The sequence below is a fragment of the Ixodes scapularis genome, unplaced genomic scaffold (genome assembly GCF_016920785.2).
Source record: "Ixodes scapularis isolate PalLabHiFi unplaced genomic scaffold, ASM1692078v2 PGA_scaffold0__279_contigs__length_252992795, whole genome shotgun sequence".
Lineage (NCBI taxonomy): Eukaryota > Metazoa > Arthropoda > Arachnida > Ixodida > Ixodidae > Ixodes > Ixodes scapularis.
In genome coordinates this window covers 170,971,465-171,115,643 of record NW_024609835.1, presented here as the reverse complement: position 1 = coordinate 171,115,643, position 144,179 = coordinate 170,971,465, and the positions used below count along the sequence as shown (strand labels likewise).

At 48.2% G+C, this 144,179-nt stretch overlaps 4 protein-coding genes across 4 annotated transcripts; 2 read left to right on the top strand and 2 right to left on the bottom strand.

Annotated features, from left to right (window-relative positions):
* Positions 1 to 27,264: 27,264 nt before the first annotated feature.
* Positions 27,265 to 28,521, top strand: LOC120837071. The gene has a single exon (XM_040206245.1). The coding sequence runs from the start codon at positions 27,265 to 27,267 to the stop codon at positions 28,519 to 28,521; it is 1,257 nt and encodes a 418-aa protein (XP_040062179.1).
* Positions 28,522 to 29,927: 1,406 nt separating this feature from the next.
* Positions 29,928 to 97,196, top strand: LOC8030222 (protein artichoke). Its single transcript, XM_040206247.3, has 5 exons — positions 29,928 to 30,388; positions 30,545 to 30,964; positions 31,298 to 31,497; positions 91,704 to 95,027; positions 96,493 to 97,196. Exons 1-5 carry the CDS (start codon positions 29,928 to 29,930, stop codon positions 97,194 to 97,196), a joined length of 5,109 nt encoding a protein of 1,702 aa, XP_040062181.1.
* Positions 97,197 to 108,477: 11,281 nt separating this feature from the next.
* Positions 108,478 to 109,095, bottom strand: LOC121045941. Its single transcript, XM_040499442.1, has one exon. It carries the CDS (start codon positions 109,093 to 109,095, stop codon positions 108,478 to 108,480), a length of 618 nt encoding a protein of 205 aa, XP_040355376.1.
* Positions 109,096 to 135,783: 26,688 nt separating this feature from the next.
* On the bottom strand, positions 135,784 to 137,271 carry LOC115310447. The gene has a single exon (XM_040206248.1). It carries the CDS (start codon positions 137,269 to 137,271, stop codon positions 135,784 to 135,786), a length of 1,488 nt encoding a protein of 495 aa, XP_040062182.1.
* Between the last annotated feature and the right edge of the window lie 6,908 nt (positions 137,272 to 144,179).

The window sequence follows — 144,179 nt, the reverse complement described above, 5'->3', positions numbered from 1 at the left end:
CTGCAGGTGTACGCCGCTGCTTACTCGTCCTGAACAATTTCAGAGCAAAGGCAAGGAAAGCTGCCGTTCAAGTTTCCGTCAACCACCTCACAGAAGGCGCTGCCAACAAGACAAAAAACTATGCCGAAGTGCAGGCACCAGGTTACGTTGAATTTTGCGACTGTCAAATGGAAATCTTCCAAAAACCGGACATTTGCAAAAAAAAAAAAAAAAAAAACTCAATGCTAGTAAAAGACAGACAGGCTTTGGTTTTGTTTTTTTATCACTAAATCACCAATGATTTGTCGTTATTTTAATTCTGCTTTATTCATTTGAACGCCATTTTTTCTTGCGAAATGACGAACCAAAATTTGGCTGCGACAAAAACCACTGAACTGAAGTTTTTCAAATGGCAGATAGTAAAAGCAAAACATGGGGTGCTTTCCACAGTCACTGAACGGTATGCGGAAACCAATATAAAAAAAAAAACAGAAATATATTGCGAATGAAAAATTAAAAGAAAAAAAATTGTTTCAATTGTTCCCATTTTGGAACATTGGCAAGTAAAAGGTTGATAACTCGACGACGGATTGTTCAAAAATGAAATAGGCAAGTGAGCTGATGAAAGCAGAACATGGCAATAAAAGTGCGAACCTTGTACAAGAGGAGAAAAGAACAGGCACCGTTTCACTACATAAGGAAAACATATATGGGTTTAGTGCGGTATTCGACGTGGTCTTGCAGATGTAACTGAAGGTTGCCAATCTTCAAATGGCGGTAATCAAAAATATATTAGAGAGTTTCAAAATGGGGGACCTTAACGCTTTAAGTGCTCCAAGCTGTTTAGAGCACCCAAAGAGTTGGGGACCCTATTCTAAAACCCTCTATAATAAATCAGCGTCTTTTTAGCTTTGTGCTTTTTGTACACGTGAGTTAAAACTGCTCTTTCGGCGCAATCTGTAAATCGAACCACATTCATTATATATATATATTTATATATATATATATATATATATATATATATATATATATATATATATCACTGCCAGAATGCTATTAGTCTTTGGGCAAAGCTATCGAAGCACACGCAAGTGCTCGCGCTAAGCTGGGCGGAGACGACTTATCAGCTCATTGGTAAAAGGACAACACAGTATTTCCGGTAACTGTGTCGCACAGTGTATACCTCTGACCGACTGTCAACACGTTCAATATTGTGAACAGCGTCAGCGTTCATATATTCTTACCGGTATCACGTTTAGCTTACCTTGGTTATACTCCGTTAGCCATTCTAACTATCTTACTAGCTTTAATTCTGAAGGCACAAAGCTCAGCGGTCTTGTGTTGATTGAGATGGAGATTAAAATTCTTTGTTTAGGCGGCTCTTCTCATTTTTAGGGACGTGAGTGCAGCACGAAGTGTTGCTCTGCCAACCAAGTCCATACGCTCCCCTGAATATGCACTATAGTCTGAGAATGTTGCTATCCATTATGCCTTCTTACCTCTCTTGCTGATAGTTTCATGCGCGGCACACACCGAACGACTGTTCTTTCTAGTGTTGTTTACTTTTAACCAAAAATGTGTTAACCGACAAACCGACACCGAAACGCGTTACGTCCTCCGGAGTAATAGGAAGTATATACGCCCATTAGAAACAACATTAAAAGAAGAAAGCATCTGACGGGATTTGAACCCTCTATCCTCAAGATTTTGAGCCTAGTGCTTTACCAACTGAGCAGGGTTGTAAAAGTTACTTCAAAAATGTACCTAAGATACAGTTACAGTTACTCATACGAAAATGTACCTAGTTACGTAGCTAGGAACTCGGTTAAAAAAAGTACCTAGGTACAGGTACAGTTACTTTAAAGATACTTACTTTATTTTCTCCGAATTCGTGAATATATATTGGAAGTAAAGCTTTTTATACTAAGGATAAACACAAAAACGAGTTTGATAAAAGTGCCTTATTGGTGTCAATGCGAGAAATAGGGAAAACCATATTCACATGAGCAGGTGCTGACGTCGAAGGGCCCAGATTACGTCGGCCGCATGAAGAAAGGCATGAGTCGAGAGCATATGCACCTAACCTTTGCGACATCGAGCGAAAGGCTTCAAGCTTCCTCGTTTTTGTCTTCTTCTTTCGCTGATTAAAAAAAAAATAATCTTTTTTTTTTTTTTTTTCGTAACTTTTTCAGTTTTGATAACCGCCAAATTTGAGTCCGATTTATTTTCTGGAAACTGTATTATATCCGCGATGGTACATTTCTTAATGGTTGTAATTTCATTTCATTTGCAATTATGTTTTATGTTGTAGTTATGACAGAAGAGAGCCACCATTAGGACAAGATACAGGCAACAGAAACTGTGCACAACTTTCAAGTTTTCTCTTGTATAGCTGTCAGAGGAACTTCAAACACGCAATGAAGTCGATTTTGGTTTGAGATGAAGGAAGCAGGTCGCTATTTTCCCTAAGCGTATTTCTGAAGCGATTCGATAAATTGGTGTCGCTTGAACGGCATCGCTAATCCGCCGTTCGCTCAAATGGACACCGCCATTTGCTAAAGCGTCGTTCGATAAAAAATCATGGACGGGGTTTTGTTCGCTACAACGACATTCGATCAAGTCAGTGCCTCCCAGGTCGTACCCAACTCAACGTTTATCACGGCACATGGTAGTGTGTTAATACTTCAAGATTCCTATTTTCTATCATTTTGATGAAGTGAATAAAAAAGTACCTGTAAAAGTAACCTCACTTAGTTACAAGATATTGGAAACTGTACCTAAGACACAGATACAGATACCGAGAAATGAAAGTACCTAGGCTTGTACCTCAGGTTCAAAAAAGGTACCTAGATACCGATTTCCAGTTACTTGTACTTAAGCACTTTACAACCCTGCAACTGAGCTATCGGGAGAAGATGTAAACTCTCGCATGCGAGATGATCTCTCGGTGGGTCAATGTCGGTATGGCGCTCAGCGTGCCGGCGCGATGGCGCACCGCAGGGTATTGAAAATGTGTGGGCAAATAAGGGCGGTTCCTTAAGCGTCTGTCTTGCTGCACCATCTAGCTGCGTTTGTCAGAAATAGGAGCGAATCTTCGACACATTTGCTCCGTGGCGAGGCGGCGCTCGTTCAGACAGCTCCCTCTTCTTCCACCGTGACCCTGACTCGAACGAAGCAAACAGCCACAGAATGTATGAGGGCTTATCGGGAACGTAAGAAACAGCAGAAGCAGCATGAAGAGCCTCCACTAGGGCCCCCGCAGACTTAAAGGGTAACTGCAAAGAAGAAAAAAGGTGTTTTTTAAACAGCCTAATTGGGACAAGCATGTCACAAAACAAATCCTCCGTGAACAAAAAAAATAATATTTTGTTTTTAGCAATATTTACGTCACAGGACTAATTTAGTCGGAGTCAGACCCTCTCCACATTTGAAACTCCCGCGCTTTCACCCCCCGCGGAGAACCACGCCCCGCCCCTCACTTTTGGATTTGCTCTTTTTGGTTGACTTGGCTACTGAGTTGAACGACGCAGCGTCTCGACTTCCGGTAAGATCTGGCAACAACGCACGTTAAACATGGCGCCGGTATTGTTTTGGTTTGACGGTACACGAGAATACAGCTGTAACCAGAAGCTGCGCGGTTTGCGAGCACATGTAGCGAAGACGTGACGGGAGAAGTGCCCCTGTGATGTTCCCGGAAGACGGAAAGTATCATTCGCAATCGTCGTGTGTGCTTTGAGAGCGAAGGGAGTCCCAGGGTCCACGAGTGCGCAACCTCAAGGCAAGGCTCACGACAGCGCTGCGTTGACTTCGGCGATCTCGTTCTGTTTGGTGCAACACAGCGATGCGACAAACAACTAAAACGTTCGTGGTGTGTGTGGTGCGGTGCTTGGAAGTAGACACCCACACTAACACGGAGCTCAAATTGGTTACTGTGGGGTTGAGGTGAAACGGGTCCTGGGGGGCTATGTTGCGCTTTTTGCACTCCCAGGAGACTAGGGAGAGGGAAGTGACGTCAACAATGCAGCAACAACAGATTGGATGTTGATTTCGTTTTCTTCTGTCAACATCCAATCTGCATTTGCTCTAGTCGTTGACGTCACTTCCCTCTTCCAAGTCTCCTGGGAGTGCAAAAAGCGCAACATAGTACCCCAGTCCCGTCGTCGTCAGCTGATCCAGTAAAACTGGTCCGGGAGGACGCCGCGAGCACTTTTAAAAGTAAATATTCCTTCGTTTCGTTTCGAAATGTGGACGATCCCCGACGCATACCGTGAGTAAAAAGCTGCTGGCGTTTTCAACAAAATTACGTCGTTTTAACTGAACAATGAACTCCGAATTGTCGTCCTCTATATGCTGTTTTTGTGCTTCGTGTTGGACTGCGTTTGCACAGCGACGTGTTGCGCTCATTGTGCGGTGTGAATAAATTTGGGCAAAGTTTCCTACCGGCCCGCAGATGCATGAACCGAGAAAATATTTTACGTGGCGAACATAGTGCTTTTTTTTTTGTTTGTTTTTTTGTTATTTTGGGAAGAGGCGTTGTGCATTTATTAGGGTACAATCACTTGAAAGTTAAGAAATTGGGGAGGGCGAGCAAGCTTTCCGAACTTTGTCTCCTTGCTCTCCGGCACTGCCCCTAGTTTGAAGTTGCAGTAGACATACCTGCTAGCAGGTACAAAAAGCTCTAAAGCGGCTAAAAGACTGGGAAGTCGGGACGGTGCGGACTCCGTGTTTCGCGCTTTTCGCAAGCTGGCTGGGGAAGTGCTTTTGCAAGGTATGCGGAAAATGCAACCAATTTTGTTATGCCCGTAGTTTGCGTCTCTCTAGCAAAACGAATAAGATCATCTACAAAGCCGCGATCACAAGCCAAGATTTACGATAACAGTACATATTCATTCAAACAACTTTACGTAAGACGGTTCGGAAGCCGGGAAAAAAATCTGTCGGCTAACGCAGAATTCGGACGTTCGAAGGCTTCTGCGAACAGCTATTACATTGTGCCAGGTTTTTTACATAACAGCCGTGCCTAGTCGCGGACGTCTAGTCGACGGCCTCCGGAGCGATATGACGAGAACGTAACTGGACACGTTTGTCGCTACGCGAACGCCCGATTGCCTCCGGCCAAATAGCATTCCTTTCGGGGTGACATGGCTGCTGGAAGTCTCGCTGTCGGGATCACTCATATGACATCTCCGAAAAGACAACACTTGCACGCGAAAGCGCAAAAAAAAACAAAAAAAACACGCTAAGCAAGCAAACAGGAAAACGAAAGAACCACGCTATGAAAGCCAAAACCCCGCGTCGCTTCCTATGTGGAGGGCAAGTTCGTCTGCTTCTTGCGCAGGGGGTAGTGGTGACGTCAGAACGCCGAGTCCTGATTGGCTGATCGCGACCCCCTATCTGAGCGTCGTCTGCTCCTTTGCAACGTCGTCTGCGTCTGTTTTACCTTTTCTGCGACTTTCGGAAGTGCAGAGGACAGATTCACGAAACGATCTTACGCCAAAAATGTGCGTAAGACCTAACTTAAGAACAAACTCGTAATCACGAAACGAAATTTTCGGAAGTTTTGCGCAGGTTACGACGAAATCCTACGGCAGCTCCGAAGCTGTCTTACGCACTTCTTACGATCAAATCAGCATGGCCGACAGCGTCGCGGTCGCGACGACCCACGGACGTTTAGTTTTCTACGTGCGCTTTTCACGCGTCCCGACTTCAAGCAGCAAGAAAAAATTAAAAAGTACTTGAAACAGACCACGACGAACAAGAACGCTGGATCCACAAACACCCTGGAAAAGCTACAACAGCCACGATACCTGGAGGCACTCACTTGATCGAATGACGTTTTAGCGAACGCCCACGTTTCATCGAATGACACTTTAGCGAATAGTCGGACGCCGCGACGCGGCGTTTTCGAGTGGGCCAAGTGAGTTCATATTTTTGTAATGAGTTGCCGCAGACTGTCGCCGCGAAGCGGCGTAAAGTGCAGCGCGACGGATGGGTTAACGCGCGCCCCCGTTATTCGCTAAAACGACCATTCGCTCAAATGTCGCCGTTCGCTAAAATGTCATTCGCTCTTGTGATATGGACCCCACGATACCACCGAACGCGACCAAGCGAGCTGCGCAGTTAGGCCTAGCAGGCACTCCGCGACTCGGCGACCGTCTGCCCACGACCGGCTGGCGTGCTGAATGGAATATGCCCGCGCGACCCATGTGAACCCTTCCCGTATTATACTTTGATCGCTGATCTCAATTTTAGATTAAGGGGTCAATTTCTTCCTCTTGTTATCTCCTTGTTTCCCGAGGCAACGGTGACTCTCGCCGGTGAAAAAGCGGTGAATCTCCGACAGACGCAGGAAAAATAAAGCAGCCATCGCTTTGACTAGCAGATGTAAAGCAGACGGCGTTAACTGCGCCAACCCGCCGACGCCGTTAAAGAATGAGGGGTCTCGCCGCACACGAAAGGAGGGAAAAAGTATTTGGGAGGGAACTTGCGGACACTAACACGCTCACTCTCGGTTCTTCGCAAACAAACCTCGGCGCCTCGGGACACCTCGCGGGAGAGTCTTTTGACTTCCCTCCTTGATGCGCGTCTGCTAGTTGTTAGACAAAAACAACGTACCGCTCGAGATATTTCGTCTGCCCTCTCTGAAAGGCGAAGTCGAGCTCGCTCGTAAAGACCTGCACTTCCGAAAGTCGCAGGAAAGGTAAGACAGTCGCAGACGATGTAGCGAGCAGACGACGTTGCAAAGGAGCAGACGACGCTGAGATAGGGGGTCGCGATCAGCCAATCAGGGCTCGGCGTTCTGACGTCACCGCTACTCCCTTTCTCATGCGCAGAAGACAAAAATTAGCCCACTTGCGAGGCGTATTACTAACACTGGCGACAGCTGCTAAACACACACCACTTCAGAAAGTCTCACTCAAGCTCCTGGGTCAGCAGGAAACACTGATCACTTCGGTAAAACGATTAGTCGAGGTAGGCGTGACAGGCGGGAGCAGGGGGGCTATGTTGCACATTTTGGACCCCCAGGGGACTAGGGAGAAGGAAGTGACGTAGGTGTGAATGAACGTATTTTAGCAGCACCCGCAGCACCACGCAACGCGTCATCAGCGACTCCACCAATCAACATCCAAAGAGCGTTGTTGACGTCACTTCCTTCTCCCTAGTCTCCTGGGAGTCCAAAACCTGCAACATAGCCCCCCAGATACTTCGGCGGCCATGAAAGAATGGCGAAGCTTTTGTTTGTTATGGTATGAATGCAAACGGAAGTGCCCGTCTTGTAAACCTTTTGTAAAGAATAATAACTCTCATCACATAGGTTATTCTTTGAACGTAAAAATATGCCGCTCAAAATGAAATTAGAACATATGACAAAGGTTTAACAACCAAGATCTAAGCTGTCAATCAAACACTTAGCCAATGAAAAGTGTACCAGCCAATTGGGGCTAAACGTCAAACACCGGCTTTGTGGCGCGTGATTTAAAACGGACGAAACTAAAATCAGTCTCACGCAATAAATATTACTGTAATTTTTTTTTTTCTCGGGGAAAAATTGTTTTCTGGCATGCTTGTTCAAACTATACTGGTTAAAAAAAAAAAATCTTTTTTTTTTTTTTGTTTGCAGTTACCCTTTAAAGGGATGCTGAACCGAAATCTGGATTCCGCAAAACACGCGGCAAAAGCGTGCAACAGGATGCTACAAACACCAAAACACCACTCATACAGCAATATCTCAAACGGATGACCGTATTTTTTTTTTTTTAAAAGAGGCGCATTTGGAAAGAATGTAGACGTCATGTTTTTCCAAGAAGAAGTGGAAACGGCCTCGCGTCTTCTCCGCCTCGCCGCCTTGAGGGAGCGAAGCGAAGAGAGGAGGTAACTAGGTATCTTGACGGTCACGCGCCTCGTCGGCCTGGTTCCAAGCTCAACTTCTTTTTCCAAAAATACGGCCGTCCATTCGAGATATCGCCTTACTAGTAGTGTTGTAGGGATTGTAGCGTCCCGCCTACATCTCTTGCATTTTTTTTTTTTTTTTTAAGTCCAAATTTGGGTTTACCATTCCTTTAAGGGGCATTCACACGAGGGAGAAATCCCGGGGATTTCTCCCCGGCAGGCGCGCATCACGAGATGAAAACGCGAGGCTTTTGCACATCGCAAAGCCTGACGTTTTCGTCGTGGGATGCGCGTGCGGGGGAGAAATCCCCGGGATTTCTCCCCCGTGTGAATGCCCCTTTCCTCCGCGGTATCCACACGAAGGGGTATCCACACGAAGGAGGGGTATCCACACGAAGGAGAACACCGCGGACGGATGGCGTGACGTCAACAACCCGGGAAACTCCGTCCCCGGCTCCGCCGCGTGCACCTGCGGAGCTTTCAAGCTGACAGCACGAAGCCTCCGCGCCTCCGCCACGGAGGAGAACGGGAGAACGGCGCCGCGAGGCGTCAAAAAGGAATGACGTATGTCTCACGTGATGCGCGATCCGCGGAGGAACGTGGCGGATTTCTCCTTCGTGTGGATCCCCCTTTAAGGCCGGTTCTTACATGCAGCGAAGCGCTGATGTAATGCTGCTCACGTGTCGTCAGCTACTTATCGGCTGCCATGATCAACAGATTTGGCGGTGCGATACAAAACTGGTGAACGCTCACGTCAGCACGCGCTTAGCGCGACGTCAGCTCCGCTGCATGTGTGACCAGGCCTTAACGCCTATAAGTGAAAGGCCTATTACACATTGTGTGCTGACCAGTCTTTGCCAGCATGAATAAGCTAGCATATTTCATTTTGTGACTATCTTATAGTCGGATGCAACCTGAGAACAATCTTTTAGCTCCACCCACAAGCGCACTGCGCCCATCTGAAGTGCCTCCGCTGTCGAGAAAGTAGTTCGCTAGCAACGCTGCTTTTTCTTCCTCCAGGAAACGTGTCTTAAACTAATACAATATTTATTTAATTCATTCAGGACATTTAAATAAGTTAGAATACGTTTTTGTCAACGAAATAGCTGTTTAGTAAACAAAAAAAGTCATGTCCAATGTACCGTCTTCCCAATTCATTTTCCGTCCAAGATACTGTCTAACATACCGTCTTCCAGCGCCTTCGAGAGGCTTAGCACCTCTCAGCAGTGCTAAGCCTCGCGCCCGCTTCGAAATTTTCGTTGGCGATAGCGTCGCTGGATTCTCACGTTGTCGCGCAAAAACTGCTGCAAACGCAAGCCGATTCCATTAAGATTTCGTGGCGTAACCTCGGGCACGTAAAACACGGTGCAAAAAAGCTGAATAATTGTCACGAGAAACTAGCGTCGCGTTGCTAAGGCCAGCAGCCATGTTGAGCTTTCTTTTTTTTTCAAAAGGATCGCGATTGGTCCACGGAATCGTGACGTCATGAAAACGATTGGCTGGCGTTTCTCAGCGTAGGATTACATTTTCCTCTGAGAGGCATTTCCGGTGTTTTCTTAGCTTGCAACCGACTATAGCTATTTTGGGAATTTCTCGTTGCTCATGGAGACTAAACGCTCTTCGTTTTTATTTCCTTTTTATTTAAGATAGGCCCTTACAATGGCGCGATTTTTTTTGTGTGTGTGTTTTGGCGGGGGGGGGGGGGGGGGATACAGTTATGTTTGGTTAATAGCAACCGCAATAATATGGATGTCCCTCTATGTAGACCATATTTTCGGTGGCGAACTGTGTAAATACATACATTTTTGTCTCGCTACTTTGAACAACTCACGTTATTGATGCTTTTGCGGAAAAACGGAGGCGCCTATATTAAAGACACTACCACATCTCTATCATTAGACAGCTTTAGTATAGCGTTGCTGGCTCTTATGTGCGCTATACGGAATATTATAGCGTACGCTAAAAACGACCCGCTAGGACGGATTTTAGTTGTGCGTTACGTTTCCGAGTGAACACCTCGCATGATCTTGGTTATATTTGCCAGAGTCGCAGAATTCCGCGTGCTTATAGCGCCACCATGCTCCTGAAAATGAATATCGCAAATGAAAACGTGTCCAATCATTTTATTCAAAGTCAAACCAAGCCGCAACTGCCTCGTCCAGCGCGCTTTTCTGTGGAATACAGAGGCTACGAGTACGGGTGCGTAGCCAAATTCGATCACGGAGCCTCCGTCACTAGTCCCGTTGAAATGCCACCTTTCATCAATGCTATCGCGGAATGAAATTCATGGCCTACTGAAGTCCAGTGCATAGCGAGAACTTCGGCGATTTCTTGAAGAGTCGCTCGTTCACCGACGATGAACTGAGCGAATAGTTCGCTCAGTTCATCACTGGACGCCATATTTGAGGGTGCTGTTGAGAGCGCATGCTCAGAACGAGCTCACACTAATAGGCTGCTAAAACCGGCAATCTTGACGGTGGGGAATGCACGTTACAAAAGAACTGTGGGAGCTTGTCATCCGCACGCGCTCAGCATTTGCGAACACGGCTATGGCCGCCAGTGAATACATGAAGGCACCCTAGTGAATACTCCCTATAGGCCTAGCGCAGTGATGTGATTGCTGCGCCAATTGCGCCGAACTGCGCCAAGTGGCTAACCCTGCTACATCCTGCTACATTTTGCCAAAATATGGGTAACCTGCGCCAAGCCTGCGCCAAAGAACCAATTTTGGTCGCCTTTCAAAACCGAAACTAAACTAAGTACCGTCACTGAGCATGCGTGAGCTAGGTGGCGCAAGCGGCCGCCCAACACAAAGTGCCCTGCATCAATCGTCCATCTGTCTTGCATGGTATTTTTTACACCATGCCGTCTTTTTCCGCGCTCTCGTCGTCTCGTAAGCCTCGTTTCGCGGCTAGCGTGCTGGCCCTGGATACCAGCCTTGACGTCAGACTGTGAAACGAAACTACGTTTCTGCGCGGCGGGAGTCACTTTTTGAGCTGAATCACTCGTTTCTGAAATCAACGGCCATGCGAAAACTATATTTGGTCCTTGCCTGCCAGTCCGCAAGACGCAAGATGGAGCTTCCTAAACTGAAACAAGGAGCGCCGCATGTTCATCAACATTACTGTTCTTGTTTAAAATATACGCTGCCTAGGTTTCTCTTGGTGGGCTGGGCTTTCTTTCGAGAGGGACCCCGGTACGTGAAAAATTTGTCGCGAAAGGAAGGTGGGGAAGAGAAGTGAGCGAAAGCAAAGAAGGCAGTGTCTGCACGCTGAACCCGCACAGCGCGCTTGTTTGTCTCGAGTTCAGTAGTTGCACAAAGCGCTCCAAGAACGTTTTGACCCTGACTCGCGATGTCCTGCATCGATGCGGTCAGGTTTTTTTTTTTTTTCTGTATGTTTACCTTGTACCTCGCCTGCCGGCCTGGCAAGCACGCGGCGCTGGACTGTCTTTTGTGGCATGCTGGGCAGTTACATTTTGCATGCATTTTTGGCAACCAGTTGGCGACGGAGCAGAGGGGCATGGTTCCGGTGTTGATCGAACAGCCGTTTCGCTCGCGCGACGAAGCACGTGCAGCTGCAAGCCTGCCGGAGTTGCCCTCACGTGCATTCGAACAGTATTCCATGACAGAGGCACCAGCCGGAACGCTTACAATCCAATGTTTTACGTTTACTTACTTTTGACGAAAATCTGGCACGTCAGGAATCAGTAAAATGGTGGCAGGCGGTTTTTCGGAATTCCTCGGCGGGTCCATATCACATGAGCGAATGGCGTTTTAGCGAACAGCGACATTTCAGCGAATCGACGTTTTAGCGAATAACGTGGGCGCGCGTTAACCCATCCGCCGCGCAGCGCTTACGCCGTTTCGCGGAGACAGTCTGCGGCGGTTCATTACAAAAATGTGAACCCACTTGGCTCACCCGAAAACGCAGCTTCGCGGCGTCCGACTATTCGCTAAAGCGTCATTCGGTAAAACGTGGGCGTTTGCTAAAACGTCATTCAATCAAGCGAGTGCCTCCCCAATATACTAGCCTAAGCCAAAGCAAAGCTTACAGCAGCCTTGCAGAATGTTTCGAAAAGCAAAAAGTACCCGCTACTCGTAATGCACCTTTTTCTTCTGTACAATTTCGCATTGCACTGCAGTTGTTACGTGTTTCATCAGTCGGAGACTGCTTCCATTTATTATATTATATAACTAGTCAACCTAATGCTGTGATATTTACTACTAAGCTGGTCGTTTTCAAATAAATTATAATATGTGTAGTTTGGTTCTTATCTACCTACAGTGGGTACATATATATGTATCATTTAACTGAAGCATTACAAAATGTCTCAAGTCATTGGCATTTCAATAACATCTTGAAAGGTGGTCGAACTTGAGCATAATTCGTTTATTTAGGCGAGCAAGGTACCCTTCGCGTGTCGAGCACTTTAAACAAATATTTTTATTTTTCTAAGAATATCTGCTTCAAAAGCCACTTTTGCTGCTCCAAAGCACTGTTTTGGCTGCTCCAAAACACTGTCTTGGCTGCTCCAAAGGCCACTTTTGCTGCTCCAAAACACTGTTTTGGCTGCTCCGAAAGATGCTCCAAAACGGCTTAGGTCAATCACATCACTGCTAGCGTCAAGCAGATCGCAGCGTTGACGCACAATTTGAGCGGTAAGCACTTTCACTGTGCACTCTTTCAGCTGCACGGCGATCTGATTCGACCGCGGTACGTCCCGGAAAGAAGTGCCGCGCTGAACACCACATTATTTCACCGTTCGCGTAACACAGAACGTAGAGAACACCACGACGCCCTTGCTGCGCCGCTCAAGGTAACCGCCATCTTGAAACTGGCGCTCTCGTTGGGCCCGAGATATCTCGAGAGCTTCCCGCAAGGCCCGCTAGCCCGCAACGCAACATCCCCAGCGTTGCGTGCGTACGCAATACGCTAGTCCTTCTACTGCGTTCTGAGCATGCGCACTCACGACCCGCAATTTCCTTGCGTACGCAAAACTATAGCGTACGGTTCACTAAAACGGTCTATTAGGGAGTTTTAGAATAGCGCACGCTAAAGCTTTGCGTACGCAAAGAATAGCGTCGTGAACACTGCGCAAGCTCCGAACGCAAACCAGGTTTTGCGCTTTGCTTAGCGTGCGCTATTTCTCGGAAATAGCGTGCGTACCCAAAGAGTCTTTCCGCTTCTCCAAGGAGGATTCGTGATGAGAAGTTGGCTAAAGCTACTAAAGCGAAGACGAGCAGAGTTATAGCAAAATGGCGGCTTCCAGGAATATGTCAGCGGCTGCTTTGGCGGCGTCATGAGTGCGACGTCGGCGGCATCCTCGCGACTGCGATTTTCAATACGGGACGACATTGTACTCGGTCTGGCAACGATCACCGACAGCTTGATGCTTGTGACGCGCGAACATTTCTCGGCGAAGGTCAGTACACGAGACCTCTCTTGCCGAGGCGACGCAAGCGGACACGACCGGTCAACCGCTCGCGTCGCATCCTCACGTTTAAACAAATCTAAAATAATACTCTGGACCAAAAACCTTGTTTGTGCTCAAGTTACAGCATTTCGTGTGTGAAATAAAAATTGTGACTGTATCTTGGTGGCGTCGCAAGCGCGAGATGGCTGGGCTTTTGCGTCGCGACGGAGAAACGCTATTCTAAAACTCTCTCGCGTCGCGTGCGCTAATACAAGCAGTAAATTTAGCGCTAGCGTGCGCTAAAATTCTCCAGTCGATCAAAATACTGTGGTGGCAACTATTTACCATCTGTTCATTGAGTTCCCGATTTGGAAATTACAATACAGAAAGTTGAGAATGAGTGTTGACACAAAATATGAAGCAATGTTTTGCGTTTTCATTATTATTATTATTTATTGCAACGCTCAAAAGCAATGAAAGATCTCTTTGTTGCGTTTCATTTGATTCGTTACACAGGTTGCACTAAATCTTTTTGAGGAAAACTTAAAAAAAAAAAAGAAACAGAATATGTCTACGACCATTTTATATGCGTATAACTCACGTATCTTGGTACGCATTTCTGGTAATATTGCGGAGCACTATTCCGCAGCACTCTCATATGTCGCTCGTGAAACCACAAAGTAAAAAATTTCCCTATTATCATAAAGGCAAAAACAATAAGCTCAATTTGCCGCTTCATTTTCCTGTCCTTTAAGGGCGCGTTCACACTGGAAGCGGATCCGCGCGTTCTCAACCGCAAAGCGGCTCGGATCGAGCGGTTGGAGCGCGTTTTTGCCAACCGCTTCGGGACCGATTTCACCCAACCGCTTTCGCGAACCGAAAAGCGGCAACCAATCACAACGCAACGCTGACGTGACGTCAGTGACTTTCAAAACAAGATGGCACCTGTCGCTGGTGTGGCGTCCAAGGCGCTGTAGTCCTAGCGCTGTAGTCTTAGCTTTCGACAAATCAACGGAGAAACTTGATGTTCACGTCCGTCACTTGAATCCGCCGCGAAAAGAATTGACTCGTAATTTTAGCGGGCTTCGCACCAATGATTTGGTTCGGGTAAGAGTTTGTTTATTATTCCTGGTGCCACAGCCCAAGCTCGCTGGCTCGCAACCCGCCCCTGATCGACCGAAATGTCAGCATTTCTACCCCCTAAGATAGTAGCGTGCACTATTGAAAGATTTCGACACTGTGCATGACCACCACGAAGACCGATAGAGACGTCATGAGCTTGATTGCGTAGCCAACGCACTACCGCGGAGGGGGCATGGTATACCTGCGCTAGCTCGACCTGTAACGTTTACTACCAATAAAATAAATAAAGGGAACCTACTCAAGGAATAAAGTGTACGTACCAGACAATGCAGAGGTAATCCATACGGCGTTTATTCGAGCTTAATGTCAAACAAACAGTAAACTCGATCGACGAGCGAGTGACGAGAGGAGAGTCCGCCACCAACGAAGCCACGAGCGGCTAGCACCGAACACATTCCCCGCACCACGGTTCACCCCACCGCTCACAACTTCAAAAATGATAACAGCGAACAACAACGAGGGGGGAAAACTGGCCTTCTATCCCGAAAACAAGGTCAACTATTCATGCGGGAAGGGTCCACTTCAAGAAAAGAGGTCGATGCATCCTGTTCTGAGTCAGCAAGGCGCGTCTAGCTGGGCTTTGCTTGTGGGCGAAGTCGAGGGAATCACAGGCGAGTTTGGCGGGTCCATGCTTCTTTTTTCGCTGCCTGAGCTCGGGATGCTTGCGAACATTCCGGAGAAAAATATTCCGAGTGCCAAAATAGCAAAAGTTTGGCTTTGGATCTTGAATTAATGTGGATTTTGGATTGTAAAACAGGGTTGCCAAACGCAAGTCTCAAGCGATCACGCGTGATCGCCGAGAAACCGCGAACCGCGTCTCGGTGTGTCTGAACGGGGTCGCTCGCGAACCGCATCCGCGACCGCTTCGCGAACGCGGATCCGCTTCCAGTGTGAATGCGCCATAATGGCGCGTTCACACTGAAGGCGGATCCGCGTTCGCGAAGCGGATCCGCGCGTTCTCAGCCGCAAAGCGGCTAGGATCGAGCGGTTGGGGCGCGTTTTTGCCAACCACTTCGGGACCGATCTCTCCCAACCGCTTTCACGAACCGCAAAGCGGCAACCAATCACAACGCGACACTGACGTGCGTGACGTCAGTGACTTTCGTAACAAGATGGCACCTGTCGCTGGTGAGGCGTCCAAGGCGCCGTAGTCCTAGCGCTGTAGTCTTAGCTTTCGACAAATCAACGGAGAAACTTGATGTTCACGTCCGTCACTTGAATCCGCCGCGAAAAGAATTGACTCGTAATTTTAGCGGGCTTCGCACCGGTGATTTGGTTCGGGTAAGAGTTTGTTTATTATTCCGGGTGCCACAGCCCAAGCTCGCTGCCTTGGTAATCTCTGCCTGTAGAACGTCGGAACCCGCCCCTGATCGACCGAAATGTCAGCTTTTTTACCCACTAGGATAGTCGCGTGAACCATTGAAAGCTTTTGACACCGTGCATGACCACCACGAAGACCGATAAAGACGTCGTGAGCTTGATTGCGTAGCCAACGCATTACAGCGGAGGGGACAGGGTACCTGCGCTATCTCGACCTGTAACGTTTACTACTAATAAAATAAATAAAGGGAACCTACTCAAGGAATAAATTGTACGTACCAGACAACGCAGAGGTAATCCATACGGCGTTTATTTGAGCTTAAAGGGCAACTCCGGCCAAAACTCAAAATGAATTAAATTACTGGTATCGCTTTAGTGACACAAAATACGACCCCAGCCAAAATTTCACGTCCGTGGGACGCCGCATTCTCAACTAATGCCGATAACAAAAACGCGACCCGCCGCGAGCCGCTGCTCCTTAGCGGGCGGCCAGCGGGTTGCCGATCGCTAAAGCAACATTGGGCCGTGATGTCAACATCGTACTCCTTTTTTCCTCCGTTCCGGTGTCGGGGCTTAAAAGGATGCCGTGACGTCGCTCTTTGTCCATCGTACATGTACAGAAAGGTAAACATGATAAAAGTATCCTTATCAATAAATAAAACAGTCATTGTCAAGTGCAGTGTTGAAGATTGAGCATTCACGCTCCATTGAATGTCTGTTGAATGGGGAATGGTGGGCATGTAGGGTACAACCACTAACTAGCTCCAAACACTGAACTTTGTAATGAAAACGAAAACAATGTTCTGCTTTGCGTCACTGCTTGTTTACTACGCAATCTCGTGCGTAGTATTCAGGTCCGTAACGACTACTAGCGAACAGCCGGCGCGTGAAGCTCATGCGATATACACATTCGCCTCCCAATCGTTCGAACCCGTTACGCAGCAGTATTAATTAACATTGCGCTTGTGAATACCACAAGGGACTTTAAAGAAATCGCGAAAGTTCGGATTTGTAAGTTACAACTCTCTAATTTGCCCGAGTTCGGCTGGAGGTAAATATAATATTTAAAAATGCAAAAAAAAAAAAGAAGAACATTTGCCTTAGTCAAAAGTTACGGAGGAAAACTTAAAATCCTATGTATTCTAATAAAAAAAATTGTTGTGGGTGGGGGTGGGAATGCGGAAGGGAAAGAAAGTGTTCTCACCTTGCTAACGTTCTCTGTTTTCTTTTATCACCCACAAAAACTTTTGCTAGCTTTGAGAAGAAAATGACTGCCCAAAGAACTTTTTTTTTTTTTTAGTGCGGCAAGTTTTTTTTTATTTGTACAAAGATTCACTACCTGGACGAACTTATGTGGTGAATTAGTGTCGTAGCTTACAAATTCGGCTTTTACGCGCCTGAGGAAAAAATAACGAAAAAACAGACGTCTACAGCTTGACACACGTCTGTTCGGTTGTTGCGGAACGCGCCGGAGATCCTCAAAGCTTCGTGACTGGGACTGACCCGCAGCGCGAAAGCGCCAGCACTGTACGTCACTGGCAGCGCGGCGTAGAGCAACGCCGCTCCATCCACGGAGCCCCGATGACAACTTAGGCCTAGCGACGAGTGCGGGAGACCGCACGCACTCCGACAGCTGCCGAGTACGGCACCGAACGAGTTCACTAGTTTTCCAGTCGCTAGCTTTTTGGTATACAAGCAACGAGTACGGCACGGCATAGCGCACGCGCGGCGGCGGCCGCCGAGTTGACGGGTTTTCAAGTCGCTAGCTTTTGGGTATACGCACTAACTCTTGCTACATATGCTGGATAACTACCACGTATACAGAATTAAAACAAAATGAGCTTACCTTCTATCTTTAGACGGCTAGCGCAACAGAGGTAGGTGCCGCTTGGACTGCGTACTCGCTGAACGTGAACGATCTTGGCGTCACGTCCACATAGCGGCTGATTTCCAGTGTTGCCGGAACCTCGAGCGGCTAGTTTCGGTTTTGTCGGCCGCGCCCCAAACAAAACTTTGAGACGTCGATATCTTTAAAACTACGCACAATAACGAGAAAAAAATTACACCTTGCAATTCAGGGACGCTAACTGCACTAAAAACAGTCATAATCCCAAAATCGAAAGTATCGACCGGAGTTGCCCTTTAATGTCAAACAAAGAGTAGACTCGATCGACGAGCGAGTGACGAAAGGAGAGTCCGCCACCAACGAAGCAACGACCGGCACCGAGCACATTCCCCCGCACCACGGTTCACCCCACCGCTCACAACTTCGAAAATGATAAGAGCAAACAACGAGGGGAAAACTGGCCTTCTATCCCGAAAACAAGGTCAGCTATTCATGCGGGAAGGGTCCACTTCGAAGAAAAGGTCGGGGGCATCCTGTTCTGAGTCAGCTAGGCGCGCCTAGCTGGGCTTTGCTTGTGGGCGAAGTCGAGTGAATCACAGGCGACTTTGGCGGGTCCATGCTTCTTTTTTCCCTGCGTGAACTCGTGAACATCCCGCAGAAAAATATTCGCGAACATCCAGTAGAAAAATATTCCGAGTGCCAAAATAGCAAAACTTTGGCTTTGGATCTTGAATTAATGTGGATTTTGGATTGTAAAACAGGGTTGCCAAACGCAAGTCTCAAACGATCACGCGTGATCGCCGAGAAACCGCCAACCGCCTCTCGGTGTGTCTGAACGGGGTCGCTCGCGAACCGCATCCGCGACCGCTTCGCGAACGCGGCTCCGCTTCCAGTGTGAATGCGCCATAAGAGAGGTTGACATTGACTAAGACAGAGCGTGACATATGAATGGCCACAAGCGTCAAGAGTGCGCCTAATAACGTTAGGCACAATCAATTTTCTCGGGTGATGAAGCCGCGTCAAAATTCGCATCCTTTTCATTCACTCCTTTAAATAGAGTACGCACAAGTAATATCTTGAACTTGAGCACACGCGCAAAATAAGAAATCCGGGCGATGTTCGAGGAAGCAAATGCTAAGAAAGCACCACTGTAGTCGAAGTAATCAAAGAAGACTGCACGAGCGTTCCTGCTGTCTTGAGGGTGCCGCCACAAGATCGCTGCACGAGTAGATGATCTTCCCTTCTGGGACGTGCTGGGTTATCACCGCGACACATGACAAAAATTCAGTCAAGGATAGCGCTCTACGCGGAACGATGAGCTTCCACCACGCCGACCACGACAACGATCGCTACCGACGCCATGTTTTTTTAGCAGATAGCAGGAACCGCAAAACAGCGCAGGCGCCGTCTGATCTTTCTCTTGCTTCGTTTTCCATACGATAGATGACGCATAGCTCCCAGCAATATAAAATTCGGCAATTTCTCTCACACCGCTAATATGCAACAAAATTCGAATGAGAATATTGTTCATCAAAACATTTAAGAAACTTACCCCGGCTATTAGTGTTTATGATCGCTGTGCTGGTTACGTAGGCTCTCATCTAATAGGCGAGCTTTCGCTCCACGTGCTCCGAGCTCGTGTGCGCTCGCCCATTCGGCCACCAATCCTGGGTTATATCCCCACCCCTGCCCGTTTCGATCGGGATGAGCATCGAACCGGCGTGCGGTCGTGTACCACTATATATTGTGTGGTGCACGTTAAAGACCCCAGGCTAGCGGTTGTACTGCATGGCTAAATTTCTCATCCACAGCGAGTGACTCGTCGCAAACTTGAAATGGCTGACCAACTACACGCTGTACAAATATCCACACAACCCCAATTATATTCGTACCATAGGCGACGTGGATTTGGCTGGCGTGTTTTGGCACCGCGGATGCATCGCATTCAAAAGGCTTTCGATGGAAAGAAGATATAAAAAAATCCGCTTTTTTTAACTTTTCTGGCAAACTACTTTTCTTGCTCTCTATTTTTGTGTTTGGTTTTCTCTTCATATCTTTTACGACGTGTGGCGGATGCAATTCGATTTAAATATCGTTTCATGGCCCCTTTAACAAAAACGCGCAGTGCTAGTGTTCGCTCGTTTACGCAATACTCAAACCCACCTTTGTATGTTATTTGTGTAGGCTTAGAATTACGTTGTCGACCGTCTTCGCTCTTTTTAGTGCTCCTACGATCAGGCGTTACATAACACTCTTGCACACATATGACGGTGTAAATTTTAAACCATTTTGTGGTCACTATGCTATAATATGCAAGAATAAATTGACTTTCATCTTAAATGGAGCGCAACTCGCACCCTCTAAGCGACCAGTGGCAGCTGAAAGAAAAAAAAACCCGCTTGGTTTGAAATTTGATTCCGGAACTTTTACCAAAACTAGCGAGGCGCTCTGCCAACTGAGCTAACCAGAAACTAGCACTCAGTAGAGCAAAAGGCATGTTGTACTTTGTTTCACCTTAAGTGCAGACGCAGCCGACGCCACGAGATGATGGGACCAAGCAGCCAGCGTCAAAAAGGCACCATCATGTTGTTCGTCATGTTTATTCACGTGTTCTATCATAGCTGAACTAATCATGACCAAAAGAAATTGCCCAGTGACTGGCGCTTTTGACGTTGCTTCGTGGTGACGGCTGCGTCTGGACTTAAGCTGGAATGAAGTGTAACCCAACTCAATTCTCTGACGTTACACCACTGCGGTGGCGCTGCTGTCGGTACTGAGCATGCGCAGATGGTTCGCTTCGCGCGATTCTTGTTTCTGTGACCGCGCAGTGCCCACACAAGATGTGGGAGGACGCGGTCTGGTCTGTAAACAGTGTGTTGGTCGATAACAGTTGTCATCAGTCCTGATACCTAGCCAGCGCAAGGAAGAAATCAGACCTTAATGATTAGGTAGAATGATTTTCGGGGAAGTCTCTTAAAATCAATAAAAATATTCCCCGTGTTTCCCTCTAAAAGCATTATATGAATGTATTATATGCTTGAAAAAAAATGTTCACTGTTGAAAGGTTTTAGCGTGCTTTCTTTCAAGAAATACAGCACACATAAAAACGCATCAGCAAAAAAGAACGGGAGAAACTTCGGCGAGTTGGGTGTATATTTTGAAAACTAAAAACAGCGCAAACAAGACAAGAAATAGACAGACGGTGCCAAACTTGTACGTAATCCGTTGGAACTAACGAAATTACTTGTAATCCCTTATATTTATCAGTAATTTTGTAAGGGAATCATTACATATTTTAACAAAGCAATTGTTAAAGCCCCACACTGAACTGAGGCCTCGGGTAGCTTATAATTGTTTTATACAAGATGTGCACCTTCGAGAAAACCTCACATCACCATTTTTTGCACAGCGGTGATATATTAACACTTGTTCGCAATTCAGTGAAGTGAATTGCAAACAATGGTTAATATACTAAGATTACAATAACAAGATGAACGCGTGAAGCACCGAATGCGCGTAGCTTGCTACTATCCAAACTGCTGTAAAACAAAGTTAAAACAGATATTCGATGCTAGAAATCACTGAGATGGAGTCATAATTGCTGCCAGCTCACTGCACCTACATCCTATACGTGGAATGAATGGCGGCTAACCTGGTGGGACCACGCTTTTTTACTGAAATATTCCCACATCGGAACAGACATGTTTTCGAAGACATAGCACGCCTCTACAATCTCTCGTCAATTTGTTTTCGATCGGACACGGCGAAGGTTTCTGCTAAATTACGTCTCGGACGCTTTCAGAAAAACGCCTTCCAGGCTCTCAGATTTTTTATTGACAACGGCGAAGTGGGCTCGGAAAAACCATGCTCTCTAGCCACGACGGTTTTTTGAAGCCACAAACGTCCTATACCATCCCAACCACAACGGGTAACCATGCTACCAAGCTCTCTTGCAACGCACCATCACGCGTTCTTTTGCGCAGACCAGCTTGTATGGCCGTTTGCTTACCATTTCCAAAAGCGTCAGTGGGCTTCACTTCGAGCATCTCCCAAACAACAAGCTTCGCAACTGCGAAAGACAAGAATCAGATGAAGCCACCGCCAGCGTCGGCAAATCGCGCCAAGCGGTTCGGACGTGATATCCCCGCGCTAACAGGCCGAAACATCGAGAGCTCCCTTGAGACTAAAGAGGCAACAGCCTTCGCAAACAAGCCATTTCGTCCAGGCACTGTTTTTCGCTACCAAATTGTTTCTCGGTGCCGATTGTTTCTTGTTCTTTTCCCCCAAAGCGCGCAGGTCGGCCTTCCGCGCTCGACCAAACTGCTGCCTCATTTCCCGCACGTGTTGCGCTCAAGAACATGTCGGCCGTCGCTACAACGGCGCCGCTTCCATCACGCTTAAACTACGCGAGGCAGAAGAGTGTGTATGGCCGTACGGGGAAAGCACAATTCCCTTAACAACGCTGCTCCACGGTCAATGTGGGTATAACAAGCTCTCGGTGTTTTGCTGCGGCTCGAGCGCTTTATTATATGCAACGGCCGTTTCTTCGCAAATAGAAAGCGATCGACTCGCAACCAGCGATCCGAGAGGAATATTTGCTTCGTCCCTGCAGAGAAGCGGATTAGTTTTAATAGGTACGACCAATATGGAGGTGCCAAGCTTCATCCCCCCCCCCCCTTTGTCCCTCGATGAACATCAAGTTTTCTTAATTTCTAACTTCGGGTCCTTTTAAAATAGCCCGAATGTTCGCCGAAGGTTTTTAATAAAAAGTAATTGTGGTGTGCGTATCTTTAGACAGCGTGAAGTTAATCAGCCGGAGGGGTTTTGGAGACTTCGAGAACTTTAGCCAGTGATGTACCACAGCTACCCTGAAGTCTGTAACGCGCAGCACGCACTGGTGATACGCGACTGCACGTCGAAACGATGCTCATGTGACTCCTCTCCGCGGGGGTTCCACGAGTGAGGTAGTCTAGTAACGCTGGTGGATGCGTGACGTAAAGTCACACTGGCGAGTCATGGTGTCACGTGATACCGTGACGTCACGTGACGTCAATTACCCCACTACATTTATCGAGGAAATGCACAAATGGACCAACGGACACACTGACAAATTCCATAGGTTTGGGAATATCGTTAAAGAGCTATCCGTGCTTTAAAAACAAACAAGAAAAAAACTGTTAGCCTCGTACAGCTACCTATACTGAGACACAGAGGAGGCGCAACCTCGTGAGTCAATGCCTTCACGTGTTGCTCAAAATGACAGTTTCAACAGCCTACGGAATCCCGTAAACCAAATCATCCAATAAATTAACCTTTCCCCCAACAACCCCGAAACGAAGAGCATTCAGTCAGGCGCACCCGCCCACGCTGGAGCGTCATCGTAGCGATGGCTATAGACACCCACGCCTGTCTAACCCACTTAAGCCGCTCACAAAGGCCGACCTGCACCGTTCCAACGCAGTCGACGAACACCGAAATGGAGACGGTGCGTCCGTAGAGCAGCGCAGAAACAGAGACAAAGAGGTTCCGTGACGGCGCGAGAACCGTCGCGAAAACGACGCCGTAGACGCAGAAATCCTCTTAGTTCGTTTCTCGCCCGGTTCCAGTTCGCTGCCGAAGAATCGTCGCTTGTTATAATCCTTTTTTACGCTGACTGAGACAAAGAATCGACGCCCAAGCCTCCTTAAGGCTAGCAAGGCGCCGCATGCATTCACGCGTTGGGATGGGATTAGTGTCGAAGCTTCTCTAGATACAAAACATATAAAGAGAGAAATAATAAGGACGCAGAAACACACCCTTGGAGTAAATTTGGGCATTTTTTTTATTTAAGGCTACGCATGTACCGCGTCGTTCCGCTACGATGCGTCAGGGATAGTTTATCTAAGTTAAAGCATGTACGCAGGCGTTCGGTTTGAAGCTTCCTGTTCGCGTTTACCTATGTCTTTCCTCACGGTTTATAACTAATAGTTTATAATTTTTTTCTTCATTACGCTTGACGACAGCTATTGCAGAAGGCACCGACTTAGTCTTTCTGAATATTGGTGTGGAATTTTCCCTCCATTTTGTTTCTAGGATCTTTTGGATTATAAGGTTTCGACAGATTGTTCCTGCTTTTTTTTAAATACCGGAAACCGGTATGCAACACCTAATGCCATTTCCTACAATGGCGTGATTTCTTGATACCCGGGTCAGTTGGCTTATTCAAAGTAAAATAAATCATGAATACACACCTGTAGCTCGTTTATAACTCTTTTCTTATTATGGAGTTTTAGAATAACGCACGCAATTTTCGCGGACGCTAGCGCTGAATTTATTTGCGCACGCGACGCGAGAGTTTTAGAGTTTCTCCGTCGCGACGCAAAAGCCCAAGCATCTCGTGCTTGCGACGCCACCAAGATAAAGTCACAATTTCACAATTTTTATTTCACACAGGAAATGCTGTAACTTCAGCAAAAAAAAAAAGTTTTTTGGTCCAGAATATTATTTTAGATTTGTTTAAACATGGGAATGCGACGCGAGCGGTTCAGCGGTCGTGTCCGCTTGCGTCGCCTCGGCAAGAGAGGTCTCGTGTACTGACCTCCGCACATCGTACCTTCGCCGAGAAATGTTCGCGCGTCACAAGCATCAAGTTGCCGATGATCGTTGTCATTCCGAGTACAATTTCGTCCCATATTAAAATTCGCAATCGCGAGGATGCTGCCGACGTCGCATTTACGACGCCGCCAAAGCAGTCGCCGACATAACCTTGGGTGCCGCCATTTTTTTAAAGGGGTCATGCAACAATTTTCCTACTTCTTCCTCCTTAGCTGTAATCCTCAACTCAAATGCGAATTGTGAAATCACGTCGTCGTGACATTCTCCGGCACCGGTGCGTTGACTCTTAGCTTCCACCGTGCTTTTTATGCACTCCATAGAACTTGTAATTCCGTAGTGACGATAAGTTCCGTCAGGGCACTCATTGGCCACGAACGCGAATCCGAAAATTCATCGACGGATTGATTGTTGACGAGCGCATACGTCCGAGTTATGCAATTCTCGTGTCCAATGCGTGAGCTGGGCTCTGTGACGTCAGTTTGGCACCGCTGACGCGCTTTGGGAACCGCGGATGTATCATAGTGAAAAGGCGGAGAGCTTTCCAAGGAAAGAAGGTACAAAATAGTCCGCTATATTTTCAAATGTTCGTGCCGAAAAGCTGGCTTTTGATTTTCTACCCTCTTCCTTTTGGCCAACTAAACGATATGCGATTAGTAAAGTCCCAATTTAAAATCATTTATCCCATCCCAAAATTCGTTTCATGGCCCCTTTAACTCTGCTCGTCTTGGCTTTAGCCAACTTCTCATCACGAATCCTCCTTGAAGAAGCGCAAAGACTCTTTGCGTACGCACGCTATTTCCAAGAAATAGCGCATGCTAAAATTGCGCACGCAAAGCGCAAAACCTGGTTTGCGTTCGAAGCATGCGCACTGGCGACGACGCTATTCTTTGCGTACGCAAAGCTTTAGCGTGCGCTATTCTAAAACGCCCTATTGTTTCAATTAGCGTAGTTATGCACCAAGTCGTCAACTCTCTACTTCTCGGAGGATGTTACGACTATAGAACGCTTTTAGTGCTTCTAATTAGATTTCGTTTTTATAGTTAACGCTTAAGGTATATTTAGCGCTTAATAAGCTGTAAACTAAGTGCTAAAAATCCATGCATCGACACTAAGTCGTTTATATGCTTGTATTTTTTCTAATAAATGAGTGCATAATTTGATTGTTTTTATTTACTTCATTTTAGTGCGCAAGAGCAACCGGCCTTAGAACGTTCTTCGAAACCTTGAGCAATATATGCTGTGGCCTGTACCCATATGGGAATCTTATATCTGGGCAAGATCTGGCCATATCAAACATTGTATGATTATATACCGCCTATATACAGCCTTATCTGGCGTATATACAGGCTTATCTGGCGTATATACAGACTTATCTGGCGTATATACAACCTGATATGGCGTATGTAAAGACTTATCTGGCGTATACACAGACTTATCTGGCATATATACAGCCAGATATGGCGTATATACAGACTTATCTGGCGGCCGGTTTTTAATATATTAAAAGGTTAAAAGAAGTTTTAAAAAAACTCTCCGTTAGCAAACTCTGAATGACTCATTGTTCTCGAGCTAAATATTAGCACAAATAATCCCAAACTTCAGCTTTGACAAGCTTAAAGGAGCGATGCAACAATTTTTGTACTGTGCACAAATACCGCTTAAAACGGATCCCTAACGTTAATGACCTAGGAAACACGCGTTCGTTTTTCACACCCCGCAATAGAAGTCCCAGAAAAAAAAAATTAAGAACAACGAGCAGCGTTCATTCCCTCAACTCGCAGCCAGAACAAGCGGCCACGTGATCTGGAGCCGATTATAAGCCGCCAGTGTTGATCATAGTCATGCGCTGGGTTTGGCAAAGCGCAGGACACGCGCTGAGTTCCAGACATTGTTATGGCTCGGCTGTTGTCGTCGTTGCAGCGATTGGACACGGGTCACAACCCGAATGCTTCTCGAGCTAGCAATTGTCACGAGCCCAAGTCGAGTGCCCACGCAATGCTCGGGTCCAATCTATGAACCGCATTCAAATATCGTCACTTGGGTGTACTGCGATCCCCGAGTTACGTCATCAAATTTTGCAAAAGAGAAATTGAATAAAAATGATCGCTTTTGTCCTTGAAATTACACCGCAACAAAGGAGTCTCTTGGCCAATGGCGTTGCGTGTGAGTATCCTTGAGTCCCAGATGGGCCAGTAAGCTCGTGTAGAGAGAAAAACATTCCAATTGAATATCGCTGCACAGCTCCTTTAAGTTTGAGATTATTTGTGCTAGTTTTCACGAGGATTTCAATGTAGCTTAATTATTTCAAAGTGTTAACATTAAGCCCGAACAGACAATTCGCTAAATCCCCCAATCGCCTCGGCCCGTACTCGAGCAACCATGGGGACGGTGTTTCTTCAGCTGCCTAGTGATCGAAAATTTCGAGCAATTCTATGGTTACACAGATTTGAGTGTAATTCGGAGTCACCCTGAACACGTGCCGTACAGAACCCAAATACCTGCCATACCACTTTTAAAATGTCCCGCCAATGTCAGTACTGGGCATTATGTCCAACCTTCAACCTGGATAAGCTGCAGACATATCTCTTACATTGTTATCATTCTCGTACAGCTTCAAAGACGCTGATATTAAGATAGCAACGCTAAAAATGTCATAAACAGCTGCGCTGAATCCGAGCTAAATCCCGGTTTTGGTTGTTGTGATTTCTCGGCTATTAAGTAATTCCTGCTAAAACAACAATCACGAGAATGATAATATGGTAAGAGATTTCGGCGGCTCAGCTTGGTTGAAGGTTGAGCAGGATGCACAGCATCATAAACGCTGCCATTGACGAGAAAATTTAAAAGTGATATGAGAGGTACTTGAGCCCTATGGGACGCTTGTTCAGGGTGACTACAAATTACACCCGAAACTGTGTAACCATGGAGCTGGTCGAAAAGTAGCGATCACTAGGGAGCTGAAACATCTCGTCGCTGTTCCTGAGTTCCTGGTTTCCTGGCTGCATCTCGTCCGGGGCCTGCGTTCTGCGGTCCCTGGCTACGTGTCGTCGAGCGCCCCGGCGAGGGTGCGAACCGCCATGGCGGCCGCGTCGACGGAATCTTCTCCCCCGCCGAAAGCGCACGCTTTCGACATTGTAGTGCCAGTAGGCACATCGGCGGACGATCTCATTGATGGGATATCCGCCATTGTGGGGCTGCCCGAAATTTTCTCGGCGCAGCACCTAGGAGGTACAAACTTCCAAGTCGTCGTCAACACCCGTGCAGCCGCCCTCAAGCTTCGTGAGGCCGGCAGCGTCTCCATCGCCAACCAGTCAGTCCCCATCGTGCCGACGGGTCCGCAAATGACGAATGTGACTTGCCTCTTCCTGCCGACGTTTGTACGCAACGACCAGCTCGTCCAAGCCCTGGCCCCGTACGGCAAAGTCATCGACGTCTCCTACGCAACCTACCACCGAACGGCGACTGTGAAAACAGGAACCCGCTTCATCCGCATGGAGATGAAGGAGGCTAACCCCCTGCCCAACTTCCTGCGCGTCGCCGGACATCGTGCTACTTTTGACTACCGCGGCCTGAAGCGCGTATGCCGACGCTGCAGGCAGGAGGGCCACGTCCGGGCACAGTGTACGACGGGCTACTGCGACCGCTGCGGTGTCTTCGGGCACCCAACCGAGGGCTGCACTGCCAACTGTGGACGCTGCGGTGGAACCCACGCGACTGTGGACTGCACGGCCAAGAGAAGCTACTCCTCCATGGTCACCGGAAACCACGCCACCGATTTCCCGGCCCTGGACCCAGGAAACGCGACCCGTCCCATCGCCCCCGAAGCTCCGGCCGTACCAACCGTCTCCACCGTCGCCCCTCCGTCACCACCTGACGCCGCAGCCGCGGCCGCACCACCGCCTCTTCCGTCGCCGCCCCCACCCGCCTCACCTGAGCCAAGCCCGACCGGCTCGGGGGGGACTTCAGCCGAAGCGACGGACTCTGCCCGAACCGCCGCGGTTATTGTCGGCGACACCGCCTATGCAGCGTGGAGCCAAGCGTTGGGTGATGGCGAGGTGTCCAGCGACAGCGACCACCTCGTCATCGACGAGAACCCCGCTCCAGGTGGCCCCGCAGAGACACCGACCGACAGTATGGATACGACCACAACTGAAACACCGGAGTCCGACTCGAACCGACTAACGCACGAGGACTCCAAGCGTCCCCTCGGTAGCAGCGGTTCCCGCTCAACTGACAGTGGGGGCCCACGAGCCAAGTGCCCCAAGAAACCGCAAAAGTCCTCCCCCCCGCGTCGGGACCCCTCTCCAGCATCGTCCGACAGCTCCACGTTTTAAGCAACACGCCGGCGTCCCTATCCCCCTTTTTTCTTTATACTGGCCACACTTCGCATATTATCCCTGAATGTGCGGGGCTTTCGAAACCCAGCGAAGCAAACTGAAGTGACGCATTTCGCGAGGATGCAGAACTGCGATCTTCTGTGCTTGCAAGACACCAACTTTGCCCGCTTCCGTGACGTTGCGGATTTCGAATTCCGGTTTTCTGTGACTGCTTTTTTTTCTTACGCGCCGCGCCGCGCGACGGGCGTGGGCGTGGTTGTCTGCAATCGCAGTCTGCTGCGCAATGCCACTTATCTTTTTGATACGGAGGGAAGAACTCTTCGTTTGGACTTTTTCTTCGGTGAACGAGAATTTCGCCTCGTCACTGTCTACACACCAACTGTATCGACCTTCCAGCACGAGTACTTCCGCAGCCTGGACGTGCACCTACTCGACGCGGGCCCGTGCTTTTTGGTCGGCGACTTCAATTGCGTTCTGGACTCTAACGTCGGCGTTCGGGGTCCTGGTCAGGGTCGCTCAACCTGGTCCGCCCGTGAACTTCGGCGGCTTGTGAGGCACTTCGACCTCGTAGACGGATGGTCCCTACTGCATGGATCCACCCACCAGTCGACGTGGAACAGAGGGGCTTCGGGAAGTCGCATAGACCAGCTGTACTTGCCTCGCACGCTATCTGCCGCGCTATAGACCTGTATTGCGGTGGACTTCCCGTCGTGCCCAGAAGAGATTTCCGATCACCGTCCGCTACTTATCAAGTTCTGCTTCGACTCTCCCGTCGCACGCTCCTTACGTCCGTGGCGTCTGGATTCCAGGATCCTCCACGATGAGACCACGCGCCGCACGCTAGGCAACCTGGTCAAGGAGTCGCTAGTGAGAGTGCGCCCAGAGCCGGCGTCTTGGGACCGCCTAAAAGGTTAATGGCAAAGCTTCAGCACTCTGATGGGATGGCACCTCCGCGAACGGCATCGAGGGCTTCTACAAGACACTATCCTCCGAATCCGTATCGTCCGCCGAGGGGGCGCCTTGACCCCCTTCATGAGGGCGTACCTCGACCGCTGCAGAGACGCTACGAACGATACCTTCGGTGGGACCCCACCGCGGCTACTGTCTTGCAGGCTCAGGGGAGCCCGTCGGTCCACCCGGAGGTACTGCGCTACACCCATCGCATAAGCCTACGAGCCTTTGAAAGACAGCAGACGCCCTCCGCATCGGGGTCGCCCGGCCACCTTGACAATGGTCGCTTCGCAGCCCACTTCCGATCGCTGGCCCAGTCGGACACGTCGGTTGATCGCTATTCGGTGTCCTCGCACCCTCTCCTCAGCAGCCTCCCCAAGATCTCCGCCGAGGATGACGCGGGCCTGCGGCGGCCCCCGTCCGCGACCGAGCTGTGGAACGTTTTGAAGCGGATGAAGAACGGCTCCGCACCAGGACCGGACGGTCTCCCAGCGGAGTTCTACCGCACGTTCTGGCACATTCTCGGTAACTTCTTTACCGCTGTCGTGCGGGTCTGCTTTGAAGACCTCCTCCTAGCGCCATCCTTTCGGCTGGGACGGATCGTACTCATCCCCAAGGAGGGTGGTGACCATGCCGACCCCGGGGCATGGCGCCCGATAACGTTGTTAAACAGTGACTACAAGCTCCTCGCGGCGACCCTAGCCTCGCGTCTGCAAACTTTCCTACAGGAGCTGGTAAACCCCCGACAGACGTGCTCGGTGTCGGGCCGCAGCATACATACTTTGACGACTCTCACTTGCGACATCCTGGAGTTCACACGCTCCCGACGGGCGAACGGGCTTCTCGTGTCGTTGGACCAAGACAAGGCGTTCGACCGCGTCGAGCACCAATACCTGCTCGGTGTTCTCGACGGGTTTGGCTTCTTCTCCTAGAGTGCTCAGCTGTTCGCAGCATTGTACAGTGACTTGCGGAGTGACTTGTTCCTGAATGGCTCCTTAGTGGCACGCTTTCCGGTAACGCGAGGAGTTCGGCAGGGGTGCCCGCTGTCCCCGGTACTTTTCGTCCTCAGCATAGAGCCCTTCCTGGTTGGAGTCGACAGGCACCCCAGCATAAGCGGACTTGCTCTACCTGGGTCCGGTGAGCTTCCTGTCTCGGCGTATGCGGACGACGTGACCCTCTACCTGCGCGACGAAGACAGCCTGGTGAAGGCCCTCCGACTCTTCGACGAGTACGCGTGCCTCTCCGGCGCACGGTTGAACCCTGAAAAAAGCAAATCTTTCTGTATCGGGGCTCCCCCCAGGTGCCCGCCATCTCTGCCGCGAGCCCAGTCCGTTACCATTCTTGGAATCTCGTACGACGCCTCCGGCGTGGCTCCGGAGACCTGGGCCAACCTGCGTCAAGAGATCATAGAGAAGGCCGCTGAAGCTGGCCATTACGACTTCCCCATGGCTGTGCGGCGGTACCTTGTTCAGACGGTTTTCTGCGGAAGGTTGTGGCATGTGGCCCGCGTAGCCCTCCCGCCGCGCCCCTTCATCCTCTAAGTGCGCTCGGCGTTTTTTACCTTCTTCTGGAACAACCGCACAGAGCTCGTGAGGCGCTCCCGCTTATGCCTCCCCCGCTGTGAAGGAGGGTAGAGCTTTCCGTGCATCGAGCTGGCAGCGCCCATACTGGCCCTGAAGACAACCCTGGCAATCCTTGACGACCACGACAACCCAGCACGGCCACTCACGCTCTACTTCCTCGGCGCCAATAACCGTCTTTTGGGAGACTCTCTTCCGAGCCCTCTTCGGCCCCGAGCGGAGACGACCCCTGCATTTTACAGGTCTACCGCGGATCTCTTCGACAAGCTCAGCGTCCACGTGTCACGAGAGGAGATACTCGAGGCCCCGGCGTCTAGGCTTGCTGAACGCCTAGTGGTGGCAGACCAACCCCCGCCGCCGGGCACGGTGCAGCCGTACCCGTGGCTGGCACTGACGTCGTCCACGCTGCCGGACCACGTGCGCGACTTTGAATGGTTAAAGGGTTGGGGTGCCCTCCCAACAAAAGACAGGCTTTTTCCGCTGGGGAGTGGTACGGGACGCACAGTGCGTCAATTGTGGTGCAATAGAAACAAACGCGCACGTTGTGAGAGAGTGTGTACCGGCGAGGGACCTACGGCGCATAATACAGCGCTCGTTTCGAGGTCTCGGGGTGGACGTATACGTCACACAAGGCCGTTGCCCGAGGGGCGCCTTTGCGCTGCTACTAGTGGCAATATGTGAGTGGGTGCTGTGGCGAAACCGTTGTGTCGCGACGGCCCAGCGACAACGACGCCGCGCGTTGTGGCCGCTGTTGTGGGACATCCGAAAATAACTCACCGCCTACCTGGACGACCAGCGGTTCTCCCTTGGCGAACAAGAGTTCCTCCGCCGGTGGTCGTGCCGCTACCTTTGTGTGGTGAGGGGTCGCGTCATGATCAACTTTTTACTCTTTAATGGGCCTTAAACTCTAGTTGATACTACAGACCAGTCCCCCGCGAGACCGTTGAATATGTTTGTTGCGTGCAGCGAGCGTGCATTTTTGTGGAATAAAATTTTCTGAACAGCTGAAGGATCACCGTTTCCATAACTCCTCGAGTGCAGGCAGGGTACTTGGGAGAATTGTAGACAATAAAAAGATATAAAGTGCTGATTTCAGGCTTGTGTCCCTTTGAAATGCCTGGCTAGATCTGGAATTTCCTTAGCCAGATCTGGGATTTCCATATCTGGCCAGGGAAATCGGGCTATATTTGGCATTATAAGGCTATATCTGGCAGATATACCATATCAGGTTATATGTGGCAAATTTTTGGTATGGCCATTTCTGAAATCTTCAGATCTGGCAGATATAAAATTTTGTAAGGGGTGTCTCTAGAATGTAAATCGAGCGTTTGCATTTTCGTGACAACGAGACGTTTTCATTCAAAGCTCATTGGTTAAGAACTTCAGCAACATTACAATTGGCCACCCTCGTGCACAGCAAACAAAATCATTTAAGAAAAATGTTTCTCACCTGTGCGTTTTTTTTTTTTTTTTTTTTTTTATTGTAAAGCAGTTGGAGGTTCAATCTCTTCGAATACAAAACGAAGGCGGTGAAAACGTTTTAAAGCCTGGACTCCATGGAGCAAATATATGCAGCGAACAACCTATGAAATTCGCCCGGCGGCACGTTCGATCTCGCAGAGCGCAATAGCCCCTGTTCTCACACCCCGCACAAAGCGAACGGCGCCGAGCAAAGATTCACTTTTTGTGTGTGTGTGTGTGTGTGTGTTTTTTTTTTTTTTTTGCTTCATGGCATACAGCCCATAGCAACACAACAAAATGTGCGTAGTAACATTGTATGACATTTCACGTGTTTTGGCACGTTCTTTGCCACATAACGTGCTGTTTGTTTGTTTGTTTGTTTTTGTTTGTTTGTTTGTTTGTTTGTTTGTTTGTTTGTTTGTTTGTTTGTTTTGTAAAGTCCGAATGGTTTTGTTTACCATGGAATTCGCCCAGCCGTCTCTATCGATCGTGGTGATCGGTGCTTCGAGTCCTGTGGGAACGTTCACTCACAAGTATGTCTTGCGACGTTAGGAATGCACCTTTTAGCATGTTCTGGTTTAGCTTATTTTATTGTTCTGCGGTTGACGCAAACTGATTAAGTGTAAGTCTCTGAGTTAAGATAAGCCAGTGGAGATTACTCAAAGATATTCCAAAATGTGAATTTTGTTTTATTAGCTGTAAATCTAGGCAATGAAATCTGAATAATTCTAGCCCATGGTATGGCAGGCAAGTAGGAATGCCCCTTCTGGCTTATCATACCCTTGGCCAGCTACCTACAGTATTACGTACGGCACCTTTTTTTTCTCTTTTCTAGCTAGCATGCAGTATCGCCCAATAAAAACACCAGCAACCAGACTTTAAGCCACGATAATCACAGATTCTCGGTCCTTTTCACGAGAAGATTATTTCCCTAACCCACGATTCAAGCATCTTTTTTTTTGTGTGTGTGTGTGTGTTTTTTTCCTCGCCAAGTGTTGGAATAATTTCTGGCGCGGTCTCAAACAACCAACTGCAGCGACTTTGACATCGCCGCACTCTTTCTTTGAAAAATATTGGCACTACACGTAAAGGTGCCGTGACTCTGTCGAAATGTATACCACCGTTGATTCGTGACAGCCTAAGAACGTCACAGTCAGACGAAAATAATCCACTACACAAATACATGCAAGAAACCTTTCGCCGGAGCTACCCAAAATATCGCGTTTGGAGTTCTTTTACCCATTCCACATCTCGTCATTTATGACTGTATGAGTTTATACTATTGAGAAAACGTTCATGACAACCTCAGAGTATACGTAATAGTGCAAATTTAGACAAGAACTTATATAGACTTATAGTACAATAAAACTGTTTTATAGACATCGATAACTTGCAGCTCACTAAAATTGTATTTTTAATTAACTTTGCTGATTCAGGATAGGCTCGGATGGTCGCAGCCAATCACCCTGCAGCCACGCCGTTCCTGCTTAAAATTCGTATATTGATAAACCGAAACCATCACAAGCTCGGATTAAAACGATGGGTACCATTGACCCAATTATGTCCACAATCTCATTATCTACCGAGGCCCTAACTCGGCAAGGCTAGTTACCTCAACTGCCGATTGCCCAAACATACTCTGGTCCGAAAAAAAAGAAAAACGCGCAACATTTATTGAAAGCCTTCCTTCCCACCCTGGCAACCACGCGCGAGAGTGGGTCTCGGTACCACCGGCGTGTTGGGCCCAACGACGGGCGAACACGCCGAGCACTCGCTCAGCAAGAAAAGCAGCGACGGCCGAGGGAAAAACAGTTCCCCGGGGACAGCCATGCAGCAATGCAGGCGGTGGCGGCGGAGCCAGGGGGACCAACTTGGGGGGGAGAACCAGTGTCGTTTATCTTTTGCTCGGGCAGGGAATATCAGAGGGTGCCCAGCTGGCGGCTCTATATCTCACAACGGTCTCGCCCGGCACCCAGAAGGAGAAGGGCGCCACGTGAGCCGCGGGAGGAGAAGGCGACGTTGTGAGCTGCCTGCCTCCCACGCCACATGAGGGATCGCGGGAGGGGACTCTCGTCAAGCAGTGCACCGCTGTATGGTTTCGGTGGTTGTTTGTTTTTCGGCGTGAAACTAAAGTAGTTCGGTGCCGTGTGTGCACTTGCTCTTTCTGCCCGTCGTATACGACTTCGAGCAGTCGGCTGTTGCGTAGTTGAATGCGGAATGGGAGCGCACGAGATCGTGACGACTGAAACAGAATCGGGAGGGGAAGGGGAATGATGTTTGTTAGCCAATGACTCCGACATGGCTTAAGAGAAACGTATTCGGTCACAAAGCCGATAAATATAACTTCGCAAGCAGCGTTTGTCGGGCTCTTTTTATGCGTGTGTGCGTGTGTGTGTGTGTGTGTGTGTGTGTGTGTGTGTGTAAAAGTTGTTGCGCCAAAGAATTATCAGTCGCATTGCCGCAACTGAATTAAAGGTACAAACCTTAACATATATGCGAAACATGCGAAAAGGGTAAAGAGTATTTTTCTTATTTGATATGCCGTGTAGTCGTAAAACTTGAAGACGTGAAACGACCTCACGAGACAAACAAAAAATTATCAGACGACTGCCTCATAATTCTTTCATTGGATAACTTTAAAATACCTTTGGTGCTTTTTTGTTTCGTTTTTTACTGCAGTACGAACGGCTACACTACGCAACTGCAAGCAAGCCACGGCACTTATAAAATCAATAATGTCTTAGAAGTTTACCTCGTATTTGTCTGAATATCACGTCAGGATTTTAGCTTCTTTCATTATCATTTTGTAAGAAATATGAAACACTACGAACTAATTCAGTTACTCGCTGCCAAGTTCAAAATAATAAAAAACAATGGCTTGAAACTTTATTAAGCTTATCAATTACAGCTACAGGGATGATAGGTTACGTTCAGCAAGGACAAAGCAAGTTTGACTCTCTAGTTTCATTTTTTGGTCTAACACAACCAGAAACTGAAGCAGTCAGTTATTTCTAAAAGAAAAAAATTGTAATAATTATTAAACAAATTCACAAATTTCTTACAGATTATCACGAGCAAAACGACACGCGTCGATACTGTTAAAGCGGCTTGTCTTCGTCGCAGTCACATAACTATCATTATACTGACACAAATGAAGTGTTCTTAAATACGTGCAACCCTTGCTCGTAAAGTTCTTTCCTCATTATTTTTTTCTCAATTTTGTATAATGTGGCTCTAGGGACGATTTAAGTATAAGAAAAAGCAAAAGAAAGACCTAACTCGCACGAAAGCGGAGTCCCGTACGTTCTACAAATCGGGTGCGGCTTCACGACGTGTCAACGATGGCTAGATTGTCTAATAACAAAGCAATCGCGCCCGCCATAAAACAAATATATATATATATATATATATATATATATATATATATATATATATATATATATATATATAGATAGATATATGTAGCAGTATAACGTCTATCTCTAAACTCCGCGGCGGTTCTGGAGACTCGGGCACTCCCAACCGTCTCTCCCCCTTTAATGAGTGGCTTCAGGAATGGCGACGTGGCAATCATCGCCGGCGCAGGATCTCGTTCGTGTTCCCCTTGATGACCCCTGAGCGGGTCTCGCCCACCGCTAAATACCTGTGTCTGAGGCCCTCGACACTCGTAAAGAAACCTCGCAGGAGATAACAGGCAGGCTCCCTCCCCGCGTCTGGAGGAAAATCCAACATCCCCCAGTGACGCTGCACTAAGAATACCCCAGGGGTCAATATTTCTCGGAGTGCTTCGAGCGATGAGTTCATGTATCGCACCTTTGTCGTCAATGTCTTTCTCTACAGTTTTTCTTCTTTTTTTTTTTCCCTTTTAGTTTTGTTGCATAGCTCGAGACAGCACTAAGGCAATCTCCTAAGACAGCCCCAAGAGGTAATCTGCTCCGCTATTTGATGTCCGCGTTGTTTCAGTATGATTCAAGGTGAAGAGAAGCCTTTTTTTCTAGATGCTTCGAGATGTCGTGGCATCCGGACATTTCGGTGTAAGACGTTTCGGTACACGGACTTTAAGGTGCACGGACTTTCGGTGTACGCACATTTTCGGAGTACTGACAATTCGGAGCCCGGACTTTTCGGTGCGGGACTTTTATAACTAGAATTTTTTTTTCGCACTTCATAATTTTTTAGACTTGGTCATTCATATACAGTCACTTACTGATATACTACCTGAGTGACTTTGTTAGGCGCAGCACCATCCGGCGGGTGGACTGGAGACGTTAAAGGTTGTGCTTGTTTGCCGGTGTCTCTTTTCCAACTTACGCACTAGAAGCATGATACCGTGTTTACGCGTTGGGTTGATACAGGCGTTCCTGACGTCTTCTGTAAAGGTGTGGGCTTTATTGTTGTTAATCTGTGTAGGAAAAGACCCGAAGAGAACGAAGCTTGAGAATGTTGAAAATTACCCAAGACTGCGGTAAAAGATGGGAGACTTCGTCCTTCTTCCTGTGTATCCTTTTTCTTCCTCTACGTTTCCCACCTCTTACCACAGTTTCGGGTCATTTTCAACATCATCAACATCCACCAGCTGGCCTGCACACTCACCGTTTCTTTTATAAGCTTGAGAAGTTGTTTCTGTACGATAACGCAGAACAATTTGGAATATCATCAAATATGCGCCCACCGCGAAATCGTGTAGCATTGATTGTTTAGCACTGGGGTCTCAAACACGCGGCCCGCGACTCGCTGGGACACGGCCCGAGGGCAATTGGCCTATGAGTACCGGTTCACATATCTCGAGCGGTAGAAATGGCAGGCGTCATAGTGATCTGGACTCGCCGATACATTTTCGCTCGAAAGGAAGCTCTGCTCTTTTAACGTATTCAGATACTTTTTACTCGTCTTTGTTCATTTGGCCTTTGTTTCGCTTTATATTTTACATCCCAGCCTTTTGTAATGTACAACAATTCCGCTACTAGGCTGGAAGCGGGAGTTATTCGTTGAAGGATGCGTCTCGCCTGCGCGCTCTCTCCCAGCAGGGGCAACTGTCAACGATAAAGCTACGAACTCGAAATTCTCACCTTAAAAAAAAAAAAAAAAACATTTAAAGAAAAGTATTTTTTCAGTGTTGTAATAAAAATCGTCAGGAAAGCAAGAACTGTCAAATTAACTGATTGCTGTTTACAGACGTGTTGAACTTGGTTAATTCCCTAGTGAATTAAGCAAGGGGAACGACAGTGCACTTGCTCTCTTGTTCTATTAAAACGCCAGCACGTTGGCGGTACGGTATCATTTTAATTCTTACCACATCACATCAGGTCAGAGCCCCAATGTAGTCATAAACAAATCAGATCTAAAGGTGTCACAAGTATAACTGAGTTTACAAGAAGCAAACAGCACGAAGTATCTTCCCTTTTAAATCTTTTAATTCCCCCCCCCCCCCCCCCTCCCCGGTCTAACGTTGGCCCTCGGCATTACCAGTGTGGGCTATCTGGCCCCCACACTCAAATTAGTTTGCGACCACTGGTTTAGCACATCTAACAGAAAAAAATTAAATTTCTTCCCATCCCATACGCGTCGCACGCTTTATAATATAAATCGAGGCATAGAACACATTTTAACTCTTGTTCCCAAGCATGGTTCCAACAGACTCTAAATTTATCTGTCGTGGGCTCCGCTCAGAAGTCCATTCAGTTTAAATGTTGTATTAAGAGCCGAAATGTCAATGGGAAAGTTTTATAGCTCATGGATGAAGAAAGAATAAACAATTAAAACAGGGACAACACAACTACATCTTTTATAGCTCCTTGAGAAACACTCAAGTTACTTGTTTGCAACGTAGTACGGTTCGCGTGCTTCTTTTTTTTTTTTTGAGCAGTAAGAGGCTTGTGAAACATGACAAAATACCCCGATAACGCTCCCGCCCTATCATGAACTCAATTTGAATCATCACAAACTTTCTTTATAGGCCGAAAAAAAAAAAAGAAACACGCAAGACGCAAAACGCGTGCAACGCGCTTTATTTCTTACATAAACCCTTATGTCTTATAAAGACGGTGTTTCAGCGAAAGTTTTAACAGATTGCTAACGATAGGGTCGTTAAAAAAAAATCAAAAATAAATTTCCCGGTCAGCCAGGAACCGGCATGTACTTTGGAAATGAGCTATACAGCTTTTCTGCTGTGCTAGGCTTCCGTACGGTCTTCTCCGGAGCCTCCGAGGCAGCAACTAGCATTTTCAGGAGCATTCGAACTGCGCATCTTTGACAATTGACTGCGTTCGATCCCGAAACGTGCCCTCAAGCGCCTAGACCTATACGGACAGAAAGTGAGGGAGAGGAGGAGTCGAGAGCGCATGGGGACGTCAGAACGCCGAACTCTGGTCGGAAGGATTAGCGGGTAGACCCAAAGCCTTTGTCTCCACTGCACTTGTCGAAGGCGTTTGAAAGCGAAAGCCAAACGCCGGAAGCCGGCGTTTCGTGTTCTAACGCCGGCGTCCGGCGTTAAAACACGAACACTGCACTAACGAGTGCAGTGAAGACAAAAGGCGCGTTTACACGAATGCGACTTAGTCGCATCAAACCCAGTTGTCGCATTCAATGCGGTCGTATAAAGGGCATAATGCGCTAAGGAAGCGCATCGCATTCAAGTCGCTAGACGGGGGTGGATCGAGACGACGAATGCGCATTCATTCAGCTTATGTAAACTTGGGTCGCATCGCATTCTGAAACGGGGAGGATTATGGGAAGGCGCTCGCTGCAGAAGCTAGTGAACAGCTGAGAATATGGCGGCAGTCAACCTCGCTGGCGGTGCGGAGAGCGGTCCCTTGTGGTCGCCCGCAGTTTTTTCTCGAGAAGAAACGTGAGCTTTCATTGCCATCATAAGTGAGCGGAATATAACTGAGCTGCTCGTTGAGGGCGGCCCCCGTCCACGCCTTGCGAAGTACGACTTGCGCGTCCGAGGTAGTCCCTCAAATGCTTCGGCGCAAGCACGAACGACGCCGAGAGCTCCGAGCACTACATGGTATAGCGTAGAACGAGCAGCTCCTACCTCGGTGCCGTTCCTGGCTGCGCCGAAGCCTTTCGGCCTCGGGGTTCAGTTGGTCCGGTCACGGTCGGTGAGGTTTGTCGAGGCGAAGCGAAGCGCTGTGGCGTCTTCAGAGCGTTCAGAAACGACCTCGTTCGCCAGGGCTTGCGCACACACGACGCCTCTGGTCCAGAGTAACCCGGCGCCCCGGCCCGGAGCACAAAACGCTTGGATTTTGGCGTCTCTTCCGTCTCGTAACTCCTTGCACAACATCGAAGACAGTGGGCACAATCTATCGCCGAAAGCGTCGGGCCTTCACGTGCGATGCACCGGAAAACGTGGTCACATGGCGCGGCTTGTGCCGAAAACGCAGCTTTGAGCTTTGAGCTTTGAAAGGGCGTGGCGCCACTTTCGCGTAGCGCTTGCTGCGCATTCATGTAAACGTAGCCCAGTCGGCTTTATTCAAAGGATGATAGGAGCGCTGATATCGCATTGATGTAAACGCGGCTAAAACAAAGCTTATCATTCTGATGCCTTCGCGCGGTCGCGTATCCTCCTCTTTCTCACTTTCTCGCCGCATAGCGCGCAGCCGCGCCACAATAGGCAGACCCTTTTAGAAATATCTGGCAATAACGTAAATCCGCTGAAAGAGTCCAACAATATTGGGCGGACGAAACCAAGGTGAAGGACTCCGTTGCGGCCGGTACAGTTGGTTACACTGTGGCGTTCTTAGGTTTTTTCGATCCCTTCGCCTCTGTATGGCTGCAGGTAGCGTCTTCCTTATCACAAGTCGGGTAAACAACATTTCCAAACTACCAGCCTTTAAATATGACGAAGTACATCGCTTCTACAAGAGTCGATCGGTGTCAGAGCGCTCCTTCGACAGAACCTACACCTTCCTCGTTGAGAGGCGGCTATCCATCTTTGGTATTTCTCCGTGTTCTTTTAAAAACCCGTGGAATGAAACCTGCAAATACAAAATGAAGTGTTATTAAAATGCAAGTACCAATTTGGCTTAGCTGGGTGATTTGAGCGCGATGACGTGACTGATGACTTCCATCATTTTAAGAAACAAAAATCCACCCCCGCTTCCCCCCCCCCCCCCCCCCCCCGGGCCCTCCCGAATTTTTACAGTCCGCACTGCTTCTTCGTGTTCAAATACGTAGACCCACACGAGCCATCCTTAGTACACGGCGATCACAGGTTTTTACACCAAAAATTGTGTACAAATAATAATACAAAAATAGGAAAAACCTCAAGTCGCTTACTGGGTGTTCTTCAAAATAAAGTTTCGACTCTAAAATCGCCTGCAAAAATCAGGGACTTGACGTATCAAGTACAAACTTACCTGAAATACGTATTTTACTGGTCGGATTTATGCATTATAATCGTAGGTCCAGTTTTCACATACAAAAAAAAAACGATGTTTTTAAACGGGTTACTATATTTTTCATTTTTATATTTATCATACTTGAAGTAGGCTTGAATTTTGAATGTGTCAATGGGACCAGTTAAATACGTATCCGATGTATATTGTGTAAATGGGACAAAAAAATACGTATTCGTGATACGTTTCAACTGGATACGTGAGCCGCTTATTTTTGCGTGTCTCAAAATGATGTTACAAGCTACAATTGATGGCACCTCGAAAATCAGCCATTGAGCGTATCAAATCGAAAATTGCCTCTACGTTCTTTACTTGTCCTGTTTACACAATAAAATTCAAATATTTATTTCAAGTACGAAAAAAAAAATAAAACCGGACCTTTTTTGAACGATTTGATATCCGTGGTATTAAGACCTACAATTTTAATGCTCAAATTCCACCAGTAAAAGAGGTATTCATGATGAGTTTCTGCTTGATACGTCGAGTCCCTGATGTTTGGGGGCGATCTTGGAGTCCAAGCTTTATTTTGAAACACCCTGTAGTCGTAGAGCAGCCCGTTTGTAGTGATGCAGAAGCTGCAAGCGCGTGCATGTTGCTTTGCATAAAGCATGCACCGCACAGGTGTGTACGCGCTACAGACAGGTTAAAGCGTTGGATCGGATGGCTTCGTGCGTACATAACGCATAATTTACACGTACGAGTGGGAAGCACAGCAAGCTCGCCCAAGCGCGAAGCTACGCGATCGCGAAGCTCTCATGTCCACAAGCGGTATACCACGAGCAACATTACTTCTGTATTTGACGCTTTGATTTCTTCAGATGAACTAAAACTTAATAATTCCACCTTCGAACGCTACAAAGTGAGATTAAAATACACCGGACTCAAACGCCCAAAAAGCGTTGGGTGAGAACAGCTCGCGTGTTCCGTTATTGTACTTGAGCAGGCAAATATCTCCGCGGCTACTTCGTGGAATATTTCCACCCGACCGACGCCCGTCAACCGATAACGAGTAGATTTCCGAATACGTACCCACTCTGCTTACACAGGGGTTCCAGCAGTACGTTCCCACCTTGGGCCGTGGAACAGACGCGGGTCTATTCACTCGGCCGAGGCTATAGCACGGTAAAATGGCCGATCGAAAACTTAGAGGGGTTGTATTCAAGCAGCAAGAACGAAGTTGGGAAGCGCGATCCATTACAATCGTCGTAAAGATCACCGGTCCTGTCTGTCTGCTTCTGTGACCAGGCCTTCTGACCGTAGTCTATACACAGCTCTGGTGACGGGGGAGACCACTGATCTCTATTGCAGTAGGCTGGATCGCGGACGCGGCCTCGGCAGCTGGTGCCAAGTGTCGCCACCGGCGGCCATTGATTGACACCAGCCAATGCATGGGACTCTATGGAAAGAACGAGAAAAAGTGACGTTTTCCCCCGTTTCTAAGCTGTTGTCGGCACTGAAACTTTTTGGATGCTTTTCGATAAGCCCGTCAAATAGCTGGCGTACAAACATTAAAACTGACAGCGCTCGAAGTTCTTATAAATAAATATTTTGTGGTCGAGAGTAAATCCGCTGTTGTGCAGCTCAGTGAGGCGAGAGTTACCTAGAGTTACCGCGGAGTCGGTGGCGGTTTCGTTGAGTTGGGTTAGCAGACGACAAGTTCGAAGGGTTTGCTACGCGGAATTCGCTCACTCCTGGAAAGCCGCTGTCGAGATGGAACTTCTTTGTCATTCATCAACTGCTGTGCTTCCCTAAGGAAGGTCTTATTGACAGCAAGTTAATTTGTTTGCTCCACTACGAGAGCAAGCTTGCCAGCTCAGCCGTTGGTGCTCCGGTACGTTTGATTTTTTTATTCGGCAACCGGACGTTTGACAAATACCGATTCGATCTCCAAACACCCGACACAAGGATCGCAGCGCATCATAAAATACTCGCCTCCGAGCAAAGCGTACATGCTTCAATATGCTTACTTTTGTGCGTTTCTCCCATAGACTTGCGTGTATTGCCTGGTGTCAAGCAATGGCCGCCGGTGGCGACACCGACGGGCTCCCCATCCGCGATCCAGCCTACTAAAATAGAGATCAGTGGGGGAGACACGTTAAGGATATAGGCCAGACGTGTGCCTATCTCAAATACTCTACTCAAGATACTGTATTTCAAATACTTTTTGAAGTATCTTGGTTTATTGCAAATACTTTTGATCGAGAGTACTTGAATCCCTATCTTAATTACATTTCTCAGTATCTTGTGCTCATTATCTCAAATACATTTTTGACATTCCGCCATTTCCCGAGTTTTTCGGTATGAAGTGGCGTGGGCGTGACGCGAGCAAACGTGAACAGTCTTTCGAGCAACGAAATCATGTGGCTAACTTCGATTAGCTGCGCTGACTTTGATTGAGTTCGTGAATTTGCCGATTCTGACTTATATTTCAGCCCAAAGTTTGTACAATGAAGGTTCTCTCCTGGCCTTCCCAAAGACGCCTTTTGTTTCCTAGAGTTTCCCCCGAAAATTCCTCATACAAGAGGGGTGGTTTTACGGAAGTGAGGATTGCCCCTCTGAGGCGCAACGCAGACCGGGAAACAACTTACGGCAACAATGCAGACTTCAGTGTCAAGAAAAGAACAAATAAAAAAAAGAGAAGGGGACACACAGACAAAAAAAAGAAGACATTTTGTTTTGCTTGTTGTATATTTGGCCCCGCTACTGCAAAACGTCAGGGCTTTGTTTTGTTTATTTTCTTTTTGTCGTCAGTTCCTCACTTAGTGCTCTCGCGAACACTGCCTGTAAGCGAACATCGATAAGTAGAAAACAGGACAGGAGACAAACTAAAAGCTGGATGACCGCTCAAAATCCCAACAAAGCGTCCCCCAACGCTGAGTGCCTTTCTGAATACAACCTACTTGAAGAAGGTGCGACCACTGCCGTGGCATTATATGGGTTCTCTTTGTTATCCATTCACTCATATCCGTAGCCAAGTTCGTTTATAGTGAACTCCCCATTTATGCAACATGAACAATAGTTAAACAATGCGTCTAACTTGCGCCGTAGGACGTGATATTTAGCGATCCTCTTTGTTTGTATCACAAAAATGTTTTGAAACATGTATCAGTGATATTGCCACGCGCGGCGCCGAATGTTTATCGCGCTTGGCTCTTGCGCGGAGCCTCTTGGTTTAATTCCAGAGAGCGGAATCCTCTTATATTTATTATTTCAACTTGACATTCTCGTAAGTTCGAGAACTTTGTCTTGTGATCGAGTTACGAATGTTCTACGCGCGAAACGTTCTACGCCGAATGTTCCGCGTGGGTTTCTGGATTTACATGTACAAAAGGTGCTCCGCGTGGCGGTAGCGAAAGCTTGCGCTGGGAACCTCCTTCGTTCGATCCCCACAGCCCCCGTCCGTTTCGATCTGGATAAGTTTCGTTCCGGCACGCGTTCGTGTAATCACTACTGCGTGATGCACGTCAAAAACCTCAGGTTAGCGGTTGTACTGCACTGGCTAAATTTCTCATCTACAGCTAAGCGAACGGTCGCCCGTTGAAGCGTACCAAGATCAAGGCTGTATAAGCATAAAAAAGCAAGCCAATTTTTTTTTTTTCGGAGTTAGTTTTGCTTTAGCGCTCGATCCTGCTGTTTTGCCGACATCGACGCCTGCGACGCCAGCTTTTCTCTATTTTGTTTTGGGCACAAGTTGGCCCCATTAAACGTTTAGTTTCTTCAGTCATTCGCCGCCTCATCATTTGTCATTCGTGACAATATTCTTCTCCTTATAGTTAGACTGCATAAAATAGCCCTACAATTTTTTTTTGCCGTTTTGTGTTGTTGCGCGCTAATAAACCATTCTGGTAAACCAGATTTGCCCAACTGTGTAATTGTCTAATGTCACTGACGTCGATTCGAATTACGCAACGCGGAAGTATCTTCAAAAGTACTTGAATTACATTTCTAAGTATTTGTATCCTACTCAAGATACTTTACGGCGAAAGTAACTTGAGTAGTATTTTTTATACTTTTATCGAGTATTTTATCCAACACTGGGTTACGCATTGCAATAGCGCCGTTAGTACAAGGAATGAGAGCATGTGTGCGCGTGCGTGTGCGTGTGCGCGTGTGTGTTTATTTCTATATTTAATCAGTACATAAAAAACGGGTCTTTAATTTTTTCTTCGAAAGGGGGAGGGGGGGGGGGGGGGGGCACAGTTTCCAAGTTGTTTTCACCCTACTTATAGTGCGGGTCAGTTGCAAGATGTGCTACAAGTAAGGATGCGAGACGGCAAAAACGTCTAAATTTGAGTTCTTTTTTTTTTTTTTTTTGCCTGCCGAAGTAGCTACGAGTTGAAGGATTCACGATCTAGTTTCAATTTGAAAGTAACAAGTTGGTCAATAGGGAGAAATGTTACTATTGATGTAACTAAAAATGAAAGACGTTTACAAATCTCTGTAATGCGAAATTAGAGCGCAGCTTTTGAATAAGAGGAGGGCTGGGTATGCCTCTCCTCCCCTTAGTACCCTTTCCTTCTCCCCTCCTCCTACTCCTTATTCTTTCCTCCTCCTCCTCCTCCATACCCTCCCCTCGTCCCACAGTTCACCGGCTCAATATGGGGCATTCAAGGGGGGGGGGGGGGGGGGGGGGGATTCCTGAGTGGGTTCCATAGAAGCATCACTTTAAATTCGAGAAAAGGTAAGTCTTAAATTCAAAATATTAAATCATAGACGAAAAGAAATGTAGTATACGCACTTCAGATAGTGCGCCGCTGCCGTGTTATTGAAAATGCATCGCCCATTCCCCAATAATTCGGCGCGCATCGGTACAATTAACCAGCCACATGTGCATCTGGTTGACTTGTGGCCCCTCTGGGTAATCGTGCCACAATTCACCGTCCTGTTCATTTTGAAGAGAGAGAAAAAAATGAAGGGTGTGTAAGTTCAGAGATGTCATTATTTATTCGTTTCACGAATATCCCACGAGGACTAAAAGATCCAGCTCGAGTTAATCACGAAAGATCCAAAGCGGTGCCATTGGTTCGTGTAAAGAATGAGCTCGGGCGGTCCTCCTTCTCGCAACTAACCTTCTTTTAATACTTTTAGCAACATTGAGTCGTCGTCAATAAAACGAACGACTTCTAGCTAGACATCGGCATACATCCTAAATCTCCGGAGACAATTTTTTCCATTTTCTTGAGTGCCAACTTGCAAGCAACTAGATATAAAAATAAAATTTAGAAAGAGAGAGAATTTTTTTTTTATCGAAACCGGCATACACGGGGCTCAAAACCCGGTCCCAACATGTGCCCATATAACAAAAGTCAAAGGCACCCCCCGGGCGAAGAAGGAGCCTAGAGGACCCGATGTCGTGCAGAGTCATAGAAGGGCCAGCCGTCAGTTGGGCTGACAGGCCGAGTGAGCGAACGCTCCCGTGGACATTGGACGAGGCAGCACCGGCGATCCCACGTCGAGGTCCCAAGGACGCTACGCTGCCCGAGCAGGAGAAGAAGCACGGTCTTCCCTAGCCGCCTCTGGGAATGCATTCGTCTTTGGAGAGACGATTCTCCGCACGATGTGTTCCACGAACGGCCGGATGAGGAAAAAAAAAACAAATCGCAAGCTAAAAAAATCGGCCGAAGCAACGCGACACGACAGAAGGACATCAGCGAGTTTCATAACCTGCGTAGCGAGCGGCTGCGAGTGTGTGTGTGTGTGTGAGTTTCTCGTCCTCACGGAATTCGAGACGCGTGTACAAAATCCAATTTTACGAGCATGACTCCTGTTCAATTCAAAATTCTCGTCAACGCGATTTTTTTTTTCAGAGCTTGTCGGGTTTTATTGGCGGATAGCCCTATCGTTGTCGCAGGCATATAGAAGAGACTTTCAGCGAGCAACTTGTGCTGCGTGTCCAGTTTACGGTTTACTGCCCCCGACCGAGACTAGCAGCATTTCAACATTTTCTTATGCGATATCTCCTCGTGGTTTATGCACTCGGCTTTTTGCTTGATATAAAAAATTAAGACTTGGGTAAGAGGAGAGCGCAAAGAGGAAAAAAGTGGCCCCCGTTTTGGGCCCCAATCTCAGATTCTCTCATTTCAGCTGCTGCGGAGAGATAAGATGCTGAGCATCCGGATTAAAGATTACAAAACAAAAACTTGAAGAACATCGTGCTAGGGGTTGACTATTTTCGAGGGTAATTATTATGAATCACAATTAACTCGGAGTAAATCGCAGGATCGTATTTATACAAAAATATTAAAAGAAGACCCATCGGTCGATACATCGCAAATGCGTTATGGAAACGACAGAGACGCTTTGGAAAACGTCAACGCTGACCCCTTCACTTTTTTCTTTGGGCTTTCTCTTTTGGTTTTTCTATTTTTTGCTAGCTCTTTTTGGCCTCGTTACGGGGTCAGTGTTAGAGTTTTCTATAGGGTGTGTGGCGTTTCCCAAGGGTCATGCTAACTCATTTCCAAAGAATCCACCAATGGATATTGCTGTAATTGTTTTCGCCCCCTTTATTTTGTACCCTCTGCCTGCCAGAGTACGTTGACGCCCTTGGTTACGGTCATCCGTATCACTCGCGGAAAGAGCAAGATTCATAACTGTCGTGGAAGAGACCGCATTCATGTCACTCGTGGAAGGAAGCGCCGTCCATCGTTTTAACTATACTCTTAGAAACAAAGGGTGTGATCTTACACCCTTTGTCCCATAAAGTTTACCGCAAAAAGTCAATTCGATGTACAGTGCACTGACTCGAAACTCACGGCCCCAACTTTTACGACGGGCTTAATAACGGTGCGATATAACATAGCAAACAGCTAAGGTACGTATCAAAGACAACAAAAGGAAAACACTGAGGTTTTGCAGTAGGGCCAAGAAGACCCCGATTACTTCTTTTGCAGTCAGTCACGTGTACATTAGCTATTTTAATAAGTCGTACAGCTGGGCTACAAAGCCGCTCGTGAAAGTTGGTGCCGTTGATTCAACGTCAGTGTGCTGTACGTCGAACTGGTGGATTATATTTGACAACGGGTGTAGGAATATACCCTTCATTTTTAGATACGTGGCTGTGGCGTGTGTGTACACACACATATCGCAGCCCACGCATCACTACTACGGAAACCCAGAGCGAAGGAAAACCGCAACGGCAGAGCGGAAACTGTGCACCACTTTTGTACACGTTACTAAAAAAGAGTAATCGATTACAATTACTATTACTCTTGACTAAAAAGTATTCGATTAGATTACTTGATTACTCGACAGCAAAAGTAATTGGACATTACTTTAAGAAGTAACCGTTACTTTTCCGATTACTCTTTTGTATGAAGACTTATATCTTTAGCGGTTGAACTACTTCCAACCTAAATTTCACATTTTTACAAGTATTGAAGAGAATAAAACGGGTTCCCTCTTCGTGGTCGTTGGACCATCACAATGCGGACACAAGCATAGAATTCGCTTGAAGAAGTCTAATGATTTGGGCGTTTGCCAGTTTGGGGGGGGGAGTGGAGGAGGTTTAAGCAAGGGTTGTCGCTCAAAGTTTGCGTCGCTCATTTTATTATTCACATGTGGATGAACTCCAGGATTTGAAACGGATCATGTGTAGTATCCATCAGCGGAAGCGATCGCCCCAACCACTTCTCAACTCGAAACCTTGCTTGTCACAAAGGCCACGTAGGGGAAATAGAGAAATATTTTAGCTGCCTTTGTTTCATTTTGCATCCGCTTTAGGCATTCTTCAGTTCTGGTTCTCCTACGAGATGCGATTAGGCGCCGTAAGCAGGATTGCTTTTTTTATTTTTATTTTTTATTTCTGTGTGTGCGCGTGAGAGGGCTAGTTTGAACGAAGGACTTGCAAAGCTACATTCTGTTCCCTCAAACTTTGCCCTGAATCACCTTTGTCACGCACTGGGGCTTCCCAATCACAATCCCAGCTCGAAAAAAAAAACAAAAAAAAAAACGGACATTCCACAGAAACTGTACATATAAAGGGGTTGACCTCGCTTCTTACTGCTCCGCAAGAACTTTTTTTTTGTTCCGTTCGAAAAAGAAGCAAACTTTATTTTCGGCATTTCAGAAAAAAAAAAGGTGTGTGCAGGGGGAGGGGGGGGCGGGGGTGGGGCTTGGAAAAATAGTAACGGTTAGAAGTAATTTTTATTACTTCAAAAAGTAATCAAATTACTCTTGTGATTACTGCCTAACAAAAGTAATCAACTGATTACAAAATTACTTCAAAAAGTAATCGATTACAAGTAATTTGATTACTTGTAATGCGTACGGTACAAGTTTGCGTGCTGTAAAAGTTGAAGACGAAGAGTCAGTAAGGTCAATGATGAAAGCGTTGGGAGTACAAGCCAGTGTACGAGTGCATGCGATCAGTCCGATAATACAGAGCTATACTGGGCGCAAAAGAAGCTATCGAGTCTAGAAAAAAAACATTTTAGAACGCTCGCAGAAATTAGAGTTGCTTGCGTACGACACGCCTAATTGCATTGCTGAAGGTTCGGACACCGAGGTCGTCGAATCATCGTATACTCTCCAGGCTGGAGATGCCTGCCGTCCCTCGGAAATGCATGCAGTGTGATCTTTTCTTCAGTCGCTGAAATACCGGGACAGTCCCTCACACAGCACCTTCTAGGCTTTGTAGTTGATCACGTCAATTCACTGACTCCTCTTCTTCTACCTTACAGTAACATTAAGCGATGAAAAGCAGATAAAGGAAACCTTCCCTACTGAAAATTCCATCAAGATACGTAATTTGGGACACTGACTGCCAGTCAGCAGCCTTGATGGAACGTGATGGACCATCAGACGTCATCTGATGGTCCATCAGATGACGTCTGACTGCCACTGCCAAGGGAATTTCATCAACAAGGGCAGCATTTATATAAGAGTAAAGCTATACGCACTCATAAATATCGCCAAATGACTCGATAAAACAAAATGTGCGAGATAAAAAAAAGAAAAAAAAGCAGGACCGCCGCGGATCAAACCCGCGACCACTTGCATACAAATCGGACAATCGGACCCTATGCTATGCCATCTTTTTTTTTTTGTATTTATTGCATGGAAAGGTTTCAGGACAAACGGCAATCATACAGTTCGACAAAGTTATTACTTATAAGAATAACAATACGAACAATTAAACGGTTCTTAATCACATCAAAGTATTGTTATCTGTTTACGCTCGGGAAACGACGAAAGGATTCAGAATAAATGACATAACTAAAAATCAGGAAGATGGAGACATCGATCAATGAGAGCATACCAATCTTGGCGTTCCTTAAGATGATCCAACACATTTCTCACATGAGATACAGTTTCTATAAAGTTTGATTTTGTAGTCCGGGGTGGATCGGCGTTTCTGTCGATCATTCTCGTCTTCCAGGGACTATGCAAACCCATCAGGCGTGAACAAATCATAAGGAAAACTATCGTTGAGTTTTAAGGGTAAAAACGGGACTGTGTAGGCGTTGACGTCCAAATCTTTTTTCAGTGTTCTCTGTAGGACGTCCCAGAAGAGGTAGGCATCAGTGCAGAAAATAAAACAATGTTCTATAGTTTCTGGTTGGTTACAAAGACGGCAATTCACTGACCACGGTACAAAAATTCCTCGTTCGCGAAGCCCGGGTTTCACAGGCAACGTTGAAGTGTGAAGTTTAAAGAAAAGTGACTTTGCGGTAGGTGAGACGCGCAATTTTCGTACACGCGTAAGAACATCTTGTCCTGGTCCATGGTTGAATATACTTCGATACAAAGGTACAGGAAAAGTTATGTCAAGAAGATCGGCATATAATGCTTTGCGTGATATTGTAAATAAATATTCCAAAGAAAAACGGGCTCTTAGAAACTCTATTGCGCTTACTACTTCTCTGAGGAATCCCAAGGGACGTGATGTTCCCGCCGATACCGATGAAACCACCAAATAAGGTAAAGCATCTGAGAGTTCTGCCTGTAGTTAAGTACGAAGGAAATGATGTGATGTTGTTCTAAAGAATAGAAAACGAGTTATTATTTGTTTTTAAAAGATGTGTAATAGTCCGAGACCACCGACATCAACAGGGCGAAAAAGATTGTCTCTTCGCATAGGTTCCCAAGTGGAGTTCCACACGAGAGTAGCGAAAACCCTGTGAAACGTTTGAATGTGGGTTCTGGCACAGCAAATGACCTAAAGAATATACCAAAGTTTCGCTGCAAGAAAAATATTACACGCTTTTGTTCGCCCAAAAACGGACCACTGATTTGTTTTCATAATGTTAGCTTGACTTTTGATCTTTGCCACTCGTTCTGTCCAGTAGTGGCCGTAGTTCCGAATACAATTGAGGGGCACTCCTAAGTAATGGAGAGCGACGCAAGTCCACGATATGCCAGCATATTCTGAGGGTGTTGTGGCCCATTGCCCGCACCAGAAGCCAACGCATTTCGTCTTATTGATAAGAGCACCGGTAGCATCACAGAAGTTTTGAGTTAAAGTGAAGACATTGTCTATGCTTCGCTTATCAGCACAAAAAAAGGCAATATCATCGGCGTATGCTAACACCTTAACCTCTGTGGAGTAGAAATGATAACCTTCCACGGTAGGGTTTCTGAGCACGCTTAAGCTCAAGGGTTCCAGATATAGAGAAAATAAAAGAGGGTATAAGGGGCATCCTTGTTTGACCGATGATTCTAGTCGAATTGAACTTGAAAGCGATCCACTGATTATAAGCCTAGTGGCACAGTTGCGGTAACACATCTCAATGCCCTTCAAGATTGTGGATCCTGGGTTTACATAACGAAGGATATTGAAGAGGAAATCGTGGAACACCCGGTCGAATGCCTTCGGCAAGTCTACTTACTTGCACCTTGGCAACTTGTCCAGCATGCAAAACGCAGGTTTCTATTACTGCACGTGCCACGTGTATGTTGGTTTGTATGCATCGCCGCTTAATTCCGCAGGTCTGGTGATCACCAACGAGACTGGACGTAACAAACTGAAGTCTTTTGGTCAGAATTTTTGCGAAAATCTTCCACATCACATCAGTCCACATCAGTGTTGCGGAGTTACCACTCCGGAGTTGGAATGATTCCGGAATCATTCCGCATTTTCGCGACCCCGGAATGGAATGGGAATGGAATTGCGGTAACGAGGAGGGGAATTGAATGGGAATGGAATTAGATGTCATTTGCCCGGAATGGAATGGGAATGGAATGGGCCCGGTTCTTTATTATTATTTTTTTATTATCTTTCTTTTGAGGGGGGTGGATTACGTTCAGCTAAACGGAGCCAGTCAGCGAGTCAGTTGCCCAGAAAAAAAAATGTGCGGGAAACTGTTATCAATACAAAAAACAAGCGTCAGAGCAAAGACCAAAGGGGGGAGGGGGGGGGGGGGGGGGGGGGAGGGTGCGGCGGTGGCGCCTTTCACGGACGCGCATACGGCGGGCTTTACTGGCGTTACAGGAGAGCGAAACAAGAAACCAAGCACCAAGCGAAGGAAGCGGCAAAGAAAGAATGACGAATTATCGAAAACTTTCGTCATTCTTGTCCAGCTCGCTTGCACCTTTGCATTTAATTGCATTATAATTAAAAAAAGAAAAAAGAAAGAAGCCACCATGCGCGGCTCCTCATCGTGCTTCTTGTATTACTTTTTTTTTTTTTTTTTTTTTTTTTGCGACGGCATGGAGAATGCACGCGCGCGCACAGACTGAGATCTGGGAGCGGGGGGCGACTAATAAAGGGGTATCCACACGAAGGAGAAATCCGCTCCTTTCCTCCGCGGATCGCGCATCACGTGAGACATACGTCATTCCTTTTTGACGCCTCGCGGCGCCGTTCTCCCGTTCTCCTCCGTGGCGGAGGCGCGGAGGCTTCGTGCTGACAGCTTGAAAGCTCCGCAGGCGCACGCGGCGGAGCCGGGGACGGAGTTTCCCGGGGTGTTGACGTCACGACATCCGTCGGCGGAGTTCTCCTTCGTGTGGATACCCCTTAACTCGCAGAGCTCTGATAACTCGTTGACTCGCACGCCGCCGCAGAAAGATGATCGGTTATTGTTTTCTTGTAGTTCGAAGAGCGTTGTTTAAGGGGTATCCACACGAAGGAGAAATCCGCGGACGGATGTCGTGACGTCAACAGCCCGGGAAACTCCGTCCCAGGCTCCGCCGCGCTCACCGGCGGAGCTTTCGTGCTGACAGAACGAAGCCTCCGCGCCTCCGCCACGGAGGAGAACGGCGGCGCGAGGCCAGCGAGGCGTCAAAAAGGGATGACGTATGTCTCACGTGATGCACGCTCCGCGGAGGAAAGGAGCGGATTTCTCCTTCGTGTGGATACCCCTTTAGCAGGTGGCCAACCTTTCTGCCTTCCACGTTCATTCGCGCGCACTCCTTTGAAGTGCGAAAAAAGCGAGATTCACTTCTCACTTCTTCTCTTGCGCTTTGCTCCGACGCTTGTTTTTTTTTTTTTTTTTTGATACTGCATTTTTACGTGTAAGTCTACTTTTTACTTGGTGTTTGTTTCAATGCTTGTTTTTTGTGTTATATGTGTTACATTCAAGTTGGGATTACAAACAAGCTAGCGGATGCCCGCTCATTTCCTTTGACTTTAGTCTCTGCATACTTTGTTTCACCTGCGATGGACCGCTGCGCTCGCTTCGCTCCAGGCAATCCAGCACCGTGAGCTTAGTAAAATTAGTGCTTTTTTTAAGGCATTTAGCGTTTTTTTTTTTTTTTTTGCAATTGTCTATACGTTTGACAATGTCAGCTTTATGCTGCTTATGCCGGAAACATTGCGAAATGTAGCTGTCAAGTCCCAATTTTTACGTTTAGGAATTAGAGGAATGGAGTGGAACGATTCAGCCATTCCAGGAGTGGGAATAGGCCCAGTGGCCCCATTCCTAGGAATTGAAAGGAATTGAATTATCGAAAACTCTAATTCCCCGGAATGGAATTGGAATGGAATGGGGGTGCCCATTCCGCAACACTGGTCCACATTGCATAAAGTAATTGGCCGGTAGCTTTCAGCATGAATGAGCTTATCTGGATCTTTACTTTTTGGAATCAGGACCGTATGGCTGTCATAAAATGTAGGCGGCAAGGCTCCCACTTTATAAGCCTCCAAGAAGACCTCGAGTAGAAAAGGGCATACCTGCTCTTTGTACTTCTTGTAAAACTCGGATGGGAGTCCATCAGGTCCTGGTGTTTTAGAGTTTGGTAGATGATCTACCGCCCATCGGACCTCTTCTAGCGTTATTGGTCCGCTAAGCAGGTCGCGTTGAAGCTGGTCAACCTGGGGCATCAAAGAAACCAAGGGCTTGGCTAATTGATTGCCTACGGATTGTTTACGCCCAAAGAGGTTTTGGTAATGAAATTCAAACGTTTTCATAATGTCGTCTTCGTCTGTTGAGAGCGTCCCATTACAATTTAAAAGTTTATTTTTTTTTTTTTTTTTAAGTCCGTATCGCATTTCGTCGTCGATTGCGCGGCGCGAAGGTGTCTCAGAGGATAGAAAACGCTTGCACCTAGACCGTACTAGTGTTCCATGGTAACGGTTTCGTTCGTAACGCTGTATCTGACATTTAACGCGTGTAATTTCTTCCTGAAACAAGCCGGGTGTTTCACACTCCAGTTCATAAAGAATGTGTAAATCTTCTGAAAAGGATGGATTCTTCTTTCTTTGCATGAAACGATGCAATGCACGCGCATTCAATTGCCTCGTTTTTAACCTCCCCCTTGAAAGAGTCCCATTGAGCAAAAATGCCGATATTATGATTTGATGTTGCTTTGTTAAAACATCCGCGCACACGCTCTTCGAAATCTGTGTTCTCTAAAAGTCTCGTGTTAAATTTCCACATTTTGGTTTTGCCTTACGTTGCGTGTCCGTTCCGATACGGACGCTTACAAGGCAATGATCTGAAAACGAAACTGATTTCACGTCATATGCAGTCACATGTGAAAAAAGTCAACTTGAAACGTAAATACGATCAAGCCTGGCATTACATGAAGCTTGGAGGGGGTGTAATGGTCGCATGGGGCCATTACTAATGGGTGGTAAGAGACAGGGAAAGCTAGGATGAAGACAGCGCCCCGAAAGGCCTGTAGAGATGCTGGAAAGGCTTACATTGCTGTGGTGCCTGGGACGCGAGATGGTCGGTGGCCGGGGTCCAAGCGGGCACACCGGTAAAGGAAGACACGACACGCCAGCTCGGAGTTTAGATCAAGACTGCTTGTATTTACAATATCTACATCAATCAGCGCGTGCCGCTGTCAAGCACGCGGCACGCGGCACCATCTCAAATGCAGCTAAAAGCGCCATCTAGATTATTTACAGCACACTACATCTTCTCCTCCCTTAATAGAAAAATAAATGTTGGATAATTTATTAGGGAAGAGAAGAAAACAGCTGACTCCTTAAAGAAAATACAGAGTTCACGCACACACAAAGTCCTACCAATCACGATAAGGGAAAAAATAAACAGAAGCTAATCTAATAACGAAAGGAAATACTGTTAATGGAGCAGTCGTTATCTGGGACACTGCTCTTTGTCGAGAAACATTAAGTTAGACTGAAGCGTGTACAAAAAAAAACACTAGACTTATAAAACAAAATTGTGCATACGGGAGTAGCACTAAATATCAAATGTTCTACTCGTAGTGGGACTGGGTGAACAAAAATCTAACACACAGTCTCTCAATCGTGCCGGCAGACGTCTCTGTCACCTTGGCCGATGATTGTCCGATGGAGATGCCTGCGGAGACGTAGGGATGGATGGCTCCGATCCGTCACGATCACTTGCTGTTGGTGACGATTCTAGTGTCACGTCAAGAGTATCTCCAGAGCCCTCTGTTAAAGTATGGTCCACTGGAGGCTCGGAAAGTGTGGCGACCTCTGGTCCCACGGAGTTCAGGGAGTCCGCCGAGACCGTTGCGGAGCTAGATGATGGCAGCTCGCTGCAATACCCGAGTCCCAGTTGAGATGAACTTGATGCGGTGCTCCATATGGCACCGCTTGAAGGAACGGAAGGTTCAGGACCCTCCTGGAAAGCGAGCCTGGGGGCCTCTTGGAAGACTGCAGCCGGGGCAGCCGGCGGGACTGGTGGCTGGCTGCTGGCTTGATTGCCTGGTACGGCGGCGCGGAAGGCCGCTTGGAAACCGGAATCAAGAATGGCACCGGGGACTGGGGTGGCGGGAAGGCCACCGAAGATCACCGCACCTTGCACGGCACAGGGTGCCGCGGGAGCAGGAACGTGAAGGGCACCGGGTACTTCCGGTACATGGGCAGCGCCAGGCACCACAGCTACATGGCCAGGACCGGGTGCCGTAAAAGCATGGGCGGCAACAGGGTCCGTCGGAACAGGACCGGCGGCAGGGGCCGCAAGAACCGGAACGGCAACTGGTGCCGCAAAAACAGGAACGGCAGCAGGGGCCGCAAAAACAGGAACGGCAGCAGGGGCCGCACGGACAGGGGTGACGCAGGGGCCGCAGCACGCAAAGTTACAGGAGCCGGAACCTCAGGTGGCACGTGGCCCAGGCTTACAGCTGAAGCCGCATTAGTTGAAGTGGGGAATATGTCATCGTCCGTAAGCCACAACGGCTGACGTTGGTGTGGTTTCAATGTGGTACGTGTCATTTGGGCTGCGTTCCATGTGTTTCCGTCATCTAATCTATATGTGGCTGGTCCTACTTGTTCCTGTAGGCGTTGCGGTGGAGCATACTTGTTTCGCATTTTTCCTCTAATGTTGGGTTTGAAAACCTTTACTGATTGACCAGGAGCAAAAGCAGGGTGCTTAACTGCTCGTCTGGCATCTGAATACTTTTTCATCTTCGTTTGATATTCCTTGACTCTATCAGGAAGCTCTTCCTGAACAACATGTGGAGGGACAGCGGACTCTGGGGTCCCTCGCCCTTGAAGATGCAGTCGCGTCCGGTGGTTGCGACCGCGTAAAAGAAATGCTGGTGTTTCTCCTGTCGCTGCATGGCGAGTACTTCGGTAAACACCGAGATATTCCGTAATGGCTTCAGAAAGCGGACGATGTTGGACGAGTGCCAACTGAATGACAGACTTAAGAACTCGATTGAATCGCTCTACCTGCCCATTAGCTTGGGGATGGTAGAGGGATGACTTTGCATGTTTGATGCCATGCGTCTTTAAGAAATCGCTGAACTCCTTTGAAATAAATTGTGGACCATTGTCTGTCGTGATCTCTTGCGGCAATCCCTCGCGGGCAGAGACAGACTTCAAAAACTTTATGACTGTGGCAGTCGTGACGTTGTGGGCTGGTGCCACTTCAGGCCACTTGCTGGGGTAATCTACCAACGTGGTAAAAAATCTTTCCTGAGCAGGAGCTCGTTCGAACGGTCCAACAATGTTCATACCAAGTTCTACCCAAGGACGAGTGGGAAATTCAACTGGTTGAAGAGGTGCGGGGGATGCCTTTGCGGGCTTATCTGTGGACTGACATACTGTACAGTTTTGAACTTTGGTCCTGACATGCTGATTTAGATACGGCCACCAGTAAAGTTCCTTGATGATGCTGGTGGTGCGCGAAATACCTTGGTGTGTTTCATGTGCTACATCAATGACCTGATCACGGAGTGTGGACGGGACCACTATCTTCTCTCCCTGGAAGAACAATGCATCTGTGACTGATAGCTGGTCTCTTACGACGAAATATGGTTTGAACTCTGAAGGTGACTTGTCCTCTGAAGGCCATGTGTTGGAAAGATATGTCATCACAATTGGCAATACAGGATCGTTTGCAGTTTCTTCCTTGAATTCTTTTTCTGTGAGGCATGCACAGACGATTGAAACCACTTCCTCCTCAAAAACCCTGCCTTCTTCGGTATCTGAGACCGGAAGGCGAGACAGAGCGTCGGCAACTACTTTGTCGCTTCCTTTGCGATACTTCATGGTGAAATTGTAGTTGAAAAGTCTAGCCGTCCAGCGACTGATGCGCCGTGGACGGATACCTGTCCCTTGAGTGGACATTACTGTGACGAGAGCTTGATGATCGGTGTGAATATCAATGTGTCGACCCCAGATATATACATGCCACTTCTCGTAAGCCCATAGGATTGCGAGAGCTTCCTTTTCTCTTGCGGAGTACTTTCGCTGTGCTTCAGAGAGAGAGCGGGAAGCGAAAGCAACAGTTTTCAGTTGCTTCCCATGCTGCTGCTGGAGAACAGCACCTAGTCCGTAATTGTACGCGTCTGTGGAGACGACAATTGGAAGAGTGGGGTCGAACATATCGAGCATGGGTGCCTGCTGAAGGCAGGACTTGACACTTTGGAAACTTGCCTCTACGTCGGACGACCAGACAAAAGATGCTCTCTTGCGCAGAAGCCTTCGGAGGGGTTCTACGAGATTAGCACAGTGAGGGACAAACTTACTTTAATATTCTACTAGACCTAGGAAGGCCTTCAACTGCGAAGGTTCTGATGGAACTGGAAAATTAAGGACCGCGTCTATCTTCGACGGAAGGGGTGCTAGACCCTCCGCAGACAGACGATGACCAAGAAATGGCAGTTCAGAAACATTGAAAACGGCTTTTCTATTGAGTTTCATGCCGGCCTCTCTAATACATTGGAGGACTTGTCTGAGGTTATTATCATGTTCTTTCTCGGAGGAACCATAGACAATGGCATCGTCCAGATAAAACTGGACTCCCGGACAATGTTTTAATATCTTTGACATGACCTGTTGGAAGGCCGCTGGTGCAGACGCCAGACCGAAACAAACTCGTTTGAAACGAAAAAGCCCTTCATGGGTAATGAATGCCGTTAAGTCACGACTCTTGGGGTCGAGCCGGACCTGGTGATAAGCAGACGCAAGGTCTAACTTAGAAAAATGGGAAGCTCCACTGAGGGAGTTCAGAAGCTCATCAATGTGCGGAAGTGTAAAAGAATCAATAACGACAGCCTGGTTTGACGCCCGCAGATCGACACACCGTCTTTTCCACCGTCTTTCTTCTTAACTACTACAATGGGGGACACCCATTCCGACGCGTTTACGCGCTCGATAACGCCTTGGCGCTCGAGCTTCTGAATTTCCGCACTGACGGCAACACGCAACGTGATTGGCAAGCGGCGAAGTTTAGCCTGTACCGGCGGGACATGGTGCCGGACAGTGATTGTGTGTGTTTGGTTTTTAACTAACCCTAATTCAGGAGAAAAAAGATCCTCAAATTTTTCAAAACCAGGAGGTAACTTCGATGCATCGCTCACCGAGGAAGGTTGCAAATATGGTCCCGACGTCGACGGATCCCTTGAAGGCTGGTCTCCGAAGACGCCTCTACTTGAGTAGTACTCAGACGACGTGGATGGCTGAGAGCCGTGAACAGTGGACGATGATAGAGGGTGCTTGCAGGGAGCACTTGAAGTACTCGGCGGAGGACTGGGCTCCGCCGCACCTGGGGACTGCGGAACTTCGGCCGACTTTACATGGCCTGGGATGGCTGCGCAAGAGTCCGCAGAATTGACATGGAAACATTTGAGTGGAGCACCCGACAAAATGAGTCGGAGTTTATGCACGGCATCTGTCCCAAGCAGGGATCGGCCATTGCGAACAACGTAGAAAGGTATCTCGGCGGATCGCTCTTTGAAGCCGACTTTGGTCTGGAAACATCCCACGACGGGAATGGACCCTCGGAGGTAGTGCACAAGAGTGCGCGGTGGTTTCCTTAGCCGGATTTGCTGCTGGGAGTTAATCTTGTTAAACATGCTCTCGGAAAGTATTGAAACTTCGGAGCCAGTATCAATGAGTAATGGTAATGTAGATCCATTCACCTGAACATCAGCGATGAAATTGCGTGGGCGACTGTCGGCGCGTCCTTTCGAAAGGACTTCCGGTGACCCGACGGTGCAAATTTTCTGCTCCTGCTCCTCTTCGTCAGAAAATTCCACGCTTCCATGGCTGGTTGTCTGGTTACGGCCAACTCCAAGCCGCTGGTACCGGCGACCGGCGGCCCGACCACGTCTCGGCGGAAAGGCCAGCTGACGACGATCGGTGGCAGCAGACGATGGGGGAGAACTCCGGCAAACATTTGAAAAATGACCTAGTTTGCCACAAGAAAAACAAGACATTCCTGAAGCAGGACATTCCTCACGTGGATGGGGTCGGCAACCGCAGAAATGACATAACTCTGCCCCGTGGCCAAGAGTGCGCGCGCCCGGCGGAGCATCACGCAGTACTCGGCTCACGAAAGTGCGGGTGTGTGCGCGCGACTCGCGCGACTGGTGCTGCGGCGAGAAGGAAACATTTGCGGGGGAGCAGGAAATGGCATGCCGCCGCTCTTCATTTTGATCTTGGATGTTCAAATTTGAATTCAATCGTCGGCCATCTTGTTCACGCTGAATAAAAACCCCTTGTACGGCCTGAACGGCGTGCGGCGTTCCAGAACGCGATGAACTGGAGGGAAATTGGCGGTACCGATCGAAATCTCGAAACGCCTGTTCGAACTGCTGTGCTATACCCTAGTTACACGGGCACACTCAACTGCAGTTACGCTAAGCCACAGTTAGCGCACAATACTTGCCGACAACATTCTGCGGCTATGCAGTCAAAGCTATGGGCGAACGTGCGCTTGAGCATCTTGAGCATCTATCGAAGCACTGCACGTGTGCTCTTCACTTATGGACTAGCTGTCCGAGAGTATAGTGCGGTATCTGTGGTGCCGCGCAACAGCAGTTAAGCTGAGTTAACCGTGGTTAAGTGTGCCCGTGTAATACCCCTGTTACACGGGCACACTTAACCGCGGTTAACTCAGCTTAACTTCTGTTGCGTGGCACCACAGATACCGCACTATACTCTCGGACAGCTATTCCATAAGAAGTGAAGAGCGCGCGTGCACTGCTTTGATGGGTGCTCAAGATGCTGCAGCGCACGTTCGCCCATAGCTTTGACTGCATAGCCGCATAATGTTGTCGGGAAGTATTGTGCGCTAACTGTGGCTTAGCGTAACCGCAGTTAAGTGTGCACGTGTAACAAGGGTATAACAGGGGTACTAGAAGCACAATACGTTCGAGGCTGGGTAGTCCAGCTTCCGCAGACTCTCGGATTACCCGATCTTGTACCTCCGATGAATTTAAACCGGCCAAAAAGACTTCCCCGATGCGGTTTTCAAGGGACTCTTCGAAATCACAAAAAGAACCAAGTTGTCTGAGTGCGCTAAGGTAGTGGAGGACGCTCTCTCCCGGGGATTGGACGCGGGTGCGAAATCGCCTGCGTTCGACGATAACGTTAGCTTTGGCAGCAAAATGCTCACCAAGTGCCGCTACGAGCTCATCAAATTCAGAAACGGCCGCGCTGCTGGCGGGGACAGTTGAAGGAAATGTCGAAACTATTCGTTGGCCTTCCAAGCCAAGCAACGCCCACAGTAGTGCGCGCTTGCGCTTCGGAGAGCTTTCATCTGCCTCTATGGCCACAAGATAATTGAAAAACGACGTTTTCCAACTTAGCCAAGGCTGCACAGGGGCACCTGGCGTGGGAAGAAATGGTGGTAGCGTCGGTAAGGAAGCCGTCGCCATCCTCTTACCGTTGCGAGATAGTTGAAAGATTGACAAAAATATTAAAAATTTCACCCCAAATGAGAACGGGAACAATTTCCTGAGTTACGAAAAAGAGATGGACGCTTCCGTGCTGTGCGCACTACATGCGTAAAAGGAAAAGAACCATTCGAACGCGTTAGGCGTAACCACTACTGATTTTTGAAACGGAACGTTGACGGACGAAATGGAACGAATGTCGCGATGCGTCGACATTATTTTATGTACTACATTTCGCACGGAAAATATGTGGTGGATGCAAATATTCCAAAAGGACCTAACATTCTGAACGCTACAATATTAACTAACACACAAAAAGAAAACCATACATGCCGGTGTTGCCACCACTCATCTCCGGCACGGAGTCTGATCAAATGTTCACGAGAGGCGAAAATGGAAAAATGAAAGAAAAGACCTCGTCGCCAAAATGTAATGGTCGCATGGGGCCATTACTGATAGGTGGTAAGAGACAGGGAAAGCTAGGATGAAGACAGCGCCCCGAAAGGCCTGTAGAAATGCTGGAAAGGCTTACTTTGCCGTGGCGCGTGGGACGCGAGATGGTCGGTGGCCGGGGTCCAAGCGGGCACACCGGTAAAGGTGTATCCACACGACGGACCGGGCCGCGGACCGATTGATCACGTGATGCGCGGCCCGCGGGCCGCCCGGCTGCAATGAGCATCCACACGGCGGACCAAAAGAGCAGACGACAGAGCGAACGGGCCGGTCTAACCCTCGACCTCACAGCTCCGCCAAACGCATGCAGCGAGCTGCTTTGAGGCTATTTGTAAGAAGCCAAGATGGAGGTTGAACGAAAGAGACGTTTGGCCGCGGTGGCCCTGGCGTTGACTAGTGAGGACGAGGAGGACTTAAGTGAACCGAAAAGGGCATGCATCAATTGTCCCACAGAGCGGGGAATTGCTCCACGAGCGCGATGAAGTAAAAAGTTGCATCGTCGCACCATGCCGCCATCGTCGTACAACAAAAGGTTCGTCTTCTTTGTCTTCAACAGCTGGCGCCAGGGTTGCCAGGTGTTTGAACTCTAACCCGCCAAACGTCTACGAGATATAGCCCAAAAATAGCCAAATGTCGATCCAGAAAAATAGCCCAAAAATAGCCCAAAAAAACTTATCATTTGAAACGTTTATTTTGAGCAGAAAAGACACATAATACATTTTTATCCATCAAATGCCCCAGAAATGGCGTCCCTTGCACGTTCGGCGAACTTCCTGAAACGCTCGTACAAGCGCATGACGACATACCTTCCTCTGTATTGGGACGCTCACTATACACGTTTGCAAGTCCGGTCTCAGGGCGCCGCCATCTTTCTCAGTGAGGTGCGCTCTTAGGCGCGGCCATAATCCGATTACGACGCCTTAGCAAGGCTTCGTAATCGGGTTATGGCTCGTCCAAGCGCACCCCAGCCAAGCAAGATGGCAGCGCCCTGAAGCCGTACTCGGGAGAACTATGCAGAATTCAGACAACCTAAAGAATGCGCAGAGCAGGTGCTGTTAAGGCCGCAAGGAATCGCGCCGTCACTTGTTGAGATGGAGGAATAACAGCACATGCTTGCATTCGGACAAAATTCGGAGGTAAACAGTTACACAAGGCGCGCAAAAAGAAGACGAATTTGTTTGCTGTCGCAAACTTATCAGGGTTAAGGGACTGAAGCGCCAAATGTTCACGTAACTTACTCTAAAAATACATTCGAACCTATAAACCCAAGTGATTTCAGGCATTTTGGTTCCAGCACAGGTCAGAAATTGCCCAATGCACAGGTCAGAAATAGCCCAATACTAGCCAAATAGCCAACTACCATTTTTTCCCGCCAACTGCAAATAAAACTAGCCCAATTTGGCTATTTATAGCCCAACCTGGCAACCCTGGCTGGCGCCGAAAGAACACGACTTTGGATTTGGATTCCAATTCGAACAACAAAAGTCAGCTTGTTGCCAGACTTAGCGCTTCAATTATACTAAAAACGCCGCGGTCCGCCGCCAAGGTCCGGGCGAGAAAAGTCGCTTGGCATTTCTCACAAGCGTGGGCCGCGGACCGCCGGCGGACCTCGCAAACCGGTAACGTAAGAACACGTGATGCGCGACCCGCGGACCAAAACATCAATTTTGTCCGTCGTGTGGATACACCTTAAAGGAAGACACGACACGCCAGCTCGGAGTTTAGATCAAGACTGCTTGTATTTACAATATCTACATCAATCAGCGCGTGCCGCTGTCAAGCACGCGGCACCATCTCAAATGCAGCTAAAAACGCCATCTAGATTATTTACAGCACACTACAGGGGGGTGTATCGGAAAGTAGTACTTTGAGAAGCTCCAACATCAAATAAGTGATATTCATATGTGAGAGTGTTGAAAGTGTCAGCACTTCTGTCAGGTCGAGAAGGGGGTGTTGATCTATCGTTTACATTACACACACAGTTAAAATCGCCGAATAAAATAATTTGGTTGTCGGTATCTAAGTATGGGGCAAGGTTTTCAAAGAAAGAGCATCGCTGTCAAACGTTGTTATGAGCATAAATACAAATTAACCGCCAGTATGTGCCATGCAACGAGAAATCGCAACATATCAACCTTCCGTCGTCATCGACGGCGTGTGAGAGTGAGGTATATTCTAGCCTCTTCCTTAAAAACAAAAGGCACCCTCCCGACAACCCATCAGCATGACTAGCACATACCTCATAATTTGAGAGGAAAGGGTCCAGTGCACGAGCCGTGTCCTCATCAGACGATATTTTTGTCTCCTGGACGGCAACAAAATCGATCTGTTCTTTTGAGAAGAGCCTATACAATTGCGATTGCCGTGCACGTGAACACAGTCCTCTGACCTTCATGGTAGCGAAGCTGAGGGGAGGAAATGCCAGAGAGATGTTAGTTAGGGTGGCAGTGCATCGCCGTCTTTCACCACATTGTCTGGCTGTGGGGTCTTGCTGTGTGGCTGTTCCCGCATCGTGGTCAGCTTGCGTTTCACGTCACCTCTCTCGTCGTTCTTGTCTTCTGAGTCACCTGCTATAGATGACTGGGACGTAGTCGTTGTTGAAGGAGCGGGTCGTTTGACGGGTGCTCCGCTGTACGGGGTGGGACGTTCTCGTCGATGTAGCAGCTGTTAGAAAGAAAGCTCCGGCGTCGTGTTTAAGTGAGGAAATTCGCTATTTGGCCAATCTTCCTTTGTTTCCTTGATTGTGTTTCCTTGCGTTACCGGGCCTGGCCCTGCGTTAGGTGTCGTCTTCTCAGGGCTGCCGGACTGTGACTGCTGTGTCGAAATTTCCAACTCAGTTTTCGCTGTCGAGGAAGTGGGAGCGATCGCCTCTCCTGTGGCGTCGACATCCTCGCTGATGTCCATGAGGTGTTCCTGGACAATGTCGTCAGTCGGGCTTCTTGATTGGCCTAGCTTGTCTGCGTTGGTCATCACACACTCACTCGTAGCGTGGCCATAACGGCGGCACTCCCCGCATCGTGGCGTTCTACACTCACGACGGATGTGACCTATGCGATTACATCGAAGGCATAGTGGAGGACGGCCCGGCACGAGCACCAAGCTTCGTGAGCCAAAGACTGTTAGCTGGTGCGGAATTTGGCTTGCGTTCATCCCTTCCCGAAGCCTCAAGGTCACTTCTTTGTTGAGCGTCTCCATCTGTTCCATTCCGGCGCATCTCCACTTTTCCTTTACGATGGAACGAACTGTACCGAATGGTGCCAGCGCTACCTCGATACGTTGACTTTCCATGTGGACGGGAAGCCATAGTAGCTTCAGTTTTACGTCTCTGGTGTCCGAGGCGATAGTCAGGCACCTGCGTCCCTTTACGCGTAGTTCAGCTTTGTTGACGAGTTTGGCCTTCGCGTGTGCACTTGCGCAAGTCACCATCAATACGTGACTCATCTGGAATTGGCCTATCCAGATGATTTCCTGGCTATCGACCACGTCTCGTAAGGCGTCTCGGAAGTCCGGTGCTCTGTATGGCCTCGCTGCCAGATCTCCGTGCAGAAATACCGAATTGAGGCTCAAATTACCTGTAGGTAGGCGGGGGAGGACGATCCGATACTCTTCAGTCGTCGTTTCAGTGGTTCTGGCCGAAGCCTCAGCGATTCCTTGGCCTGTGGCCGGTGTATTTTCACTGGAGAGCATCGAAAAGCGACCGTTTCGAACGGCGTCTTCTTTTTCCCTGTGCTATGCTTTGGAAACTCGATTTGACCATTCCTTTTATACGAGATGCTTCGGCTACAAATGCAGTTAAGCCTTCAGGATGTTATGCAAAGCACTCGTACACCACTCGCCGTACTTCAGTTCTACTCACCTGCCACGTAGAGTACTTTCGCGTCGTAGACCGATCCTTTTGTTCGCTCGTCTCCGGCCCAGTAGACCTGGTACGCTTTGTCGTCTTCAACTACACCGCTAAAGTCCCTTACATCGTCGGAACTCACAACAGGCTGGGTCTTGTCGAGTAGAAATTCTACTAAAACATAAGACATTGTAGAGCCCGGGCAGGATCGACAGGTTGGAGCAAGCAGGAAAACAAAACGAGTCGAGAGCGATCGTTCATGAAAGCTCGGCGATGCCTTTATAGGCGAAGCGAAGTGGCGTGTTCGCCGTTTCGGCGGGCTTCTGATCAAGGTTGTCGGTCGGCTGCGTGTCGTATCTCTAACATCAGCGGTTTTATGGGCTGACGTCCCGAAATCGTTTTCTTGTGCATAGATTATTTTTTGTATTAATAGATTTGACGAAATAGTGGTACCCGAACGAACTTTACGTCCTTTGACCGTATGTCTGTCTGCACGTCAAAGCTTTTAGACGTACAGTCAGAGACAATCGATGTACAATCAGAATCGCCACCAAGACATCTTGATGGAATTTCGCGGCGGCCGACCGCCACCAGGAAACCATCAGAAGGCCGACAAGTGGAGTCTGACTGGAGTTTGACTGTCGGTCAGAGTAACTTGTTGGCCAATCAGACATGCTTGACGTACAGTCAGGCACAGTCAGCGGTTCACTAGAAAACATTGACTGCCAAACTGGGTTACATTGATGGATTTTTCCTTCGGGTTGTCTGCTTGGATCGCTTGTGGAGGTGCGGAGAAAAACAAAAATATTTAAAAAAAAAATATTACACGCGTTCGCGGTAAGCACAAGGAGGGATCATAGAGATCGTACGTACTAACTCTAGAGGAAAAGGTCCGCCATTTTCCCATGCATTCTGGCTGCCGCAAACGGTGGAACATGCAGGCAGACCATCGGGGTCCCACATGGTTACCAGCTGCCTTCGATTTCACAAATATATCATCAGAACAGTGTCATGAACTTCAACAATCCACGAACTTACCGGTGGAAAGATATTCGCGTTCCTTTCGAAGCTTTCTTTTTGCATAGCTCGCAGATGTACGGCCTCCCGTCAACACTAAACTAAACCAGAAAACCGGCTTCGGTTATCTGGTTTAGTTTCGTATTTCCAGGTGCGGGTGGCCGCGCCCGGATTTACGAAACCGCGCAACTACCAGATTTTCGAGATTTCGACAGAAGGGAAGTTAATGCAGCGTAATGAGTATGCTGCTTTTTATAAACCTTAGAATAGCTCAGAGTTTAGTTTGCAACGTTAAATTATCACTGTTTATATTGCTGAGAGTTTTCAGTCTTCGCGATTACCATTGCGACTATCGTCCTTCAGTGGCAACATTGGTTTCTTTCTCTCGTGTTCTGTCGCTCTCTTTCGCGATCTTTCACTCGGGACCCAGGATGTCGGCGCGCGGGATTTGGCACTCCTCCTCCCCCACCTTTACCCCCCTGGGAGGGATACAACTCACGTGACTTCCGCCGATGCCTCCCTTCTGACCGCCCCTACACCTTGCGGTACACTGTTACGTCACAGTGCATTGGCGGGAACTTTGAATTGGGCCTCGTATTTCTATTTTTATAAAAAAAAAACTACGCACCTCAATAGTAAAACAATTTTTTTGTAATGTCCTGACATGCCATTTCAACGCCTAGCATGTCAGAGGTTTTTTAAGCGTGAGTGATTGAGTTGCTGCTCTACGGATTATTCGTTGGCATTTCTGACACAGCACTTTGCTGAGGTAGCCAAACTCTGCATCAGAGTTCAGGTAGGAGTCGTGTTCAATCAGTGCAGCACCAATGGAACACGAGTCCCAACCGAACGGTGACGAACCGCTCGTGTCCAATCGTGCCCGCTCAATCGAGATACGTCACGTAATATTCGCACCGAGGAAAGCAAACTGCACGAAGCGCCCCCTGTAGTTTGATCTCGTCGCCACTACAGCTACTCCCCAAAGCCGTCTGTTCGGGCTCGCCGCTGCTTCAGGGCAGCGCTCTCGACTCGGCAGACCTCATGAGGCGGCGGCGGCGCCCCCCCCCCCCCCCCCCCCGGCCCCCGCCCCGGCAAGCACAGCACATTTCGACGCCTAACCGTTGGGAGGCGACCCCGGCCGCCATCCCCTGCTCAAACAATCCCGATCGCACGTCTACGCCGGGCACCCTCTGCTCGCCCTCCGAAACCCACGCACACGGGCCCAGAGCCGGCGTAAAAAGGGGCGTAAGAGACAGCCAAAGTCCTCGGGCATCTTATCGAAGCCCCGGTGAGGGGGATCAGGATTCAATTTCGAGCTAATCTCCTGCCAGCCACGTCGCCATGGTCACCTCTTTTGCTCTTGGTCGCTGCAGGCGCGGCCCGTGTGTTTTGGCTCGCTTCGCCGCGCGGTCCACTGTACAAAAACGACAAGGGCTTCCCGCCGCCGCCGCCAAAGTTAAAAGAAGCCAGCCGAGCCCTTCTCTCAATAGGCGTTGGCAGCTGCGAACGCGACCCACAGCAACGGCGCTCGGTTTGCCGTCGGCGACTTGGCCTTCGGGTCGGGCCCTTATAAATCTCGCTTCAGTGTTCCCTATCGCGCCCATGAGTTGAAGAGGGATTAGCGGCGAACGCCGCTCAACGCCAGAAGCCGGCTTCGTTCGCGGTCCGGACCGGCGTTCAGGTAACGAGTGGGACGTGGGAAAGAGTGCGGGAAGAATAACAGAACGGTGGCGAGGGGAGGCTGCCTTCTTCGCTGCCTGTCAAAAAGTGATCTCGGCGGACCGGCTTCGACGATGACACTTGTTTGCCTTTGAAGGCGATAAACACTTATAAAGGTTTGAGGGACGTTTATGAGCCGAGTTAGAATATTACGGCGTTGGTATGGGAGCTTACGGAGGTCATTGCCGTCGAGATTTTGACGGCCCGTCTGGCTTTACCCTTTCCTCACTATTCCGTCGGAGGTGAAGGTTATCGGTGAGGGTTTCTCCGCTATTGTCTGAAATGCTGTTCGCGATGGTTCTGCCCTCACTCGATTGGTCTCAGCGAATGTTGCTAACACCAACTGGGGAATACCTGCGTGAAACCGACACCGGGCGACATTCATTGTTAACCCACAGCCACCACTCATCGTACATCCTACAAAATAAATGGTGGGCGATGCAGAGTTCATGATTGAACTATGTGCACCTCAAGCATGTACGAAGCATATCATTCATACGTGTGCTTCGAGCAGGTTTGCAAAGAGTTTTTTGCATGACCAATATGACACGACTGCCGTCATATTTGTGAGGACGTTTCAGTTCTATAAAGAAAAGAAAGGGGAAAAAGCTGGATATTGCATGCTCGCATTAAGTTTCGCGCAGTGTACACTCTAAATGGCGTGTATTCTTATTCCAGTCGGGAGGTAGGCAAATCAGCTCGCGATCTGAAATCTCTGGTTCAAGTGCATTTCAATTTAAATATTTTGCGATTTATCTATTCTTAATTCATACCCCAACCTCTCGGGTAACATGCGGCTCTAGATATGCTCAGCTGCTGGGACCACGCCTTTACTTTTTTTTGTTCTCTTCACTTTTTCTTTATAGGTTTTGCAAATTGTTTTTGTTTTTTATATATAATTTCTATATATAGCTTACACGATAAAAAACAAACTCCTCCCTGTTCAGCTCGGCTGACGTGGAACTGCATCCTTAAAGGGACTCTGAACTCCTAAATGAGATAAGTAAGTGCCTTGATAGGATAGGCAAGTATGCAAAACAAACTTTTTGCGAAAAGAAAAAATTTAGAATACGATCCTTATTTTGCTAGTCTCATTTTTGGTTAGGAGTCATTCTGAAAGATGGTAAACCCTGAAATTTAATATTAAATATATCAGAATTGTTCAAATGATTATCGCGACGTAAATATTACGCACAAATTCTTTTTCTTTTTTCACATTTTTTTTGTGCGTGTCTGTGTGTGTGGGGGGAGGGGGTACTTTCTGACATGCGTGTGCTATCCAAACACCACTTTGGGTTGAATTCACGGATATTTGTGGTCGTCAGATTTATTTGTTTTGTTCCAACATAAACGCGGAAAAACAGTCAAGTTATATGGATCACTTGCGTACTCCGTTCAGTGCGCCTTCAAGTCCAAACGGCCGCCTGATCGTTCGAATTCTCGCCTGGTCTTTCCAACGTTTCTGGTTGTTGTCTGCCTTTTCGAACGACAGCGGCCCGTAGACCAAACATTGACCCGATGTTTGCGATAAGAAGTAAGTGCAGGCCTTAAAATACTGTTAGGTTTGAATGTTGGTTGGGGTAAGCAGGCTCAGTGTAAACAGTAGATAGAAGGTGATGTTGATCAGTGTTACCAGTCCGATTCTACTTGCGATTTTCAGTGTCGGTGTCGACCATCTGAGCTACGGCTCACGATTTTACAGCCCGAGCGACGTCGCGACTGACAATTGCGAGCGGAATCTCATCGTGCGAATAAGGCTTTAGCGTCCATTCTGCGGTGTCCATGCGGAATGAATCGCCGGATGTCACATTATGCACTCGAAGCTTCGCGGTGTAACGGGCCTCCTTAATTTCGCTGAGGGCGCTCAAGTAGTCAGACATTCGCAACTTTCACGACCTCCGGGGGGCGCACTGCTGCCTATCAAAATGGCTGTCATCTCGATGATCGTCGCAGAACAGCGGTACGAGGCTGGATCTGCGACACATAAGTAATTTTTTTTTCTTCTACACCAGCTGTATTAGAGCCCTACTTAATTTTTTTACGTCAGAAAGGTGTTGACAAGCACATTTATTGCAAAGCCGATCATCCAGGAGCTAGAGATCGCGACTCTCCCACTGCGGTACCACCATCGCTGAAAGTTGCGAATTGCCAGAAAGACGTAGAATCAACAATTCCAACGCGAGAAAGAGCACGAGGACTCACACCGACGCCGAAGACATCGCATTTCAATGGTTCGTTCAGTGGCGACGGCGAGCTTCTTGTCCACACTCCATCGCGCATGCGCGGCGCCGGTGGTGTCCGCTAGAGGGCGCTCCGGTTTGTTTGTGAACATGACTTGGTCCATATGGGGGCGCTTTGTCCTGCTTGCTTTCCACAACTCAACACGAGGCTTGTAAATTGAATTCTTTACGTCATCTTCCCCGATCGAGTTCGGGGCACAGATCGAACACGATTGCTCCGACAGCGTTCGGTTGGGACAGGCGTTTCATGGACCTTTCACTGATTGATCCCGATCCCCAGGAGAACGCCGTGAGTCAGAAACGCATTTATTGTCCCCGTGATTTAGTTCACAACTCAGCCGCTAAGCACGCGACGATTTGATCTTCTTCCGATAGAGCCGCGCACCGAACCGCGCCGCATCTTCCAGGCTCGGCTGCATGCCCGAATTGGCGTGGACGTTCCGGGGCGGCGTCCGTGGCGCTTAAAAGGGCGGTGGCGGCGGAGCGCGAGGGGCCAGTGGCCCGCCCGCGCGCCTGTCGCGGACATCGATTCTCGATGTGCTTAGCCCGGACACGGCGGCCCCATTTGTCACGGCCGTCTGGCAGGGAATAGAAAGCGGCGCGTATATTACTCGGCCAGAAGAAACGCGGGCCCCTCTTCCCTCCCTCGAAGAGCCGTCCGGCACACTCATTCCGCTCTCGCGGGCAGCCGCGGGCTCCGTGGCCTCGGGGCCAACCAAGACGATGATGATTAAGCGCGCCATTGTCCACGCCAATTTACCGTGAGTTGTAGGCAAATAAATGCCGCTTCCCCGCCGCTTTTGCCATGTGCCGATTTTTGCGGTGACAAGTAGACCGAGATCCCGTTTCTCGAAGTATGATGACAAATGTGTGTCCGTGAAGGGAGAGGATGGGTATGCGGCAAAAACCGAGTCGTTTGGTTTGGTCTACGTTTCGTTTTGTATCACAACAATGGGGCGTTATAAACATTTATGGGATCAAATCCGAATGAATCGGCAAGGACAGTCTCCCACAACATTAAATACCCATTTGCCGAGGTAGCTTATGCGACGCTGCAAATCGCACGTTGGTCAGAGACACTGTATCTTTAGAGAGAAAGAGATCGAGAGAGGGTAGAAAGAAGGTAAGATTATTTCCTCACCCCAAGCAATATAGGCCTGACTACAGTCACTGGTTCCTGGGAAAGTAACGACATTTCCTTCCTTGCCTGCTAGCCGGGCACAAACAGCTACTAACATACAGATGACAGAACCTAGCGAGATGATTGGATTATCAGTCTCAGTTGTCATGGTAATCGCCATTTTGGTCCATTCAAGTATTTGAAGCTTCGAAAGGGTCGCTGCGAATCAGTCGCACAAAGATCGCTATGGAGCATCATCATATTGATAACGTTCCTCGCCAGTCTAAGGCCGTTGGCGCTGTGCATGCAATCCACTTAATAATCAAGCTTATCTACACAGGTTTCTTATTTTGTTATTGCGTATTTAAAGACAGGAAAGTCATTTTTCAGTGCCGCGAAGCACCGACGCCGCATGTAGCTGCGATGTGGAGATGTGCGCTTGTTCGCTGGTGCGCGAACAACAATCTTGGTGTTCAAAAAACGTCTCTGCAAGCTACCCGCCACCACTGAATTTAGATAAGCTCACCAAGAATGGAGAGGTCAGGGAAAAACTGTTCATATCAGGAACCAAAATGGCGACCATAATGCCAGCTTAGCGTTATTTTGCATGGATGCAGTGACATAGGCCTTACCAAAGCAAACCCTGCAGAGTCACGTGAAATTGCCTCGTCAAGCGGGTCTTTTTTAATGTTTGAGGCTGTACACTGCTGGTGTAACACTGGAGGCTGTACACTGCTGGTGTAACACTGAACTGGGCATAGTTCGGTATCCTCCGTTGGAAAAGTTTGTCCTTATATTTCATTCGCATTAGGCATATAGTAACAATCATTGCGGCTTGTCGGTCTAACAAAAATGGCCCGCTAACGGTCGGAGCTATCTGCTGCACTGCTGCGTGTTCGGAAATAGTACTCTTTTGTCTGTTGGTTACACTCTGGAGTTAGAAAGCTTGTTAACAAGGTGAATTTAACAGGTCCGCAAACAAAGCTTGAGTCATGTTAGTCCGACGGGAAGAGGTCATCCTCCGTTCTGAAAATTCAGCACTTTTTGGGTTGATGAATTTATACAGTAGAGGTCGTCAGGGTGAGCAGGAAGTTCCCCAAATGCTTGGCTAAAGTAAGATCGATGTGTACTTTTTGTTGGAACACCGAACCGCTTTCACGAGTTCAATAATGCAGCCAGCGGCAACCGCAAAAAGAAAGTCAGGGTTTTTGGGCAGCCGAGGAAGCGCCAAAGGCACTGTGGTTCAGGGAAAGGATGATCCAAGCCCTCACACATTCCTTATTAAAAAAAAACTACAAATCTTTTTTGTTGTTGTTATAGGAGTGTATTTCTGGCAGCGTGAGGTAGCTGTTTTATGCCAGCATTAGTACATGGGTGGCGATGAAAAAGAAGAAGTCTGTTCTGTTTTCACTGCTATTGTGAGCGTCTCGCTATATTTTGATTTTAATCACGTTTCTCACTGCTCCGGCCAGGGAAAAACTATACGATCTTCTAATTTGACGCATCGCTCACCGACCATGGCCGCGGAGGGCCTTCCTTCCGGCCAAGCTGCCACGCCAACCGAAATGGAACAGGATTCAACGGGTATGTCGAGCTCCTCGAGCACCATATCCTACTACGAAAGTATCTCTGATGATCAAGATATGAATTCAGAGCCATATCAAATGGTCCTGGGCCGAAAGAGACGCAAACCATCTACTAGCTCAGACTGCAGCAGTAAGACAGTCAAAACCATGACCCAGGCTCACCCCCGCCTTACAGTGATAATCAAGCCCAAAGATCCAATAAGCATGATTGCTACAATTAACCCGATGAAGATTACAGAGAAACTTGAAATGACTGCTCCAGATGGGGTCATCTTGGTTAGGCCCAACCGAAGACTCAACGTGCTGGCGATTGACACAAGAAACACTGAAGCCACGAAAGCGCTTCTTGGACTCACCTCATTAGGTGGAATACCTGTCATCGCTTACGAACCACTTCCACGGGAATTGGCGGCCGGAGTGATCTACCAGGTACCAGTAGACATTACCGAAGCCGAGCTACAATCGGCAGTCCGTGCAACTGCACCCGTCATCTCCATTTCTCGACTGGGGAAATCTGAGTCTGTCAAAGTCGTCTTCAGCACGGACACACTACCAGAATATGTCACCGTGGGATACACATGGTTCAAGTTGCAGCCGTACATAGAGAAACCACGTCAATGCTGGAAATGCGGTCGTTTTGGACATGTCTAAACCGCCTGCACAAACGACGTGCGTTGCACTCGCTGTGGAGGAGCACACGACCGTATGAAGTGTGAAGCGGCTGACCTGCTCTGCACAAATTGCGGTAAAGCACATGACTCGACATCGCATCTGTGCCCTGTGTACCAAAGGGAAAAGAAAATATACCAGTACAAGAGCGAAGCTAAAGTTGGGTACACAACAGCAAAAGCAGCCCTACTGTCATCGACGGAGAAAGTGTCCCAAGGTCGCTCTAAAACAGATGGTACAAAAACGAAACAAGACCTGGGGGTTCACCAACTTCTACAGGATGGGATTCAAGATCCACAACCCTCCTCGTCAACACAGCTGTCAAACGTTAGACAAATCCAAACACATGTGAAGCCAAGAGACGCCCAAGTATCTACCTTGGAGTTGAAGAATGAAAACGAACTTCCCAGACTCCCCAATTCAGCTTCGAAATCTGATGTAGAAGTCAAAGAAAACAGGCAACCCAGGCAGGACACATCCAAGGCACCAGCCAAAGATCAACCGTCTATTACTGGGGACAAGCTTCAAACAATCGTCAATGTCATCCGTAGTATCCTTTGTACATGGGAGTCTCCCCTATCCCAAGCACTACTAACTGTGATCAATGCAATACTTCCACTTATCAAGCTATGGTGTCGTTAGAGAAGCTTCGTGGTGAAGCCACCGTCCTTCAATGGAACGCGAGAGGTCTTCGAAACCGACTAGCGGACTTTCGTCAATTTGTGTTTAAATATCAATTTCTTGTTATTGCGATTTCAGAGTCGCGAGTGTCACACAACACCAGGTTATCAGGATATGAACTGTATCATTCTCAGGGAGGAAATGAACTCAGCAGAGTTTTACTCGGCATTCGGAAGGATCTGACATTTGTCCAACATAACATCCCGCCACACCCGACAAATGAGTATATCGCAGCAACTATTAGAAAAGCTGAAGTTTCCTTCACAGTTATTGCTGGCTACATACCCCCTCGAGCACCCTTCGACGTTCAAAGGCTCGATACTATTCTACAGCAAACTCCATCCCCTCGTATTCTGACGGGCGATTTCAACAGTCACCACGCATCATGGGGAAGTAAAAAGAATAACACTCGAGGACACGCATTATTTGACCTCACTCTAAAACATGATCTTGTAGTACTCAATGACGGAAGTCCGACGTATTTTAGAGGGGCATCTATGAGTAGTCCTTTAGATGTTTCGTTCGCATCTTCAACCCTCTCTGGGGAGACAACGTGGTTTGCAGATATTGAAACACACGGTAGCGATCATGTTCCTACATACACTACGATTCAAGGAATGCACTGCACGAAGCGACGTACCACAATGTGTTATACTGACTGGGATCTATTTAAAACTAAAATGGAATCCGCATGTATCGCGGTAACCGAGCCAAAAGGTCTTGCAGAGGCTATAACCTCTTCAACTTCTCAGGCGACAAAAAATGTCAACATGACAAAACCTCATACTGCAGTCGACGGTGAATATGAGCGTCTTCGGGCCATTCGTCGACGAGCAGAACGCCGGGCAAGGAAGACTAAGAATGTTGAGCATGTTCGGGCTTCCAGGCGAGCGCAAAAGCGTGTTCAACGCCACTTGGACAAACTTTCCAAAAGACGCTGGAGGTCACTTAGTTCCAACCTTGACCCGAGAAAACCACTCGATCGAACATGGCAAATAATGCGAAGCCTACGTGCAAGGCCACAGCAAATTCACCGGTTCTGCGCCATCAGTCTGAGTCGCCAAGTAACAGAAACAGTCGTAGCTGAAGAGTTCTGTATCAAGATCACTTCCAGCTCTTCAAGGCCCCATGACAAAGTCAGTGCGCAGGAGGGACATGTATCCGTAAGCGTATGCAAGGCTATTGATGCATGTTTTACCTTAAAGGAACTTGATATGGCGCTCGAGATGTCTAACGTTAGGTCATCCCCAGGCACGGATGGTGTACGGTATTCAGCCTTACGCCACTTGGGGGAGAGGGCGAGGACCGCACTGCTACACATTTTTAACTCCTCGTGGGAAACGGGTTTTGTACCGAAAGAATGGAAAATTGCTCGGGTTCTACCAATCTTAAAACCAGGAAAATCTCCTTTAGACATTAACTCTTACCGTCCGATAGCATTAACAAGTTGCATAGGCAAAGTAATGGAGCGAATGCTGCTTACCCGTATGGAATGGGATCTAGAAAATAGAGATCTATATCCTTCGTCCGTGAATGGATTTCGACGCGGAAGAAGCAGCATTGACAACGTTATTGACTTAATAACTAGTATTGAACAAATGAAGGTAGTAAATAAAAAAACAACAGCTGTATTTGTGGACATAAAGTCGGCTTTTGATTGCGTAGAACACAACGCTATTCTTCAAGATATGAAGGCCATTGGATTTGGAGGACGTGTACACAAATGGATAGCCAATTACCTAAAAGAAAGAGAAGTCTACATATCGACACAGGACGGCAACACCGGTCTTCATCATATTACTAGTGGAGTACCACAAGGAGGCGTCCTCAGCCCGATGCTTTTTAACATTTCTCTCATAGGTCTCCTGAAAATTCTCCCAAAAACCGTTCACGTGTCTATATACGCGGATGATATCTGCTTCTGGACTTGCAGTAGATCTCTGTATATCAACAAAGCAAGACTACAAAAAGCCATTAACATTACCGCACGGTACCTACACCTCCGAGGTCTGCACATATCGCCGGAAAAGTCAGCAGCGATGGCATTCACAAAAAAACACACGGACAAATACCCAATTGAAATAGACGGAAAGGAAATTCCATATGTCACACAACATACTTTCCTGGGTGTCACTCTCGATAGGCAGCTGACCTGGAGCCCCAATGTAAAACGCCTTAAAAAGAAGCTCTCCTCTTTCATCAATATAATCAGGATGATTAGTGGAACCAAATGGGGATGCTCTGTCTCCGCACTCCTTGCCCTTTATAATGCCTTATTTCTCGGACTTCTGCGCTACAGCCTGCCTGTTATGCATAACATCTCACGTACTCTTCTAAAAGAACTCGAAAGTATTCAAGCACAAGCTCTTCGCACATGTTTAGGGCTTCCTAAAGGCACTTCTAATTTGGGATCTCTTGCGGAAGCACAAGCGATTTCACCAGCCGTTTTAAGAACGCAAGAAACGATAAGAGCCTATCTTCGTCACAAATCTCTTACATACAAGAATCACCTCACAAATATGGTAACAGAGAGACCATCATCTGGCTTTGCACAAGTTATCGCACTCTTGGAGGATTACATCCCAACTTCTTTTGAAGCAGCGGTAATTCCAAGCTATCCACCATGGAGGTAGCCTCACTTAGAAATAAGAACGAGTATTCCGGGAATCGCTTCGAAGAAAAGATGCCCACACCCGTGATTACGCAGACAGTGCTGGAATACATAAACCGAACTTATGCCTCATTTAGACATGTCTTCACCGACGGATCTACAATGTCAGCATCATCGACCCTGGGAGCCTATATACCGTCTCTGGACGCATGCATACAAGCAAGGTTGAGCCACGTTACGTCGTCAACAGCATCGGAACTCGCAGCGATTCGAGAAGCTGTTGCTCGCGTGGGAGCCGAGAGTCCTAGTTTTTGGGCTATCTTTGTGGACTCTAAAACTGCTCTACACACCCTCTCTACGATGAAAAAATGTAGCCCGAACTTGCAACTCGCACAGGATATTCTGGAAGCAACTCGCCAAGCTTCATGCAAAGGGCACCAGTTTATTATACAGTGGATTCCTGGTCACTCTGGTATAACCGGAAATGTTATCGCTGACAGAGCCGCTCGAAACGCTCATGAGAGCGCTATTACTGTGTCAATCCCGTTTTCTAAATCAGATGCAAATAACTTAATTAGAGATATAGGCCAAGAAATAGCATCTTCCCTTTGGAGAAATCCTCAATATCATTATTCCTATCTTTACAATATCGATCCCAAACTTAGATTTCAGGCACCTCGGGGACTACCAAGGGCAGCCGAGACGGTCCTACATCGCTTGAGACTGAATGTGGCATACACCAACAGCTACCTTTATAAATTCGGTAGAGCTGAGTCTTCTGATTGTGCTTCGTGCGGAGTCACCCATAACATCGAACATGTATTGTGTGAATGCAAGGACTACAGCCGTGAAAGAGAGCTTATGAAGACAGGCCTGAGGCTACAAAATGAACAAGACGTAAGCATTCGTACTCTGCTTGGTCCATGGATCTCTGCTGCTGAGGGGTATAAAGCTACGAAAGTTCTGCTGAAATTTCTAGCAGCTACTCGCTTACAGAAGAAACTGTAGTAGTAGTAATAGTAGTCATATTTATTCACAGGAAATATATACAAAAACAGTGATCTGGCCCACAAAAGCAGGGGTGTGCTTGTGTGTGGGGCCAGGCAAACGACGGAACGCATCGACATGAGGAAATCGGAATCAAATTGCACAACAGAAAAAAGGCACTTAGAAGTTATGCAGTTAGACATATTACAATTAATTCATTAAAGAATGACACCAGGTTTTAAGTTTGAATTTTATTTTTTTTAAGGATGTCATAGCTATTAAAAATTGAGGAAGTCTATTAAATAATGTTGGAATATAATGATTTCTTGTTCTTTTTCCGTAGTGGGTGTATACTTTCGGGACAACATATCTTTCTGTATGTCTTAAGACTCTGGTTTTGGCCACTTTATTCTTAAAAGTCTTATTAAAAAAGTTTTGCGTGATTGTAGCAAAGATATGAAATTTTTCAAAAAATAAAATACCCAGCTTTGCCACCTTTTCCTCCATTTCTAATGTTTCGTACCCAGTTCCATAGGTGATATGGTTCACAATCTGTTTTAATACCCGATCTATCGCAGTCATTTTAGAACGAGAACAATGACCATATACAGTGATACCGTAACGCAACGTCGATTCTACTAGTGATCTGAAAACTAACAATCTTATTCTTAAAGAGCTGACAAATTTTAATTTATACATGTTGGCAGATATTACACGCAAACGTTTTATTATGTAATATATTTGTTCATTCCACAACATGTGCTCGTCGAAATAGATGCCTAGGTATTTAACAGACCTGCTATACGGCAGAGGCAAACAGTTGCAATTATGACAATGAGCTGTATGAAGGAGAATACATGGAGACAACTGAACACGTTTATGCGGATTACGGAAACAGACAAGCTTAGTCTTAGGAACATTCACAGAAATCATGTTAACAGCAAACCAAAGCAATAATGTATCAACGTCTTTTTGAAGTGGAGAAACTGAGTTTTCATAGTTATCAGATGGTAGCAATAACACTGTATCGTCTGCATATTGGAAAATTTCCGAAGCAAAAGGCAAGCAACCGAGATCGTTGGTGTAAACATTATATAACATGGGTCCCAATGTACTACCCTGCGGTACTCCACAATCGACTGAAATTTTATTACTCACGTGGTTCATAATTTTTGCCATTTGAAATCTATCCGTGAAATAACTCTCGAAAAACTTAGAAAACGGACCTCTAAACCCTAGTTTTTCTAGTTTTTGTAAAAGTAAAGAATGGTCAATGGTGTCGAAAGCCTTTGATAGGTCAATGAATAGGGCTAACGCGGTTTTGTTATTATCTATGGCATCATGAATGTAGTCAGAGAAGTCCTCAAGCAATGTTAGTGTACTCCTTTGCTGACGGAAACCGTATTGAGTTTTGCTTAGTAAAGAAAATTTTTCACAGAAACTGCTCATAGCCATATGAACCCATTTTTCAATTATGTGCATCAGCACAGGCAGGATAGATATAGGCCGATAACTTCCAAGGTCTTGTTGCTTTCCCTTTTTATACAGAGGCCTTATAATAGATACCTTAAGCTTTTTGGGGATATCACCGGTGTGGAGAACGTCGTTTATTATTTTAAGCAAGATTTCTTTTAGTTTATTAAAATTATAGCGTATATCTCGAATTCTTATCTTATCAATGCCGGGAGATTTTGTCAAAGACATAGAATTTATAATCATTAGGAGGTCATGCTCTGTCATATCTGGAAGGTAAGCTGAATTAGCGCAAGTGACTGGGGTTGTAACACCTTTTGATGATACCACGGGTATGTTACTTTTCAGTTTTTTTACTGAGTCAATGAAAGTATTGTTAAAGGATTCCGATAGGCCCTCCCATGAACTTGATCCACGGAAGTGTTTCAGAATAGTGTCATCAATATTATTCCTCGTTTTTCGACCTGTTAGCTGGTTTACAAGTTCCCATGTTTTCTTCGAGTTCTTATTGGCCGCATTGAACTGGTTAGTACAATATTTCTTTTTTGCTAAACGTATTTTTGCTGTAACCCTATTTCTAAATTCGCGAAATTCTCTTTTGAGGAGGCTGTCAGCTGGATTTTGTTTGCATCTGTTCCAGAGTCTCTCTTTCTGGTGGCACAACTCTAATATTTCATCGGTTATCCAAATATTTTCTGCTTTTCTTCTTTTCAACTTCACCCTTTTCGTAGCTTTCACGTAAATATCCTGAAATTTGTCAACCACAGTGTCGTAGGCAATGATGTGATTGTAGTCTAAAAGTGATTTCCAATCAAATTGCTGAATAAGGCTGTCAATGAGCTTACTGTTTAAAATAGTCCTATACACTCCGTGCGGGAACTATAGGGGGCGCTTTGAAAAACGCGCGCAGCGCCGCTAGCGGAGGAGCTGGCGTTCGACTGTGAGGCGCGTTCAGCAGCCCGCGGCGCCTTTTCGCATGCCAAGCTGTGGCGGCGGAAGCGCGCACGGACGAAACTTTTGCTTTTTGAGCCGATACGTTGAGGGCGACGTTGCATGAGTACTGGGGTAGACCTAAGAAGGGCATCTAGCTGTTCTCCACTTCTCATATATTGAGTTTGAGTTGTTATTAGGGGTAATTTCTCTAGTTGCTGCCGAATTCCGAAAAACAAGACGGCCGCCACCTTGATTGCTCGGGGTGGGAAATTTATTTCGCTCGTCGCTGTAAACCTAGGACTGCTGGAACGATGATATTTGGAGGCGAGTGAGATGTTCACTAAGTTTGTGCACGAAGAGTGCCAAGTTTCTTTAAGACAGCAGGTGTGAAAGTTAGGTTTCTAATGAATAAAGAAACAAAGGGGATATCCAATATTCGACCCAAAATGTTGTGTTATAGCGGGCTGTGTAAAGCGCAGATTTGGGCACACAGGTGCTTGGTCTTGACAGTAACATGACACAGCACTTATTACACACAAAAAAAAGTGGCATAGGGAAACCAGGTGAAAATTTGGTTTGGGCGGCGTAACTCAATGGGAACCGGTTTTGACCATGAAAAGGCTGTCAAGAGAATATCACTGGTCGGGGGAGGTGGAGACTTTAGAGGTAGGAAGGGACTAGGGTGGACTGTACTTCCAATTGAAACAACTTTACGAAAGGTGGTTCCAAAGCCGAGAAAACAAAGTTGTCGGCCAAAACGCGGTTTGGCCGCCAAGGGCTTTTGCGGTCTGCTGTTGTGTAATAACCTGTTGTGCGAGGTGCTGATTTTCGGCGCACAGGTACTTTGACATGACCGTCACTTGGCACAACACTTATTATAACAAAAAGAGTTGGTATAGCGAAACCAGGTGCAAATTTAGTTTGGGCGGCGTAACTAAATGGGAACTGGCTTTGACCGTCAAAGCCTGTCAGATAATACCACTCATCGTGGGAGGTGCACACTTTACAGGTAGGAAAGGACCAGTGGACGGTAATTCCACTTCGAACCACTTTGCAATAGGTGGCTCTAAAGCCGAGAAAAAGATTGTCGTCTACAGAACTCGGGGTGTCAGTGTTTCCACATCCAAAAGGAGGCTGATCAAGAAAGAAAGCACACTACATAAACTTCCATACTCAAACGTCAATTCTCCAGTGATTCCGAGTTTCATTGTTGTTTCCTTTAGATTTACATTTGTCACTTTTTTTACCGTTCGAATCCTTCTTCATGGAGTACAGATTGCGTGCCATACTTGTCCGGAAATATCATCGACACAGACCAGGGCCGTACCCAGAAAAAAATTTCGGGGGGGGGGGGGGGGGGGGGGGGTTTTCGGGGACAACGCCGGCCATTTTGAAAGTGTCTATTGTCTTATTTTCGCCTATGAATCATGTGCATCGGTGGCATATAATGGAGAGCTACAGCAAACCGGAGAACCGGTCCCGGTTTCGTACCCGGTAGCCGACCGGCGCCACTGCGCATGCGCAGAGGTGGAGATTAAAATCGGCTGGCTGTCAGTGCACCGACCAGGGCCATACCCAGAAAAAAATTTCGGGGGGGGGAGGTCAGAACCCCCTAACCCCCCCCCCCCCCCCCCCCCTGGTTACGGCCCTGACACGGACGATGGGGACGAAACTTCTTTGGAGGGCATTCCTCCAACGAAATTGGCACTGCGAACCCGCGAGTGTGGGATGGCGTTTCCGTTCGTCCCATCGGCGCTAACATATGTAGGCGTTACTGGTACGAAAACAAACGCAGAGCGCAAAGCGGCAGTGTAGCTAGAATATGTCAGCCGTGCCGACATAGTGGCAGACATGATCGGGAGACCAAATTTCTCGCGTCGCACGGCACGGCTACATCGTTGTCGCTTTTCCGCAAAACATCGGCGAGGTGAAAAACTGTGAAACTTTGTCTCCACGAGATACGACGCATAACTATTGAAGCACTTAATGACGCAGCACAGGCAGCAAGCACTTCATGCTGTGAACCCAGCGCAACCGCACCAACTCCGACTTCAATGCGTACCAACGTACGCGGCGTGGTTTCGGTTTCGTTTTCTCTGGGATTCTCACTGCCTACCTTCGGTACCGGCCGCGCGGCGGCGCGCCAGTCGCGTCGCACGGAGTGTATAGGCTTCATCCGGCGTTGAATTTTTGCTTGTGTTTTCTCCTAGGACTAAAAGAACCGTAATGTAGTGGTCGGCTACTTTTTGTTTTATTACACCAGAGAGTGAGTGTAAATTAGAAATTCGAATGATTATGTGATCAATACATGACTTCGTAAGTTTCGTTCCATAATATTCTTCCCGCGTATAATTATTAATTGTGTTTTCTAAACCAAAGGAGGCAAGAGTGTCCAGGTAGCGTGAGACTCCCGGCCTTGCCTCATCTAAAACGTCAATATTAAAATCGCCCGCAATAACTAGGTGCTCGTTATTATCATATTTCTTAAGTGCTTCAGAAAATTCGTCACAGAATAGTTGCACATTGGAACTTGGTGGCCTATATAGGGCAAATATCACGTAGGATATATTAATTTTATATATCCTGACAACTAGTGTTTCTGCATGCTGGAATGAGACATCTAAATTATCTGAACACCATGCATCGCTTACAAACATGATTAAGCCACCACCCCTTCTCCCCTTTCGGCACAAACAGTGGGAGTGGAAACCCGGTAAAGTAAACGATGTGCACGCTGACTCATCTGTATTTACCTCGCTCAAGATAAGTATGTCAAGGGTTTGCAATCGGTTAGTCATAAGCATCATCAACTGATCCCAGTGCCTATGAATGCTTCTTACGTTTAAATGCACTAAGCTTAGCCTGTGATCCTTGCAACCTTCTATTTGCATCAACTCAGTTACGTGAGTGTCCCAAAGTCAGAAAGATTCAAATGAGGACTCCATTATTACCTAATTTTCACTAAGTCCCGTTCACTTTCAATATGAATGACAGCGGATCCCTCCTTTTGCCGAACAAAAATTTTCCCGTTCCTGATCCACGTAAACGTGTAACCCATGTCTTTGGCGTATCTCTTTGTTTCCCACAGTAAATTCTTTAGTGTTCGAGTCAAGTTTTCATTGATGTAGATTCTTTCATTACGAAGGGTAGATCGCTTTTTTGCCCAGCTATCCCTTGTATTCCTGTCTCTGAACCTTACCAGAATAGGTGCAGTTTTGCCTTCTTTTGTTTTCAGCCTGTGGGCTGCCTCAACGTCTTGTAAAGTTAGCTTAGGGAGTACCAGTTTCGAAGAAATGTGGTTAAGTATATCTAGGAGGTTTTCGTTGGGCTGCTGGCTTACTCCGTGAATTTCGATGTTTTGACGTCTAGAATACTGTTCAGCGTTATCAACCGCTACTTTGAGCTGACAGATTTCAACGTCTCTTTTAGCTATCGCTCCTTCCAGCTCACTAACTTTGTGCTTTAAGTCACTTATTGCTGCATTTTGGCTTTCTAGTTTAGCAATGAGCTCATCTTGCCATGCTGACTGTGCATCCATAGCTGCTTCAATCCCATCAATAGTCTTTCTCTGGTTTTCTAGTTTGTACATCAGCGCGTCACTTTTCCCAGTCTGCGACTCTAGCGATTTTTCCATAGCATCCATTCGATTAAGAACGGCAGTCAACTTTTGATTGATCGATTCGTTTTGCTTTAGTAGCCTCTCGAATCTAAGATCTTGTGCCAGCCCACCCGATGACTGTCCAGAGCTTCCGGGAGGGGTAGACTGTCGCTGTGTGTGGATTTTACAAGTCTGACACTGCCATTCCGTCCGATCCTCTGGACTCATGGCCTTCAAGGCATTCTTTGTCACACCGGTACATTTACCCACATGATACACGTTGTAACATTCAAAACACTTTAAGGAGAGGGCGTCCGATGCGACTGGTTTCAGACAGGACAGGCAATCTCCTTGTTCACCCATTTCAAACTAAACACAGGCAAACTAAACACAGGCAGACCGGCGAAATGAACCGCGGAAGTCGCACAAAAAAAAAATGAAGGATAGTAGGGCTTACCTACGAAACGGACATTTCAGTGCTCGTAGCCACGCATTTCGCCGGTCTGCAGCGTGTCGCACAGCGACAGGGTCTTAAGTAGGCAAAGGGCTCCGATGAGGCTGGTCACGTGGGCGGTAGATGGAATCGGCACGCGCCGTGGTCCGCTGATGACGGTGCAGATAGGTGACGATATCGATCGGAGGCTTAGTTCCCGAGTTGTTAAGGACGCCTTGCCCACCGCAGCGCCGTGTCACCGTGAAGCCAGATGATCACCTACGAAACGGACATTTCAGTGCTCGTAGCCACGCATTTCGCCGGTCTGCAGCGTGTCGCACAGCGACAGGGTCTTAAGTAGGCAAAGGGCTCCGATGAGGCTGGTCACGTGGGCGGTAGATGGAATCGGCACGCGCCGTGGTCCGCTGATGACGGTGCAGATAGGTGACGATATCGATCGGAGGCTTAGTTCCCGAGTTGTTAAGGACGCCTTGCCCACCGCAGCGCCGTGTCACCGTGAAGCCAGATGATCACCTACGAAACGGACATTTCAGTGCTCGTAGCCACGCATTTCGCCGGTCTGCAGCGTGTCGCACAGCGACAGGGTCTTAAGTAGGCAAAGGGCTCCGATGAGGCTGGTCACGTGGGCGGTAGATGGAATCGGCACGCGCCGTGGTCCGCTGATGACGGTGCAGATAGGTGACGATATCGATCGGAGGCTTGTTCCCGAGTTGTTAAGGACGCCTTGCCCACCGCAGCGCCGTGTCACCGTGAAGCCAGATGATCACGAAACGGACATTTCAGTGCTCGTAGCCACGCATTTCGCCGGTCTGCGAAATGCGTGGTCTGCGAAATGCGAAATGAGTGGAGTAGATGAACAGCAATGGCCGATGACAATTTCCAGTGAAACATTTTCGTTAGTTTTTTTTGTTTAGTTTTTTTTTAGTTTTTAATACTTTGGTTTTGTGTGTTTTCTCCCTCTATCTTTTTCTGTTTACCTTTCTCTCTTCTATTTTCTTCTGTTTACCTTTCTTTCTTCTATCTTCATGATTTTCGCTTCCGTTCATTTCACAATGTAGCAAACCAGCACCAGGCGCTGGTTGACATCATTGTTTAATAAACGCCTACCTCTCTCTCTAGTACATGGGTATGGGCTCTCAAGAGCCCAGTGCGTATACTATTTCAATCGCGATGGGTTTTCCGCCGTCTTGAATTCTTGTTTTCGGAAGTATACCCCCGCTTCGGAGTATGCTGTTCGCTCGTCGAGTGAGGTCTTAATTCTGTGCGGGTATAGTATCGCTAATCGCTCTCGTTTGTTGTAGAAGTTCTGATAGTGGGACGCACTCACGTCATCGATGTCGCCGCGACCCCAGTTCAGGGAACACCAAACGTGCCACTGTTAAATTTCCTTGCGCCGCTCGGCGGAGGAGACCGTGGAAGGGACTGTCAGCCTTGGTGCTGCTGTTGCCGCATTGTTCTAGTCGGCGTGTTCGTGCATCATGCAGTTTTAACGAAAACAGCAATTGCATTAAAATAGCAACTGTTGTGTTCCGCTTCGCGACTTTTAACCATCTACAAGCTCATTTTCATAAAGGGAAACTGAAGCGGTTCTTTATTTGAGTAATATCACGTAAATTGTCTTCCCTTGGCTTCAAGGATCACAAATATCCAGATTACTCATTTTTTTTTAATTTGGTTCACGGAGGCTACGGAAATTCATTTTCAATGTACCGCTGAAGCCACTCCTTCCCGGAGCATCACATCATAGGAATTTTCGGAATCTCCGCTCTCGCGTATCTTCGACGCCTATCAATGTTATGCACACGCACTCTTCCTATTTCCAAAAGAGGTCACAAAAAGAGACCTTTCCAAAAAAAAAATGAGTCCTGGCCGGTTTGAATTTCAGTGTTCGTGCGTATGGCGAGCGATTTGATCGCTTCGCGAAGCGACGAACATGCGCGTGCTGGGATGAGCTGATCGCACGCTGGGTTGAGGACTTGTAAATATTACAGTGATGTATAGACGCTTTGCAGCAGCTGTGCATGGACGCCGCCATAACTGACCTTCAGTTTTTGTTTCCTCTTATTCCGTTTATTTCACTTCATCATTACCATAGCAGGACAGGTTATTGCCATATTAGATTCGACTGTGTCCTTTTCTAAAGCATCGGCCTTTGCAGAGGATCGTCAACTAACGTTTCAGTTGCTCGGCATCTCGGTAAGACAAGAGAAGGTCAGAAATGGCGGCTGTAATGGCTGTAATTTGGCGCGTGTGTAAAGCGTCTATAACTGGCAAACTTGCAACTGCACGAGCTGCCCACACGATCGACACGCGCTTCGCGGTCGAAAGATTTTTTTTTGACGTTACGATTGGTCGGAGGTTTTTCTTGCTTTCTTGTGTTTAGTTACATCTTCGGGGAAAACGAACGCGATATTCAGATTTGCGGGATAAAAATAGTCTAGAATTCACCTCCAACTCTTTTTTAGAGCGCAGCTCTTAGGGGCCCGTTCCCGGCTTGAGCGGCGTCGCCGTCGCCGTCGCCGTCGGCGTCGCCGTCGCCGTCGGCGTCGCCGTCGGCGTAACCGCGCGGTGCATTATGGGTAAATTTCCCCGCTAAATCTAGCGGAAAAAATTTCCCCGCTAAATCTAGCGGAAAAATTTCCCCGCTAAATCTAGCGGAAAAAATTTCCCCGCTAAATCTAGCGGAAAAAATTTCCCCGTCAAATCTAGCGGAAAAAATGTTCCCGCTAAATCTAGCGGAAAACTTTCCCCGCTAAATCTAGCGGAAAAAATTTCCCCGCTAAATCTAGCGGAAAAATTTCCCCGCTAAATCTAGCGGGAAAATTTCCCCGTCAAATCTAGCGGAAAAAATTTTCCCGCTAAATCTAGCGGAAAACTTTCCCCGCTAAATCCTAGCGGAAAAAATTTCCCCGCTAAATGTAGCGGAAAAAATTTCCCCGCTAAATCTAGCGGGAAAATTTCCCCGCTAAATCTAGCGGAAAAAATTTCCCCGCTACATCTAGCGGAAAAATTTTCCCCGCTAAATCTAGCGGAAAAAATTTCCCCGCTAAATCTAGCGGAAAACTTTCCCCGCTAAATCTAGCGGAAAAAATTTCCCCGCTAAATCTAGCGGAAAAATTTTGGTCACGTGACCCGGGGGTCACGTGACCTGGGGAGTCACGTGACCCCCTCCCGAGGTCACGTGACCTCTGAGGGCACGTGACCCCCCCCCCCCCCCGAGAACACGTGGTTCTCAGTACCCTCCCCTCCTCCTCCTCCTCAAGAGCTGCGCTCCAATTCGGCGTTACAGGGAGTGGTAAACGGCTTTCACTTTTTTTTTCTCTTTTTTTAACCCTTTTAAAACCTTTTATTTATTTATTTTCGAACGCAGGTTTACATCTTTGTCATCTGTGACATATGCTCCTGCCCGGACCGTGTCGTATCTGGACCCAAATAAATTTCTTTCAGCACACTATACCAAAGTCAGCGAGCAGCCGCACGGGAAATCCCGGAGAATCTTACCCCGTACTTCCCTTCCGCCATTTTGTAACTACCGTTTCAGCATCTATAGGTCGTCGGAGTTGCGAATATACCGCTCGGTGAGCTGCGCGCTGTGAATGCAAACACACCGTTCTAAAAACACTTCGCTGCTGCAGTAAAGCGCGAGAACGGCCTGGGGTTGTAAGGTGTGTATCGTTACAATGGTAACAAGTTCGTTTAAACCGGTGCTTACGTTTGCGCTACAAACAAAATATTGATTTTTTTTCCTATTTTTATTGGATGATACACACATGTGTAATGTTACTTATCGACATATAGCAAAGAAGGCAGAGCCGCACACGACGCACCGGAATGCCATCAAAAGTGGTTGCTTCGCCGTAGTATTAAAATTGTGTATACCAAAACTTACATCAAATTTTCGATTTAAAAAAAAATCCAAAGCATGAAGAGATAAATTTTATATAAAGCTCCATCACGTCCACGAGCTGTAGTCCGTCGGTATAAGTATTCTCTCAGAAGCCATTACGATTGTGTATTGTCAGTTTCATGTAAGACAAAACAGAACAAAAAACGATATTAGGGGGTGGTCACGCTGCGCGGTAAACCATGATTGGCGAGGGAGGACGGCGCTGTATAAAGTACTGTCGCTCACATTTCGTTTCTCTACTGCGTCAAAAAAAAGCTTCGTCAGGCTGTTTGTAGAGCCGTACACACGCAACTACCCGATAGCCCAACGCAACGAAGAGCTCGCTCCCAACACCCGCGATGGGGATTGTCTTTCTTTCGCGCCCGGAACGAAACTACTCCGTCGCTTTGTCAAACAAACGACAGTTGGAAGTCAAAGCGGAAGCCTTTATTCGAGACAACGGATCATTTGCCCTTCGGAAGCCGAGAACCTCTAATTTGGCTCCCCTCCGAGAAATCGCGCTGTCAAAGTTCAAACGGGTCCACCAAATGTGGTGCCGCTGCCTGGACGCGACGCTAAGAAAATATCTCTCCGAGGCTCGGCGAATGGTGCCAGTTGACACGAAACCGCCCGAACGGCCAGAGCAATCTCTTTGATCAACGCCTTCTTTCTCCTCGCCGCTTGCACTTTTCTTCGTGGCCACAAAGCCAGTCGTATCAGATGCTCGCGACGTTTTGAGGTCAGTCGGATGTAAATGGCGCCTTTCATTTCGTACGAATAAAGACGGCGTGGCCGACTGTTTCAAAGCGATCGCTGGGACAAAAGGCGCTTCTTCGCCCCATCGTGAGCCGACATCGCATTTCCAGCGTCGTCCGCTTTATAAGAAAGTACCGCCCCTTTCAAAAAGTTCCGATACAAAAAAAAACGAAGGGAAGACGCACATAATTTACGCAGCCATGGAGCGGTCTGTGGTAAAATAAAATCGTCTGGGGCGGCTGCAACAATCCACAACCTAATGCCAAAAAAAAAAAAAAATTGTCTGCGGTTTATTGCGTCTTTAGATCGAGACGATTGAAAATATTTGCAGCTTCAATTGAATTGTTCATTAACATAACGCCCTATTCGCATTATTAAATTTCTGTTTTGATTAGTGATATTAATAAATAATGTATTTCATCACATAATTTTGTGGGGTTAAGCTCATCGCTACATATCGAGCAGGAAAAAAGGTACGCCGCACCAGTAATCATATTATAAAGTAAAACGATTGTAGGGAAAGCTACAGTAACCTTCTTTATGGTATCGGGGCGTGCTCTTCTTATTTCATGCTTTTTATGAACGAATTCAGATGTTTATACTTACCGGGGGACACGGTGCCGGGGGATCGGTGGCCAGTGGGCTAGCGCACATCAGTTCGGAGCACGTGGAGTGAACGCTCGCGCTGCAGAACCCAGTAATCCATGGGTAGTACAGTCTACCATGAGTTCGTTCCCCACCCCTGCCAGTTTCGATCTGGATGAGCGTCGTACCGGCGTGTGGTCGTGCATCACTGCTGCGTGGTGCACGTTTAAGACCCCAGACTAATGGCGACGTGTGCGATCAAAAGCGTCGCTGTGGTCGGCCTTTCACGATTGGCCAAATACTGACTATGACGTCAGCAAAGGTTTTCTCATCGACAGAAATAAGAGCAGTGTAAGAACGTAAATTTTGACGGTGTCGGCAGTGTTGATTTCAAAACGCAATGATGTCAAGCTTCCGCCATGCTAATTACAAACACCGTCGAACTTATAGGAAGTATTCACTGGCGGCCATAGCTGTGTGCGCGACTGCTGAGCGCGTGCTGATGGCGAGCTTCCACAGTTCTTTTGTAACGTTCACTCCGCACCCTCAAGATTGCCGGTCTTAGCAGCCTATTGATGTGGGCTCGTTCTGAGCATGCGCTTTAAACAGCACACACAAATATGGCGTCCAGTGAATACTTCTTATTGGAGACGAGATTGAACAGTCACACCACTACCGGTACGCCTCAGCTGTGGGGACAACAAAACCGAAATTTCTTGTTTGTTTTTGATCCGCGATATCGAAGATTACGGTTCGAAGGTTGTGCGACCAAAGCGCTGGTAAGAGCGAAGCGTTCGTGCCGAGACCGTGCGTGGCGAGTTTCAATTTCTTTGTTGTGCTGTGTTAGTAAATACCGAGCTGTGGGAACAACAAGCTCGATAAAGTGAACGTCATAAAGTGGACGTCATATTTGAGGGCGATGTTTAGAGCGCATGCTCAGAACGAGCTCGCATTAATAGCCTGCTAGGACCGGCAATCTTGATTTTGCGGAATGCACGTTGCAAAAGAACTGCGGAAGCTCGCCGTCAGCACGTGCTCAGCAGCCACGCACACAGATATGGCCGCCAGTGAATACTCCCTATAGTTCGATCTCCTGCCCAATACTATAGGGAGTATTCACTGGCGGCCATATCTCTCTGCGCGAATTCTGAGCGCGTGCTGGCGAGCTTCCATAGCTCTTTTGCAACGTGCATTCCGCATCATTGAGCGTGCCGGTCTCAGCAGCCTATTAATATGAGCTCGTTCTGAGCATGCGCTTTAAACAGCACTCACAAATATGGCGTCCAGTGATTACTCCCTATATTCACCCTTAAGCTGAGACTGCAGCCACAGCAACAAACGCGCTAGCCCGAGCTTTTGGCTTTGAGACATGCATTTCTAGCGCGAGCTCTCGTTCTGCGGAAGAACGCTTCAAAGCAGCGACCTCGAGCTTGTATGCTTATGAACGAGTGTAGTGGTTGTATTGCACTGTCTAAATTTCTCACCCACAGCTGAGACACCAGACGCCCATTTGAGGCTGACTGACTTCCGGCTCTATAAACATTCACACAGCGTTATTTTTTACTTTTACCGGTTTATGACAAACCGAATATCAAAGCGGTGGTGCTACGTAAAGTCCTTTTAGCTCCCCCCTTTTTTTACGTGGAATTTAAGCCCCGTGCGTCTGTTTGGTTTCAGATGAGCGCCACGTGACAATGCTCCTGCGGCGGTTCTGGAGAAGGGGCCGCAACCCGGGCGCGGTGGCGGGCCACTGGCTGCTCCTCTGGCTGGGCGTGCTGCTGCCGCCGACCCTGGTCTGGGCAGAGCCCCAGGGGGACGCGTGCCCCTCCTGGAACCGGAGGCCCTGGTGCCCCTGCTACGAGTTCGACAGTGACGTCTTCCTCGAGTGTAACTCGGTGTCCCCCGAGCAGATCGGAGTCACCCTGGCCGAGATACACAGCCCCGTCAAGATGCTCAGCGTCTACAACCTGCACTCGAACATGACCACGCTCCCGGCTGGCTTCTTTCTCAACCGCACCATATCCCGCCTCTTCATATCCAACACGCAGATCAGCAGCGTCGAGGAAGACGTGTTCCTCGGACTTGACGAGACCCTCGAGACGCTCTCGCTCACGCAGAGCAAACTCAGGGAGGTTCCCAAGGGCGCGCTAAAGAACCTCAGGGCCCTCCGCTCCCTCGAGCTCAGTTCCAACGAGATAGGGGAACTGGACAGTTACGTCTTCTACGGTCTGCAGCTGACGAATCTTCAGCTTTCCAAGAACAAGATCGAACACATCACTGAGTACGCGTTCGGAGGTCTGGAAAACAGCCTGGAGGAGCTTAATCTTATCGACAGTGGGCAGAGGTCGTTCCCACTGAACGCTCTCCGGAGACTACGGAGCCTGAAGGCACTCAGGCTGGCCGAAAACGAAATCAAAGACATACCTGACGACGGCTTCACGCGGTTCACGGCACTGCAGAGGTTGGATATGAGCTCCAACCGCATCCGAGAGCTGAACGAACGAAGCTTCGTTACCATGCCACGACTCACTTCGCTGTCGCTGCACATGAACCAATTGAGCGACCTCGATGACTCCTGTTTTATACACCTTCTTGAGCTGGAAGCCCTTGACCTCAGTCAGAACACAATACACACGCTAGGTCGTCGGGCCTTGACACCGTTAAAGAAACTACGAACCATAGAACTAAGTTCGAACCACTTGCACAGCGTTGAGAGCGGCACTTTTCAGAACATGACTCACCTGCGAGAAGTACTCCTTTCCAACAACAACATTCTTAGAATCACAAACGACACTTTTCTCAACTCTTCTCAAATTTCGGCTTTATTCTTAGCCAACAACGCAATAACACAGATTGAAATAGCCGCGTTCTACTCTCTCCCCCACTTGTTCCAGCTTCACTTGTCGTACAACCAGCTCCGCAGCATTCATTCCACGATGTTCAAGAATAACCGAGAGCTTCGTTCCCTCTCCTTGGACAGCAACTTGATCGCGGACTTGCTGCCAGGAACTTTCCAGGAGCTTGTAGAACTCAGAGACCTTCGATTGGAAAATAACTTACTCAAAAAAATACGCAAGGGCGTCTTCTACTCGTTGCCCAACCTGCAGGAGCTGCATCTTCAGTTCAACCGTATTGAGACAATCGAGAACGAAGCGTTCCAAAGTCTGGCCAACTTGCAACATCTCAATCTTCACGGCAACAGGCTCACCGACGTTGGCGACATCCTCAGTCGATATCCGTCCAGTTTAAGGTCCCTGATTCTGACCCAGAACGAAATCAGCAATATGCACGCCAACAGCATGAGTGGGCTCAACAAAGTGGACATTCTCTGGCTGGACTGGAATAAGCTGAGCCGCCTAAGAAAAGAGATGTTTCGCGACCTCATTGAAGTCGACCGCCTTCACTTGAACCACAATGAGATCACAATAATCGAAGAGGGAACATTCGAAAGAATGATCAAGTTGAGAACGCTCTATATGGAATACAACACGTTAAGTCACGTCAGTACGGACATGTTCCGCGGGGCGGAAAGTTTAGAAGAACTTTACCTGTCGCACAATAACATTATGGACATAGAACCGCAGACATTTCAGTCCTTGAAGAAACTTAAAGTTTTGCATATGTCTCACAACCAAATATATGTCATACGAAAGTATATGTTCGAGGGTCAAATTCCTCTTCACGAATTATTGCTTTCAAGTGTCATGGCGGAGGATGTTGAGGCTGGCTCTTTCCTGGAACTGTCATCTCTTGTTACCCTGGACATCAGCAACAACAAATTGATCAGCGCGAGAGTTGATTTCTTGTTCCTTCCAAGTGTGAAACATCTAGACCTGTCAGGAAATAATTTGACGGGCGTTCATGATAACATCTTCTACGGTTTATCAGCGCTCGAGACGCTACAGATTGAAAACACAGGAATCAGTCCGATCACAGGAAAGCTTTTTGAGCCACTCTCCGAGCTGAAAGTTCTCAACCTCAGAGGAAATGGGATCCAAGATTTGGACGGAAAACAGTTGCATGGATTAACAAACCTGACTGAGCTCAAGCTGGACAACAACAATCTTAGTCTCTTGCCTTCTTCAGCCACGGAACTGATGCCGAATCTCGAACTCCTGTCTTTGTGTCAAAACAAGATTAGTAGGATAAGCAGTAAAGCCTTAAAGTCTAATACAGCTCTCGCTAGAATTAATCTGAGCAACAACTCGATATCCGAAATTGCGAACGATGCGTTCTACAACTTGACAAGCCTCAAGGAACTGATCCTGACAAACAACATGCTTACGGTCCTTGACGCTTCAATCACGGGGGCTTTAAAGTCTATCCAGGAATTGTCATTCGAAGGAAACAACCTTAGCTTCATCCCAAACGCCTTGCTCACTACAAACATGGACCAACTGTTGACACTAAACTTGAATCATAACCCTCTCATTAGAATCCGTGAAGACTTCACCACTGAAGGAAGTTTCACTGCATTGCGCCACCTCAACATAGAGCACAGCAACATCTCAATCGTTGCTTCCAACGATTTCGTCGGATTCCCCTCACTGTCTGCGCTATCCCTCAGCCACAACAGCATCATCAAAGTGTCACCGGGAGCGTTCAAGCCTCTTAAGAAATTGCAGGTCTTGGACCTCGGCTACAACTCAATAGACATTCTGCCGTCTGAACGCTTTCAGGGAATCGATCGCCTTCAGATCATCAACCTTACCCACAACCTTATCATGGACCTGCCGCGATTCGGATCGGATCTTCAGCACTTGGAACAGCTAGATCTCTCCTATAACAAGCTCACTCGGCTTCATGAAAAAGTGTTCAGCAACGTGCATAGACTCCGAAGTCTTTCCCTTCGCAGCAACGAGCTGGGCTGGGTGGCGGTGAGTGCCTTCGTCAACCTTACAGCTCTGGTCAGCTTAGATCTTCGAGACAACAAACTTGCCTACCTTGCCAGCTCTGTGCTTCAGCCTATTGAAGTGCGACTCGGCGAACTCTTACTCTTCGGTAAGTATTTTACAAAGTTTACTTTTGAAATGAACAGCAAGAATTTATGCGAGTGGTTTTATAACTTCCGCTTCCAGGCGTGTTACGCCATGGGTATATTTGGTATCCCGCAATTATTTTTAGGCAACGATTAATCACATACTCTGAAGATGACAATTATTGATCGTCCCTCTCGGCTCGTACAGTGCGTTCTAAAAGAAATCTAAAATAAGATTATCTTCAGCACTCCAAAGGCGAGCTAAAAAGCATTTTATAATTTACATTAAATTAAACCCTAAGCTCATTTTAAGTACCATCTAATTTTTTCAATAGCAAATCCGATATTTCGTTAAGTAAATGCAGGGTTCATTTTAACAGCTACATTATTAACATGAGTCCACAATTTAAAGAAAAACGTACTGCTAGAAATAGTTGATCACAGTTTAGCAGAAGTTGGTACCAAGTAAATGTTGTATTTGCTTTTTCCTTGTATAAAAAAGAAATATCAGCAGAAATCTATCGTATACTTCTTTGATTCTTAGGGTGCGCAAAACAAACTCCAAACAAACACCGAAATGCAACCGTTAGCAAAGACGATGTTTTTTTTAAAATGATTGAAGTACAAATTACAATAAAAACGCACGAATAACAATACGATATATCAACTGAATCGTTCAGTCACGACAAAAAAGGAAAAGCTAGCTTATTTCGAATTTATATTTTTTTCTCACAACCACGTGAACAACATTAAAAGAGTGGCGTGCGACAGCAGGCGCCAGCTTCGCATTCCAGACCACTCATCGTAAGATAAAGGAATTAGAAACCGCGCTTCCGAAGCGGAAAATGTATCCCGCACTCAGTAATACGAACCCAAAAGTTTCCTATACCACAAAACACAAAGAACGTAAATCCGGGAGACATTCGCCTATTCGCTCGCCTCGCCAGTTCTCCCCATCCTTTCCCGCGCTCCGAATAGAGCCCAAGCAGTGAAATGGAAGCGCGGTGGGACAGAGGGCGGCACAAAGAAAAGCAATCGCGCTATTAAAGTGATCACGAAACGAAGACGAATAGAAGAGGGCGAGCTCCCATCGGAGCAGCTCAGCGGGAGCAATCTTGTGAAATAGAAAGCCCGTCCATTGATCAAGCGGGGAAGTTAAGATAAGGAGGCCTTCCCCTAAATTCTGAATCCGTCCGCGTTTCCCCACCCTTCGTTTTCATCCGCTTCGTGGACTCACTCCCGTCTTCATTTGAATGAATGCGCCCGGTGGATCTGCCAGCACTGCGAGCGCGGGTTGCGAAATGCTTCTATACCGAGCTCAGGAATTTAAGCTTGCAAGTCCCCTCTAATTCCAGCCGGGTCTTTGTGCCAGCCGACGCTGTCCCATTCTCTTTCCTCGGACAGATTTCGGTCTTCGAGGCCCGCCCTGTTCCGAGTCCTTTGTGTCCTCCGAGGACGCTCGGGTGACCCCGTGTCCCCCCATTGCAGGCAACCCGTTTCACTGCGACTGCCGGCTGCTGGGCCTCTGGGAATGGCTTCAGGACCATCCTCGCCTAGCCACCCGCGACCCGTCCTGTTCGCTGCCGGACAAACTGGCCAATCAGTCGGTTGGCTCCCTGCACCCGGTTGACTTCTGCCCGGCGCCGCTGATGACGTCGACCGAAGTGCGACGCTTGGACCACGACCGGCTGTCCCTTGAATGGGACGTCCAGAACGGCACCCTCATCGGCGGCTTCCTGGTCACGTACCACGCCACCTCCGAGCCGGCTCCCGCGGCCGGCACCTCGCTGGAGCCCAGCGTGCGCCGTTACGACATCGACGGGCTCCGGACCGAGACGTGGTACACGGTGTGCGTGACGGCCACGGGCAAGTACCTGCGCAGCCTTGGCCGGCCCACGCCGTACACGGCCGACGTGGAACGCCCTTACGATATGTCCACCAACAACCGGAAGTGTCTCCAGGTCCGGACTTTAGCCAAGACGGACAAGACGCGCGTGACCCTGTCCACGCTGGGCATCATCCTCGGCGGCAGTGTGAGCGCGGTCCTGGTGCTCATCCTGGCCGTGCTTCTGACGGCGCTCAAGTTCAAGCGCCGGCGGCGCAGGCGCCCCGTCAAGGCCAACGACGTGCCCCAGGAGTACATTTCGTACCGGCACTTCTCCATCCAGAGCAACGACGGCGTCTACTCCTGACAGCGGGAGCAGCGCCTTGCCGAAGGCGACATTGTCATCGAGTGACAAGAAAAAAAAAACCGCATGCGCTGACGGGAGCAGGAGACGCCGCGAACTTGCCACGAGACAGCTGACGGACAGACGCAGTGCGTGTGCTTCGCGGCGACGCCACGCCTCGAACAGCCCGAGGACAGCGAGGCAGTGCTTCGCGTACGCCTCTCTGTCGGTGTCGGTGTTGTGTTTTCTTGCAAGTGTTTCGAAGTGCTTCAACAGGAAGAAACGAGCATCGAGTTACACCTCTGCATAGTGTGTGGCGAGCGGGAGCAAACGGACGTCGGAACGCGATGCCAAACCACGCACACTTCATATCTGGCAGAGTGACTGGTGCGCTTCGAATTGTGTTGGGGGTGTATAGTTAATTGTTTGAATCCTGCTCCGTGTTATTTAAAAGCGCGTTGGGCGAGCAGACTGTGTTCGCATTCTGAAGCAAGTGTGTAACGTGTGAACGGCTTTTTTTTATATAAATGTAAATATACTGAAGTTCTCAAACCAAGTTTAAGTAAGTCACCGAGGTTATTACTCAAGTTACGCACCCAATTAAACGCAATTAAGAGTTAGTTTCTGCATAAAGTAGAATCACCCCGCGGTTCGCTAAAATTATTGAATATAAGAAGGTCTACATTTTTTTCGCGATCTCATGAGATCGCGGGTTAACAAAAACACTATTTCGTGGTGCGCCTTGAATAAAAAATAACAAAAGAACTGTAACTCTAAATGGTTCCACCCTGCACCAGTCGTATAATCGCTGAAAGCCGAGTGTTTTTCGGGTATTACGAATTAAACTGTTCATGGGTCTAGTTAAGTTACAAAGTGATCATGAATAAAAAAATAACAAACGAAAAGTAATTTCTTATAGAATTATCTACGTAGTAATTTTCCAGGGCTTGATTATAAGTGTGCACTACATCAAAAGCTCAATTGGACTTTATTTTTATATTATCAAAATAAAACTGGAATGAACAAAGCTCTTCAACGCGTGCACCTGTTCACAATATTGTACTTCCTACTAAAAATGTTGATTTCCAACAAAAATATTCATACAATCAGAGCGGTTTATGCTGGCTATAAAAAAAAAACTTATGTTTTCTAAGGAACGTAGGTTGTTCTCCCCTCATCAGTTGAAGTAAAACACGCATCCTCAATTTCTATCGCGCTATTTCACTTTTATGCCGACTCGCAGTATCCTACAGAATAGGTGAGAATTTGTGTTGGAATTATGCTGGCAAAAATACATTAACGCGGGACCGTTTTACTTGGAATGTTATGTAATAAAATGTTTCGCAAGAAAAAACTCGGCGCCTTTAGACCTTATAGTTTAATCACAATTTATGCAGCTCTAAACAATAATATGAAACATATAGATATTCCAAGAATTCAAAACATATAAAATAAAAAAAAATAAAAAAATTCTCGGTTTTTTTTTTTTTTTTTTTTTTTTTTTTTTTTTTGAGCGCGCAAACGACACTTTCCATATAACAAAAAAAAACTTGTGAGGACCCAAATAATACATTGTCGGGAAAAAATATTTTCGTTAAAGAGTCTTATTAGTTCCGGTTCACACACTGCACAAGGCTGCGATCACAAGGAAGTACAAGGCTGCGTCGCGCAGCCTTGCGCTTCTTTGTGATCGCATACGACGAGGAAACACGCTAGCGCCATCTATCGGCTACTTCTGTGATTTCCTAATATTTCCGAAATGCTTTCAAACGTGTTTTTCTTTACCATGGGCTCGAAAAACGTTTAACAGTGTTATAAACGATCAGTTCTCGTAGATAGCACCTACATTTGATCTCTCAACTACTACAAAACCCAAAATTTTCACTCAAGTTCAATGCAGTTACAGGGCTACCTCACAGATGACGCCAGGTATGCCTAGGTGGCGCAAGCCACCACCCTATTAAAGGTGCTCTCTCGTTGTAAGGTGCTTTCTCGTTAAAGGACCGATGCAACAATTTTCGTACTTTGCGCAAATACCGCTTAAAACGGATCCCTAACGTTAATGACCTATGAAACACGCGTTCGTATTTCACCCCACGCAATAGAAGTCCCCAAAAAAATTAAAGAAAAACGAGCAGCGTTCACCCCCTCAACTCGCAGCCAGAACAAGTGGCCACGTGATCTGGAGCCGATTATATGCCGCCAGTGTTGATCATAGCCACGCGCTGGGGTTGGCAAAGCACAGAACACGCGCTGAGTTCCAGACATTGTTATGGCTCGGCTGTTGTCGTCGTTGCAGCGATTGGACACGGGTGCTTCTCGAGCTAGCAATTATCACGAGCCCAAGTCGAGTGCCCACGCAATGCTCGGGTGCAATCTATGAACTGCATTCAAATACCGTCACTTGGGTGTATTGCGATCCCCGAGTTACGTCATCAAATTTTGCAAAGGAGAGATTGAATGAAAATGATTGCTTTTGTCCTTGAAATTACACCGCAACAAAGGAGTTTCTTGACCAATGGTGTTGCGTGTGAGTATCCTTGAGTCCCAGGTGTGCCAGTAAGCTCGTGTAGAGAGAAAAACATTCCAATTGAATATCGCTGCACCGCTCCTTTAAAGTATTCTCTCGTCGTAGGGGAGCACATAACTGCACAACGCACTCGGTGTTGTTGTTGATTTGTGTGTGTATGTGTGTGTGTGTGTGTGTGTGTGCGTGTGTGCGTGTGTGCGTGTGTGCGCGCGTGTGCGTGTGCGTGTGCGTGTGCGTGTGTGTGTGTGTGTGTGTGTGTGTAATTTCGGGGGGACAATTGGATTGGGGAAAACAAGTTAAGAAGAGTTCCAAATCTTCGCCAACTGTAAGTATTGAAGAAACACAACTCTGTCGTGCTTTTGATTCCTGGGTAAACAGTAGGGTGTAACTGATTGTATGTGTAATGACCCTTTTAAGCTGGTTATGGACTGCATGAATTGTAATAGATCGATTGTGCTTTATAGGTTCTTCTGGGACATCACACACCCAAAGCATAAAAAAATTCTTAATATCCATAAAATAATGGTATTTTAAAACAAAACAACATTATGCTTAAAGGTGCCCTGAGCAGGTTTTTGAGAGCGTCTATATATGGCGGTAATTTACTCGGCGGGCTCTAAGAATCCTTGAAATCCATAAATCATAACGCGCCTATTCGAGATATCGCTCCGCGGTTCCACCGGTCGGAGGCGTGAGGTACGTTTGCTTGCTATTGACTCACAGTGTATCGTCAAGATTTAGGGATTTCTAGGATGCTTGGAGCCAGCAAAGTGAGTTTAGCCATATTTAGGCGATCTAAAAAAGCTCCTCGTGGCACCTTTAAAGCTAATTTCGAGTGGTCACACATCGTTGTCATTTCTTAGACTCGAGAGGGGTACAAGATGTTTCTGTATGTTCGAATATTAAATAGACCCATTACGTTGGTCTGGAAGTTGGAGAGCGTAAATTTTATGACCAATGGCATACAGCTGGTAAACTGGTAAAAAATAGAAATGCAGAACGTGAATTTATCATTTTTAACCTCACCATCTGATACTCTTATGACAGTCGAAAGCCAAACGTATTGAACCCTCACGTTCTAAAAAATCTTGACCGCCTATTTTCCCGCAAAGTACTTGACCAATCGCTGCAATCTATAGAGAATTTCGGCAAATAACGAGAGAAAAAATGTGTTCATGCCTAAGAAAAAATAGTCTGCGCTACGGCAGTGAGCTGTTACAGTGAAAATATATTATTAGTGTTCCCTGTTGGGCCAGTTGGTGCTGAATCTTTGAAAACATGAACGCGCTTATAGACAACGCAAAAGAGGGAAGAAGAAGAAGACATGACAATGCGCTACCTTCAACTGTTTAATCGTGAAAATATGCAGGAATAACTCATCTACTTCATCGCGCCACTCGACACATCCCCTAAATTCGATTGATATAGTGGACAAAAAGACACAGCTCTTGCAAACCGCTTTGGGGTAGAGGATTAGGAGCGACAAAAAGGAGGATATATTCGAGCGTATTTTAGATGAAGGAACAGCTCAAGTTAGCGCCGTCTGTTGACCTTTGTTCTGCCCTCTTCTCCTGTCCATAAGCTGGACCACGTTTTCAAAGATGTATTATCACCCCCATCCTTCGCCAAGATTGCAGCAATCAGCTCTCCCAAGTGCTCCGATTTTCTATAGTGCAACAAGGTTAAAGAAGATCGGCTTCTTGAAACTGAGGGTCCGGCCTCATCAGGTTGAGCTTATCTATCTTTCTGCCTGCTATCTAAAACCCTATGGTAATAAATATTGGAACCAAGCCAACAAATGAGAAAACAATAAATTGGCGAAAAACGTCAGCGCAAGTTTTTTCGTTTGTTTTTTCATAATTTCAAATTTTAATTCCAAATACCTTCAAAAGTTCTATATTTTGTAGAGTTCTGATGCTTTTGTAAGTTTTCTTACAAGCAACCGACGTCTTTCCATCCAAACTATTAAATAATGGTCGCTAACTCTATTTATAAAGTAACCAGAATCATCCAATTGACACGTCAATAACTTGCGAGGGGCTATACGAATATGTGCCGCGCACATTTTCCCCAAACTCGCTTAAAAAGAACCCAGACGTAAATTGAATCTCCCCCAGAGATCCAAACTTTCCCATAGTCGCAAGAGCTTAAAAAAAGAAGGGTGTGGCGAGTCCCGGACGTCTTAGCTCCGTAGCCGATGACGTTGCGGCGTTAGCCGATAAGAACACCGAAGCACCAATCAGGAAGCAAAGAGAGTGAAGGTTATGAACCGTGCTCAGCGTTTCTTAAGCTGTAAGCGACTATTAGTCCCAAGCTGGACCAATTGGAGCCCTCCGATCGTTTGGCGGTGACGTGGAGACAAGGCAACATTACGTGACCGGGTCAGGTATTCCTTTCGCTTTGCCTCGCTTTGGGTCTGTGGTTTTAACGCGTTGTGGCAATTACTGCTCGCTTAAACTTTTTCGTTTTTTTTACTATGTCGCAAAACGTGCGTACGACAAAACCTAAGAACAAATTCGAATTCACCAAACAAAATAATCGGAAGTTATGTGCAGGTTACTTATAGTAGAATCTTATGATAGCTTCATGGCCGCCTACCAACGCGTGCAAAGTTCTACATGCTCTTCTCGCGCTTCCCCGCTTCAAGCAGCGAGGAAAGAAAAACGTACTCGAAACTACATTGCTCGCTGAAAACAGCTCGATTCACGAATTCCGGAAACAACGAGAACGATCGCGCTGACTTCAGCGGCCGTAGCCGTATACGCAACAGCTCTCGTCACCTGTTGCCCACGACCACCTAAGAGATGATCCTGCGATCCCTTTTCTTTCTTTTTTTTGTAATTTTACCTATTTTCTGCATGAACAGCTTAATCCCTAGCCCAGATTTCCCATTTCGAAGGTGAGTATTATCTTTTCGTCGTCCCCTTGTTATTTTCGAAGTATTGTGTGGCGGGGTAGCGGACGCTCTCGTCGCAGTGATACACTCGTCGATTCTATTTGCTGCTTTCTCTTTGACGTGCACCTCAAACAAACACGGTATGGATTTACCCATGCATCGTGTAGCAAGTACACTTTAATTTTTTCGAGTGCGTTCCATTTATTCTAAGGTGACGGTGGTACAAACGTTGGCACAGTTTGAGCACGTCTCCGCAGCTGCGCTAGTCATGCGATACCGGACCAACACTTCCTTTGAGCTCAAAAGTTACCGCAGAAGGTAATGTTATGGTGAGTGTTAAGTTGCGGGAAGTCGGACAGACGCCGGGGCAGCAGGGCTTAGTACTTTATTGACAACCTGGTCAACCGTCAAGAGCGAACAAGATGAAAGTAATCCCCACAGCAGCGGCGTTCCGCTCTTCTAGCCAGAGCGCCAAGTGAAAACATATGGCGCGCATGCGTGGGGCGGATATGTCCCACAAAGATATGACAGCGCGAGTCACCGGCGCAACATTCCTTCCCCTTTTAGTTTACAGACGCTATTACACAAACGTACACTTTGTAAGGCATTAGTATAAGTAACATATGTAAATAACACAACTCATACAATCCAATTCAATGTTCACACTCAATGATACGGCAGCCTGTCTGGTAATCTTTTGGTACGAGTGCTTCGCCTAGGAGAGACGTGTGGGTGAACGCGACTACCCAGTCCAGTTTATGCGCTGCCTGTGTCGTCAGCCGTTTCCCCAAGCGTATCCTCAGCGCTGTCATGCAAAGCAGGCCAGTACGGTTGAGCGACCTGTTCTGGCACAGGGATATGTACAGGGTTCGCGGCTCTCAAATGATCTGCGTGCACAAATTTGATGCGCTGCTGTACCCGTACCAAAAATGTAACGTTAGACACAACCTTAATCACTGTTCCCCTAAACCATTTGACACTTTCAGCCCTCACGGATTTCACCATTACTGCATTCCCCACAGAAAAGGTGCGATCAGTACCACGGCGTTTATTTCCAGCTCTTCTCGATGCTCTCCATTTTGGTTTGCATTGCTCGTGTCATGTTTGGTTTCAAAATAAATAATCTCGTTCACAGTTTTCTTCAGAGGAAAAGTTCACTGGGAGTCTCGCCCGTAAAAAAATGCGATGTCATCCTGTATGAAAAAATAAGATTGTCAATCTTGTGCTGCATGCTTCCTGTGCAGTCATTCCTTTGGTCTGCCAACAACGATTTAACAGAGCCTTCTTTACAGTCTGAACTACCCGTTCAGCGGCCCCATTTGACTACGGGTGGTATGGTGGCGTTAGCATGTGCTTGACTTCGTTCTTACGAAGGAATTCTTGAAACTTGTGACAAGCAAATTGTGGACCATTGTCTGTCACAACTTCGACCGGTAGTCCATAGGACGCAAACACCGGCCGTGCAACCTCTACCGTCTTTTGAGCGGTTGTGCTAGACGTGAGTTTACTTGGAATGCGAGTCAACCATGACCAGAAAAGTTTTGCCATCTTTTTCGGCGAAGTCCAGGTGGACGCGTTTCCAATCGTTGGAACATCACAACTACGGTTGTAACGGTGCTGCTGGTATCGGACACTGTCAGAAACATCACACTCTCTGACAAACTCTTCAAGCTCTTTGTCAATGCGTCGCCACCACACGATCCCCTGAGCAAGCATTTTCATCTTGTTAACTCCTGGATGTTCTTCGTGCAGAACCACGCGGTTGTTCCATAGGAGGCAGTTCATGTCCGATGAGAGTTCGTACTGTCCGATAAAGTACGGTTCCAGTTTTTTGTCAACACCTTTGGGCCAACCATGCCATGTCATCTCGTGAACTTGCCATAGCTAATCGTCTTTCTCGGTTTCTTTTGCGACATCTTCAGCTGTTAGCGGCATGTCAGGAACGGGCGAGAAACAATGAACAGCTTCCTGCGTCCGCGGACAAGATAGCGGTAACCTGGACAACCCGTCTGCATTTCCAATGCAACCACCCTTCCGATACTGGATGGTGTACTGGTAACTGGCAAGTAAGTTGGACCAGCGGTGTATTCTTGCGGCGGCTATGGAGCTAGAATGCTTTTTCGGATCGAAAATATGCGTGAGCGGTTGGTAGTCTGTTACGATGGTAAACAGACGGCCATGCAGACACTTGTGAAATTTCTGTATGCCATACACGACCGCCAACGCTTTTCTTTCGATATGAGCGTAGTTCCGCTCAGCGGCCCTTAACGCTCTGGATGCATAAGTCACTGGCCTTTCTTCTCCGTTGATCACACGAGAGATAACAGAACCCGCACCGTAAGAAGACGCATCACACGTCAATTTGAGCGGTTTTGCTGCGTCATAGAGCTCAAGAACAGGGTTGCTGCACAGTAGCTGTTTGCAACACTCAAAACTTTCTTTACACTCCTGCGTCCAGTTCCATGCGTTTCCCTTTCTGAGCAGTTTGTGCATTTGTTCTAGTGTTGAGGCAAGGCACGGCAAAAACTTTGTGTAAAATCATGTTGAATTAACTTGAGACTGGGGTTGAGAAGAAACATCAAAACGTAGAAGGGACAGAAAATATACAGGATGACGTCTCAATTGAGACATCATCTTGTCTATTTTCTGTCCCTTCTACGTTTTGATGTTTCTTCTCTACCCCAGTCTTAGATTGATTCAACATGATTAATATTCACCAGCTCGCCTGCACCCTTACGATTTTTTGCGTAAAGGTTCAGTAGGCCTGAGAAAGCCTTCAACTCTTTCTCGTTTTGTGGTTCTGGCGCTTTCAACATCGCTTCCACCTTTTCTTTTGTTGGCTGAAGTCCATTTCTGCTTATCTCGTGTCCAGGATACCTGACACTTCTCTGAAAAAAATTACACTTCCTCGGGTTTACACGTATTCCGTGCTTTTGTAGCCGTTCCAAAACACGCTCGGTGTTTTCTGTGCATTCCTCGTGTGTTCTACCGGAAATTAGAACATCATCAAGGTAGCAAGCAGTGCTTGGCATTTCTTTAAGGATCTGATCCATCACTGACTGAAACAATGCAGGCGCACTTGCCACTCCTTAGGGAAGTCGTCGGAACCGGTGTAACCCGAGGTGGGTATTCACCGTTAGAAGCTCTTGCGAATGGTGCTCGAGCTCTAGTTGCAAGTAAACTTTTGACAAGTCGAGGACAGTGAAGACTGCTCCTCCCGCTGCTGCCGCAAAAATGTCTTCGGGCAATGGAAGCGGGTAGTGATCTACCTTCAAATGTGGATTTACTGTGACAGGATAATGCCCACAGAGTCTCACTGTCTTGTCTTCCTTTGGAACAACGACTAAGGGTGTTGCCCAATCGCTGTGTTGGAATCGGTATATTACACCGTTTTCTTTCAAAGATTTTAGCTATTTCTCTACGCTTTCACGGAGCACATAAGGCACCGGCCTTGCTTTGCAAAAAATAGGCCGGGCGTTATCTTTAAAGGGACACTGACACCCCCCAACACTTTTTTTTTTAATTTTTTGCCAGGCGCTTTATTATGGTGTCGGAGGACTACCCAATTAATATTTTGCAACAGAGTAGCGTATTTTTTAATAAAGCCAAAAGACGCAACTGCTCGAAACCGAAACCGAAACCCGACGGAGGTCGGAGAGGTGGAGAGAAGAGAGTGAGTGGCGGACGTCCGGACCCAGTCAAGCTAGCTTCTGTTAGCTTTTTGTCCGGTGTCCTCGGCATAATGTTGCTGAAATAAAGTTCAAAGTTCAAAGAAGTCACGTGGCGACACGCGACCGTGTGTTTTTTTTTTTTTTTTTCTCCTTCCCGCAGCAGACGGCATGCGGCGTACCGGAACTGTTCACCGAGCGATTCTTTTGCAGTTATGTATGTTCCGCTCGTTGTTCTGTACTCCAAGATGAGTTGTTTTGTACATTGAGGAGTTGGAGATGAGTAGTGAGTGCCCGTGGTGAATTTTGATCGGCTCCGAAAACAATACACCCTAGATGTTGCCTGAAGAGCTGGCTCACATGCCCTGCGTCCGAAACAGAAGTGGCATTGTGCGACAGAGTTTCCGAAAGATCAAAGGAATCGGGATCAATGGCTGGCTGCAATTCCTGTAGACCATTTACGGGCACCTCGGAAAGCGGACGCTACCTGATTTATATGCTTCTTGCATTTTGTGGAAGGTGATTACATTGAGTTCGCAGGTGTCAAAAAGGAAATCCCGTACCATTTAATTCAGCGACGTGTCGTCCACAACATTTGTTTCTTATTTTTTGTTTCTTCAGTGATAATTGTTTAAAAAGAAAAAGATGTAGACATCAAAAGATATTTTAAAAAAAAGAAAAAGGTTTCACGGGGGATCGAACCCGGTCCTACCGCGTGTGAAGCGGACGTCTTCCCCACTGAGGTCATACCGAAACTGGGGAATCTCTTTCCTTAGTAATAACTCAGCCGATAAACTGTAAGTTGGAAAGTTTGCTGCCGATTTTCCTCTAGCAAAAGCACTCCCGGGTCGAAGTCGGGATGCACCGCGCATTGGCGACATTCTCACGTAGTAAAAAAATCGTACGCGTGCATACTCACCTCGAAGTAGACACGTCGTGCTTGACGTTTGCGCGAGCGATGTCTTCAGCCACGAGAAGGGAGCGACGGCTCGGCGACGTCTTCGTGCAAATCGGCTTGGTGATCGGGCGTGTCGTACGGGATGAATACCAGTTCTTTTGATCAGTCCCAAATTTCTCTTTTAAAGGCAGACAAAATTTGCCGGTATCGCGAACGACAGTTCTGAAATGGAGGTCCCACGCCCGTCGTCCGCTGCTATCGCCGTCCCTGCGAGTCCCACGATACGCGAAACGACGCACGCACAGATTGCTTCCGGTTGTCTGTGGAACTTTTTTTTTCAATCAACGTATTTGCAACTTTTTAGAAGCCACAAAAAATGGGTTTCATATTTTTTACTATTTTTAATGTTGAGTGTCTGCCTTCACTGACCTACGACTTTGATTAAATTTGGTGGTCGCATCGATACCTTAGGAAACGGCCCGTGACCGCGGAAAAGAGAGTGAGCGAGATTCGAACCGGCCAGCTCTTGATCGGCGGTTTTCGGGCGGAAAGAAACCGAATTTTGAGCCGCAAATTCTGTTCTGGGTAGTTGAGCTCTCATATGTCACGTACAACTAAAAACCTCGGCGAGCATAAATACCCTGTCAGTGCCCCTTTAAGAAGTAAGCTTTCTTTGAAGCCTTTGATTACGCTGAATCCGCTTTCAAACACGTCACTGTACTTCTCTTTTAATGACACTTTCGTCATGACCGTGTGCACTGAGATTATCTGAGACCAGTTCAATCGCACTTTTGATAACCAGTCGCGACCCAGCAAGTTTGTAGTGACTGTTCCTTTACATTCTGCGCAATGATCAACGGCAGAGTGTGGTCGTTTTCCTCGTACGTTACTCGAATGCTAACAAATTCTTTTACTGGAATCGAACTTCTATTGTAAGCTTTTAGCCTTACGTTGCTTTTTTTCACAGCGTTTGTTCTCAAACGTTTTGCAAAATGCGCTTTCGCTCAATATTGAAACAGAAGGTCCCCATCTACTAGCATTTCGACCTGTTTGCCGTCAATCATTACGCTTACACAGTAGACGTTTGCCTTTGGTTTTGCTTTATTTTTGATCAATTCAGTTTCCTTAACGGCGTTCTCTAGTGTTGTTACTGGTTTGATGCTTGTTCTACACATTTTCGCAATGTGGCCGGGTTTTGAGCATTTGAAACACTTGCTCTTTAAGTGAGGACACACCTTTGAGTTGTGTGCGCTACCACACCTAGTACAAGTGGCATTAGTCTTTGAAGCCGGAAAGTTCTTTTTACCTTGTCTCTATGTGGACCTTCGCTGCCAGTTGACGTCGCCTTGGACACTGGGGCTAGCTGAGGGTTCCTCTGTTCGCCGAACCTCCTTGCTTTGGCCTTGCGCCGCCTCCATTCCCAAGGCAGAGCTGTAAGCCTGGTCGAAGGTGAGGTCTTTATTGTTTATCGCCAGCAACTTGAAGCGGATTGCGTCATTCTGTAGTCCCGCGATGAGACGGTCTCGAAGCGCCTCCTCTAGAGACGTGCCGAAGATTTCCACGACAAAGTCAGAGATGTTTTCACCTTGACATTGATCCCTTCGGTAGAATTTGTATCGTTCCACCACCCCCGAACGCCTGGGAGCGTAGTGGTTCAGGAGGATCTTGACGATGTCGTCGTAGTTGGCTTCCACAGGCTTTTTCGGGAAGAGCAGATTTCGAAGCGTGATGAGCGCCGCCTCCCCGATAAGCGTGAGAAATACCTGCTGCTTGGTAGCCAGGTCAATCTTGTTTGCAGTTGCGAAAGCTTCAAAGCGTTTCACATAAACTTCAAAGTTGCCTTTCTCCGGATAAAATTCCAAAAGGTGCCCCAAGACGGAACTGTTCTGTATAGTCCTGTCTGAGGTGTTGTCGCCCTCTTCCACGCTCATGCTTCTTCAGCAACCAGGCTTGCTGACCCACATCTCGTCGCCACTGTTAAGTTGTGGGAAGTCGGACAGAGGCCGAGGCAGCAGGGCTTGCTGCTTTATCGACAACATGGTCAATCGTCAAGAACGAACAAGATGAAAGTGATCCACACAACATTGGCCTTCCGCTCTTGTAGCCAGAGCGCCAAGCGATAACATATGGCGCGCATGCGTGGGGCGAATATGTCACACAGAGATTTGACAGTGCAAGTCACCGTCGCAACAGTGAGGCCTCGCGTTCATGATATTTCAATAGTTGATTAGCTTTCACGGGAAAAAATAGCTGCCCCAAAAACGCGCGAGCGAACGGCGAAAAAAAAAATCGGCACTTGGTATGCCAAGTTTGACGCCTGCTCGGCCATCCTCACGATTGATTTTTGTTTGCTTTGTCTGTTTCCGACAGGCTGGGAAATAAAGGAAACTCGACCCGGCAATCAAGTCGCCCCAGGATCTAGCTATTTGGTCACTTATGCTCCGAAGCCACCACCACGACCGACTTTCTCGTGATCAGCACGATAACACAAAGCCGGTTCCTGTTCCGTAAGCTGAGTATCCCCTGCTATTGCGCGGCTTGAGTTTAATTAATTCAACAACAAAAATATTACGTCAAAAGGAACCATAAACTCTCGTTCAATAATAGCGAATTAAGCATGAATAGTAAACGATATATACATATATATATATATATATATATATATCAGGGTGTCGAACCGGAACCGAACCAAACCGAACCGAACCGAAAACCGGAACCGAACCGGTATTTTTTCCGGAACTGAACCCGAACCCGAACCGTTATATTGCCGCGCGCGCAGCTGGACAAGTAGGCAGCGCGCGCAGCTGGACAAGTGGGCAGCGCGCGCGTGGCCTAATGGTTATCGCGCTTGCCTCCCACGCAGAAGGCCAGGGTTCGATTCCTGGCCGCGACTGCACATTTTTGTTGACAGTGTAATTTGATGTTCTAGTGAATTCGAGAACCGTCTTGCTGATTCGAGGTTAGAATGTTCTACACACCGAACCTTCTACGCCGAACGATCCAGAAACCCACGAGGGTAAATAAGGGATTCCGCCAGGCGAGCGAATTCAGTTTTCGCCCCAGCGTTCGACTGTGCTGCTCCGCCGACTTCGACGCCCGCGACGCTCTGTTATTATCGTTGTACCCCTTTTATTTTTTTGGCACAAGTTCGCCACATTAAACGTTTATTTCTTCCTGTTTATTTCCTATTTTTTTGGTCACCACCCGTGACATTTTGGTGGAGGTGCGGGGTAGCGCATGCCCGTGCAGCGTTCCCCTCCCAGGGCCCGCAGTGCAAGCCCCATTCCGAGCCCGGTGAGAAGACCACCCGACGCGGAACCTGAAACTCGGACCAGTCGCCGCACCCAAGGTCTACACCCGGAATACGGACTTCTGCCACCCAGGACCAAGCAGCCAACGAAGCCGACGATGGACGGCCAGCAGTCACAGACCCCGGCCGCTCCTGCCTTCATCTACCTACCAGTCGCACCCCGGACTCCGACGCCATTCCACGGGGACGCCCACGAAGACGTCGAGGACTGGCTTCAATAATACGAGCGGGTGGCCCAGCACAACCGATGGACGGAGGACCAGCGCCTGCAGAACCTTTACTTCGCGCTCGAAGGAACGGCCAGGCACTGGTTCCAGAATCGGGAGACATCATTGATCTCGTGGACCGCCTGCAAGAATGAGTTGAGGCGAACTTTCACAAATCAGTATCGACGGGAGAGGGCCGAGGACCTTTTTCGAATGAGAACCCAGGGCGCAAACGAGACCCTCACCAGTTTCGTCGAGGATGTCCTGCGCCTGGTCACTCGCGCCGACCCTCACGCCACCGACGAAAAGAAGTTGCGGATCCTGATGCGAGGCGTACGAGATGACATTTTCGGAGGCCTCCTCCGCAACCCACCGACCACCGTCGAAACGTTTGTAACAGAGGCGACCAACATTGAACGGGCCCTGCAAGCACGAGCCGCTCACTTCCACCGAGCTCCTGCCGTCGCTGCACCCACGCCGTCAAGCTGCGCCCTCAGCCCCAATATTCCAGGGATCCGAGAAATAGTCCGGGACATCGTCCGTGAAGAACTGAACAAGCTGATACCTGCCACCGAACGTCCAGCTTCACTCTCGATCGCCGAGATTGTTCGAGAAGAGGTCCAGCAAGCGCTCCAGCCAGACGTTCTCGCCGACGCCGCACCGGAACCACCAGCTGTGACCTATGCTGCCGTTGTTCGTCGTCCGCAGCCTCCTATTGCTCGGCAGTACCCATCTGCACCCCAACGAGAAGTCTCTTCGCCGCAGTACGCGCCGCGCCAAGAGCAGCGTGGACTTCGAAAGACCGACGTGTGGCGCACGGATGACGGACGCCCGGTGTGCTTCCACTGCGGGGAGGCTGACCACGTTTACCGGAGGTGCCCCTACCCCCAGCTCGGCCTGCGAGGATTCGCTCCAAACGACCGTCGACCTCGTTTTGGAGAACGACCAAGGGACATCGATGAATACCTCCGTCGCCCTCCGTCACCAGCGCTTACCGCACCACGAGGTTCCCGGTCTCCATCCCCCCGACGTTCCGCGTCGCCTTTCCGTCGGTCGCGCCGTGACAGCCTGTCCCCCCTATCTCGTCGGGAAAACTAAATGCGGCAACGCCTGGAGGTGCCGTTGCTGAAGGCGACCCGAGTAAAGAGCCTCCAAGAACGCCGGAGCGCTCCCACTCTCCCGACGCCACGCATCGCTACGACGCCCCTGCAACGGTGTCCAACAACCTAAACGTCGTCATCGACGGCCACGACGCATCGGCACTCGTGGACACCGGAGCAGACTACTCAGTCTTGAGTGGGAGGCTCTCCCGCCGCCTTCGAAAAGTCATGACGTCGTGGGAAGGACCCCAAATACGAACCGCCGGAGGACATCTCATCACACCAGTCGGGAGATGCACTGCTCGCGTCGAGATCCACGGTGAAACGTGCCCTGTCAAGTTCGTCGTTCTGCAAGACTGTTCGAGGGACGTTATCCTCAGAATGGACTTCCTCTGCGAGTATGGCGCCGTCATCGACCTCGGAACAAACCGGCTGACGCTACGAAAACCGGCCCCACCAGCGGAGGAACCCCAAGCGACGTCACCCACGGTCCGAGTCCTCGCAAACCACGTAAACCTACCACCGCGGTCGAGTGTTTTCGTACTTGTCGGGATCGATGAAGCTTCCTGCGGCGAAGTTCTTCTCGAGGGAAGCCTCCAATTGCTCCTGGGAAGAGGCATAGGTGTCGCAAGGGGAGTAGCTGAACTACAGGATGGGCGGACTGTGGCACTCGTGACGAACTTCCGAAACGAAACGCAACACCTCACGAAAGGTGCAGCCGTGGGCCACGTCGAGAAACTCCGAAACCCCGCCGAAATCACCGCGATTACTGACGAATCCTCGCCGCCCCAGCAAGACCGTACGTCGCCAGCGCAGCTCGACATTGACCCTAAGCTTTCGGACCCTAAACGGCGTCAGCTGGTTAACCTCCTCGCCGAATACCGCGACTGCTTTGCGACGTCGTCGAAGGTGCGCCAGACCGCGGTTGCCAAGCACCGCATCGTTACCGAGGACGACGCGCGCCCTGTGCATCGATCGCCGTACAGAGTCACCGCTAAGGAAAGGGAGGTGATCCATCAGCAAGTTCAAGAGATGTTGAATGACGACATAATCCAACCTTCAAGCAGTCCATGGGCCTCTCCAGTCGTGCTGGTTAAGAAGAAGGACGGAACTCTTCGGTTCTGCGTGGACTACCGGCAGCTCAACACGGTTACGAAGAAAGACGTCTATCCACTCCCCCGCATCGACGACACTCTAGACCGGCTGCGCCACTCTCGATACTTTTCATCGATGGACCTGAAGAGCGGCTACTGGCAAATCGAGGTCGACGAACGGGACCGAGAGAAGACAGCCTTCGTCACGCCGGATGGACTGTACGAGTTCAAGGTGATGCCCTTCGGACTATGCACGGCGCCAGCAACTTTCCAGCGTGTCATGGACACCGTACCGGCAGGGCTGAAGTGGCAGAGTTGTCTCGACACCTTGACGACGTCGTAGTATTTTCAGCTGACTTCGACGAGCACTTGAGACGACTCCGAGCTGTTCTTCGAGCCATTCAGACCGCCGGACTCACACTCAAGCCGTCAAAGTGCCGGTTCGCCTATGACGAACTGAAGTTCCTTGGCCACATGTTTAGTAACGAAGGCGTCCGCCCAGACCCCGAGAAGACTCGCGCCGTCGCGGCATTTCCAGCGCCGACAGATAAGAAGGCCGTGCGAAGATTCCTTGGACTTTGTGCCTATTATCGACGCTTCGTTCTTGATTACGCAAGAATTTCCGCACCACTTACGAATCTCACGAAGGAGGCCGAGAAGTTCGAATGGGCCGAGGAGCAACAGCAGGCATTCGACGAACTGAAACGACGACTCCAGACTCCTCCTGTGCTTGGACATTTCGACCAGGATGCGGAAACAGAAATTCACACGGACGCAAGTAACGCGGGACTGGGCGCAGTACTACTCCAAGTGCAAGAAGGCATCGAGCGAGTCATCGCCTACGCAAGTCGGACATTGTCCAAGGCGGAGAAAAATTACTCCACAACTGAGAAAGAATACCTTGCGGTCGTCTGGGCAATAACGAAGTTTCGTCCGTACTTGTACGGGAGCCCGTTCCGTGTAGTCACGGACCACCACTCGCTCTGCTGGCTTGCGAAGCTGAAGGACCCGTCAGGACGCCTCGCTCGATGGAGTCTTCGACTACAAGAGTTCAACATGACAGTGGTCTATAAGTCAGGCCGCAAGCACAGCGACGCCGACTGCCTGTCCAGAGCCCCCGTCGAAACCCCTTCCGGCTGCAGCGACGACAATGACGACGAGTGCTTCCTAGGAGCAGTGAACACCGACGATATGGCACGACGTCAACGGGATGATCCTGAGCTGCGCGCATTAATCGAGCACCTGGAAGGGGGCAGGAGTACCGTGCCACGTGTCTTCTCACGAGTACTGCCGACCTTCGCCATCCGGCAAGGTGTACTCTACAAAGAGAACTTCGGCAACAACAACACACCGTGGTTGCTGGTAATCCCGAGTGACCTTCGAGAGGAGATCTTCCAAGCCTGCCACGACGACCCGACATCCGGACACCTTGGTTACAGCCGGACACTGGCCCGTATTCGTGAAAAGTATTACTGGCCGAAGCTCCCCAAGACCGTCCACCTATACACACGATCATGCCACGAGCGCCAGCGACGCAAGAAACCGCCGACGAGGCCGGCCGGACTTCTGCAGCCCATTTCTCCTCCAACTACACCCTTCCAGCAGATCGGAATGGATCTACTTGGTCCTTTTCCGCCTTCGACGTCGGGGAACCGCTGGATCATCGTCGCCACAGATTATCTCACGCGGTACGCCGAAACGAAAGCTCTTCCTTCAGGGACTGCTGTGGAAGTCGCCAAGTTTTTCATCGAGTCCATCGTCCTCCGGCACGGCGCTCCCGAAGTTCTGATTACAGATCGTGGATCTTCGTTCATGGCCCAGCTGACGCAAGAGATCCTTCGTCTCAGTGGCACCGGTCATCGTCGAACCACTGCATACCACCCGCAGACCAACGGGCTGACCGAGCGACTCAACAAGACAATCGCCGATATGATCTCTATGTACGTCGACGTAGAGCACAAGACGTGGGACGAGGTGTTGCCCTACGTCACGTTCGCCTACAATACGGCGGTTCAGGAGACCACTGGATTCACCCCTTTCCAGCTGGTACATGGTCGGAAGGTAACGACCATGCTGGACGCAATGCTGCCCCATGAGCCATCTGACAATGAGAGCGACGACGCCCAGGCGGTTGCTCAACGCGCCGAAGAAGTCCGCCAACTTGCCCGACTCATGATTCAAGACCAGCAACGCGTCGACGCGGGCCGCTACAACCTTCGTCGCAGGGACGCTCACTTCCAGCCCGGAGACAGGGTGTGGGTGTGGACGCCCATCCGTCGCCGCGGCCTCAGTGAGAAACTGCTGAAACGGTACTTTGGACCATACAAGCTACTTCGTCGCCTCGGCGAGCTGAACTACGAGGTGATGCCCGACGGAACAAGAACATCATCACGCCGCCCACCACGACCTGAAGTCGTCCACGTCGTGCGCCTGAAGCCGTACTACGCTCGATAGGACTGTGGATCTTATGTGTTTCAAGTGACTCTTTAGTTTGCCGTTCTTTTTATGTGCTTTGTTTTGTTTTGGGTTGCATCGGGACGATGCACTTTTTAAAGGGGGGAGTAATGCCGCGCGCGCAGCTGGACAAGTAGGCAGCGCGCGCGTGGCCTAACGGTTATCGCGCTTGCCTCCCACGCAGAAGGCCAGGGTTCGATTCCTGGCCGCGACTACACATTTTTGTTGACAGTGTAATTTGATGTTCTAGTGAATTCGAGAACCGTCTTGCTGATTCGAGGTTAGAATGTTCTACACACCGAACCTTCTACGCGGAACGATCCAGAAACCCACGCGTATACATAAGGGATTCCGCCAGGCGAGCGAATTCAGTTTTCGCCCCAGCGTTCGACTGTGCTGCTCCGCCGACTTCGACGCCCGCGACGCTCTGTTATTATCGTTGTACCCCTTTTATTTTTTTGGCACAAGTTCGCCACATTAAACGTTTATTTCTTCCTGTTTATTTCCTATTTTTTTGGTCACCACCCGTGACAATATTGTTATCGCGATGAACCCGAACCGGAACTGAACGGGAAAATTATAACGGTTACCGGCTCATGTCAAAACGGTTCGGCCACGCGCTGTTGACAATGAATGTGCTACCAATGCCATTTGTTTTTTAAGTGCCGTCAACTGACACACACCTCGCTTACATATTTTTCTTCTCCACCCAGTTTTAGGAATATAAACGCTGCATCCAGGAATCTTGACATAGGAACCAGTATTGCGCTGGTCGCGGCTTGCACGGAAAAAAAAGAATTGGAAGGCTGTGCAAAAAAAATCACGTCACGGGATTTTATTTTCCTAGAATCTCGTAAATCCTAAATGCTGCTGTGTGCTCATTTCATAACACGTTTCTAGAACGCGCGAGTTCTTGAAGCTTGCTTCCATCGGAATGTGAAAAGAAAAGGCTGTGGAGTTTGATAATAATGCATCCGGTTTCGTAGAGGCACTTAGAAGCTAACATATTTGTGAGACAGCGAACTCTTCTATTTTAATATTTATCCTATTACGTCCTTCTGGCGTTGCGTTCGGTGAAGTGTTTTTCATATTCCGTATCTTGTTTAATGAAAACTTCTTTAAGGGTCTAATTTGAGTTGCCGAAGGCTAGTTCGAATAAATAAAGCTGTATTGTCTCCCCACTGTTCCTTCAATTGCTTACACGCCGAGGTGGCGGGATAGTTAGCGAGTTCTATTTGTAAGTGGGTTTGTAAGGAGGTCGCGGATTTTACAGCTACTGCGTCGGACCCAATTAGATGAAGTCCGAATGCGTAAACGTCGGTGAGGTAACCTTTGAGTGCACATAAAGAAACCATTCCTGGTAGAAATCCCTGAGCCTTACACTACGATGTATCCCGTTTTGTTTGTGCTGATTTCAGATGTTTTATTTGTAATTTATTGCGATGTTGCAATTTGTCATTTATAATTTCCGAACCGGTTCGCGAACCGGTTCAGCGCCCCGAACCCGTTCGCGAACCGGTTCGCGGATCGAATTAATCGAACCGGAACTGAACCGGAACAAAATAAATTTACCTGAACCTGAACCTTAACCGAACCCGTATTTTTTTCGGTTCGACACACTGAGATATATATATATATATATATATTGTGGGTTTTTTTACGGAGATCCCTCTACTAATAATCGCCGCCCAATTTGTATGCGCTTCACCCGTCACCCAGGGAGTGACATAACACAACGACAAGACAGCGAATGGGTCTACTGTACCTCCCGGTTGCCCGTCGTCGAGAGCCGGCAGTCTGGGCACGCCGACTCTTGTTGTCGCCCGTCGATCAGAGCTCGCAGTCGGAGTCCGTGTCCAGGCCTGCGGACCGTCCTTCCCACGCCAGCGCTGCCTAAGTTAGCTGTCCCGGGCTATCACTACCCGAGTGTCGCTGCAGAACCACCCCGGGATCGTCGTAGCCCAGGTCATATGGCCAAGGCTTGCCGTTTCCACCGGTCCGAACTTCGAACCTCGCTGTTGGACCGCTCCGGGGTTCGCCATGGGCCAGGCCAGGCAGCCCGGCTCCGACGTTCATACCCAGCTCCAGCCTCGCTCAGCACGCACCGTCTCACGCCAGCTCGTGACTTCTCCGCCGACCGCCTGCCATGTGCCCTCTGCCTCGTCTTTCACCCTCGGCTCCCACAATATATATATATATATATATTCTGGGGGTGATAAAAGAGTGATTTAATGGCTCAGATGATTCGCTGCCATACACTGAATAGCCACCGAACCGAGCCATGTGCGCGCGCTTGACGATCCTCTCCCGGCCCTCGTCGTCTTCATCCAACACCTCCCCCAGCGGCAGAAGGGCCGGCCGCTGTCACTGGCGTCTTCAGGCGTGGGGTGCATGATAACGTCTTATTTGTGATATATGAACAATGCCACGTGATGTGGTGCGATGATCTCGGGGAGGTGTGACGGGGTCTACTTTGTAGGACGTAGAAGAGATACGGCGAAGTATACGAAATGGGCCGACGTATTCGTGGAGCAACTTTTCGCATTTTCCTTACTTACGAATTGGTGTTGCGAGGATAACTTGATCCCCAACTTCGTACGTGGTATTGTTGTGAGTCTCTTCACGTCGAAGCTGTTGTTGCTGTTGAGATTGAAGGGTTGTGAGACGCGCCAGTCGTCTAGCATCGCCGGCACGGCCGGTAACCTCCGAATGATAAGATGGCATCGGAGAATCGGGCACAAAGGACAATACAGTGTCAAGAGTGGTGGCGGGTTTACGGGAAAATAGCAGATAATACGGCGAGAAGCCCGTCGTGGCCTGACGGGCAGTGTTGTATGCGAAAGTAACGTATGGAACCGTAACGTCCCATTGTGTTTGATTTACTGCTACGCATATGTACATCAATTTGCGACAGCGTGCGATTGAATCGTTTTGTTAGCCCATTGATTTGCGGTGATAGGCGCTGATTAGTTTGTGAACTGTGTTGCATAGGCGGAGAAGTTCGTCGAGAAGTTTAGCAATAAACTTGGTGCCCCGATCACTTATTATTGCCTGAGAAGCTCCATGTCGTAGTAGGATGTGGTGCAGAAAAAAGTTCACAGCCTCTTGAGCTGTGGCGGCTGGGACGCAAGCTGTCTCGGCGTACCAAGTTAAGTAATCCACGGCAACAATTATCCATCGGTTATTGCTTGCAGACATGGGGAAGGGACCCAAGAAGTCAATTCTATTTTTTTTAATAATCGATCGGGTGGTTTAATGGACTGAAGAGGGCCGGATGACTGCGTGGTGCTTGTCTTGTGCATCTGACAGGGGTAGCATTCCCGAATGTACTTATTGATGGTGCGATACATGCCTTGCCAAAAGTAGCTTGCACGTACCCGGAAGTAGGTCTTTGTTAAGCCGAGGTGTCCTGCAATAGGGTCGTCGTGGTGAGCTCGCAGAAGGTCTTGTTGGAAGTTTCGAGGGACAACGAGCAATCAGGTATGTCGATGTGGCTCGTAGTTTCCTCGGTATAGGATCGCATTGCGAAAAATGAAGATACGAGCTCGGTGTTGTGTACGCTTTGTGACGGAACCAGGGATGCCCATCAAGCAATCAATTAAAGGTTTTAAAGTGGTATCGAATGCTTGGGCAGTTGCGATGTTGATAGTATCCAATACAGTGATGGGAGACACGGGGTTAGTAGGAGCTTAAGGCGAAGTGTCGCAGGGCAACGGAAAACTTGATAGGCCATCTGCATCAAGATGCCGCTTTCCGGATTTGTATAAAATAGTGAAACTGCAATCCTGAAGCTTCAGCAACCTGCGTCTAAGGCGGCCAGTCGGACTTTTAAGGCTCGCAAGCCAGCAAAGGGCGTGATGATCAGTAACAATTTTAGTTTATAGTTTATGGTCTAAATTACAAGATCGCCCAATTCAGGTTTAGGCATTCACGTTCTGTGGTACTGTAATTTCGCTCAGACGTGCTGAGTGTTCTGCTGGCGTACGCATTAACGCGAGGACTGCCATTTACATTGCGGGCGAGGACAGCTCCGATTCCATATCCACTAGCGTCCGTTCAAATTTCTGTCTCAGCCCCCTGTACAAAATGACCGAGAATTGGGACCGATATCAAGGCATGTTTGAGAGACTGGAATGCTGCTATTTGCGTAGAGCGCCATTGAAATGTGACGCCTTTCTTCAGCAGCAGATTAAGTGGTTCGGCGAGATGCGAGAAACGGGGTATAAATTTGCGGAAGTAGGTGCAAAATCCTAGAAAATCCCGGATATCTGTCTGGTTTTTTGGGTATGGGTAAGTCAAAGACAGCTTGAACTTTGCCTGGGTCTGGGCGGATCCTTTCGGAACTAACAAGGTGGCCCGGCACTTTGAGTTCCTGAGCTGCAAACTTGCACTTTTTCAAGCTCAATGGAAAATTAGCGGCAAGGAAGCAGCTTAAAACCTGGTGGAGACGGCGTAGGTGGCCTGAGAACGTTGCGGAAAAAACAATGACGTCGTCGAGATAGCAGAGGCAGGTGTTCCAGGTTAGGCCGCGGAGTGTTGTGTCTATCATTCGTTCAAACGTCGCTATAGGATTACATGGTCCGAAAGGCATCATATTAAATTGGAAAAGACCGTCTGGGGTGACAAATGCAGTCTTCGGCTTATCCGTTTCAGCAACTGAGATTTGCCACTAACCGTTGCGTATGTTCAATGAAGAAAAGGAGGACGAGCCTTGAAGTGCATCCAGCATATCATCGATGCGAGGGAGCGGATAAACGTCCTTTTTAGTGACCTTGTTCAAACGCCGGTAGTCAATACAGGAACGCCACGAGCCGTCTTTTTTTTTTTTTTTTTTTCTTCTTCACCAGAACCACAGGAGACGATCAAGGGCTTGTAGAGGGATGCATAATGCTGCTCTTTAGCACATCGGTCACGTGGTATTGGGTCACTTTACGTTCTGCAAGAGATTTATGATATGGACGGCTTTTTATAGTAGATGCCTGGCCTGTGTCGATCTGATGGTGCACTTCCGATGTCTTTGAAAGCGGCGATCGGTTGAAGTCAAATAAATCACTATATGTCTCCAGAAGATCAACCAGAGCCTTCCGCTGGTCTGTAGGCAAATTGGTGTCAATCATCTGCTTTGTTAGGGCGGGGGAGCACACATTCTTTGAAATGGATGGCGGTATAAAAATGGAATTTTCATCTAACAAAGTACTGTAACTTTCGTGCTGGAAAGTTCGAATGATCGCAATTGCAGCCCCTCTAGGTAAAATAATTGGAATGACTGAGGCATTTGTAAGGTACAAATTAACACGGTTTCCAATGACGGCTACATTAGAGTAGAGTACAAGCAAGGCCTTCAGCGTGAAGCAGGTAGGTAGTGGCTCTACAAGTCAGTAAGTGTCTTGGAAATGCAAAGTGGACGCGAGTGTTACGGTACGAGAGGTCAATTGAGGCAGGCTTAGGAGAGTTGTAGTCCGGAGGAGAACGGGATGCGAGGCCGGATAATTTTTGATATCAGAACAGTTCAAATGGAGCTGACGCTCGCAGCAGTCGATTACGGCATCCGTTGATACCAAGAAGTTCCAGCCTAGTATTACATCGGCAACGCAGCTGGAGAGAACTGTAAAGACTACAATGTAAATTTTTACACCAATGATCACGGAGAAGGTTGAACATCCGAGAGGTTGAATTAATTCTCCATTCCCCATACGTAACTAGCGTCCGGGTGCTGGCGTCATTACTTTCCGCAAACGTGGGCGAACACTCTCAGAAATATATGATTTGGCGGCACCAGTGTCGACGAGGGCTATAAGCTTTTGTCCATTATTTCAACAGCAACAGTAGTTGGGCCATCAGTTGGAAGATTTATATAGCAATTTGCTACTGCAGCCTGACCTCTTCGGGCGACGCAGGCTTCTGGCTTCAGTTTGACGTCTGGTTGGTTAAAGCGGCGACGCTGAGGAGCGACACCGAACGCTGTCGTCGGGGGTACGGTGATGGAGATCGGCTTTGGCGGCAGTCGCGATGTGAGACTTTGAGGCTGGTTGCCAAAGGGGCGAGCGTCGTCATCGGTAAAATAGCGTGGGCGTGGTTCAGGGAAGTGTCTGTACTCGTTGGCATTCGATTGTCGGCGGCAATATCGGGCGAAATGACCGAATGTGCAACAGTAGAAACAGATGGGCCTGTGGTCGTCAGCACTCCAAATGTCGCATTTTTGGCGAGAGGTTTGTGGTCGTGGCGTGAGCGGGGGTTGAGGTGGTAGGTAGAAGGGCTGCGGGTCGTGTGGCGTTGAGCATACCAGCGCAGCGCGGGCGGCGCAGAGGTGCATGTTAGGGTCGCTGGTGTAAATGAACCCAACTCAGCGCGGAGCTCATCCTGCACAACTTTCTACACGCTGTGCATTTAGGGACGAAGTTGGCGAGTGTCGGCAGACGCACGGAAGTGGTCCAAAAAGGATCGCAATTCTTCGCAAATAATATTGTGAATCAGAGTCCGTAGGTCAAGAATAGAAACGCAGGCAATATATACCTCTGGTAGGCGATCAAAAGGAGGTTTTGAGGTGCGCGTGCTCGGTAGCTCCTCATATGTCTTGCACTCGGTGATGAGCTGTTGAACCGTCGTAGGCGATTTGGGAGCTACGATGGCGAGGAGGTCTTGTGAGAGCCTCTTGAACAGGTGCCTGCAGGATTCGGTCTTCATCTGTCATTTGAGGATCGACTCTACAGCAGAGACGGAGGACGTCCTCGATGTAACAGGTGGAAGACTCTGCAGTGGACTGAAATCGGTGAGCGAGTTTATCTTTTGCTTGCTGCTTGCGGTGTTCAGGTTTTCCAAATCCGTCTGAGAAGGCGGCTGTGAAAGCGCCTCACGAGTTGATTTCATCTTCGTGATGGTCGAACCACTGCAATGCAGTGCCCGTCAAATTAAACACTGCATTGGCCCAGTTTGAAACCGTCATCCTAGTGATTGTGATGACTTGCCCTTTCGTAACTCTTGAGCAAATCAGTTACGTCGATGTCGGTTAAGCCACTGAAAAAAGGAGGGTCCCGTTTTCGGTTCTTGATCCGCGGTGCTGACGGTGTTGAACCAGCAGATAGTTGTTCGTTGGAACCACTGGCAGATGGTTGGCCGTTGGAATTGCCTCTGTCTTGTGACATGGCTCGAAGAATGCGCCTATTTCGCAATTCCAGGATGGGGTTATGGATGGGAGCGGAGAGATCGAGAAACTTAAAGCACCTCCACCACCTGTGAGGGTGATAAAGGAGTGATTTAATAACGTAGATAATATATATATATATATAACTGAGAAGAAAAAACCCTTAGTGAAAACAGCAACAACCGACGATTTATTCTTGACGTTTCGGCCGGGGTCCGGTCTTCGTCAGGAAGCTTCCTGACGAAGGCCGGACTCCGGCTGAAACGTCAATCGTCCGTTGTTGCTGTTTTCACTAAGGGTTTTTTCTTCTCAGTTATATACCCCCGCCGTCGGCCTCCCGCCACCATGCCAGTTATATATATATAAGTATATATCAGTCGCCACACATTTGCATAACTCTGCCCTATGTTGACGTTTGCCTAAAAAATTGAGAAGACTAACGAAGAAAGACATTAAAAATTACACCATCTTCCCGAGGGGAACTGTGGGGTGATGCGGAGCATCGCGGATCGTTATCAACGGTGTTAGTAACGTTGTTGAACTTCACGGTCCCGAACCTCAGGTTCTACTGCACGACGTTCTCGAACCGCCGCTGCTTCACGTTGTCGTAGTTCAGCATCCGCCGCTCGACGTTGACGAATGAAGGTCGCTTCTCGTTGCCGTAGTTCAAGGTCTGCCGCTCGCTTCAAGCGATTGCGCTCAGCGTCGCGTGCCCTTCGCTGCGCAGCTTTGTCTTCAGTGGACGTAGCGTTGCTGTTAGTTTGTGGGGTGGTGCTGACGCTTGCTTGCGCCAACCCACTAACTGACGGGACTGTTGCTTCCATCACACTTCATCGGAAGAACGGAGTGAAGTGGAGTCAACAGCGGTGAACTGAACGCGCGCAGCGCGCTACCGCTGCTTATATTCACACTTGAAGGAGAGGAGACTAGAGGAGAGTTGCGCATGCGTGCGCGGTGTGAGTAGAAGCGAACGCACGCGAAGTGCACGCAGCTGGTAGAGAGAGAAAGCGGAGAGAGTAACGCGCAGCTGTTGGAGAGAGGGAAGGAGGAGAGTTGCGCATGCGTAGTGTGAGTGCGGACTACGACGCCGCGGGACATAGACCCGAGCAAGAGATGCTCCGCATCTAAAAACATTCATCATTTGGACACCCTGGCGACACAAGTCAGGGCTGCCCACGGTGGAATTATTCAGGAAGGTGACTATAATTTAGAGTCGTGATATGGGCGAGTTGGTTAATGGCAATCGGAAATAAACAGAGCTTGTGTCGTTCGCATCTTCCCTTTGCCCTTGTCTGTATTTTTGCGTGCTGTTTATTTACGATCACTATCATTTACCAGTTATGATCGCCCAGAACTCCCTCGTGTACGTTTTCATTAATCGCAGCCCTTATATGTCCCACTTTTATTCACGTCCTATATCGTTCTTCCACGGGTCCACAAGCTCTACACCATTTCAGATTACAGGGACCGTTTTTGCACATCCGATACGGTACGATGGGCCCTCCGGTACGCACTCCGCAAGCGCTACCACAGAAAACTCGTATACGCGCAGTTCGTACCGAACGTATTGTACCGTATCCGATATGCAAAAACGGTTCCCTAAAACTCCCTAATAGAGAGTTTTTGAGAATCGTTTTTGCACATCCGATACGGTACGATGGGCCCTCCGGTACCCACTCCGCATGCACTACCACAAAAGCCTCGCATATGTTCAGTTCGTACCGGACGTATTTTACCGTATCGGATGTGCAAAAACGGTTCCCTAAAACTCCCTAACAGAGAGTTTTAGAGAATCGTTTTTGCACATCCGATACGGTACAATGGGCCCTCCGGTACGCACTCCGCATGCGCGACTACAGAAGGTTCGCATATGCGGAGTTCGTACCGGACGTATTTTACCGTATCGGATGTGCAAAAACGGTTCCCGAAAACTCCCTAATAGAGAGTTTTTGAGAATCGTTTTTGCACATCCGATACGGTACGATGGGCCCTCCGGTACCCACTCCGCATGCACTACCACAAAAGGCTCGCATATGTTCAGTTCGTACCGGACGTATTTTACCGTATCGGATGTGCAAAAACGGTTCCCTAAAACTCCCTAACAGAGAGTTTTAGAGAATCGTTTTTGCACATCCGATACGGTACAATGGGCCCTCCGGTACGCACTCCGCATGCGCGACTACAGAAGGTTCGCATATGCGGAGTTCGTACCGGACGTATTTTACCGTATCGGATGTGCAAAAACGGTTCCCTAAAACTCCCTAATAGAGAGTTTTTGAGAATCGTTTTTGCACATCCGATACGGTACGATGGGCCCTCCGGTACCCACTCCGCATGCACTACCACAAAAGGCTCGCATATGTTCAGTTCGTACCGGACGTATTTTACCGTATCGGATGTGCAAAAACGGTTCCCTAAAACTCCCTAACAGAGAGTTTTAGAGAATCGTTTTTGCACATCCGATACGGTACAATGGGCCCTCCGGTACGCACTCCGCATGCGCGACTACAGAAGGTTCGCATATGCGGAGTTCGTACCGGACGTATTTTACCGTATCGGATGTGCAAAAACGGTTCCCTAAAACTCCCTAACAGAGAGTTTTAGAGAATCGTTTTTGCACATCCGATACGGTACAATGGGCCCTCCGGTACGCACTCCGCATGCGCGACTACAGAAGGTTCGCATATGCGGAGTTCGTACCGGACGTATTTTACCGTACCGGATGTGCAAAAACGGTTCCCTAAAACTCCCTAACAGAGAGTTTTAGAGAATCGTTTTTGCACATCCGATACGGTACAATGGGCCCTCCGGTACGCACTCCGCATACGCGACTACAGAAGGTTCGCATATGCGGAGTTCGTACCGGACGTATTTTACCGTATTGGATGTGCAAAAACGGTTCCCTAAAACTCCATAATAGAGAGTTTTAGAGAATTGTTTTTGCACATCTGATACGGTACAATGGGCCCTCCGGTACGCACTCCGCATGCGCTACTACAGAAGATTCGCATATGCGGAGTTCGTACCGGACGTATTTTACCGTATCGGTGTGCAAAAACGGTTCCCTAAAACTCCATAATAGAGAGTTTTAGAGAATCGTTTTTGCACATCCGATACGGTACAATGGGCCCTCCGGTACGCACTCCGCATGCGCTACTACAGAAGATTCGCATATGCGGAGTTCGTACCGGGCGTATTTTACCGTATCGGATGTGCAAAAACGGTTCCCTAAAACTCCATAATAGAGAGTTTTAGAGAATTGTTTTTGCACATCCGATACGGTACAATGGGCCCTCCGGTACGCACTCCGCATGCGCTACTACAAAAGGTTCGCATATGCGGAGTTCGTACCGGACGTATTTTACCGTATCGGATGTGCAAAAACGGTTCCCTAAAACTCCATAATAGAGAGTTTTAGAGAATTGTTTTTGCACATCCGATACGGTACGATGGGCCCTCCGGTACGCACTCCGAATGCGCTACTACAAAAGGTTCGCATATGCGGAGTTCGTACCGGACGTATTGTACCGTATCGGATGTGCAAAAACGGTTCCCTAAAACTCCATAATAGAGAGTTTTAGAGAATTGTTTTTGCACATCCGATACGGTACAATGGGCCCTCCGGTACGCACTCCGCATGCGCTACTACAGAAGGTTCGCATATGCGGAGTTCGTACCGGACGTATTGTACCGTATCGGATGTGCAAAAACGGTTCCCTAAAACTCCATAATAGAGAGTTTTAGAGAATTGTTTTTGCACATCCAATACGGTACAATGGGCCCTCCGGTACGCACTCCGCATGCGCTACTACAAAAGGTTCGCATATGCGGAGTTCGTACCGGACGTATTTTACCGTATCGGATGTGCAAAAACGGTTCCCTAAAACTCCATAATAGAGAGTTTTAGAGAATTGTTTTTGCACATCCGATACGGTACAATGGGCCCTCCGGTACGCACTCCGCATGCGCGACTACAGAAGGTTCGCATATGTGGAGTTCGTACCGGACGTATTTTACCGTATCGGATGTGCAAAAACGGTTCCCTAAAACTCCCTAACAGAGAGTTTTAGAGAATCGTTTTTGCACATCCGATACGGTACAATGAGCCCTCCGGTACGCACTCCGCATGCGCGACTACAGAAGGATCGCATATGCGGAGCTCGTACCGGACGTATTTTACCGTATCGGATGTGCAAAAACGGTTCCCTAAAACTCCATAATAGAGAGTTTTAGAGAATCGTTTTTGCACATCCGATACGGTACAATGGGCCCTCCGGTACGCACTCCGCATGCGCTACTACAAAAGGTTCGCATATGCGGAGTTCGTACCGGACGTATTTTACCGTATCGGATGTGCAAAAACGGTTCCCTAAAACTCCCTAACAGAGAGTTTTAGAGAATCGTTTTTGCACATCCGATACGGTACAATGGGCCCTCCGGTACGCACTCCGCATGCGCGACTACAGAAGGTTCGCATATGCGGAGTTCGTACCGGACGTATTTTACCGTATCGGATGTGCAAAAACGGTTCCCTAAAACTCCCTAACAGAGAGTTTTAGAGAATCGTTTTTGCACATCCGATACGGTACAATGGGCCCTCCGATACGCACTCCGCATGCGCTACTACAGAAGGTTCGCATATGCGGAGTTCGTACCGGACGTATTTTACCGTATCGGATGTGCAAAAACGGTTCCCTAAAACTCCCTAACAGAGAGTTTTAGAGAATCGTTTTTGCACATCCGATACGGTACAATGGGCCCTCCGGTACGCACTCCGCATGCGCTACTACAGAAGGTTCGCATATGCGGAGTTCGTACCGGACGTATTTTACCGTATTGGATGTGCAAAAACGGTTCCCTAAAACTCCATAATAGAGAGTTTTAGAGAATCGTTTTTGCACATCCGATACGGTACAATGGGCCCTCCGGTACGCACTCCGCATGCGCTACTACAAAAGGTTCGCATATGCGGAGTTCGTACCGGACGTAATGTACCGTATTGGATGTGCAAAAACGGTTCCCTAAAACTTCATAATAGAGAGTTTTAGAGAATCGTTTTTGCACATCCTATACGGTACAATGGGCCCTCCGGTACGCACTCCGCATGCGCTACTACAAAAGGTTCGCATATGCGGAGTTCGTACCGGACGTATTTTACCGTATCGGATGTGCAAAAACGGTTCCCTAAAACTCCATAATAGAGAGTTTTAGAGAATTGTTTTTGCACATCCGATACGGTACAATGGGCCCTCCGGTACGCACTCCGAATGCGCTACTACAAAAGGTTCGCATATGCGGAGTTCGTACCGGACGTATTTTACCGTATCGGATGTGCAAAAACGGTTCCCTAAAACTCCATAATAGAGAGTTTTAGAGAATTGTTTTTCCACATCCGATACGGTACGATGGGCCCTCCGGTACGCACTCCGAATGCGCTACTACAAAAGGTTCGCATATGCGGAGTTCGTACCGGACGTATTTTACCGTATCGGATGTGCAAAAACGGTTCCCTAAAACTCCATAATAGAGAGTTTTAGAGAGTCGTTTTTGCACATCCGATACGGTACAATGGGCCCTCCTGTACGCACTCCGAATGCGCTACTACAAAAGGTTCGCATATGCGGAGTTCGTACCGGACGTATTTTACCGTATCGGATGTGCAAAAACGGTTCCCTAAAACTCCATAATAGAGAGTTTTAGAGAATTGTTTTTGCACATCCGATACGGTACAATGGGCCCTCCGGTACGCACTCCGAATGCGCTACTACAAAAGGTTCGCATATGCGGAGTTCGTACCGGACGTATTTTACCGTATCGGATGTGCAAAAACGGTTCCCTAAAACTCCATAATAGAGAGTTTTAGAGAATTGTTTTTGCACATCCGATACAGTACAATGGGCCCTCCGGTACGCACTCCGAATGCGCTACTACAAAAGGTTCGCATATGCGGAGTTCGTACCGGACGTATTTTACCGTATCGGATGTGCAAAAACGGTTCCCTAAAACTCCATAATAGAGAGTTTTAGAGAATCGTTTTTGCACATCCGATACGGTACAATGGGCCCTCCGGTACGCACTCCGCATGCGCTACAACAAAAGGTTCGCATATGCGGAGTTCGTACCGGACGTATTTTACCGTATCGGATGTGCAAAAACGGTTCCCTAAAACTCCATAATAGAGAGTTTTAGAGAATTGTTTTTGCACATCCGATACGGTACGATGGGCCCTCCGGTACGCACTCCAAATGCGCTTCTACAAAAGGTTCGCATATGCGGAGTTCGTACCGGACGTATTTTACCGTATCGGATGTGCAAAAACGGTTCCCTAAAACTCCATAATAGAGAGTTTTAGAGAATCGTTTTTGCACATCCGATACGGTACAATGGGCCCTCCGGTACCCACTCCGCATGCACTACCACAAAAGGCTCGCATATGTTCAGTTCGTACCGGACGTATTTTACCGTATCGGATGTGCAAAAACGGTTCCCTAAAACTCCCTCACAGAGAGTTTTAGAGAATCGTTTTTGCACATCCGATACGGTACAATGGGCCCTCCGGTACGCACTCCGCATGCGCGACTACAGAAGGTTCGCATATGCGGAGTTCGTACCGGACGTATTTTACCGTATCGGATGTGCAAAAACGGTTCCCTAAAACTCCCTAACAGAGAGTTTTAGAGAATCGTTTTTGCACATCCGATACGGTACAATGGGCCCTCCGGTACGCACTCCGCATGCGCTACTACAGAAGGTTCGCATATGCGGAGTTCGTACCGGACGTATTTTACCGTATTGGATGTGCAAAAACGGTTCCCTAAAACTCCATAATAGAGTTTTAGAGAATCGTTTTTGCACATCCGATACGGTACAATGGGCCCTCCGGTACGCACTCCGCATGCGCTACTACAAAAGGTTCGCATATGCGGAGTTCGTACCGGACGTATTGTACCGTATTGGATGTGCAAAAACGGTTCCCTAAAACTCCATAATAGAGAGTTTTAGAGAATTGTTTTTGCACATCCGATACGGTACAATGGGCCCTCCGGTACGCACTCCGCATGCGCTACTACAAAAGGTTCGCATATGCGGAGTTCGTACCGGACGTATTTTACCGTATCGGATGTGCAAAAACGGTTCCCTAAAACTCCATAATAGAGAGTTTTAGAGAATTGTTTTTGCACATCCGATACGGTACGATGGGCCCTCCGGTATGCACTCCGAATGCGCTACTACAAAAGGTTCGCATATGCGGAGTTCGTACCGGACGTATTTTACCGTATCGGATGTGCAAAAACGGTTCCCTAAAACTCCATAATAGAGAGTTTTAGAGAATCGTTTTTGCACATCCGATACGGTACAATGGCCCCTCCGGTACCCACTCCGCATGCACTACCACAAAAGGCTCGCATATGTTCAGTTCGTACCGGACGTATTTTACCGTATCGGATGTGCAAAAACGGTTCCCTAAAACTCCCTAACAGAGAGTTTTAGAGAATCGTTTTTGCACATCCGATACGGTACAATGGGCCCTCCGGTACGCACTCCGCATGCGCGACTACAGAAGGTTCGCATATGCGGAGTTCCTACCTGACGTATTCTACCGTATCGGATGTGCAAAAACGGTTCCCTAAAACTCCCTAGCAGAGAGTTTTAGAGAATCGTTTTTGCACATTCGATACGGTACAATGGGCCCTCCGGTACGCACTCCGCATGCGCTACTACAGAAGGTTCGCATATGCGGAGTTCGTACCGGACGTATTTTACCGTATTGGATGTGCAAAAACGGTTCCCTAAAACTCCATAATAGAGAGTTTTAGAGAATCGTTTTTGCACATCCGATACGGTACAATGGGCCCTCCGGTACGCACTCCGCATGCGCTACTACAAAAGGTTCGCATATGCGGAGTTCGTACCGGACGTATTTTACCGTATCGGATGTGCAAAAACGGTTCCCTAAAACTCCATAATAGAGAGTTTTAGAGAATCGTTTTTGCACATCCGATACGGTACAATGGGCCCTCCGGTACGCACTCCGCATGCGCTACTACAAAAGGTTCGCGTATGCGGAGTTCGTACCGGACGTATTGTACCGTATTGGATGTGCAAAAACGGTTCCCTAAAACTCCATAATAGAGAGTTTTAGAGAATCGTTTTTGCACATCCGATACGGTACAATGGGCCCTCCGGTACGCACTCCGCATCCACTACTACTGAAGGTTCGCATATGCGGAGTTCGTACCGGACGTATTGTACCGTATTGGATGTGCAAAAACGGTTCCCTAAAACTCCATAATAGAGAGTTTTAGAGAATCGTTTTTGCACATCCGATACGGTACAATGGGCCCTCCGGTACGCACTCCGCATGCGCTACTACAAAAGGTTCGCATATGCGGAGTTCGTACCGGACGTATTTTACCGTATCGGATGTGCGAAAACGGTTCCCTAAAACTCCATAATAGAGAGTTTTAGAGAATCGTTTTTGCACATCCGATACGGTACAATGGGCCCTCCGGTACGCACTCCGCATGCGCTACTACAAAAGGTTCGCATATGCGGAGTTCGTACCGGACGTATTGTACCGTATCGGATGTGCAAAAACGGTTCCCTAAAACTCCCTAACAGAGAGTTTTAGAGAATCGTTTTTGCACATCCGATACGGTACAATGGGCCCTCCAGTACGCACTCCGCATGCGCTACTACAAAAGGTTCGCATATGCGGAGTTCGTACCGGACGTATTGTACCGTATTGGATGTGCAAAAGCGGTTCCCTAAAACTCCCTAACAGAGAGTTTTAGAGAATCGTTTTTGCACATCCGATACGGTACAATGGGCCCTCCGGTACGCACTCCGCATGCGCTACTACAGAAGGTTCGCATATGCGGAGTTCGTACCGGACGTATTTTACCGTATTGGATGTGCAAAAACGGTTCCCTAAAACTCCATAATAGAGAGTTTTAGAGAATCGTTTTTGCACATCCGATACGGTACAATGGGCCCTCCGGTACGCACTCCGCATGCGCTACTACAAAAGGTTCGCATATGCGGAGTTCGTACCGGACGTATTTTACCGTATCGGATGTGCGAAAACGGTTCCCTAAAACTCCATAATAGAGAGTTTTAGAGAATCGTTTTTGCACATCCGATACGGTACAATGGGCCCTCCGGTACGCACTCCGCATGCGCGACTACAGAAGGTTCGCATATGCGGAGTTCGTACCGGACGTATTGTACCGTATCGGATGTGCGAAAACGGTTCCCTAAAACTCCATAATAGAGAGTTTTAGAGAATCGTTTTTGCACATCCGATACGGTACAATGGGCCCTCCGGTACGCACTCCGCATGCGCGACTACAGAAGGTTCGCATATGCGGAGTTCGTACCGGACGTATTTTACCGTATCGGATGTGCGAAAACGGTTCCCTAAAACTCCATAATACAGAGTTTTAGAGAAACGTTTTTGCACATCCGATACGGTACAATGGGCCCTCCGGTACGCACTCCGCAGGCGCTACTACAGAAGGTTCGCATATGCGGAGTTCGTACCGGACGTATTTTACCGTATCGGATGTGCAAAAACGGTTCCCTAAAACTCCATAATAGAGAGTTTTAGAGAATCGTTTCTGCACATCCGATACGGTACAATGGGCCCTCCGGTACGCACTCCGCATGCGCTACTACAGAAGGTTCGCATATGCGGAGTTCGTACCGGACGTATTGTACCGTATCGGATGAGCAAAAACGGTTCCCTAAAACTCCCTAATAGAGAGTTTTAGAGAATCATTTTTGCACATCCGATACGGTACAATGGGCCCTCCGGTACGCACTCCGCATGCGCTACTACAGAAGGTTCGCATATGCGCAGTTCGTACCGGACGTATTGTACCGTATCGGATGTTCAAAAACGGTTCCCTAAAACTCCCTAACAGAGAGTTTTAGAGAATCGTTTTTGCACATCCGATACGGTACGATGGGCCCTCCGGTACGCACTCCGCATGCGATACTACAGAAGGTTCGCATATGCGCAGTTCGTACCGGACGTATTGTACCGTATCGGATGTGCAAAAACGGTTCCCTAAAACTCCCTAACAGAGAGTTTTAGAGAATTGTTTTTGCACGTTCGATACGGTACGATGGGCCCTCCGGTACGCACTCCGCATGCGATACTACAGAAGGTTCGCATATGCGCAGTTCGTACCGGACGTATTGTACCATATCGGATGTGCAAAAACGGTTCCCTAAAACTCCCTAACAGAGAGTTTTAGAGAATTGTTTTTGCACGTTCGATACGGTACGATGGGCCCACCGGTACGCATTCCGCATGCGATACTACAGAAGGTTCGCATATGCGCAGTTCGTACCGGACGTATTGTACCGTATCGGATGTTCAAAAACGGTTCCCTAAAACTCCCGAACAGAGAGTTTTAGAGAATCGTTTTTGCACATCCGATACGGTACGATGGGCCCTCCGGTACGCATTCCGCATGCGATACTACAGAAGGTTCGCATATGCGCAGTTCGTACCGGACGCATTGTACCGTATCGGATGTGCAAAAACGGTTCCCTAAAACTCCCTAACAGAGAGTTTTAGAGAATTGTTTTTGCACGTTCGATACGGTACGATGGGCCCTCCGGTACGCACTCCGCATGCGATACTACAGAAGGTTCGCATATGCGCCGTTCGTACCGGACGTATTGTACCATATCGGATGTGCAAAAACGGTTCCCTAAAACTCCCTAACAGAGAGTTTTAAAGAATCGTTTTTGCACATCCGATACGGTACGATGGGCCCTCCGGTACGCACTCCGCATGCGATACTACAGAAGGTTCGCATATGCGCAGTTCGTACCGGACGTATTGTGCCGTATCGGATGTGCAAAAACGGTTCCCTAAAACTCCCGAACAGAAAGTTTTAGAGAATCGTTTTTGCACATCCGATACGGTACGATGGGCCCTCCGGTACGCACTCCGCATGCGATACTATAGAAGGTTCGCATATGCGCAGTTCGTACCGGACGTATTGTACCGTATCGGATGTGCAAAAACGATTCCCTAAAACTCCCTAACAGAGAGTTTTAGAGAATTGTTTTTGCACGTTCGATACGGTACGATGGGCCCTCCGGTACGCACTCCGCATGCGATACTACAGAAGGTTCGCATATGCGCAGTTCGTACCGGACGTATTGTACCGTATCGGATGTGCAAAAACGGTTCCCTAAAACTCCCTAACAGAGAGTTCTAGAGAATTGTTTTTGCACATCCGATACGGTACGATGGGCCCTCCGGTACGCACTCCGCATGCGATACTACAGAAGGTTCGCATATGCGCAGTTCGTACCGGACGTATTGTACCATATCGGATGTGCAAAAACGGTTCCCTAAAACTCCCTAACAGAGAGTTTTAAAGAATCGTTTTTGCACATCCGATACGGTACGATGGGCCCTCCGGTACGCACTCCGCATGCGCGACTACAGAAGGTTCGCATATGCGGAGTTCGTACCGGACGTATTGTACCGTATCGGATGTGCAAAAACGGTTCCCTAAAACTCCCTAACAGAGAGTTTTAAAGAATCGTTTTTGCACATCCGATACGGTACGATGGGCCCTCCGGTACGCACTCCGCATGCGATACTACAGAAGGTTCGCATATGCGCAGTTCGTACCGGACGTATTGTACCGTATCGGATGTGCAAAAACGGTTCCCTAAAACTCCCTAACAGAGAGTTTTAGAGAATTGTTTTTGCACGTTCGATACGGTACGATGGGCCCTCCGGTACGCACTCCGCATGCGATACTACAGAAGGTTCGCATATGCGCAGTTCGTACCGGACGTATTGTACCATATCGGATGTGCAAAAACGGTTCCCTAAAACTCCCTAACAGAGAGTTTTAAAGAATCGTTTTTGCACATCCGATACGGTACGATGGGCCCTCCGGTACGCACTCCGCATGCGATACTACAGAAGGTTCGCATATGCGCAGTTCGTACCGGACGTATTGTACCGTATCGGGTGTGCAAAAACGGTTCCCTAAAACTCCCAGTAAAGGTTCGTCCCTTGGTTGAATAGATGATGACTGCCCGGCGGTGTCTTGCGGGGCCAATCGTTTGATGAGCCTTGTTCGGTGGGCGATCAGAAGAGTGCGACAGATGCGGGAGGACTTCGTCTAAACTGTTTATTTAGACGTGGCGAGCTATTGTACACAGTATATACAAAGCAAAGGAAATTCGCCGTCCTCCAAATTAGTCCAAGTCCAAGCCAGAAAGGGGGCTTCTCTCTCCCCTGTCACGGACTTTTGAAGACGCTGACCCCCTCACTCTCGGGCGAGGATCAACCAATCATTTCAAAGCTCTGCTGGAGCCACGTGATATCCACCGTCCAATAGTTGGCAAGGGCGTCGATACACATTCGTTAACTTGCCAACGGACTACAGCCGATAGCTCCGTAACTTCGTCCGTGCATCCCGTTGCAGACATAGCGGCGCCTCTCCGGAACCCCCAGGTTGAAACCCAAGAAGCCCCGTAGAATGCGCAAGCCTCCAGATTCAAAATAAAAAACAACATCTCTTCCCGAGGGGTCATCCCGATGGGGGAGACACAGGAAGACGCTCTCCAGGGGGCCGCGTCGGCAGAAAGACCCGCGCGGTCCCCCGTTAGAAAAGCAAAACTACACAAAACGACCGGGGAGGGAGCATCATACACGCCGCCGGACAAGACGACCGTCGCCCGGCCGATCGAGAAACCAGCCGTCTTTCCCAGAACCCTTACACCTTCCCCCCAAGACTGTTTCTGGTCCTCCTTGGACCTGCTAAACAGTTAATCTAAACACACGCAAAACAAATAAAACTAGATAACACTAACGTGAAGTTCTTCAGAACCGACTCAAAGCGTGCAAACATAATCGTAAGCTGACAATAAAACAAAACACATAAAAACAACAGATTCTACTTTAACAAACCGGAATGTCCCAGTGCAAACATAAAAAGGGGCCAAAACGCGTGCGTGACATTCCAAAGGGTGTAAAACAACACACACACACAAAGAGAAAAACAGCGTTACATTAGCATTGAACGTATTCACAACAGCAACGAGAAGAACGTCCTTTTGGGTCCTCAAGTTCGACTCGCCAATTCACTTCACAGCGCCCTGCGGCACGGGTGAGGGGAACATTCACGTCTAACCGAGGCGGCATGGCATGATCACTCAGTCGACTCCCAACATAAATTGTTGAGCCCACACTACGCATCAGTATTTCCGTTACTGGTTCCCCTCCCATGCTGGGCTGTTACATTGTAGCGCTAAAGGGCCGAGGCTTACCTAGCCAACCCCACAACTCAGTGCTTCGCTGTCTTCATCTCTTCCGACGTTCTGTTCTTCAACTTCACAAGGATAGGCCGCTGTACCTCCCTGTTGCACCTGGACCTTACCGCTCCTAGCTTTCAACAGTTCCCAATCTTCCCAGGCAAGCAAACAGTTCACCCCTTCCGCCAGCTGATTGGTGAGCGCGCACACTAAGTCCGCTTTAGTTGGATTTTCTACCGCCCCTGGACAGCTCAACCTTATTGGAAGTGTTGCAAGATTGGCATCAATGGCGTGGCCAAAAGCGGACACTAGCTTCACTGTGCCCGACGGTTCCCTCAAAGCTTGAGGTAGCAGGCTCTCCCGTACTACCGTCATTTCGGTACCCGTGTCGAGCACTGCTTCGGTGTGTACGTCGCCGCACTCCACTTGAACCAATTGTAGCTTCGAGCGGCCCGTCTCCGAAATCGACCGCCTCACCTCAACCCGAGCGGTTAACACTCTGTCTGTCTGCCCTTTCGGTTCAGGAACATTTGCCAGCCCCTGAGGCACCTCACTACCCGAAGCGCGAGGGCAGTGCTTGGCAATGTGTCCCTGCTCATGACATACATGACACCTTACCGCTGCTCGACCCGAGTTCACGGGACCTTTGAACCCTGGCGAGCGCCCCGTCCCCGACTGTTCCGCTGGAACGTGCTCCTGTTTCGTGGCACGTCCTTTCCCTTTTGCCTGCTCGTAAGTCTGTAACACCCTCGCCACCTCGACCGGTTTCAACCAATTCTCTCCCTCGCGAAGGCGAACATACTCCAGGCCATCGGTACTCAGGCTCGCCTTAATCCGATCAGCAACCATGAGCTCCGTTACAGTCTCCTTCGTGTCCGCACCTCTTACCTGAAGGTAGTACGTGAAGTAGGTTCGAACACGGGAGGCGAACTGAGCCCATGTTTCATCTTTTCTTTTGGCTGCCCTGTCGAACCTGTCTAGGTACTCAGCTGGTGTGAGTTTGAGTTCGCTCAGCACCGCCCGTTTTACAGACTCGTAATCTAAACAATCGTCTTGACCCAGACTGCGCAGCAGGTAGCGGACACGCTCCGTTAGTACCGGCATAATCAGATGTACTCGACTACTATCCGGCACCTGGTACGTGGTAAACAGTCCTTCTACCTCATCAAACCATAGCGGAACGTCAGCGTCACATGGCAGGCGGTACCCTTTCAGAACTTTTGCGCATTGCGCAACCGGGTCTAAGCCTGCGTGCCGTTGATCGTCTGTTTCCGACCCAGAGGACGAAGGTCGACCATTCTCATGTCCTAGCTCTGCTCTGCGCAACGCGATCCGTTCTTCGGACTCAATCTGAAGTTGCGCTCTCCGCAACTCAAATTCTAGCTCGAGTCTCCGAATTGCGACCGCCTCCGATTCCTTTTCTGTCGCACCCTGTGGCGCCTCCTGCCCCTGACCAGAGGCTCCTGTCCCCTGCGAGTTCTCTCCATTTAACCCGTTCTCCATGTCGGCCAGCATCTGACGCGTCAAAACCATAAGCCCCGCCAACTACCAGCCATGCCAACCTCGACCCGACGCAAGAAATCCCACTCACCCGGCGCAAACGTTGCTGCAGTTTGACGCCCAGACCCCGGATATTGCGTCCTCAGTAGTCGTCCTTGGCCTCGGCGTCGGAACTCCTGACCCTCGAGGTCCCTGGTTTCAGCCACCGGTCGTTCAGCGTTGCTGTCCGATGACCCAGGTGGTTTTCTCTCCGTCGATGTGCCGCATGCGCCGCTTTCCACCGGCCAGTCCGCTTCGGCAGTGCCGCTCCCTGACGCTCAGCGCTGCTTGTCGGCGGATTCCGTCGGTCGCTCCGTTCAAGCACCTGGCCAGCCAGGAAGCTTCAGCTGGACCACCTCTGTCGCCTTCTTGATCCTCTGATCGTCACCGAGGCTCACTCATCGCTGTCGAGCTGCGCCAGTAAAGGTTCGTCCCTTGGTTGAATAGATGATGACTGCCCGGCGGTGTCTTGCGGGGCCAATCGTTTGATGAGCCTTGTTCGGTGGGCGATCAGAAGAGTGCGACAGATGCGGGAGGACTTCGTCTAAACTGTTTATTTAGACGTGGCGAGCTATTGTACACAGTATATACAAAGCAAAGGAAATTCGCCGTCCTCCAAATTAGTCCAAGTCCAAGCCAGAAAGGGGGCTTCTCTCTCCCCTGTCACGGACTTTTGAAGACGCTGACCCCCTCACTCTCGGGCGAGGATCAACCAATCATTTCAAAGCTCTGCTGGAGCCACGTGATATCCACCGTCCAATAGTTGGCAAGGGCGTCGATACACATTCGTTAACTTGCCAACGGACTACAGCCGACAGCTCCGTAACTTCGTCCGTGCATCCCGTTGCAGACATAGCGGCGCCTCTCCGGAACCCCCAGGTTGAAACCCAAGAAGCCCCGTAGAATGCGCAAGCCTCCAGATTCAAAATAAAAAACAACATCTCTTCCCGAGGGGTCATCCCGATGGGGGAGACACAGGAAGACGCTCTCCAGGGGGCCGCGTCGGCAGAAAGACCCGCGCGGTCCCCCGTTAGAAAAGCAAAACTACACAAAACGACCGGGGAGGGAGCATCATACACGCCGCCGGACAAGACGACCGTCGCCCGGCCGATCGAGAAACCAGCCGTCTTTCCCAGAACCCTTACACTCCCTAACAGAGAGTTTTAGAGAATTGTTTTTGCACATCGATACGGTACGATGGGCCCTCCGGTACGCACTCCGCATGCGATACTACAGAAGGTTCGCATATGCGCAGTTCGTACCGGACGTATTGTACCGTATCGGATGTGCAAAAACGGTTCCCTAAAACTCCCGAACAGAGAGTTTTAGAGAATCGTTTTTGCACATCCGATACGGTACGATGGGCCCTCCGGTACGCACTCCGCATGCGATACTACAGAAGGTTCGCATATGCGCAGTTCGTACCGGACGTATTGTACCGTATCGGATGTGCAAAACGGTTCCCTAAAACTCCCGAACAGAGAGTTTTAGAGAATCGTTTTTGCACATCCGATACGGTACGATGGGCCCTCCGGTACGCACTCCGCATGCGATACTACAGAAGGTTCGCATATGCGCAGTTCGTACCGGACGTATTGTACCGTATCGGATGTGCAAAAACGGTTCCCTAAAACTCCCTAACAGAGAGTTTTAGAGAATCGTTTTTGCACATCCGATACGGTACGATGGGCCCTCCGGTACGCACTCCGCATGCGATACTACAGAAGGGTCGCATATGCGCAGTTCGTACCGGACGTATTGTACCGTATCGGATGTTCAAAAACGGTTCCCTAAAACTCCCGAACAGAGAGTTTTAGAGAATCGTTTTTGCACATCCGATAGGGTACGATGGGCCCTCCGGTACGCACTCCGCATGCGATACTACAGAAGGTTCGCATATGCGCAGTTCGTACCGGACGTATTGTACCGTATCGGATGTTCAAAAACGGTTCCCTAAAACTCCCGAACAGAGAGTTTTAGAGAATCGTTTTTGCACATCCGATACGGTACGATGGGCCCTCCGGTACGCACTCCGCATGCGATACTACAGAAGGTTCGCATATGCGCAGTTCGTACCGGACGTATTGTACCGTATCGGATGTTCAAAAACGGTTCCCTAAAACTCCCGAACAGAGAGTTTTAGAGAATCGTTTTTGCACATCCGATACGGTACGATGGGCCCTCCGGTACGCACTCCGCATGCGATACTACAGAAGGTTCGCATATGCGCAGTTCGTACCGGACGTATTATACCGTATCGGATGTTCAAAAACGGTTCCCTAAAACTCCCGAACAGAGAGTTTTAGAGAATCGTTTTTGCACATCCGATACGGTACGATGGGCCCTCCGGTACGCACTCCGCATGCGATACTACAGAAGGTTCGCATATGCGCAGTTCGTACCGGACGTATTGTACCGTATCGGATGTTCAAAAACGGTTCCCTAAAACTCCCGAACAGAGAGTTTTAGAGAATCGTTTTTGCACATCCGATACGGTACGATGGGCCCTCCGGTACGCACTCCTAATGCGATACTACAGAAGGTTCGCATATGCGCAGTTCGTACCGGACGTATTGTACCGTATCGGATGTGCAAAAACGGTTCCCTAAAACTCCCTAACAGAGAGTTTTAGAGAATCGTTTTTGCACGTTCGATACGGTACGATGGGCCCTTCGGTACGCACTCCGCATGCGATACTACAGAAGGTTCGCATATGCGCAGTTCGTACCGGACGTATTGTACCGTATCGGATGTTCAAAAACGGTTCCCTAAAACTCCCGAACAGAGAGTTTTAGAGAATCGTTTTTGCACATCCGATACGGTACGATGGGCCCTCCGGTACGCACTCCGCATGCGATACTACAGAAGGTTCGCATATGCGCAGTTCGTACCGGACGTATTGTACCGTATCGGATGTTCAAAAACGGTTCCCTAAAACTCCCGAACAGAGAGTTTTAGAGAATCGTTTTTGCACGTTCGATACGGTACGATGGGCCCTCCGGTACGCACTCCGCATGCGATACTACAGAAGGTTCGCATATGCGCAGTTCGTACCGGACGTATTGTACCGTATCGGATGTTCAAAAACGGTTCCCTAAAACTCCCGAACAGAGAGTTTTAGAGAATCGTTTTGCACATCCGATACGGTACGATGGGCCCTCCGGTACGCACTCCGCATGCGATACTACAGAAGGTTCGCATATGCGCAGTTCGTACCGGACGTATTGTACCGTATCGGATGTGCAAAAACGGTTCCCTAAAACTCCCTAACAGAGAGTTTTAGAGAATCGTTTTTGCACATCCGATACGGTACGATGGGCCCTCCGGTACGCACTCCGCATGCGATACTACAGAAGGTTCGCATATGCGCAGTTCGTACCGGACGTATTGTACCGTATCGGATGTGCAAAAAACGGTTCCCTAAAACTTCCTAACACAGTTTTAGAGAATCGTTTTTGCACATCCGATACGGTACGATGGGCCCACCGGTACGCATTCCGCATGCGCTGCCACAAAAGGTTCGCATATGCGCAATTCGTACCGTCGGGCTTACCGTGCCATGAAGGGTGCGCCAAAACGTTTCCCTAAAACTCTATCAAGTCCGACAGCAGCCGACGATATACGATCCGATGGCGCCAATTAAGCAGTGCCAAAAAAGCATCGTCACGGCGCTCGTCGTCTTCGTGCGTTTTTCATTGCCACCTAAACCAATCACGCACCCTGGATGCGGCGTTGAATGACTAGGGAAATACGGCCTGTTTCTATGCGACGAGAAACTAAGCGAGAAGGAGAAGAGAAGAGCGCGGCAGGGACGCAAGTACACCCGAGCTCTGACTGGAACGATTAGCTGGAAGACGCCCGACTTGTGCCTATCTCAAATACTCAACTGAAGATACTGTATTTCAAATACGTCTTGAAGTATCTTGGTATCTTGCAAAGAATTTTAATTGCGAGTATTTGATACTGTATTTTAATTACATTTTTGAGTATCTTGTACTCATTATTTCAAACATATTTTTGACATTCCTACGTTTTCCAGGTTTTTCGGTGTGAAGTTGTGTGAGCGTGGCACGAGCAAACTTGACCATTCTTTCGAGAAACCAAATCCTCTTGCTAGCTCCGATAAGCTACGATGGCTTAGATTAAGCACGTGAAAACATTGCTTTTGTGCCGATTGTGATTCATATTTCACTCCAAAGTTCGTACGATGGAATGTTTCCCGCTCGTCTTCCCATAGGCGCCCTTTTTTCCCTAGAGTTTTCCCCCAAAATCCTCAAACAAAAGGGGTGGTTTTACGGAACTAATGATTGCCACACTGAGGCGCAACGTAGAGCGGCAAACGACTTACGACAACAATGCAGACTTCAGTGTCAAGAAAATAACAAATACGAGAAAATGAAAACTGGACAGAAAAAGAAGACACTTTTTTTGCTTGTTGTATATTTGACCCGCTACGGTAAAATGTCAAGGTTTCTTTTGTCTCTTTTCTTTTTGCCGTCAGTTCGGTACTTATTGGAAGCATCCCACTAAGGCCGATAGTCGCATTACGGCCAGAGAGTGCGTTAAGGCCGAGAGTGCGTTAAGGCCGAGAGTGCGTTAAGGCCGAGCGGGATGGAAGGACCGGGACTGGCCTTGAGGCCGAGTAGGGCGTAAAGGCCGAGAACTGTATTAAGGCCGATAGTCTTGGAATGGACTGGTGCGGCCGCCGTCTCGGGGTTGCGTTGTGGTTGACGACTTTAGTTGCCGCCAAATAAGAAAGATGGCGCAACACTGAGCATGATGGATAAAACGTCCTCTCAGTGACACAACTCAGACTTCATTTTTTAAGCTTAACATGTTCTCAGTCTCGTCGTTCGCCGAGGTCTCCTCGGAGCCCGCAATGAATGGCACTCCACGTATTTTGCGGAAAAGTAGACGTATGGGCATTTTTAACAGTGTATTTGTCGGTGACTACACATTCTGAGGTTTAGGGGGTTTTGTTTTCACCCTTCACGGCCGGCACTCGTCGAGCTCGTGCACGAAAACACCCTATGTCAAAAGTCTCATGTCAAATACCCCGCGGCAAACACCCCGTCTTTTTTGCCCCGCTTACAAAAGCCCCAATTTCAGAAGCTCATGACACGAATCCCCCACGTCAGTTGGCGAGTCCTCAACGTGGCGGCGGAGCATTCTGCTTTTAACTAAGAGACGGTGTGCACGCGAGCTTGTGTAACGAAATCATGAGGTACCCGGAACTCAAGTAATGAATAAAGCTTCAGTTCTTCAGGCGTGCACCAAACATGTTCACGTCTTGCGACGTTAGAAGAGAAAATTATATTCACTGGCAAAACATTTGAAGTTACAGCTATTATCAATAAGCACTGAACCGAAGCCTTCGTCGGCTCTTAAGCACGCGCGGATTCGCAGTTCCGACGAAGCGGGTTCTGTCAAAACTGTTAAACCGCAGCTCATGGCCCCATATTTATCACAGCACCGAACACCCTTTCTATTCTTCTTACGTCGTTGGAAAATAAAATATTTGTACTCATCTAGGAAAATAAAGTTCACAACTCTGCGTCTGAGTATCCCTCTATGGCATTGGACTTCGTCACAGGTGATGCATACTTATGATTATTTTGGCCACTTGTGTGTCATTCTAAATTTTTTGGCAATTTAAGTTAACCTTATTTTGTTTTCTTTTTCTTTCAATTACAAGACCCTTAGTAGGCGCTCAACAGGTTAAATTAGGACAGGGAACATTTCTGGTTGAAGCGGGAAGAGGGGGGTACGGCGCAGTGAGCACGGGTTTTTTGACACGTGAAGAATTTGGGACGGAGTAATTAAACGCGGGGTTTTCGAAATGTGGGGCTAAGAAAGCCGGGCTTTCGCGACAGGGATTCTGCACGCGGGGAAATCATGCTACGCCCCCAGTCGGTATACCGGCCTTGCCTAGCCGAATTTTTTTATTTATTTATTTGCTTTTCTGAGCTTCATAACTTCTTATTCATTTTTGCGGTTCAACCGGGAGGTTCGCGGAAAGAATATTATGATATCAATTGACGAGAGGGCACTTTGTCACGGGAAAACTACCTAGGTCAGCAGTCGGCAGTGACGTGATTTGCCATATTGGTAACTAAAAATGACACTGAGAAAACTTAATATTGGAATGCGATATTAAAACCTTCATCGACTGGGACCGAGAAACAAATGTAAGTTTTGGAACCAGAGAAGCATAGAAAATATCACGCGTGGTCAATATTGCATAGTTGAAATTGCAACGCTGCCCAGCATCTGGCAACCGTTTGGTCGAATAATCACAGCGAGGCCAGAAACTTTCGGTCGAGTCAGCTGTAATATTTCAAGCCATTAAAATAAATCGCTGACAAGATGAAACTGTACAACTCTACTTCAGAATCATTCGATGAAGCTGCGTTCAATAAGACGGATTCAATTAAACGGTTTCGATGTAATGGTTTTCGTTAAAACTGCGTTCGATGAAACGGCGTTTGGTAAAATTTCGGTCCCACTCCGAATGTTAACGTATCTGGTCAAGCATCGGCGTAGCCAAACACGTTTCGGCATGAATCTTTTTTTTTTTCTTTTGTTGAATGTATTGGGCATTTGAATGTAAGCAGTATATTCTCTGTGACTGCTGGTTTTTTTTTTCATATAATCTACCCATCGGTGCTATAAAATAGCTTGCAAAATAACTGTCGCGTACTCAGTTATAAGTTTCTAAAAATAAAACGTACAAAAATGCCACACAAGATAGCCGCCGTGCGAGCAAAGCCAGCATTCCTTGCAAACAGCAAAACTTACTACAGTGCCAGTCAATCAGAATGTCAAAACATGAAAACTCACCGTCGGAGTGCATTTTTGTCTTGGAGAACTGT

Excerpts from the sequence above, each read along its gene's own strand:
- LOC120837071 (XM_040206245.1), top strand. The coding sequence starts at position 27,265 with ATGGCGGCCGCGTCGACGGAATCTTCTCCCCCGCCGAAAGCGCACGCT.
- LOC121045941 (XM_040499442.1), bottom strand. The coding sequence starts at position 109,095 with ATGAGCGTGGAAGAGGGCGACAACACCTCAGACAGGACTATACAGAAC.
- LOC115310447 (XM_040206248.1), bottom strand. The coding sequence starts at position 137,271 with ATGGAGAACGGGTTAAATGGAGAGAACTCGCAGGGGACAGGAGCCTCT.
- LOC8030222 (XM_040206247.3), top strand. The coding sequence starts at position 29,928 with ATGAAGAACGGCTCCGCACCAGGACCGGACGGTCTCCCAGCGGAGTTC. Across the intron at positions 31,498-91,703 it reads CGACTTTGAATGGTTAAAGG|ATGAGCGCCACGTGACAATG; the intron begins GTTGGGGTGCCC and ends GTTTGGTTTCAG. Across the intron at positions 95,028-96,492 it reads CGGCGAACTCTTACTCTTCG|GCAACCCGTTTCACTGCGAC; the intron begins GTAAGTATTTTA and ends CCCCCATTGCAG.